General features: G+C 35.2%; 16 protein-coding genes and 1 non-coding gene across 20 annotated transcripts; 7 read left to right on the top strand and 10 right to left on the bottom strand.

Moving 5' to 3' along the window:
* Nucleotides 1-6,858: 6,858 nt before the first annotated feature.
* LOC117910286 (PI-PLC X domain-containing protein At5g67130-like) lies at nt 6,859-10,799 on the bottom strand. Its single transcript, XM_034824375.1, has 9 exons — nt 10,599-10,799; nt 10,455-10,520; nt 10,173-10,295; nt 9,943-10,080; nt 8,364-8,462; nt 7,860-8,163; nt 7,547-7,773; nt 7,375-7,461; nt 6,859-7,271 (listed from the first exon to the last, which is right to left on the bottom strand). The coding sequence occupies exons 1-9, from the start codon at nt 10,707-10,709 to the stop codon at nt 7,116-7,118; spliced, it is 1,311 nt and encodes a 436-aa protein (XP_034680266.1). The 5' UTR covers nt 10,710-10,799; the 3' UTR covers nt 6,859-7,115.
* Nucleotides 10,800-18,311: 7,512 nt separating this feature from the next.
* LOC117911913 (probable receptor-like protein kinase At1g49730) lies at nt 18,312-25,774 on the top strand. Of its 2 annotated transcripts, none has more exons than XM_034826349.1 (9): nt 18,312-18,454; nt 19,277-19,828; nt 22,589-22,879; nt 22,986-23,247; nt 23,342-23,394; nt 24,032-24,099; nt 24,231-24,320; nt 24,538-24,622; nt 24,699-25,774. In XM_034826349.1, exons 1-9 carry the CDS (start codon nt 18,379-18,381, stop codon nt 25,241-25,243), a joined length of 2,022 nt encoding a protein of 673 aa, XP_034682240.1. In that variant the 5' UTR covers nt 18,312-18,378; the 3' UTR covers nt 25,244-25,774. The 2 variants fall into 2 exon arrangements, with proteins under 2 accessions (XP_034682240.1, XP_034682239.1); XM_034826348.1 differs by having other exon boundaries at nt 22,583-22,879.
* A 2,591-nt stretch (nt 25,775-28,365) lies between these two features.
* LOC117911708 (subtilisin-like protease SBT1.7) lies at nt 28,366-30,884 on the bottom strand. Its single transcript, XM_034826105.1, has one exon. The coding sequence runs from the start codon at nt 30,871-30,873 to the stop codon at nt 28,576-28,578; it is 2,298 nt and encodes a 765-aa protein (XP_034681996.1). The 5' UTR covers nt 30,874-30,884; the 3' UTR covers nt 28,366-28,575.
* Nucleotides 30,885-32,485: 1,601 nt separating this feature from the next.
* On the bottom strand, nt 32,486-41,827 carry LOC117911637 (subtilisin-like protease SBT3). Its single transcript, XM_034826040.1, has 7 exons — nt 39,537-41,827; nt 38,892-38,970; nt 38,336-38,441; nt 37,091-37,305; nt 33,047-33,290; nt 32,766-32,983; nt 32,486-32,650 (listed from the first exon to the last, which is right to left on the bottom strand). The coding sequence occupies exons 1-7, from the start codon at nt 41,825-41,827 to the stop codon at nt 32,486-32,488; spliced, it is 3,318 nt and encodes a 1,105-aa protein (XP_034681931.1).
* Nucleotides 41,828-44,947: 3,120 nt separating this feature from the next.
* On the bottom strand, nt 44,948-47,459 carry LOC117911731 (subtilisin-like protease SBT3). Its single transcript, XM_034826133.1, has one exon. It carries the CDS (start codon nt 47,402-47,404, stop codon nt 45,164-45,166), a length of 2,241 nt encoding a protein of 746 aa, XP_034682024.1. The 5' UTR covers nt 47,405-47,459; the 3' UTR covers nt 44,948-45,163.
* A 1,211-nt stretch (nt 47,460-48,670) lies between these two features.
* Nucleotides 48,671-51,067, bottom strand: LOC117911066 (subtilisin-like protease SBT3). Its single transcript, XM_034825232.1, has one exon. The coding sequence runs from the start codon at nt 50,997-50,999 to the stop codon at nt 48,699-48,701; it is 2,301 nt and encodes a 766-aa protein (XP_034681123.1). The 5' UTR covers nt 51,000-51,067; the 3' UTR covers nt 48,671-48,698.
* Nucleotides 51,068-51,509: 442 nt separating this feature from the next.
* On the bottom strand, nt 51,510-59,137 carry LOC117910523. Its single transcript, XM_034824619.1, has 2 exons — nt 58,728-59,137; nt 51,510-53,473 (listed from the first exon to the last, which is right to left on the bottom strand). Exon 2 carries the CDS (start codon nt 53,442-53,444, stop codon nt 51,849-51,851), a length of 1,596 nt encoding a protein of 531 aa, XP_034680510.1. The 5' UTR covers nt 53,445-53,473; nt 58,728-59,137; the 3' UTR covers nt 51,510-51,848.
* An 804-nt stretch (nt 59,138-59,941) lies between these two features.
* On the bottom strand, nt 59,942-63,654 carry LOC117910525 (thioredoxin M3, chloroplastic). Its single transcript, XM_034824632.1, has 2 exons — nt 63,383-63,654; nt 59,942-60,583 (listed from the first exon to the last, which is right to left on the bottom strand). Exons 1-2 carry the CDS (start codon nt 63,579-63,581, stop codon nt 60,264-60,266), a joined length of 519 nt encoding a protein of 172 aa, XP_034680523.1. The 5' UTR covers nt 63,582-63,654; the 3' UTR covers nt 59,942-60,263.
* A 143-nt stretch (nt 63,655-63,797) lies between these two features.
* On the bottom strand, nt 63,798-63,870 carry TRNAR-UCU. The gene has a single exon. It is a non-coding gene; the product is annotated as a tRNA-Arg (tRNA).
* Nucleotides 63,871-64,951: 1,081 nt separating this feature from the next.
* On the bottom strand, nt 64,952-73,377 carry LOC117911399 (methylcrotonoyl-CoA carboxylase beta chain, mitochondrial). Of its 2 annotated transcripts, XM_034825756.1 has the most exons (10): nt 73,169-73,377; nt 72,964-73,083; nt 71,487-71,921; nt 71,190-71,280; nt 69,804-70,045; nt 69,548-69,712; nt 68,306-68,380; nt 66,831-66,962; nt 65,436-65,492; nt 64,952-65,332 (listed from the first exon to the last, which is right to left on the bottom strand). In XM_034825756.1, exons 1-10 carry the CDS (start codon nt 73,373-73,375, stop codon nt 65,126-65,128), a joined length of 1,731 nt encoding a protein of 576 aa, XP_034681647.1. In that variant the 5' UTR covers nt 73,376-73,377; the 3' UTR covers nt 64,952-65,125. The 2 variants fall into 2 exon arrangements, 1 of the variants encoding a protein (XP_034681647.1); XR_004650876.1 differs by lacking the exons at nt 64,952-65,332; nt 65,436-65,492 and adding an exon at nt 65,499-66,470 and having other exon boundaries at nt 66,752-66,962.
* Nucleotides 73,378-74,953: 1,576 nt separating this feature from the next.
* On the top strand, nt 74,954-79,903 carry LOC117910814 (protein DJ-1 homolog C). Its single transcript, XM_034824968.1, has 9 exons — nt 74,954-75,202; nt 75,375-75,575; nt 76,354-76,503; nt 76,599-76,778; nt 76,999-77,076; nt 78,135-78,335; nt 78,941-79,078; nt 79,156-79,567; nt 79,665-79,903. Exons 1-8 carry the CDS (start codon nt 75,005-75,007, stop codon nt 79,366-79,368), a joined length of 1,359 nt encoding a protein of 452 aa, XP_034680859.1. The 5' UTR covers nt 74,954-75,004; the 3' UTR covers nt 79,369-79,567; nt 79,665-79,903.
* A 71-nt stretch (nt 79,904-79,974) lies between these two features.
* Nucleotides 79,975-84,434, bottom strand: LOC117910815 (bZIP transcription factor 46-like). Of its 2 annotated transcripts, none has more exons than XM_034824970.1 (5): nt 84,345-84,434; nt 82,215-83,347; nt 81,110-81,181; nt 80,992-81,018; nt 79,975-80,488 (listed from the first exon to the last, which is right to left on the bottom strand). In XM_034824970.1, exons 2-5 carry the CDS (start codon nt 83,319-83,321, stop codon nt 80,417-80,419), a joined length of 1,278 nt encoding a protein of 425 aa, XP_034680861.1. In that variant the 5' UTR covers nt 83,322-83,347; nt 84,345-84,434; the 3' UTR covers nt 79,975-80,416. The 2 variants fall into 2 exon arrangements, with proteins under 2 accessions (XP_034680861.1, XP_034680860.1); XM_034824969.1 differs by having other exon boundaries at nt 82,215-83,400; nt 84,345-84,422.
* Nucleotides 84,435-91,465: 7,031 nt separating this feature from the next.
* LOC117909180 (pentatricopeptide repeat-containing protein At4g33990) lies at nt 91,466-95,445 on the top strand. The gene is made up of 2 exons (XM_034823094.1): nt 91,466-91,539; nt 92,399-95,445. The coding sequence occupies exons 1-2, from the start codon at nt 91,532-91,534 to the stop codon at nt 94,848-94,850; spliced, it is 2,460 nt and encodes an 819-aa protein (XP_034678985.1). The 5' UTR covers nt 91,466-91,531; the 3' UTR covers nt 94,851-95,445.
* Nucleotides 95,446-99,176: 3,731 nt separating this feature from the next.
* Nucleotides 99,177-108,178, top strand: LOC117909014 (cold-regulated protein 27). The gene is made up of 5 exons (XM_034822916.1): nt 99,177-99,410; nt 104,520-104,699; nt 104,782-105,076; nt 107,176-107,291; nt 107,420-108,178. Exons 1-5 carry the CDS (start codon nt 99,252-99,254, stop codon nt 107,576-107,578), a joined length of 909 nt encoding a protein of 302 aa, XP_034678807.1. The 5' UTR covers nt 99,177-99,251; the 3' UTR covers nt 107,579-108,178.
* Nucleotides 108,179-110,038: 1,860 nt separating this feature from the next.
* On the top strand, nt 110,039-120,928 carry LOC117911323 (putative fucosyltransferase-like protein). Its single transcript, XM_034825644.1, has 7 exons — nt 110,039-110,661; nt 111,869-112,029; nt 112,905-113,146; nt 115,737-115,841; nt 116,398-116,554; nt 116,755-116,982; nt 120,302-120,928. The coding sequence occupies exons 1-7, from the start codon at nt 110,296-110,298 to the stop codon at nt 120,555-120,557; spliced, it is 1,515 nt and encodes a 504-aa protein (XP_034681535.1). The 5' UTR covers nt 110,039-110,295; the 3' UTR covers nt 120,558-120,928.
* Nucleotides 120,929-121,822: 894 nt separating this feature from the next.
* LOC117911472 (ferredoxin--nitrite reductase, chloroplastic) lies at nt 121,823-125,459 on the top strand. Its single transcript, XM_034825867.1, has 4 exons — nt 121,823-122,306; nt 123,470-123,824; nt 124,028-124,316; nt 124,402-125,459. The coding sequence occupies exons 1-4, from the start codon at nt 121,907-121,909 to the stop codon at nt 125,143-125,145; spliced, it is 1,788 nt and encodes a 595-aa protein (XP_034681758.1). The 5' UTR covers nt 121,823-121,906; the 3' UTR covers nt 125,146-125,459.
* A 10,779-nt stretch (nt 125,460-136,238) lies between these two features.
* On the top strand, nt 136,239-139,014 carry LOC117908802 (abscisic acid 8'-hydroxylase 4-like). Its single transcript, XM_034822574.1, has 9 exons — nt 136,239-136,556; nt 136,678-136,999; nt 137,310-137,459; nt 137,551-137,799; nt 137,920-138,009; nt 138,094-138,172; nt 138,267-138,373; nt 138,463-138,581; nt 138,711-139,014. Exons 1-9 carry the CDS (start codon nt 136,267-136,269, stop codon nt 138,805-138,807), a joined length of 1,503 nt encoding a protein of 500 aa, XP_034678465.1. The 5' UTR covers nt 136,239-136,266; the 3' UTR covers nt 138,808-139,014.
* The last annotated feature ends 2,642 nt before the right edge of the window (nt 139,015-141,656 follow it).

Below are 141,656 nucleotides of genomic sequence, written 5' to 3'. Positions count from 1 at the left end.
ACTTATACATATTTGATAACTTCGAGTTTTTTTTTTTTTTTTCTCTCAATTCTTTAGATGTCATTGGTTTTATGACTTCAATCGGGTTGAATCTAAATCATTTTTCTAATAGGGAAATGAAGAAAGAACAAAAGAATGAAACTAATATTGTCATGGATGCTTTTGTGTTAGCATTAGGGTACATTTACATATGGGGGTGCCTATTGGAAAGGAATATAGATTTTGAAAATTGAGAAGGCGTGCTTTGTGCTTTGGGTTTTATTCTACAAGGTCATCAAATATTTTAGAAGGATCAGGATTGAATACCCACAAAAAAAAATAAATAAAAATCTCAAAAGTACAAATAGAGATTCTCCCTACACCATAGAAAATTAATTTTGTCATGACATATAAGTGGATTTCAATGCAGTCGTTTTCCATACGAACGAAAGGCTCCTAAGTTAGATTCGAGATGACTCCACAAAGAAAAAAATGGGGAAAAAAAAAAATCAGTGGAGCACTTAGGTAATGACTTTTGTCGTTCATTGAACAAATGACATAAAATATTAGGAAACAAAATTTAATATACGTAGTTATGTGTGGCTTGGAGTGGATTGAATTGAAGGATTAGATGTCGAGAATATGCCATCTTGTTTATAGTTTATGTGGGTAATTTATTATTAGGGTTAAGACACATTATGCTTTTGCCTGATTCCCCCCTACCCACCTACAGGCTACAACATGTGATAGCCAATTAAAGGGGGCAAGGCCATTGGTCCTGGTGCTTGATGAGAAGGGTTTCAGTGGAGGTTAGTGACATGTTAATCGTATCATTAACCTCGGTCTGCTAAATAGGATTAAGCTTCATTGAGCAGTGCGCAAATGGATAATGTAATGTTTGTTTGGGTGAAGTGCCCTTGATTGAAGCCTGTTTAACTCTGACACTGCACTGCAATTGGGCCTTCCGCACGTGGGTTTGGGCTGGGTTAGGAGACACCTGGGCCAATATTATTTTGGACCTGATTCCAATGTATGCCTTGGTCCTGTTTAGTCACTGTTTTTAAAATCAGTATTTTTGTTCCATGTTTAATAATTATATAAATATAAAAAATAGTTTCACATATTTTCTAATAATTGTTTTAAAAAATAAATAAAAATAAATTACTATATATAAAATTTATTTTTCAAAGATATTTAAAAATATGGACAACAGGTTAAACAATTTAGGGTTTTTAGGCTTTTACTTTACAAAATATTATAAAATAATTTTTAAAAACTATTTTTTAAAATACTTTTTAAATAAAACCGGGTTTGGGTTGTAATACTTGATGATGGCAGGAATTGTTAAGATAATTATAACCTTGGAAAGTAAATTTGTCGGTTTGTGATGCCTAGGATTTGCCTTTCTAACACTTAATAACCCCCTTTATGAGAGACGTCAAAGTGGAACACTACTTTTAAAAATGTTTAGAAATACCCCTCATCTATGATCCTCCCACAGACCAATGATCTAATGTATTGAAAAAATATGAGGAAATATCATATGGAAATCTTGAAATATATACATTAAAAACTTGTAAAATAATTAAAAAAAAATAAAAATAAAAACCAAGAAGTGATAAATAAGGAATAATACATATTAAAATTATTTTTTTTAATACAATCTCTCTTTATATATATGTGTGATAAAATTCGTTATATTAAGTAATAATATGTAATATTTGAAAACATGTTTAATGTTAAAATGATGACCAACTTAGTTTGAATCTACTTAAGAATATAAAAGAATTAATGATATATGTATAATTATTTTTGTTTAGTAATAATTATGTCTACTTTGTTACTATTTAAATAGAAGTTAAACACAATCACAAACAACACTTTAATGTTTCAACACCATAGAAAAAATGATTTTAAGAGCATTCTTAGTAATATATTATATAATTCAAAAGTAATTTTTGGAAGAAGGTTATTTGAATAATCAACCTTGGTAATTCTTTAGATATTTAAAAAAAATGATATTTTAAATTTTATGTCTAATTATTTTAAGGAAAATACTTTCAAGTATCATGAATTGTGAGAACAAACTTCTAGAAGAGACAACATCAATGCTCCAATCATGGATGAGATAGAGGGGCTAGTTGAAATAAGCAAATGAGACCTATAAAAGAAGGAATTCCCCTTAATCCTTAGGGAAACCCTATCCTATGGTTAAGTTAGTTTTTGTTTTGTGTGTTCAAATATCTTTTTCTTATACGTGAGCTAAAAGAAGATGCTTACTTGTCGCTCCCATGTCTTATATATAATAACGGGACCATGGATGAGGGCAATCGACAAGGAATCAATTGTCCATCATCCATTGGTTATGCTTATATGGTCATATGGACTTGATGTGCCTTTCTTGTCGTTCATTGATTGAGAAGCATCACATCGCAGTCGAAAATGACTTACAATCTTTGTGTACACCACATCTTAAGAAACAAATGGCTCGAGAGGGGACCACCTCGATTATTGTCTTATGAAGAGCATCTTGTGCAAGATGGTCCATAAGTGCCTCATGTGTCGAAGGACTTCCTTTAGCCAGGTGGTTTTTTATGGATATCGATTAAACGTGCCATGGAAATTTGGGGTCTCCTCAACTGCATTCCCCCACCCCCTTTTTCATCCACCTTGAATAGGGTTAGGTAGGAAAATTTCTCAAGTGCTTCAAATTTCAAATGATGCTTAATCAACTTTTCATGTGGCACCTAATCAATTCTACAAGTGGCACCAAGGGCAGTTGCCTCTTGAAGTCTCCTTAGGGCTCATAATTCATGTCATTTTAATTGCTTTTAGCAGTCGATAATGATAGTGTCTTTTTGTTTCTCGAGGCCCTTACCTAACAAGGTATTTAAGGACTTTGAGGTTTACCTTCAATTGTTTTCTTTCTTTTGCCATCTCTTTTAGTTATCGAGGATGCCCCACCATGCGTCAAGGTCCTAGGTTATATGCCTAAGTTTCGAGTAAAGAGTGCAAAGAAGGGGGATGGCCTAGTGCTGCATAAGGTAGTCCCACATACATTACCAATTGTTGAAACTGACTTCTAGATGAGGCAACATCGATGCTTTGGTCAAGGATAAGATAGATGTTAGGACATAGTCCTTAAAAGCATAACATAATGTAACAATGATGGATTTGTTATTTATCAATAAGATTCATATTTCCCATTTTATCTATTATATTCATGCATTATTCTTTTTGAGGATTTTAGTTTGACATCTTTTGCATTTTATAGAATTTGAGTGCATTACAAGTTGCATGAAATATTCAATTCATGGGTTCATTGCAAATAGATGATTTGTTTATAACTAGTTCATGGACTTAGAAAATTCATTTGAGGTTGTAGTATATTATCTCTTAATTAGAGGAATGACTAATTTTGGTAATTGGGATGAGTTTCCTATGGTAATCACACTAGTGTTTGTGGTTACTCATTGGAAAGAACCTATGGTGAATTATGATAGAGAGGAAATTGAGCTTGTGCTAAAGTTTGTAATGATTTTGACCTATGAGTGAGAACCTAAGATGATCATATATTCCCCGTGAATTGGGTTATTATTGATGGAAGTCAATAACAACAAACATTCTCAATAAAAGCATCATGATATCTCATGAGATATAGATAATGTGTCCCTTTGGACGTATGTTCAAGAAATCTATAATTGTAGTTTTTTAATTGGAACTTGATATATGTTCTTTGTGAGCTAAAAGATGTTACTCAAGCATAAATAAGGTGGATATGAAACTCAAGGTTTCTATAGGTAACCTTGAGAGGTTAATAACATTCACTTTGTTAGATTATGAACACCAGTTCATAGGGAGCCTACATATAGTGAATAATAGGTCATAAACTCAAGTTATTATTGTTAAGATATGGACTCACACATATTTAATAATGATACATGACTAAGCTATTCACCTTTTGATATTTATTTTGTATCAGTTTTCCGTAGTATGGGCCACCTTATGTGTAGAGCCCATTAACATCACGGGCCCTAGATGATGGGCCTAAGACTCGTGAGGCCCAATAGCCAAAGGGTATGGTCCCTAAGGCAGGAGGGTATAAAACTAAAGGCTAAGTGTCTATTCAGTCTAATCACATCATTTGAAATAAGAACAGACTCGTTTTCTCTCTCGTTCCCATCATCAAAGAGAATTTAGAAAGAGGTGGTGCCCTCCACAACCTTAGAAGATCCATACCTTGTTCATTCAACACTCAAAATGGAATCAGGTTAGTTCAGATTCTGTATGTTCACTTTCTATAGAAATGTTTGGCATAATTTCTTCATATGATTCAACATGCGATTCCTGTCTAATAATTGGATACAAGCAAAATGGAGTACCAACAATTATATCTCGTTGTAATATTCATAGGATATTTGAGCATAATTGACTCTTTATAATGAGATATCGAGTCAATTTCATAATTGGATTTTGAGAGAATTAGTATTGTCCTATAAGTCTCATTAGTCCTTGCTCGAGCTCATTTTCTATGGTGATAGTTTATGAGGGGTAGTTGTGTTCTTTATTCACTTGTATGCACAAGGGTATTTTGATAAATATATAAAGTTGCACAAAAAATGGTGAATGGTCTCTCTATACTAAGTTAATTGATTAATTACAACCTAATAGGATTAATTAATCAATGATGACTCAAGTAAGCTAGTTTAAGTGATTCAAGCCTATGATGGGCTCAAGTTACTTAAGCCCACTAAAAGCCTATATAAACCCCCTTTTAGGGGTTTTGGGCTTCACTCTTACCATTCAATTTTCTATTCTTTAGAGATAAGAAAATTTTAGCCACCAACCCTCCTAGAGGATTCCACCACTTGTGTGTTAAGATTCAGAAAGAACCATCGAGTAGAAGGTAATTGAGTTTTCAAGATCTATCGTGACTTTGACACATCTTCATTGACTAGATTTGATCTAGGAACATCCATATCAAGGTTATACACTAATATTTTATATCTAAAAGTTTTAAATGCTTGTTTGCTTCTGTTGCTAAGATCTAGAGGGCCTTAGAAAGATTTGTGTATATCCTAACAATCTAAGAATGTGAATTAAAAAATTCAAATATTCCTTACAATAGAGGGGACAACTAAGAAGAATAGATGCAACCTACAAAAGAAGGAATTCCCTAAGGGATGAGGGAAACCCTCTCTAATGGTTAAGTCAACCTCCCCTTCAAGTGATCAAATACCCTTTTTCTTATAAGTGAACCAAAAGAAGATGTTTGCCTGTTTCTCCTATGTCTTATATATAATAGTGGGACCATGGGTGAAGATAATCAACAAGGCATCAATCATCTATCACTCACATCTTTTGCCTATCTAGCCATACGAACTTGATGCGCCTCTCTTCTTGTTTGTTAATTAAGGAGCATGATATCGCCGTCAAAGATGGTCAACGATCTCTCTGTGTGCCATTTCTTGGCAAACGAATGGCTCGAGATGGTACTACTCTTAGTTACTGTTTTACGTGGAACATCTTATTCAAGGTGATCCCTAAGTGCCTCATGTATCAAAGGATATCCTTTATACAAGTGGTTTCTCACGCAGATTAAACGTGCCATGGAAATTCAGGATCCTATCATGAAATACTTTTAATCCTTTCATAATCACTTCTAATTGACTCTACTCTTGTCTAAAAAAAAGTAAGTAGATCACATTTAGGAGATAATTTGGTTTAATACTTTGCAATTTAACTAAACTTGTTTGATGCAATGGATGAGAATGGAGATACCACATGTCTATTTGATAACAATTTTTTAGAAGAGTTCTCAAAAAATAGTTCTTAAAATAATTTTTAAAAACAATTCTTTACACTGGGGTAGCATGACTTCGTTTGTAGGTGATTAGATGTAAGCCCAATTGAAGCAGGTATCCAGCCCACCATTTTGGGCCCAAATAAACGACCCTTCCCAGCTTTCCATTTCTCAAGCCTGCGGATGCAATAAATTGCTACTGCCTTGTGAAACATGACAGTGAAAAGTAAATGGATACTTTTTGTTTGGAGAAACAAGGATTCAATGATTCATTACTTATCCTTGTCTTCTTTCTGTGTCCTACATTATTTGTTAGTAGTTAGTAGTATCAGAAAAGCACAGAGGTGAATTTGAGGTCCCCCTCCCCATCTCTATCACTCATAAAACTGATGGTGACTCCTGTTAAATAGCATTGCTCACTCAAATTCAAATGTAAGCTACAGTGCCATGAAGATCTGCATGACTGTCCTCTCATACTACAATCATTAGAAATTACCCAAGGCCTAAAATTAGGGCTGCAACTTGACTGCCCAATCCAATGTTCGGGTTGGTACAGGTAAAGGTTCCAACGAGCTAATCTGAAAATATTAGAGTTGGTATGGATTGAAGATCCAGGTTTAAAACCCAAATCGACATATTATTAATATATTAGTATGCGGGTTTGGTGTGAGTTAACCTTCTAATCCGCCCAAGTTACAGCCTTACCTAAAACAAAGAGACAGAAACAGTCAAACTAAACACCCCATGAGATTTCAAATTTCTGTTTCTTCCAAGGACACCCAGTTGCATGGGATCGTGTAAAGCTTAGCAGATTGAATGGCCTTAGCCCTTAGCCCATTTAGGTCCTGTCCCAGGCCAACCCAGAGCTTAACCAAGAGAGAGGAAGAAAAAAGAGTGACTTGAGACTTGAGAGGCCCTACCTGACCTGGTCATTAATTAATGATAATTCGTCCAAACAAGCCCCAATTCTTTATTTGCGCAAAACTACACACTGCAGTCACATGACACCCATTAAAAAAATAAAAATTCTTCCAAGTGCATCATCTGCCAGTCACAAGCTTCTCTTTTCATCTTTGTTTCTAATAAAGAAAAGCAACTGCTAATATCATATTATAAAAGAAAATCAATATAATGTGTCAAAAGGAATCCATAGTGACAAGAGAATAACCACAAGAATGCTTATGTTTCTATAAGACATAAATCACATGGAACCCACATCAGACTATCCAACTAGGATTATCTGTCAGTCTTAAAACAATTTTTTTTTTCCTTTTTTTTTTTTTTTGTTGGTAATTTCATGTTGTTTATGCAGAATAAGAAACAACAATGTAGGTTATAAGATGGATACCACCATAACTACCGTCAACAACCACAGAAGTTGAAGTGGTCTGCTAACTGGATTAGCAAAACTGGAATCACGAGCCACCGGTCCTGGTGTAGAGGCAAGAACAGGCTTCTGTAGCTCACATTTGCCAAACGTCATGTTTGCCTGCACAAAACAATCAAATCAATTATATGCCAATCTTGGCCTTCTGCTATAAAACCTTCATTTATGTGCATATAAATCAAGCTGAGATTAAGGTATTGCAAACCTGGCAATAGGCAATGTTTCCACACCCACACACTAGTTGCCCATTTGCCAAATCTACAGCTTCTGGGGCTCCTCCTCCATCACTTCTCTGTAACATCAGATGCAAATGATTTATTTCCATATTCTACCCTGCATTGGGTAGTAAATGATTTTCACGAATATCATCTCAATACCTTGTAAAAATCTACTGCAATGAAGTTTGGCCATCTTTTACCTGCTGCTTCATGGCAAGTGTTCAACATACTAATTAATGGAGCTGAATTATGCTTACAAGCTTGGGTCACATCTGGTCCGTCTGGGAAATAGTTCATTAAGACTAGTGACTTTGTCTTTGTGTTGTTCATGGGAGATGACTCGCCGCGATTTGGACATGATCCAGCTTTCATTCCACCATTGCCATCTGGTTTTAATAAGATCTCATTTTTCATTCTTTTTATTTTTTTCCAGTTCCATGAAATTTTAGAGGCGAAGAAAAATAAGACTCACATTGGTTTTCTACTAGGTATCTCCACTCATAAGCAATCCCTTCAGAAGCCTGCTTAGCTGCTTTTGAGGTGAAAACCACCAACCGCTGATTTTTTTCGACCATGTCCTCTACTGTTGGCCAATCTCCACCATTTCTTGGCATTCGAGATACTGGAAACCAAAACTTCCTCAGGCCAGCGGCATTAAACACATTGGTCAGGCCCTTGGGTGATGTGACATAGTCTTCTATGATAATGGTGACAATCTCTGATGGGTTTGCTTCAAGAAACACTTGAACTTCTTTCAGAACATTAATGGCAGGTTGCTGATGAATTAGATTGCAGATCAGTTAGTTATTTGAAGAATATAGTTGATCAAATAGAATTACAGTTAAAGGGCATGTAAAGCACGGGGACAGCAAAAATACACTTTGATTTCTCTCTGAACACAATTGATTCTGTAAGATGTAGCCATATCAAAATAATTATTTGGAAAATAGAATCGAACAAACTCTTTCACACTTACAAAAGCGGTGTAGTTGTAGCACTGACCACCATACGAGTGACATAACCAGATGTCATTGTCAAAGTCATACATATCGAGCATCAACCCTCTGACACCATTCTGCAAGGGAAAAAACCAGTCTTAAACAGAAGCTTATTGAAAAGAAATGCATCTTAGACTAATGAATAAGACTGAAAAACCAACTTCTTGATGAACTAAGGAACTCATCCATTTACAATTGCAAGATGGACTAATTCTGGAATGAAAAGGGAGAACATGTAACAAGTCGATAGTTAGGTCATGATCCTGTATGGTCCACCCACAGACCTTGAACTTCCTGCCAACAAAGTTATATTACTTCGAAAAAGTTCAAAAACCATACATACAGGCTACAGCTGGGTTTAATGGTAGGTCCATACATCAAATTTCAGCATTTGTAGGTAAGACCCATTAGACTTTTTCTTAATGTTACCAATTGAAAACAGATTATTGACATTTTGGCAGGCCAAATCCAAATTTTACAGCTAATGCAAAGAAATGGCTGACAAGGAAAAGTCAAGGAATACAGCTCATTATGTTAGTCCTTCTAAGGCTCACAAGACGCATCAAATTTACAGGGAGTAGGGCCTTTGCAGGCCCTGGTTGGGACAAAGGATTACTTCATGCTAAGTCAAGTCACAAATGATATTGCTTCTTTGGATTAGATTAAATTCCATTAACAGGGTGACCCAACTGGCTCCCGCCCAGCACCACCATTTTAGATGCTTATATTACAAACAAAGCATGTCAGGTTTTCTTTGGAAGTCAAGTTCAATGATTTTTCTCAAAGAAACAATGAGAAAGAAAACACTGCACTTTAAATATTTATTTCTTCACATAGAAAGAAGATTCTTACTTTTCAGAAGACCCTACGGAGCCTTCCTTCAGCCTTTCCTCAACCCAACCAACCTCATTTTGTGGGGTCCTTCCCTTCTTTTATTTGAAGGCCACACTGTCCTTGTTTTTCAATAAGATAAAGAAGAACAAACAAGGGGATGGAATCTTGAACTGTAAATAACAATCAGAAAACACAAACACCTAAACAGTGGCATTTAAAGACAGTTAACAGTGCTTTGGAACCTCTAAGTGGGGCTCATATGACACAAGGGCCTCTTGGCAAGCTAAGATTCCAAAGTTGGAAAAAATTTCCACATTCCCTTCCAAGTCCAGGACTGTTTCTAGGTTGTCGGGTTCTGTAATTTTTCATCCAGAACTCCAAGCAGTAGTTTGATAAAGTAGATGAAACAGAGTGTTAATTAGAAAAAACACTTAGAACATTATATTCTTTTTCCCTTTGGTTTGAATATTTAGAAGAATCAGAACCCTCAAATTAGAAAAATTTTGCATATATTCCCATCTACAAGGATCCTTTAGACTTCCCATAACTTGATGTGAAACCTCAAGGATTTTTAATTAATTTAATCATCCACGACAATATTAAACAACAACCAAAAAGGCAGGGGCCTGATCCTCTGTTTTCTGGAAGCACTTTGCTTGCTTCCAACAACTATTACCAATACAATTTCTGCTTCAAAAACTAAAAGAAGTATTTGGAACTCACATTGAGCTGACTGGTAATGGAGTCTTGCTGGTTCGTCGGAGTCAGTATCGGCCACCCCCTCGCCGACTTCGCCCCCAACTTAGCAAAAGCATTGTGAGTCGTCAACCACGAATACCTATTAAAAGGCAGATCCTTTACCTGATCAATCACAGAAGATTCAAAATCACGTCAAACAAACACAGAATTAAAGAAACAAAAAAAAAATCCGAAGAAAAAACAAGAGTACGGACCTTTGAAGTAGGGTTCACAGGCCTTGTACGCGTGCATCTGGGCCGAACATTTCCGTTCGCGAGGCACGTTTCGCAGTGCAAACCTGAGTCGCAGTTTCCATCCGACACGCATGTCTGTCCCAGCTGCAAAAAGGTAAATGACACTCTGTTTGGTTACCAGGAAAATATGCAGGAGAAAGAGCATAAGATTTCAAACTTCCTTTTCTTTCTCACTTGGATCCGAAAAGGGTTTTGTGGGTTTGTTTTCCTTTTGAAAATAAGAGCTGAAAATGTGAGACGTACCTTGAGAGCAAAAGCAGAGTCCAAGAGAAAAGCTGCAATGAACAGAGTTGAAATGAAACCCATCCTCTGCAATCAAAATATACACTTTTAGGACTCTCAACTGATATACAAGCGACTGTATATTGAGAAATGAAGATGAAATACCTCCACCAATGGCTTAGGGGAGAAGAAGAAGAAGAAAGATTTTTCTCTCTCTAGAAAATGTGTACGTGAGGGGTGAGGGGTTGTGTCAGCAATGGAAGTTCCACAGAACATGGTTTCTGTTTTGCATTTTAAAATTATAAAATTTTTATCATTAACCAGTTTCTTAGATATTTTGCCGAAATTAAATCTAATTACTAACAAATAAAACCAAATTTATATTTTGTATGTGGGCGTATTTATGTTTCTTATGGTGCCTTTGAAGTTGAGACAGATGAACTGCAAAAACTTTGGAGGACTTTTATTAAAGGCTGGTTCTGTTCACACTCAGAGAGAGCAGCTATGAGCTGTGGATGGTACCTACTCCATTGACTCTCATTTGTGAATAATTAATCTGGGATTTAAAATTAAAGTGGGGAGTTTTGATTAGTGGTGCATGATCAAGTTTGTCTCATGATCAGTTTTAGTTCTTTTTCTTTTCCCCTTAATTTAACAAAAGGAAAAGGTGGTTATGGCTTTTTCTTATGGGCTTGATGGAAGGTATTGATATTTTTTGGTGGCATTAAAATATTTTTTAACCAAATTGAACATTTAATATTACAAAATTACCTTTATTATCTTTTTTTTTTTCCCCTCCGTCCACATCCTTCAAAACCACTGGATAATTATTTTCAATAACAATTTTTTGTTTTTTAGAATGAAAAAATTGGAAAACATACTTGATAATTAAAAATTATTTTCTGCTTTTTTTTCTTAAGAATAGAAAATAGATGATGTTTTTAGTTTTTCTTTAATAGCGTATTTGATGGTGATTATAGGAAGTGTTTCCGACATTCTTAATACTTAAAAAATGAAAATTTTTAAGTGTTACAGACCTTAAAAATAATTCTTAAAATCACCATCAAACGCACTTTAAATCCGTTTTAAAAAATAATTACAAAATTATATAATGATTAAAAATAAAAATAAAAATATAAAAATTATTTTTAAAATATATTTAAAAATATTAAAAATATGTTAAAAATATTTTAGGTTCTCAAATATATTTTTGTTCTATAAAACATCAAAAATGGTTTTTAAAAATTATTTTTCATAACAATTTTAAAAAATGTTACCAAATAGGACCTTAGTAACTATCCTTACAAATAATTTTTTACTTGTATTTGTTTTGAAAATACAATATTTAAGAGAGTAGGATAGTGTTTGTCTTTTGATTGAACAACAACGAAAAAAGTAAAAAATTTTGATTTTTTTTATTAAACTAAAAGGAATATATTGATATCAATATGTTATTTTATTTCTTTTTATTTAATTAAAAAACCAAATACCACCTAAATATTAATATTTTGAATAAGGTGGAGAACTTTGTAATAATAACATTTGCAAAGCAAATTGTGCTCTAACCATATTTGTCAAACTCACCTATCAAAAGTCTTTAGCATTCCTTTTTTAGCTTTGTAAGTGGTAAGTGTGAATTATGGTTGAAGGATGTTAATCACTTCTAGCCTCATTAACTTTCTCCAAGTTGGCACGCGGTTTTAGCTTTGGCTCCCCTGAAAAGTAAGAACTGTTGGGGAAGGAAAAGTTGAGACTTTAAGCACCAACGACAAGCAAAGACAAAGGGAAGTGAAAAGTTAGAGAGAACAACTTTTATTCTTAAAGGCAGCTTAGCTTAGGTTAAGCTTTCTTGGAGAACTGAATGTCACCTTCAAGTGAAATTGCTTAAACAAGAAACCATTCTCAATGTACCACTCCACCAAAATGCCTCTTCAAACACTACACTACACTTTTCCTTTGAAGCTACCTCCTCCTTCCTTCCTTCCAAGCTAGACCTAAAAATGTCTTCTCTAAGCATGCATGAGACTAACTTGTCCACTCTCTCAAATCCATTTCCAAATGATGAGTAAGAAATAGATTTTCTATTACAATATATTTCTTTTTATAAAAGGAATAATATATGAATATTTTCTAACAGAAAAAAAATTTATAAAATAAAATAGGACGTGTCAGACTCAATAATTGCATTTATTTCTATCAATAATTACATTTATTTCTATTGTTTACGATATTCTTTATGTGAAATGTTTTTTTTTTTTTTTTATTTGTGGAGGTATACATGATTGATTATCTGAATCACGTAAAATTTTGTATACCTTTCTATATGGATGACTTTATTTTCATATTTTTTTATTAGCAATTTGCATTTACATTTGGATTGGCACAACATGCATGAGTGTGTATGAATAGGAGGTGGACTATTGGGAAGAAAAGATCAAAACTCATTTTCTTATCCCCATGTGGAATGTTTGAGTGGAGTCCATACCATACCAAACTTTGAGTGACCCTTGTTCTCACAAAAAGTTCTTTACCGGAATAAAATTATTTAAAAATGAAAACCCCACTAACATATTTTCCAATCTAATTTGTTCATTCATCCGGATCCATGTGGATAGAACCTTAAAAGAGAGGGAGAAAATTCAAAAACTAATAGCTCGACTATGCCTCTAAGTGAAAACCTAAAAACTGCAACCATATATGCTTTCTTAGTTGATAGAAAAAATATAGCTTATTGTTTTCTTTCTAATACTATGTAATTGAATTTTTTTTTTTATATTTCCTTATCTATATTTTATTTTATTTATTTATTTATTTTTGTCTATCAAATTGTTTTTCCTTATCTATATTTCAGAAAAAAAGTTTTTATTTATTTATTTATTTTTCTTTATATATGTTTAGGGAATTGAGGGAGAAAGAAACTACAATAATAATATTTCACTGCATTTTTATTTCTTTAAAATAATAATAATAATAATAATAATAATAATAATAATAATAATATACTCTAACCCACCTATACGTGGCAACTATATAAGAGTTATTTTTCATTCAATGTTATAGCAATAATTTTATTTATTTATTTTTTAAATGATATATAATGGGCCAAAATCCTCACACACTTGGGTCGTAACTGATTTTTGAAACAGTTCTAAAAAACAGTTTTTAAAAACCGTTGATTGATATTTTGTAAAATAAAAGTTTATTTGAAAATTTACTTTTTAACATTTATCCAAACATAAGACTAAAGGAGAAAATGAATAAGATGTCTATTCTCACTCCATATTTTCGTGTACCAAACACCCCCAAAATGTTTTTAATTTATTTTTAATATTTTTAAATATGTTTTAAAAATAATATTTTTATTTTTAATCATTTTTCATATTTTTTGTAACTATATTTTAAAATAACCCTTAAAAAATAAGTAAAAACAATATAAAACAATTAAAAATGGTTCTCCAAATATACCATATTTTCTATTTTTATGAATAAAAAACAAAAAAAAATAGTTTTTGATTTTCTTGATTTTGTTTTGAAGAATATAAAATTATTCTCGAAAATGGTTATCCAACAAACTCGAATTTATTTCTAGATGTGGAACTGAGGATTATGAAGAGGGCCTACAATTGTTCTAGGCTTGCATATGCCATGGGATGGCTTAAAAATCCAAAAAAATTAAAACCACGAAAAAAAAATTCACATATAGTTTAATTAATTAATTTCTTTATTTTGGTTTTAATTTGCATTATAAAAAATTCATAGTACTTTTATTACAAGTTTATGTTTGATAAAGTTGACATTCACATGTTTTTAATAAGAAAATTTATAATTGAGTTATTATTTTTATTACATGCTTTAATGTGATTAATTTGTATCGAATACAAAATTTTTTTGTCTCCAATTACTATCCATAAGAAACAAACATCAAAGCCATTGCAAAAATAATATTTTTCTCTTTTAATTTTCTTAGGTTATATTTAATTCCCCAAAAATATTTTTTTAATATTTGATTATATTCTAAAACATATCAAAGAAAATAAAATATAATTAAAATCAATTACAAATTTATATATTTTTAAAATTATCTAATATTTACATAAAAAATTAAAATAAATAAAATAGTTCTAATATATATATATATATATATATATATATATATATATATATATATATATATAAAATTTATTTTTATTTTTTTTATTTTCTTTTTTTTTTGGGTTTATAAATTAAAAATGATAATATAGAAGACAATGAGACGGTTTTTTTTTTTAATTATAATCATACTTGAGGAAAGTGGTGGAAAGTGTGGATTTCAACCCATAATTTCTTCTTACCAATGAGAGTCAAATTTCAATTCATATCAATTTGGACAACTTTAAGTTAATCACTCACATGAAACACTAGCAAAATCCACCGTACGTCCACCACACCCACAATCATAAAGAAGAAGAATGAACAACTTTTGTCTGAATAAACAGTACCCAGAAGAGACTAAATGCTCATTTCATTGAAGCCCATAAAGCAACAAACTTAATTGATTAAGTTGACTGTTCACAAAATAATCAAATAAAACAAGACTCACGAACTGAGAGAGGAATACGAGCAATGGGCAGGATCACAAGAAGGGAAATGATAGTGAAATGATATCAGAAATTTTCCGGGCCTCCAGACATGGGCACTGCCGTTTTCATACTCTGTTTCCTCGGACAGGAAAGTGCATGTGACGGAGCTAATACACAGCAACCGGGAGCTTTGACCCAAAATAGTGCGTTTTAAAAAAAAATTTCAAAAAATAAAGTTGTTTTCAAAATAATGTTCAATCTAATACGTCTATGCCACATAAGTTAGCATGTCATAAAATCGTAGTTGGTAACTACGGTTTTATTTTTCTAAAGTGGTTAGAAACCGTAGTTACCACGGTTTTAACTTTAAATTGTTTTAACTTTAAATTTAAAGCCGTAGTTGGTGACTACGACTTTGATTTTTTTTTAAATGGTCAAAGCTGTAGTCACCAATTGCGGTTTTAACTGTATATATATTTATATATAATTTTAATTTTTTTAATAAAAATATTATATTATTTTGATTTTAAATATATTTATTTCATTATTTTAAAATTAATAATATACAAAATTAAATAATTGATATTTTTAATTTGATATAAAAATATATTTTTAAATTTTATTAAAACAATAGGCACTATATTTAATATAAATATAATTAATTAATTAAATTAAAATATAATAAATTATATTTATTTAAAATAAATAAATTATAAATGCCTATTTAGAAAAATAAAAAAATAATATAAATTATTATATTAATTAATAATATTTTGGTATATAATACCTCTCACACACACATATTTTTAAAATAATGAAATAAGTATATTTAAAATCAAAATAATATAATATTTTTATTAAAAAAATTAAAGTTATATATAAATACATATAAAGTTAAAATTGCAGTTGGTGACTACGAATTTAACCATTTTAAAAAAAAAGTCAAAATCGTAGTCACCAACTACGGCTTTAAACTTAAAGTTAAAACCGTGGTTGGTAACTACGGTTTCTAACCACTTTAGAAAAATAAAACCGTAGTCACCAACTACGGTTTTATAACATGATAGCTTATGTGGCACAGACACATTAGATCGGGCATTATTTTGAAAACAACTTTATTTTTTGGAATTTTTTTTTAAAACGCACTATTTTTGGTCAAAGCTCCAGCAACTGGATCATTATCGACGTCTTTTGAGGCATGCAAAAAGTTAGAGTGTGTTTGACACTAATTCTAAGAAACATTTCTAAATTGATAAAAATTTTCAACTGTTATAAATATTAAAAACATTTCCTAAAATTAGTACCAAACGGATTTTTAGTACCTCAAAGGACATGTAGAGATGACAATCCTGGTTTTGGACTAGTTACCCATGTCTAATCCTCTCATTTATTTATATCTATTTTTATTATTTTTCAAAAATTTTAAATAATTTTATAAAAAAAATTAAATTTATTTTTATAAAAAAAATTAAATTTATTTTTATAAAAAATTTTAAATTTATTTTTATAAAAAAAAATTAAATATATTTTATTCTCTTTAACGTTTACCCTATTTTATACTCCTAAAATTTGTTAAAATAAGATATTTTACCTCATAAATTTATTAAAAAAATCAATGAATAATTTGTTAAATAAAGAAACAATGTTAAAATATAAAGAAAAACACTTGAAATGTGATAATAAAAAAAAAATCTATTACCCAAGTTCAAAACCGTTCTATTTCACATCTATATAAAAAAATCATGAATAATCATACAAATATATATTTTAAATAAAAATTTAAATTGATAACTATTATATTTTGAAGACATTTAAAAAATTTCACTTTAAGACTGTTAATTCAAAATTGGTTTTATCTAATTTCATCTTAGTGTTCTAGTCAAAGTATAAAAAAATCAATTCTTTTCATAATTTTATGAAACGTTTGCAACTAGTGATAAAACATCGATATTAAAATATTAGATTTTTAATATGAAATGGTAAACCGTAAAACACGTCAAAATTTAAAAGAGTGAAGTGTATTTAACAAAAATAACAAAAAAATAAATCTATTAAAAATTACTTCTTCGGTAAATCTTTGTCCTCGACATCATTGTAGCCATAATAATAATGCTCATAATGAAAATAATAATAAATAAATACAAAGTTAAGAGAAACATGACAAATTTGTTGTCATTCAAAGATATGGACCGTCAATGCATTGGTATAAAGGTTATAATACAAAGGATATAATTAAAATTAAATTCTTATTAGGTGGGTGAGGGTGGTGGGTAGGGGGCAGCAGCGCCCAAAACAAAAGGCAAATCAAAGTATACACATGCTGGCTTAGGCACGGGGGCACTTCTTGGAAGTTAGTGATTTCTGTTTTTTCCTCCATAAATGAGCCTTTCACTTCCCCTTCAATTGTCACAAGAGGAGGTGAAAATTAAAATCCTTAGGCCAAAATATACTCACATTTTTAGATGGATTTATAGTCTAAAACGTCACCCTTTTGGTCTAAAAATTTTTAAATGGGCTATTTGGATACATGGGTTAAGTTTAGTTGGTCGGGTTGATCATGTTATATGATTTAAAATTCATCGATGTTTTTTTAAAACTTAGATAAAATTTGAAGGTAAAACAACAATATGAAAATAAATTTATATACGTTTCTTAAAAACTAAAAATATATATGGTATAGTTATAATTTGATATTTTTTATTAAAAATTTTTAAAAAATAAATATTATTATATAGGATGATACATATTATAATTATTATAAAAATATTAAATTGAGTTTAGTTTATCTTCGGATTATTCTAAATTTGACGTGTGAATCGAATCCAAATTGAGTTTGAATTGAAAATCATAACTCAAATTTATGAAAATAATCATTCAAATCTTTTCAAATATTGAGTTGGAATTGGGTTAGATAGGATAAACATGTCTAAATTGAACTCATCGGTATAGATATATGTGTCTAATCTTGAACTAAAAAATAATTTGAATTAAAAAAAAAAAACAAGGTGTAAAAATGGCAAGAATTCATTAAATTAATATTTAAGAAGGTGGATTTGAAGTGAATATGTAAAATAATTTCCAAATTTTCTTAATTGGAAAGCTTAAAGGAGGATGATATAATAGTTGATGTTAATATTGGAGGAGAATCTCACTGCAACCGAGTGTAGATCACTCTGAAATGCAACCCACATCTGCACCATCCAATTAAATTTGATTAAAAGAAATCATATGGTTTTGACAAGTCGAGGGTGGGGCCCTGAAATCAGTGAAAATGACGCATTCAGACTCTGCCTAGGAGTCCTCCATCTTAACCAGATGTGCTTAGTGCTAACTGCTAATGTACGCAGGTGGTGTTGCTCTCCACTTTCCACTCTCCATTCTTCCCAATGGCGGTGTACGGAGCTGCCGCCGTTCTGGGATCACTGGTTTTTCTTGGAATGCAGCTTCCACTAGTGATGGGAGGTGAGGTTTCTCTGCATTTCTCATGGACTCTGTCCTTTCTTTGTGATCTCTCTTAGCTTTACTTTTCCCTTCTCGGTCTTGCAATTTGTGTGAAGTTACAGTACTGAAGCCACGTATAGAACTCGCTTTTGTTGATCATCTTCTTGGTGGGTAATGTCGGATTTTGAAACCCATTTCAGTATTTTATCTGTGGGGCTAGTGGGGAGTGTTTTGGGTAGAAATGGGTTTGATTCTTTGAGCTGTTGTTTTGTTTCATTTTCTTTCTTGTTCTGTCCTTCATTTTTATGGGCATGTGTGTTTTATGGGTTTTGGGGGTGGTGAATTTGGTACTAGGTGTTGTGTGGCTCTTTTGTATCCTTGTATTGAACTCACTGTCCGAATAGTTTTTCTATTTTTGGTTTTGGCTTAAGGAGAAGCATTTTAGTAAAATTTTTCTTCGACAAATTTGGGTTTGTGCGAGGAATCAAGGCTCAGTTAGTCTGTCTGCAACTGGGTTTTTATGGGTTGAGTGGTATGTTTGTGTTTTGGTGATCTCTGTGGAGGACAATTTTTCTTTACTTCGCTGATTATTTTGATTCAACCCTATCATTCAATGCATGAACCAGAAATCACAGAAACAAGGCTTTTGGCAAAAGTATATTAGAAAAATTTTCCCATGAGTTTAGACAATGCTATGTTCTTCTTATTCTTTTGACTTTGACATGATTCTATATTTTCCTTTATGAGTGGAAATGACCCAAATGCAGTTGTTCCAGATAATATATGTTTAAAGAGGAAAAATGGGTATATCAGAAGTGATGTTTGCTTGTCCTACTTGTGCAGATTGCCCTTTGGATTTGAGTGGGTCAAATCTTACTCTGGTGGCCTCTGTATGCGCTAATAAAGTTGATAGAGGAAAGTGCTGTCGCTATATTAATGCCTTTATTGCAATTTCTGTTGCTCGTTATGCAAATAAAACTAGTACCCTGGGGGTTGCTTCAGATTTATCTGATATTTGCCTTCATTCCATATCGGAGACCTTAGAACTATATGGAGTTCCACCAAATGCAACAGTTTTCTGCGGGTTTGGGACGAAGATTCCTGTTAATTATGATTGTAAGGGTCGAACAACTGTGGTGCAGATGCTGGAGTCCCCAAGATTTTCCGATGTTGCAGATAATTGCAAAGTGCCCCTTTCAGAGGAAAGCAAATGCAAAAAATGTTTAAATGCAGGAATTAACTATCTTCATCGCCTGCTAGGAGCAGAAAACAATATGACACTGAGTACATGCAGGGATGCAACTTTTGCTGCACTTGCAAGCCAAGTTGACAACACATCAGCTGTTGATATTGCAAGCTGTTTCTTTGGCATTCAAGGGCTAAGTATTTCTCCAGGTATGATTGGACGAAGAAAATGGGGTTTTGACCTGTATTAGACATAATATAAATCAGGTTCTTTCTGTTAGATGTGTTGTCATGAGTCAAAATTTTATTCTTGTTCTGGATTTCCATCTCTAACTGGTACTTCTTTTTTACTTTATCATTGGATTTTGTGTGTCTGTTCATGGAATTGCAACCAAATTCTAAAATGTATAGGAGTCTCTACCATTTGTATATATAATTTCGTTGTCTTTCTATTCTAGTTTTTACTCATGACTTTACGGGTGTTAAGGAAAGTTGTCTATAGAAAAAAAAAAGGTGTTAAGAAATATGTTGAAGAGTGTCTGGTATATGTTACTTTTTGCTAATAAATATTTTATAGAACGTATTATGTATGGGTATTTCCTTGTGAAAATAGGTTTCCTTATAGGATAGGGAGAGGTGTTAGAAATATCTTCATGACATTGAGATAAATATGTAAAGTCTGTAAAAATATGAGGGAGAGCAAAAGACACCCAATGGAGCAAGGCTTGGCTTCAGGGATGTAGATTCATGGAATTGTTTTGGGGTTGGAAGTTATATATGTTTTCCTTTTGCTCTGTAAGTTACCTGTAGTATGCTGGATTGGTTCTCTCATGTACTTGAATTTACTCATGTAAGTATAGTTGATTGAACCACATTAAAACATGTCTATTTATGTGTGGTTTCACTTTATTTTACACATTACTCCAATACATGCTATCCAACCTCTCATTGTCACAACAAAATATTTATGCCATGGCAAAAGAAGTGGTCAGTATATGCACTGGAGTATTAATTTGCAGTTCTAATCATGATGAGATGAGGGCAATGTTCTCGGAGGAACTTGATGTAGTTAACTGGTTGTTTGCTTTTCCATAACAATTTTATATGAAGGAAGGTAGGGACTTTGGCGCCCAATGGTGTCACTAAAGTTTGATCAGTTAACAATGGGGAGGATATCTATGAAGATTCATCAATTTCTCACTTTGTTGTACATTAAGTGGAACTGGTTTCACATTTTGAGTGTGGAGATACTAACAGGTTGGGAAACATTTCTGAGCTATGATACTCAAGTTGCTCTATCTAGTTCAACTTGCAGCTATCTTCCAGTTCTTTTTAAGTGTCATAGTTGATTACTTCCTCATTTGGAAGTGTGGTTTAAGAGTCCTTTACAGGTTTGGTTGAGGAATGATGGGGCTTCTCTAGCAACTATATAGAATGAAAAATGAAGCCAGGACACTATAGCTTTTCTGGTCTCAAAGAAGCAGGCACATGGCCTCAATAAAGTTCCAGATAGGTCTTACTCCAGTAAAATTTGGTTAAGACACTTTACAAATGAGGAGTGTTGCAGGGCTCAAAAGGGTTTGCTGACTAAAGGAGAATGTGAGCTCTGTTCTTCAGAAGGGTAAATGTTGACTTGGCTTCAGGGGAGAGCAAAATTGAGGTGAAATTTGGTGCTTTTATCAGTAACTTTTATAGTTGTTTCAACCAGATTCTCTGGTCTATTGGATTGTTGGGGATCCCATATAAGATTTTGGCTAAGGATTTTTCTTCCTAGCTCTGGATTAGTATTGTATCATCCTTTCTCAGAAGGCCTTTCTAAGATGTCTATGTGACATTTTTTTTGTTAATTCATCTGGCCATTCTAGATGAAGATCAGGTTTCTAGGTGTTCTCACAATCTTTACATTGAGACTGAGGAACTAAATGGCGTTTCAATACAGAAAGAGATTAGAGCTCTTTCTTGGTAGCATGCTGCAGATGGACATTTGCTTGTTCATTTTAGCTGTAGATAGTATATGGTAGATGCTTTCCAAAGCTTTAAAGGGGAGTTTCTTTAAGAGTGTAGCAAGACAAAAGGCCAATTTTTCCTCATTTTAATTTTCTATTGACAATATTATTCTCTTCTGCCAGGATGTCTAGTTAGTAATTCAGATATACCATTTTTGTGTCACTACGTTTAGCAATTGTATCCAACTAAAAATGAACCTTCTCTAAAAGGAACCATGGTGTTCTAAAATGTTTGGTTTTTTCTGTCCTTGATTTGGATTATAGTGCAGATTATTTTCCAGACAGCTTACATCTACAATCCAGTAAGAGGAGGGTTTTCTTTGTTTTTTTGCTTCAGAGCACACTGTATACTCACTGTGTACTTTGTGTGGCTTTTTTGGCTCTTTAATCCATTGCTCTTTTGCCTATCAAAAAAAGACAGCCTACATCTACATTCACCTCATACATGATTCTGACACAGTTGACTGGAAACATGTGAGTTGGTAGAGTTGAAAGGGGGTGGATTTTGCAATAAGGGTATTAATTAATCTTTCCAACAGTACCTCATTTTGTTTTGTCCTTGATTTAGACTTATCAGGGGGGCATCGATTAATCTTTCTACTTATTTGCTTGATTTCCTGTAAGGGTTTCCAAGAAGCTGCAGAAGCTATCAAGGAAATTCCCCAGAAAATGGGTAATTTAATTCAACCAACTAATGTTTCAAGATAAACCAATTTGAAAAGTAAATTTCAGTTCTATAAAAAACCAATTATCAAGTTCTTGTTACATTCCTTCTTGGGGTTAGCATGGGATATATGTTAAGATATTGGTAGTTGTTATTGTGTTACACTGTGTATCAGTTTAGTCTGTAATGTACTTTACATCATGTAGTATTGGGTTTAGATGATATATGGTTATCTAATTTTGTGTTTTTTCATCCAACCATTTATCTACTATTTTGCTGAATTTTTAATGCTAGTTTCAGAACCACCGCCACCTGTGCACACTCCTGAGGTGTCTCCAAGTCCATTGATTGCTGCCAGCCCTAGCCAGGTCGTCTCCACCGTACCCCTTGATGAAAATCACCATCCCTACCACCTCACGTTAATCCCAGGTGTTGGCATTGCAGTCACTGCCGTTGCTGTTATAATGCTGGTAGTCTTGATAATTCTCATACGTAGGAAAAACAGAGAGCTAGAGAATTTTGAGAATACTGGCAAGACTTCTTCAAAAGACTTCCCTCCTCCTCCTCGGCCTATAAGAAAACTTCAAGAAGGTCCCTTTTTTTTTTGGTTAAATGCTTTCTCAGTTATGGCATACATACTTACACTAAATTCCTTTTCTTTTGGGGTGGGGGTGGACGGAACTGAAACTGCATACAGGTTCTTCATCTATGTTTCAGAAGTATAGCTACAAGGAGACAAAGAAGGCAACTAACAATTTCAACACTATCATTGGACAAGGAGGATTTGGAACTGTGTACAAAGCTCAGTTTAGGGATGGTTCAGTGGCAGCAGTTAAGCGAATGAACAAAGTTTCGGAGCAGGGGGAGGATGAATTCTGCCAAGAGATAGAGCTTCTTGCCAGACTGCATCATCGTCATCTTGTTGCCTTGAGAGGCTTTTGCATTGAAAAACATAATAGGTATTCGCTCTCTCTCTCTCTCTCTTTCTCTATCTATCTATAAATTACTCTTTAATATCTGTGTAATTGAACAATTGTGCATGTTGAATGGCAGGTTTCTCATGTATGAGTATATGAAAAATGGAAGCTTAAAGGATCATCTTCATTGTATGCTTTTTCCTCTTCTTCTTCTTTATCTTCTTATTCCTCCTCTTCTTTTTCTTTTTCTTATTCTTTTGTTGGCTTCTTCATCTTCTTTTGTTGGTTTTGAATGTGCTCTGTTGGAGGTTACTCTTAGTGCAGGGGTGTGTGTGTGGGGTCAGGTGTGATGGGGATGTTGTAAGCCACATGCAGTGTGTGTGTGGGGTCAGGTGTAATCCTTCTTTTTCTTTTGTTGGTTTTGAGTGTAATCTGTTGGAGTTTAATGTTCTTGCAGGAGTGTGTTCTTCTTTTGCTGGTTTTGAGTGTTTTCTGTTGGAGGTTAATCGTAGTGCAGGAGCGTGTGTGTGGGGTCAGGCGCTTCTTCTTTTGTTCGTTTTGAGTGTGCTCTGTTGGAGGTTAATTATAGTGCAGGAGTGTGTGTGTGGGGTCAGGGGTGATGGGGATGTTGCAAGCTACATCATGGAAGTGGAATAATTCTATTTTGTTTTTCATATCATTCTTATCTTGTTTTTGGTAAGAAATGAAATGAGTCTCTCTTGGGTGATGACTCCATTTTAATTGATGCTACATAACATAAAATAATGGACTATCCATATTTGCTCATTCTGTACTTGGATTAAGCCTGGTCTTTTCCTTTGTCCAGCTCCAGGTAGAACTCCACTGAGTTGGCAGACAAGAATCCAAATTGCAATTGACGTGGCAAATGCTCTGGTAATCTGTTGAGATCATGCTCAAAGTTTCAAAAACTTTCAATGGCTTAGATGAAGAACCTCCAAAATTATCGTCATACCATTATCTTGTGAAATTACTTTACCTTCCTCATTTGATTTTCTAACATACAGGAGTATCTCCATTTCTATTGTGATCCTCCACTTTGCCACAGAGACATCAAGTCCAGCAACATCTTACTAGATGAGAATTTTGTCGCCAAGGTAGTTTTTCCACTTGTATGTGTATCATTTTATGGATGTAACTCAACTTTACTATGTTTAAATCAAATGACATGGAGGAAGATAACACATTTTATGTTAGCCCTGTTTTCAATGATTCCCTTTTTCTTGAAAATGCATATTGAGTACTCACTTGAATGCTCTAAAATGACACTCTTTTACTCTCGTTCCCTGTCTCTCCCAAATTAATTAAATCCAGGTTGCAGATTTTGGTCTTGCACATGCTTCAAAAGATGGTTCCATTTGCTTTGAACCGGTAAACACTGATGTTCGGGGTACTCCAGGTTAGGTTTGTGAATGATTTGAACATGAATTCCCTCTTCTTCTTTTAGAAGGACCTAATTTTTATATGGCTTTCAGGTTATATGGATCCTGAATATGTGATCACTCAAGAGCTCACCGAGAAAAGTGATGTGTACAGTTATGGTGTGGTACTATTGGAGCTTGTGACTGCAAGACGAGCGATACAAGACAACAAGAATTTGGTAGAATGGTCCCAAATATTCATGGCATCAGAATCAAGACTAGCCGAACTAGTGGACCCCAGTATTGGGGACTCCTTTGATTTTGATCAGCTTCAAACAGTTGTGACGATTGTGAGATGGTGCACACAAAGAGAAGCGAGAGCTAGGCCTTCAATTAAACAAGTCCTAAGGCTTTTGTACGAGAGTTCAGATCCAATGCATAATGGGTTTGTGCAAGCTGTGGAAGATGAAGAGTATGAAGAAACTGAAGAGAGGGGAAGGACAAGCAAAGGAAAAATGAATAGGGGTGATGGGATTTTTCACAGTGGGGATGGACGATGTCTTGCTTCTTCTTCAAGTACATCTAGGTCATATTGTAGTAGAAGCTTTTTACTTGAAAATGGCTCTCCACAATCTCCTTCTGGTATACTCTCTGTTTGAGGCCAACTTTTCCTCTGCTTCAGGCACTGATGATGGACTGAAAACTTTTGAGTGCAGCTCTTGTTTATGGTAATGCTTAGGAAGCAGGGAACCACAGTTGCTATTTGACAGGTATGCTCACATGTTTCTTTAATTTTGAATGGGTAAAAGAATTGCTTCTATAGAGCATGTCAAAGGATTTTGAGAATATTATTAGGCCTGGTGAAAGGGAAAAACAGAAACAAATGAGAAATTGAAGTAGCCTGTGGCATTTGTTTTTGGCTCATATTGTGTTAAATTTTGGGAGAAATGAGGTATAAATATATTAGAAATGAGGAATAATTTTATTCTTTTGGCTTGTGTATTGACATTAAGCATTAGGGGAATGCAACAATTTCTCATCATTGTTATTGGAACAGTCAAAATGGATAATGCAGTTTGAATGTTGTAGCAACTAGCAAGTACAATTTATCTTGTAATATTGATTGTGTTTGGTTTGGTTGGACTTGCTGCACTTTATGTATGGAAAAGATGAAACCATTCTACTGTGTATAGATCTGTTTTGTTTCTGAAAAGTGTTTTCCTTGACAATCATGATAAGGTCTATGATGAGTGTTAGCCATCTGATGACATACTGGGAAATCAATTTATTACCATACTGGGATCTTATGCAGCAATAGAGAAGGGGATATTTTTGGCGTGTATTGGGATTTTGCATCCCATTTGGCACTTGGTGATGGAATATCATTACTGTTACTAGCCAATCCTTGAAATTTGTTGGTATGTTGCCCTTGGTGGCCTCTTCATTTTGTACCAAATACACTGCCTGCCTACTCCTTTACATTACCATACGGAAGATGTTAAAGGAAACATAATTTTCTGCCGCCTTAATTCAAATGTCATCTAAGGGTATCCAAGTGAAGAAACTGAAGCAGAAATTCCAAGCAAATTTAGTATTCTAGAACCATTGATGCTTCAATTTATTCCTTGTCATTTCTTCGATTATGTTACACTCGTATTAATGAGTTTAAGTCCAAAACCATCCTTTTGAAGAGAAAAATGGTGAGAATAGTACTCCTCCCAAAATATTTGGCAAAATAGTATTTTTTTATCCACATAATCATCCATGTGTTTTTTTTTTTTTTTTTTTTTTTGTAAAAAACCACGTGATTATGATTTTAAAAGTTTCAGAAATATCCTTAAAACTACAATCACAAATGGTGATTTTACAATTTTCTTTAGAACCATAATTAATAACTGTGTTTTCAAAAATATTTTTAAATTTCACCCCATTCCAATGGTTAGTATTGTGATTTTAAAATTATTTTTAAAATCTTCTTTATCATAGTAATTGTGGTTTTAAAAATATTCTGAAAACCACAGTCACTGATTGTGATTTTATAATTTTCTTTAGAATCATAGTTACTAATTATAATTTCACGAATATTTTTAAACTACACTCCATTACAATTTTCAATAATTAGTACTGTGATTTTAAAATCTTTTTTAAAACTATAATTAGTAATTATGGTTTCAAAAATATCCTTTAAACCGCACCTGTTCAAAATTTTCATAATTGCATTATCAGTTTAAAATTATTTTTAAAACCACAGTTATTAACTATGGTTTTATGGTTATTATGATAATTTTTTTTTTTTTTTTTAAATTTTAAAATCACAATACTAACCATTAAAAGTTGAAATCAATTATGGTTTAAAAATATTTTTGAAACCATAATTAGTAATTATGGTTTTAAAGAAAATTGTAAAATTATCGTCCATGACTATAATTTTAAGGATATTTTTGAAACTTTTAAAACCACAATCATTAATTGTGGTATTTTACACTAAAAAAAAATAAAAGTAAAAGATCCAAGTGGATGATTACGTGGTAAAAAAAAAAAAAAGACTACTTTGATAAATATTTTGGGTGGGATACTATTCTCACTATTTTTTTTTCTTCAAAAGCGTTATTTTGGACTTAAACTCCATATTACCGTAAAAGGACATAAATCAAGAGAGTATTGAGAATTAGATTTGTGGACGTTTTATATATATAATACAAAACATACTTGAGGGGAACTTTGGAAGGGGAGGCTGCAGGCCTTGCATGTAGGCCATGACCTAGTGTTGATTTGCCCTGCTCCAAAGCTGAGCAGTCCCTGCCACTACAGTGTCCATATCAGTGATTGGTACCATACTATCATGGAGTTGGTATGGTGTGGCCATCATTTGCCAACGAATGGAGCCTCACTTCAATCAGGGTAAGCAGCTACCCCAACTGCAAGACTCTGAGTGCCAACTGCCAACTCATTGAACATGTAGTTACCTCCTATCCATGTTATTCTGTTGGGTGCCCCGGTAGCCAAAAAAACCACTCCAGAAGCCAATGCACCAGGTTTCAATATCATTAGAGTGCTACGTCCGGGTCCTCATGACGGGAACCAGGCGCCATCACAGGGGCTGGTTACGTAGGGCTTAATATCAACTAGAATTTTCTGATTTGATTATGTAGTTCTTCAACAATTTGGGGCTTACATAGACAAATGGAATGTTGAATGCACAGGGCAGTAGGCTCCTGCAGCTCCTACTCACCCACTTCACCCTGCAGTTCATTTCCTCCTGATCCAGGAAAATCGCATAATACAATCTTGACTTCAACATCGTTGGGATCCATGGCACATTGTTAAGTGGTTCTTCTATTCCCATGGCCAACGTAGAGAGGGACTTTGGAGATCGACAGGTTTCCTGGATTAACAGATTTTTCTCCGATGGTTAAGATGCCATTACCCTAGCCTTGTCTATGATATAGAAGCCGAGCATACATCTATTTTTTGCGTGGGATTGATGAACTATACAACAAAACGGTTCATGCTTTATAAGGACATCAGGTTTCCCCTGCAAACCACCCAGTCTGGACCTTAACTATCCTCCATTGACATTAATCTTGAAGAAGACTAAAAAAGGTAGCCACATCTTCAAGAGGGTGTTGACTCATCATCCACCCAAGAGCAATGCCCTTTGCGGAAAAAAAATTGTCATGGAGGTTGTATATCAATTCTTGCAGTCAGTAAATTCCCACTATAGGTATTTCTATATGATGTTAAAGAGGAGAAAAGAAAAGAGAAACTGTTTTGCAGTAAATAAAAATCCCTGAACAATTTATGAACTACAAATACATACTGGAAATCAGTGCTTCCCAATCACGTCCAGGGGTTGCTCCAGCTAGGGTACAAGGCAAAGGATACAGCTCACACGGTCATGAAATAGACCAAATGACTTATAACTAACTTAGACCAAATAGCATACTAACCAATGCTGATTAGTTGCTTCTTGTTTTATGTTCGACTTATTTTAAAGTGCAAAAGCAGAGACAATAGGACTTTTCACCACATGGGTACCATTAACCTCCCACCAGGTTAGATATCCAAAATTTCCAATATATTCGCTCTGTGGTCTAGCATATCCCAGATTGATCTCTACTGTCATGTTGAATTCAGCTTTGCTGTATTTTCCTGCAAAGGAAACCATGGAGGGCTGTACGTTAACTTTCATTCCTGATGGTTGCTTCACACTTGCCCGATAAACCGAAGGGGAATCCACCACGTTTGTCAACACCCTCTTGAAGGTGTAGCTAGTAGTGTTGGTGTTATTGTTGAGGAGGACTATGAATGAAGGGTAATTTAGGTCTAGATTGGCTTGATCGCAGGTGAACTTTGATCTCCTGCTGATGATCTTAATCTGTTTGCTAGTGTAGTTCAGTCCACATAGGAAATTGATATAGTCTTGGACCTCTATATCATAAATAAGACCTGGGTCCATGGCCATGTTGGGGTTGATGTGCCCTGCTCCAAAGTCCAAAGGAGTCGCTGCAACTCCAGTGTCCATGTCAATGATAGATCCAATGGTGTTGTCGAGCAGGTATGCTGTGGTCATCAATGCTGACCGAATGGCGGCCGGGTTCCAGTCTGGGTGTGCTGATTTCAGCAGTGCAGCTACCCCAACTGCATGGGGAGAGGACATAGATGTTCCAGAGAGGAGAGTGTAATCAGTGAGCAAGCGGTTATCTCCTACCCGTGTCAGTGATCTCTTGGGTGCCCATGCAGCCAAGATATTCACCCCAGGAGCCAATACATCAGGTTTCAGTATCATTGGGGCCCTATTATTCGGCCCTCGAGATGAGAACCAGGCAACTTGAGGGGCTGGTTTACTACCCAACACAGTTATCAGGAACTTAACATCAACCACAGGATTCTCTGATTTGATGATGTAGTCCTTCACCAAATCTCCATCTTTGGGGGTTACAACCACCAATGGGATAAAGAATAAACTAGGAAAAATAAAAAACTCCGAGTCTGAACTGATGATGGCTCCTTTTGCTCCTGCTCTATCCACTTCAAGCACCTGACTAACACCTCCTGATTGGTTGAAGTAGCAGAACACGATCTTGCCTGCAACATCTTTTGGGTCTAGAGCAAAGTCTTCACATAGTTCCTTGCTTCTATTTCCATGGCCGAAGTACAGAGAAACATTCGAGACCAACACGTTTTCCGGGTACACGGATCTTCCTCGGATGGTCAAGATGCCACCGCCAAATGTGACATCGGCCGCATAATCTCTATCAATAGTCCCGGCACCAATGGTTGTAATCCAAGGAGCTCCATTGAGCATGGTGTAGCCCTCAGGGCCAGAGTTACCAGCTGAACAAGACACAAAAATCCCTTTCTCCATGGCTGCAAAGGCTCCCACTGCAATTGGGTTTTGTTCGAAGGTTGTCTCTTCGAATCCCAGAGACAGTGACATGAGATCAACACCGTCGGCTATGGCTTGGTCCATTCCGGCTAATGTGTCTGAGGCAGCCGAAGTATCCGTGTCATTGACAAAAAGCACTTTGTACGCAGCAAGCCGAGCCTTGGGTGCAATGCCAATAGCTGTTCCCTTTGCATAGCCAAAGTAATTGGCATCTCTCACTGGACTCCCAGCTGCCGTCGACGCAGTGTGAGTCCCATGTCCAAAGAAATCTCTTGGGGAATCATAATCATCAGGCGTTGATATGATCAAGCCTTGCTGCTTCAACCCTTTACTAAAAGAGCGTGCTCCAATGAGTTTTCGGTTACAACAAGAAGAGTTGAACTCCACCCCAGATTCACATGCACCTCGCCATCTATCTGGCACCGGACCCATTCCCTTATCCTTAAAACTCTCACTCTCTGGCCAGATTCCAGTGTCAATTATACCGATAATCACGTCTTCACCAAACTTGCCTTCCGGCCATGAGCCTGCAGCATTTTTATCTAGTCCAAGAAATCTTGGTGAACGTGTGGTATGGAATCTCCCAAAGGTATCTGCATGGATTGCCAAGAACCCCGGCATCTTCTCCAGCTGATCAAGATGTTCCCGGGACAGCACAGCACTGAAGCCGTCCAAAACATGGTTGTATGTGTAGAGATGGGTTGGATGCACTCCAGCCGAGGATGACATGGATGATAGCATTGACAGATACCAGTCATGATGACTGGAGAAGGTCATTGGCATGGTTGACTTATCCATGTGGATTATGTAAGTTCCCAGGTCTTCTGCCATGGAAGCTGACATAGCAATTGAGAGAACGAGGAGGAGATACAGGAGCCTGAAAGGAGTGAAGCATTCCATTGTTGGACGCTGAAAATGCATGGTTTGTAAGGAACCTAGTACAAGAACAACTTATATAGGTCAGTTCAAATGCAGTGGAAGTTCATACCCGCTGAAGGAGCTAATTACCATCCATGAAAAACCAACAGGGAAAAACAACATCGGAGTGGTTACAGGCTTGGTCAAAACAAAATTCGATGCAAACAAAGTTTCAATTATTTAGGCCGGCAAGAAATTTTGTTCTAGTTATGATCTTCTAGTACGTGGAAACATATTGCTGCACTTTAGCGGGCAAACAATTTTGTATAGCTATGGTTATTGCTGTGCTAATATAAACCGTCGAGCACCGCTACGGTTTCGCAAAAGGTACTATCTAGACTGGGTCACATCACTATTCTTACGCACATCACTATATTGCAGCAGGAATTATAGATGGAGGTTTAATTTGCGTCCAATGTCACACTTTATGAAGTGGATTGCGTTAGCACATTGATTATGTTGATACGGGACTGAGGCCTGTTAAGTTGACATCTTGCACCTATGAGTGTCTATGACATGTGGGACGACATACCATGTTGAGGACAGTATGGGTAGCATGTTGCAAGGGATGAGTGAACTGAATTATGAAAACTGAATATTTTGTAATTGTAGACCATATATACCAAATGCCTAGTTAATGGGCAGCTAGCTCTTGAGGAAGAGAAGGGAAGGTTTCAAAGAAAGAGAAATTTGCATATTTGGAATCCCATTAGACGAGCATATACATCTCGATCAAGTCATACTGGGATAGGACTTGAGCTTTAGTTAAATTAGTTTAAACTTGTTGGATCATACCATGAATGTCGAGTTTACTAAACTTACCCATTTTTAAAGTGAAAATCAAAATGGTTCATGTTTGGAAATATGCAGAGGCCACCCACATATACACTGTTTTTTCTTCCATCTCTTTTCAGTTGGTTTGATCTACCACACCCACCTTATTATTCTAAGCCAAGCAAATACAAACATGACCATAGATATAACACAGGCGGCTAGCCTTCTGATTTGGAGGAGTGGGGCAGCCTGGTCACCTTTGGGCCAGGGTTCGCCTGACCCGTGCCCCCTGGCCCACACAGGCCATATTTCTGAGAAAGAGTTGATGTCTTTTTAACTGCCCAGGCCGCTTGGCTCTACTTGCCTGTCTAGGCCACGTACGAGTGCTCATTTTTAGCCCTCCAAGGCAAGAGAGGGGCTGTCGCACGCCTGAATTGGGCCAGCTATCCAGTTTGTTTGCACTCTCTGGACATCTTCTTGGTGGGTTGCGATACTAAGCCAACCACTAAACCATAGTTAATTTCAAGGTTCTCTTAGAGCAATGCACAAGTGGAGGCCACTAATGAAACCACACTTGACTCCTTGAAAAAAATGTAGATGGTTAGAAGAGAAAGAACTTAGAGATATGAAGAGAAGAAGAAGATGTGCAGAGCATCTGTTTGAGAGAAAACCAGAGAGATGGAAAACTGAAATTGAGTTACGACCAGCAGCCCACTGATGGGTACTCTGTTTCTTATATATAGGAATTTAAAGATCAGTTACTAACAACTTTCTAATTAGTTACAACAAACAGCCTATTAACTACTTAAATAACAGCTTGTTAACTACTAAAAACCACTTTACTTGACATCCCCCTCAAGCACATAGGGCGAGAAAGAACTGTGAGCTTGCTTCGAAGATGGAGGAAACGTTGAGTGGAGAGAGCTTTGGTCAAGATATCAGCAACCTGGTCTTCAGATGGAAGAAATCGAACATTAAGAGTTTTCTGCAAGACTCGTTCACGAACAAAATGATAATCAATTTCCACATGTTTAGCCCGAGAATGAAGGACAAGATTTGCAACTAAATAAGTAGTGCTGAGATTATCACAAAAAAAGAACAGGTGGCTGAAACAGGGGAACAAAGAGTTCTTTAAGTAGAGCCTGGATCCAAGTGAGTTCAACTGCTGCATTAGCCAAGCCCCTATATTCGGATTCAATACTAGAGCGAGAAACCACCTTTCGTTTAGAAGCTGACCAAGAGATCAAATTGCCTCTAAAAAATATACAGTAGCCATTGGTGCTACGTCTATCATCAGGGCAAGATGCCCCATCCGCATCTGTATAGGCAATAAGATCAAGGGAGGAAGATGGTTACAAAGAAAGCCCATAAAACAATGAACCTTTGAGATAACGAAGAACACGCTTCACGGCTTGAAGATGAGTAGAGGTTGGAGCATGCATAAATTGGAAAAACTTATTAATAGTATAAGCAATGTCTGGTTTAGTAATTGTGCAATACTGTAGGGCACCCACAAGACTCCGATACAAGGTGGGATCTTCTAATCTGGTACCATCAGCTATGGAGAGAACATGACCAACAACCATTGGGGAAGTCATGGGCTTTGATTCAGACAAACCAGCATGCTGAAGAAGATCACATATATATCTAGCTTAACTTAAATGCAAAGAAGATCCATAATTGAATACCTCTATTCCAATGAAGAAGTTGAGAAGACCAAGATCCTTGAGAGCAAAGCAAGAGTTTAAGGAGGATATAAGTTGTTCAATGAGCAAGGAACTTGAGCCAGTGACAATAATATCATCGACATAAACCAAGACAACAAGCAGGGCAGAATTGTTACAATAAACAAACATTGATGTATCTGCTTGAGAAATGGAAAAACCCCATTTAACTTAGGTGGAGCTGAGTTTGGTGAACCAAGCTTGTGGAGCTTGCTTCAAACCATAAAATGCCTTGGTAAATTTACAAACAAAGTGGGGCTTAGAAGGATCCACAAAACCTGGTGGTTGCGTTATAAAAACTTGCTTAGATAAATCATCATTAAGAAAAGCATTATGAACATCAAGTTGTCTGATAGACCAATTTTTACTTAATGCCAAAGAGAGAACCACACAAATAGTAGTAGGTTTAACCACGGGATTGAAGGTTTCAAAGTAATCAAAACTTAGAGTTTGATTTCAATTTATAAACCCAGCAACATCCAATGATATTCTGATTAGACAGATGAGGAACCAAGACCCATGTTTTATTGTTCATAAGAGCTTCAAATTCAAGATGCATAGCTTGTTGCCATTCAGGAACTTTAGTAGCTTCCTTGAAGGAATTCGGTTCAGAAGGTGGAGAAAAAATAGTCTCAGTAGGGGATAGAAATATCTTGGGTTTGAAAATGCCATTTTTGGCACGCGTTGTCATGGGATGACAAGAAGAAGGAACACGAGAGGAATGAGGTTGAGCTGTTGGAATAGGTGCAACCTCAGAAGAGGAAATTGACACACTAGCATCAGAGACTGAAACCAACTCTGAAAGTGGACCGGATGAAGAAGACAAAAGGGAAGATATTGGAGTGGTTGGTACAGCTAAGGGAATGGCACAATGAGAGGGGGAAACAAAACAGGGAGGCTGAACTGTAGAAGACTTAGCAAACGGGAAATCTAGTTCATCAAAAATAACATGTCGTGATATATGTATTTTTCCAGTGGACATGTTTAAACAGAGATATCCTTTATGCTTAGAACTATAGCTAATAAAGGTGCATTTAACTGATCAATATGCAAATTTATGGTGATTAAAAGGGCATAGAAAAGGATAACAAGTGCAACCATAGACACAAAGAAAAGAATAATTTGGTAGACAATGGTAAAGAGTTTTATGTGGAGAAGAAAAGTTCAGCACAGAGGAAGGAAGCCTATTAATCAAATATAAAGCAGATTGGAAGGCAAAAGATCAATATTTAAGTGGAATGAAAGCATGAGCAAGCAAGGAAAGACCTACTTCAATCATATGTCTACGTTTTCTCTCCACACGACCATTTTGTTGAGAAGTAGACGAACAAGATACTCTATGTAGAATCCTAAACTTACACAAAGTATTAGTAAAGGCTTGAAACTCTCCTCCCCAATTAGTTTGAAGCACTCTAACTTTAGTATCAAATTGAGTCTCAATCATCACTTTAAATTGCAAAAAGGCAGAGATAGCTTGATCTTTAGAAGCTAGTAGATACAACCAAGAAAATCTTGTATGGTCATCCACAAAGAGTACAAATTATCTTGCACCATTAGCACCAACAATAGGGGTAGGACCCCATAGATCATAATGTACAAGAGCAAAAGGCTGAGAGACTCTAGATTCAAACAAAGTAAAAGCTAAGTGATGGCTCTTTGCCATTTGACAAGGTTCACAAACACTTGTCCAATGTTCTGGGGGCAAGCTACAAGCACTCAAAACTTTATTGACTATTTTACGTGCAGGATGGTCTAACCTAAAATGCCATGGAACTGCCTTATTGGGAAGTTGTAATGCAGATGACATACATGGGACCTCAGTTGTCAAGCTTGTTCTTCCAGCAAGTTTATTACCATTAGGATCTTGATATCTTCTACTAAGTGCTTAAGATGACAATTTGTATAAGCCATAGTTAAGGTTGCCTTGGAGAAGAGCCTTCTTCGAAGCTTGATTCTTCACCACAAATCCATTAGTAAAGAATTCCACAGTAATATTATTGTTAGTACACAACCTATTCACACTTATCAGATTGGTTTTAAGTTGTGGAACATGTAAAATATTCTTTTGATTTAAAGACAAAAAAGCTGAAGAAATAGTGGAGTGTCCAATATTTGAGATATTTAAACGATTACCATTTCTAACGATGACTTTGTCTAAACCAGCAAAAGGAGTATGTGAATTCAAATTGTTGAGATTTGGAGTTAGGTGATGCGTAGCTCCGGTATCCATGTACCAACTTCCATCTCCAACAGTGGACGAAGTTGCAACCATTGCAACAAGATGATTGTTCATTGATGGTTGATAAGTTTGATCAAATCTATGATAGCAATTAATTGCAATGTGACCATATTTACCACATACTTGGCATTGTGGTTTTCCATTGCTGCCACCAGAAACATTATTGAAGTTTCCAGATGAGTAAGAATGATTATTAAAGCTACCGCTTCCTAGACTATGTCCAAAATTTCCACCATTGTTGTTATAGTGGCCTCTCCCACGGCTTCTGCCAAAATTCTGATGATAAAATTGTTGTTGATTCGGATTGCCTCTACTTTGAGTCTTGAATTGACTAGACTTATGATTTTTTTTTTTTTTTTTTGTGTCCTTGAAGGTTCATTGTTGCAATATTTGCTTGCAGGAGATTTGTTTCTTCTGTTGTGTGTTGTTGTTCTAATCGACTTTCATGAGTCAAGAGCATGCTGTGAATTTCTTCTAGACTTAATGGTTCATGCCCAAAAGTAACTGAAATGACAAACGAATTATACTCTGCTCCAAGTCCTGCAAGTAAATAGAGAATTCGATTTTGTTATGTAATTTTTCTCCAATTGCAAGCAGGTTATCTACAACGAACTTGATTTTGAGTAGATATTCCATCATACTCAATCCTTCTTTCTTTGTTGTTTGCAATTGGAAGCAAAGCTGCATGATACGAGCCTTTGAAGCTGCTGAGAAAATTTTCTCTAGAGTAGTCCAGATTTCTGATGCAATATCAAGGCCGATAATCTGTGCCCTCACTCCATCTGTCAAAGAAGAATAAATCCAACACATCACTAAGCGATTCTAATGTTGCCATATACTGTATTCTGGATTTATGTTCTCTGAATCACCAAGAAATCGTCAAGGAGCAGGGATCTTTCCATGGATCATCTCTTCAAGGCCATTTGCAATGATGATGTTCAGCATCTAAGTTCGCCACAATAAGTAATTTGATTGATCGAGTCTTACCGTGAATGTTTGATTCAACGATGACATTGTATGATGAGTAAAACTAGAGTTAGGATGATCAGTGGAAGAAGCTGATCCTTCTAGTGCCATGGAAAAGGGATTTGCAGATGTTAGTTTGTGGCTCTGATACCAAGAAAGAACTCAGAGATATGAAGAGAAGAAGAAGATGTGCAGAGCATCTGTTTGAGAGAAAACCAGAGAGATAGAAAACTGAAATTGAGTTACGACTAGCAGCCCACTGATTAGGGATGGCAATTTTCTGGGCTAATCGGGTAACCCGCCCCGGCCCGTCCCTATTGGGACAGGTTTAAAATATAATAAACGGGTATTGGGCGGGTATGGGAGTATTTTTAAAACCCGAATCGGGTTTGGGACGGGTATGGATTTTGTTCCAACTCGCCCCGTCCCGAATATACATTTACAGAATTACCCTTCAACTACCACTAAAATGTCAAAAAACTCCCTATATATATACTTCATTATTTCCCATTTCCCCTAATTCTTGCCCTAATTCTGACGGCTGCTGCTGCTGCTGCTGCTCCTTCTTCTTCTTCCTCTGGTACAATGGTCCTTCATTCTTTCCATTTGCCCTAATTCCGACAGCCACTTCTTCTTCTTCTTCCTCGCTTGAATCCCTATCTCCATGATCAATACGACTTTTTTTTCCTCCCTCACACCAACTAAAATACTCTGAAATCAATTCCATTTTGTTCTTAGTTTAGCCTCAGAGCCCAAAACTCCTTTTTCGCAACATCAAACTAGTCATAGATGATTGAGGATCACCTTGAAATCTTTGTCCGAGAGCACGACACAAAAGGAACGAGAAAACCATAGTGGATTTGATGAAGTCTTGGTTCAAAGATCAACTTGAAGAGGGATTCACATCCACGACTGTTCTCGTTTGGTTCAGTTTTCATAAATGGTTCAGATTTTTTTTTTTTTTGGTGTTTTGCACTAATTTTGAATCATTTAAGCTAACTATGGGCTTAAAATGAATGATTGTTGTGGTGTTAATTTCAAATTTGATATTATTTTTTCATTTTTTTGGTATATTATCATAATCAGTGAAAGGAAAGTGCATTTGGGTATGAGGTTTGTTCATCACCAGTTAGGATTAGGGCTCAATGGCATTCAGGATGGGGCGGGGATGGGATTATTAATTTTTTTGTTAACGGGGATGGGAACAATCAACCTGCCCTGAAACGGGTTTGAGCCGGGAATAGGAAATGATTGTTTAATCGGGTGCGGGAATGGGATGGGAATGACTCGTCCCAAACCCGCCTCGTTGCCATTCCTACCACTGATGGGTACTTTGTTTCTTATATACAAGAATTTAAAGATCAGTTACTAACAACTTTCTAATTAGTTACAACAAACAACCTGTTAACTACTAAAAACCACTTTACTTGACAAGAAGAGCCACACGTTATGTTCAAAAGAATATTTCAATATTTTATTTAAACGATTAAAAGGTAATTTAAAGCAATTTCCCATTTGATGACTAATACATATATAGTAGGTCTAGTCATCTATCAAGTATTATTAAGAATTTTCTTCTCTTTTAAGAGAGATAGTATCTTTGACAAATTTCATTTAAGACATAGAACTGCCCCTTTTTTGTGCCCCTTTGCTATTTTCCTTTAATTGTGATCCTTAACAACAAAATCCTCATTTGTAGTAACATCAGTACTATTATATGGTTCGATATGGGATAATTTACCGGTGTCATTTGTCATATGAGGCACGGCTCCAAAATCAGCATAAAAGGAGCGGTCGTTTGAGTCAGCAAGGACAAGAGGGGCTAGGGCCTGATGAAAATCTTCAGACTGAAATGAATATTAAAACATGTGCTAGCAATCAATGAAAAAGTGATTGAATTTTCCAACAAATTTGACAAGTAACATTGCCATTATTGTTGGAAAATTCCTCATACCTTTTGGTTCATCATACAAGATCACGACAGACCTTGTCAAATGGCCCCTCTACTCCTCCATACTAAACCTATAATATCACAGTGGTTTCTTTTTACCTTAGCCTGTAAGACAACCCACAAGAATACCTCTCTGCATGGGAGGTCTTGAAACCCTGCTTGAACTATTGAATATTTTGATCACTAATTTTACATCTAGCTAGCAGCTGATGGGTCTGGCTTCTCTTCCCTCCTCCCGTCATCTGAGGACCCAAAATCACTGGCGTTACCTATGTTTTCTTCTTGAATTCCCTTCCCGTTCGTGTCCCTCATTCCACAACCCATGGAGGATAAAGAGGCTTCTCACCAAGTGCTCTTCACAAGAGGCCTTCGAGTTTTGGTGGTTCACAAACTTCCAGTGCCCCTTCTCCTCTACGGCTTCATCTCTGAAACACAAAGAGGCCTAGTGAAATTCCTCTGTTACTCAGCAGGAACACCAGCAAGAGGAGGACACCCTCCTGACATTCAATTACTTGGGGATCTGATGGCATTTCTTAGCTTGTATGAGATTAACTCGTGGCATGTGATGAAAAGTCCTATAACTTCTCCATCCACCAATAAGAAAATTAATTCTTTTATTTAAAACTGAAATGCTCATTGCTTATCAAAATATGGACTTTTAAGCAGCCAAGATGATGAGGCTTGTGGGTTGGATATGCATCTCTGTCGCCATATAAATTTGCTGCCACCTATTGAAAGGTTCTTGCTTTTGACTATTCTCTACCTTATTCCCTTTTATCTCATGTTAACAAAAGAAAAGAAGACCTCTTTTATAATAAATAAGATATTCCTGAACAACTCATCTACTACAAATACATATTGGCAATCAGAATGCTGACCCAGGTCCAGGGATTCCACCAGCTGGGTCACAAGCAAGTATCAGCTCATGAGGTCATGAATGATTTGGCATGTAACTAATCTCTGCTGATTGATGATAACGGTTCATATTCACCTTATATAAGGTGCAATAGCGGAGACAATAGGACTTCTCACAACATGCGTCCCATTAACCTCCCACCATGTTAGATACCCGAAATTCCCAATATAATCACTCTGCGGTTTGGCATCTCCCAGATTGATCTCTACCGTCATGTTGAATTCAGCCTTGCTGTATTTACCAGCAAATGAAACTATAGAGGGCTGCACAGAAACTTTCATCCCTGACGGTTGCTTCACACTGGCATGATAAACGGTATGGGTATTCTCTACATTTGTCAACACCCTCTTGAAGGTGTAGCTTGTAGTGTTAGTATTGTTGAGGAGGACCATAAATGAAGGGTAATTTAGGTCTAGATTGGCTTGATCACAGCTGAACTTTGATCTCCTGGTGATGATCTTAATCTGTTTGCTGGTGTAGTTCAATCCACACAGGAAATTGATATAGTCTTGGGCCTCTATATCATAAACTAGACCAGGATCCATGGCCATGTTGGGGTTTATGTGCCCTGCTCCAAAATCGAGAGGAGTCCCTGCAACTCCAGTGGTCATATCCATGATTGGTCCTTGAGTGTTATCAAGCAGGTATGCTGTTGTCATCATTGCCGAGCGAACGGCAGCTGGGCTCCAATCTGGGTGTGCTGATTTCAGCAGTGCAGCTACCCCAACTGCATGGGGAGAGGCCATAGAGGTTCCAGACAAGAGAGTGTAATCGGTGAGTAGGTAATCGTCCCCTATTGGTGTAATTCCTCTGTTGGGTGCCCATGCAGCTAAGATATCCACCCCAGGAGCCAATATATCAGGCTTCAATATCATTGGAGCCCTACGACTAGGACCTCGTGAAGAGAACCAAGCCACCATAGGAGCTGGTTTAGCACCCAATACTGTTATTTGGAACTTAATATCAACTACAGGATTCTCTGATTTGATTATGTAGTCCTTCACCAAATCTCCATCTTTATGGCTTACAGCCACGAATGGTATATAAAAATATCTCGGCCCGAGAAAAATTTGTGAGTCTGTACTGAAGATGGCTCCTGCAGCTCCTACTCTCTCTATTTCATCCTGCTGATAGCCTCCTGGAAAGTCACAGAACACAATCTTGCCTGCAACTTCTTGGGGCTCTAGAGCATTGTAGTCGCAGGTTTCCTTGCTTGCATTTCCATGGCCAAAGTAGAGAGGAACGTTAGAGATGAACACGTCTTCTGGGTAGACAGATTTTCCTCTGACTCTTAAGATGCCATTGCCTAGTGTCACATCAGCGGCATAATCTCGATCAATAGTCCCTGCACCAATGGTTGTAATCCAAGGAGCTCCATTGAAGATAGTGTAACCATGAGGACCAGCGTTCCCAGCTGAACAAGACACAAAAATCCCTTTCTCCATGGCTGCAAAAGCTCCCACTGCAATTGGGTTTTCGTCAAAAGTTGTCTCGAAGAATCCCAGTGATAGAGACATAAGATCGACACCGTCTGCGATGGCTTGGTCCATTCCGGCTAATGTGTCTGAGGCAGCCGCTTCCGGATCATTGCTGTCACTGAAGAAAAAAACTTTGTACATGGCAAGCCTAGCCTTGGGTGCAACGCCAGTAGCCGTTCCTTTTGCATAGCCAAAATAATTGGCATCTCTCACTGGACTCCCAGCTGCGGTTGACGATGTGTGAGTCCCGTGTCCAAGGAAATCCCTGGGAGAATCGTAATCATCAGGCAAGGATATATTCAAGCCTCGTTGCTTCATCCCTTTACTGAAAGACCGTGCTCCAATTAGTTTTCGGTTACAATAAGAAGAGTTAAATTCCACCCCAGATTCACAGGCACCTCTCCATCTATCTGGCACCGGAGCCATTCCCTTATCCTTGAAACTCTCACTCTCTGGCCAAATTCCACTGTCAAGTATACCAATAATCATGTCTTCACCGAACTTACCTTTCGGCCAGGACCCAACTTTTTTCTCCAGACCAAGAAACTTTGGGGTGTGTGTGGTGTGTAGTTTTCCAAAGCTATCTGGGTATGTTGCCAAGTGACCTGCCATCTTCTCCAGTTGATCAAGGTGTGCACGGGACAGCACTGCACTGAAACCATCCAACACATGGTTATAGGTGTAGAGATGGGTTGGGAGAATACCATCTGGTGAGTAGAAGGATGAGAGGGTTGATAAGTACCAGTCATGATGACTGGAGAAGGGAATTGGCATGGCTGATTTATCCATGTGGATTATATAGGTTCCCAGATCTTCTGCCACGGAGGTTGAGATAGCAATTGAGAGAGCAAGAAAGAGGAAGGGAAGCTTTAAGGGAATGCATTCCATTCTTGGAGGCTGAAATGGGTCAAGAGATAGTTGGACAACAAGGACTTATATAGGTGAGCTTGAATCTATTGAAGCTTTACCCAGCTAATAATGCTTAATTTCATCCATGAAAGAGTTCAAAAGAACTTAGTATTTGGAGTTTTGGCCAATGCAAGAACCGATGCGATCTAAGTTACAGCTTTGTTGGCCAGCAAACAGCTTTGTATTTGGAAAATTCCTGCTATAGTGGCCGGCTAGAAATTTTGTAGTGTTATGTCCATTGGAATCCTAATAAAACATTGTTCTGGACAGACCAATCATATCAATCTTGACAAAAGAGCAGGATCAGGTGGGATTTAGTTTTTCGCCGGCAACTTGGATTATCAGTTCTTGGATCTTTGACCATATCACTGTGTAACATCACAAAAGAAGAGATTGATTGTCTGGGTTGGAATATACATGTCCAGATATTGATATATTCGTGGCACGTTCGCCTTGAAATGTAGCCTTTAAGGCATAAATAATCTGCTAAGGAGTTCCTTGGACCAGTACTAATGTTGATGCAGGAATTGTATATTCATGATACTTAAAACCTTCTAGGATAGTAGCAGGCACACGATTTTAGGATTATGGTAATGAATATTTTATTTTAATTTTATTTGGAATAAGAATAAATTTGATTATTCAAATTTTTGTATTTGGATATAAATAAGAACTCATGGTTAAATGATTATTTGTTTACATTTAATGTGACTAATAAGGGAAATGAGAATGAAAAAGAAAAAAATAACAATTCCAATACCATTAGTTTAAAATAATATTTATTTTCATTTAAATAAAAAAAAAAACTCTCCATTTAGTTTAAAATGATTTTTTATTTCATTTTTTTTAGCTAAATGATAAAATCTTGTCTGATCATGTGATTTAAAAATAATATTTTATTTTTAAAAAAAAATTATTGCACTATTTGATTGTTGTTTTTTAGTAATAGTTTTTAAAAACAAAGTGAAAAAAAGAATTGATTCTAGAAAACAAATAGGTTATAAAAACAAAAAGAAAAATATAGAAAAATAAAACGAAAGTAAATAAAGTAGAACAGGATATGTTTCTTTTTTTTCATTTTCTCTCCACAACCCCGTACCAATATTATATATATATTAAGCAAATGCATTCCAAATCAAGCAACTCTTAATACACAATAATTATTAATTTTTAAAAAAAATTTAAAATTTAAAAATGGAATCAATTAGTATTAGAAAGTCATGAAACTTAAAAAATGGTCAAATTACATTAAAAAGTCACAAACCTTCATTTTGAATTACTTTACTTATATATATATATATATATATATATATATGTATAATCATAATTTTATGAATTTTTTCACTAAGTAAATAAGCTTCAAATTAAACAAAAATTAGTATATTGGATTCTCTAACAAGCCTAGCAATTTTGAAAAATAATGTAAAATTCAAATATTGATCATTAAATATAAAAAAATTATGGACAAAATTTTGTTTAGAATGATTTTATTGTTTTTATTTTGCATAAACCATTTTTATTTTATATTTTTTACTAGAGAAATGAATATCAAAACAAGAAAGACTTTATATTGTATTTATTAATGAATTTAATCATTTTTAGAAATAATTTGAAACTCAAAAAATATATAACTATTATAAAAAATAATAGACAAAAACTAATACATATGAGTAGTAACTTTACTGTTTCTCTTATCCACATAACTATATTTTCCTAATTTTCTCACTAAGTAAATAAATTTTATTTTAAGTGACATATAATTAATGTTTTGAATAATTTGTAATTTTAAAAATTAATTACTTAATTATAGACTAAATAAAAAAATTTAGAATACTCTATCACAAATTGATTACTAAATATACTAAATATATGTAATGAAAAACTTGACTTATTTATATATTAAAAATTAAATTTGATTTGTTTTTAGATTATTACCAATTATTATTTTTAAAATTGTTGTTATTTATTTTTAACAAAATAAATCACTTATGCTATTATGAAGATGTCAATATCCATATATATTTTTATACTATTTATAAAAACATATATCATTTATTATTTTATTATAATATGACTATTCATATTTTATTAAAAACTATTTATTTTTAAATTTATTTGTAATTACAAAATTATTTTTAATAAAATTTACTTTATATTATATAAATTGAATTTTTAATTTTTTATAAAATAAAAAAAAAAATTTCAAAACATCTTCTCTAAACAAGTTTTTAGGTTTTTCATTTTTTTTAAATAACTTGCATCAAAGGAATCATAATACCTCATGATAAAGATCAATTGAAATTTCATATACAAATGCGATTTCATTTTTCATAAAATCATTTTTTATCTCATTTCTATTATCACTTCAATTATCCAAACATGATAATAGATGAGAAAATAAATAAAATGTTTATTTCGACTCTTCATTTCCTCGTAACAAACATGACCTAAGGTTTTGTTTTGAAAGATACATCCATCTTTGTATGCTTGGTACCCATTCATCTTGAAACATGTACTTTTTCTTGAGTGATTAAGTTTTAAAACCCATTTTCAAATCATCCCTTTGATTGAAAATCAATGACTTCCTAGTAATAGTTTCTTACCCTTCCCTATCTTGAATGAAATTAACACTTTGGAAAAGGCCATCTAATTGCACTATTTGATGGGTAGTTTAATCCAAAACCATGCATTTTGATGCTTAAAAGAAGGTAAACGAGAATACGTGAATTGAATTAAATTTTGTATAAGATATGCAAATTAAAAATGTAAGATAATTCAATTATTAATATAAGATATTGTAAATAATAAGAAAATTGCAAATCTTGTACAATGAAAATTACAAATATCTAAGACAATAAGAAATATCTTGGTATAATTAAGTGAGTGAAAATTGTTATCATTCAATGTAAGATGGTTACTATAAAGAAATTCAACATGCCTTTAAAACTCATAATTTTCCCGGAAAAAAAAAAAAAAAAGGAAAAGGAAATTCTACATCAAAAACCAATAATTTCTAATTAATATTTTGAAAAATGATATGTTTACTACATTTTTACCCTTCTTTATTCCATTTAAAAGCATTATTGCTCTTAGTTTTTGCCAATTTCCCTCTCTAGGTAGATGAGAAGGAAAACTTCCCAGCAAAAGAATTTTCATTTGTTTTGAAAATCCTATCAAACTGACATGCATATCTCAATCAAGTTGCCCGCTAAGGCAAATGAAAGTCTATGTTCTTCTAAAAGAAATGAACAATCAAGTGATCCACAAGATCATGAGCAAACCATTTTCCATGTATGCTGATTGATCGTTTGCTGGTTAGGTTCTGATGTATGGTGCAACGGCAGAGACAATAGGACTTCTCACAACATGCGTCCCATTAACCTCCCTCCAGGTTAAATACCCGTAATTTCCAATATAATCACTCTGTGGTCCGGCATCTCCCAGATTGATCTCGACCGTCATGTTGAATTCAGCCTTGCTGTATCTTCCTGTGAACGAAACTGTAGAAGGCAGCACGGTAACTTTCATCCCTGAGGGTTGCTTCACACTTGCTTGATAAACGGAATAGGTATTCTCTACATTAGTCAACACCCTCTTGAAGGTGTAGCTTGTAGTGTTAGTATTGTTGAGGAGGACCATAAATGAAGGGTAATTTAGGTCTAGATTGGCTTGATCACAGCTGAACTTTGATCTCCTGGTGATGATCTTAATCTGTTTGCTGGTGTAGTTCAATCCACACAGGAAATTGATATAGTCTTGGGCCTCTATATCATAAACTAGACCAGGATCCATGGCCATGTTGGGGTTTATGTGCCCTGCTCCAAAATCGAGAGGAGTCCCTGCAACTCCAGTGGTCATATCCATGATTGGTCCTTGAGTGTTATCAAGCAGGTATGCTGTTGTCATCATTGCTGAACGAATAGCAGCTGGGCTCCAATCTGGGTGGGCTGCTTTAAGTAATGCGGCTACCCCAACTGCATGGGGAGATGCCATAGATGTTCCAGACAGGAGACCATAATCAGAGAGCAAATACTCATCTCTTATAGGTTGAATTGGTCTGTGGGGTGCCCAGGCAGCTAGAATATGCACCCCAGGAGCCAATACATCAGGCTTCAGTATCATTGGAGCCCTACTACCAGGACCTCGCGATGAGAACTCGGCCACCTGAGGGGCTGGTTTAGCGCCCAACACTGTTATCTGGAACTTAATATCAACTACTGGATTCTGTGACTTGATTATGTAGTCCTTCACCAAATCTCCATCCTTGGGGCTTACAGCCACATATGGCATATCGAAATCACTGGGCCAGAAAGAATTTTGTGAGTCTGAACTGAAGATGGCTCCTGCAGCTTCAACTCCCCCCACTTCATATGACTGGATTCCTCCTGATTCAGGGATGTCGCAGAACACAATTTTGCCCGCCACATCTTCAGGGTCTAGAGCACCGTATTCGCAGAGTTCCTTGCTTCTATTCCCATAGCCGAAGTAGAGAGAGACGTTAGAGATTAGCAAGTTTTCTGGATAAAAAGATTTTCCTCTGACGCTAAAGATGCCATTACCTAGTTTGACATCAGCAGCATAATCTCGATCAATAGTCCCAGCACCAATAGTCGTAATCCAAGGAGCTCCATTGAACATAGTGTAAGCATCTGGGCCAGAGTTTCCAGCTGAACATGACACAAAAATCCCTTTTTCCATGGCCGAGAAAGCTCCCACTGCAATTGGGTTTTGTTCGAAGGTCGTCTCTTCGAACCCCAGTGACAGTGACATGAGATCTACACCGTCGGCTATGGCTTGGTCCATTCCGGCAAATGTGTCAGAGGCAGCGGCATCGGCATCTGTGAGGTCACTGAGGAAAATCACTTTGTACATGGCAAGCCTAGCCTTGGGTGAAATGCCAATAGCCGTCCCCTCTGCATAACCAAAGTAATTGGCGCCTCGTACTGGACTCCCAGCTGCCGTAGACGATGTGTGAGTCCCATGTCCATGGAAATCCCTGGGAGAATCATAATCATGGGGAGGCGCCGATACGTTCAAGCCTCGTCGCTTCAACCCTTCACTGAAAGACCGAGCTCCAATGAGTTTCCGGTTACAATAAGAAGAGTTAAATTCCACCCCAGATTCACAGGCACCTCTCCATCTCTTTGGCACCGGACCCATTCCCTTATCCCTGAAACTCTCACTCTCTGGCCATACTCCAGTGTCAAGTATACCAATAATCATGTCTTCACCAAACTTACCTTCTGGCCAGGCGCCACTATTTTTCTCCAGACCAAGAAATTTTGGGCTGTGTGTGGTGTGTAGCTTTCCAAAGCTATCTGGGTATGTTGCCAGGTGACCCGGCATCTTCTCCAGCTGATCAAGGTGCGCCTTGGACAGCACTGCACTGAAGCCATCCAAAACATGGTTATAGGTATAGAGATGGGTGGGAAGACTACCATCTGGAGAGGATATGGATGAAAGTGTTGACATGTACCAGTCATGGTGACTGGAGAAGGTCATGGGCATGGCTGATTTATCCATGTGAATTATATAGCTTCCTACATTTCCAGCCATGCAAGTTGAGATAGAAATTATGGGAACAAGCAGGAGGAAGAGAAGCTTGCTAATAGTGAAGCATTCCATTTCTGGACACTAATGGATCAAGAGGTGGTTGGACAACAAGGACTTATATAGGTGAGCATTGTAGAGGTTTTTCCCAGCTAATAATCCATGAAATAGTTTAGTAAAAAACCTAGGTTTTGAAGTTTTGGCCGGAGCAAGAACGATGCAAACTAAGTTACAGCTTTGCAGGCCAGCAAACTAACAATTTTGTATAATATTGCTGCCATTGAAGCCGGCAAGCAATTTTTAATAGTCACATGTTCAGGATAGGCCTAACAATTTTGTATAATATTGCTACCATTGAAGCCGGCAAGCAATTTTTAATAGTTACATGTTCAGGATAGGCCTACAATCATATTGATCTTGATATAAGATGAGGATGGATTTGATTTTCCTCCATTATTAGAGTTCCCGGATATTTGATGATATCACAGAACACTGTAAAATTGTCACTGCTACTGTTTCACTGAAGTACTAATGGTTTTGTCTGGGGCAGAATGAACATGTCCTGATATTTATCACATGACCATCCCAATTGCACAAGTAGCTTTTGCAGCAATCTGTGACACGTTCAGGTGGAAATGCTTCTGGCCCCAAAAAATACCGAGCTGATGAATGATTATATGATCAAATCGGATAATCCAGCAGTTGATATTGAATTTCTGATGGTGATGTTGGGTACCAAGCCAACTTTACAGCTGGTATTTTTCTAGCCATGAAGGTCTAATTGAACAGCTCCGGGGACCCATCTTGATTTTTAAGGACAGCACGCTTATCTCAATAAGGCTATAGAACCCAGCATTCTGTATGATACAGGGGTAGCAGACTACAATTTCTTGCATGGGATGCAGAGTACATTATAGCTTTTGAGCTTGCCACAAGGAGACTTCAACCAAGGACATTCTTATCCCCATTCTCAAAAGAAATAAGAATATTCAGCAAAGCTGAGTTCAATTTGAGTGTTTAGATTGATTTGGTTGGTGCTAATTGGCATAGCAATCACTTACTAAAACTTATTGTCATTTTGCATGGTGCTAGTGAAATTGTATGTTAATGGACAGCTTATTGGGTAGATGAGAAGAAAACTATCAAGTAAAAATAATTTTATTTGTTTTGAATCCTGTCAGACTGACATGCATTTCTTAATCAAGTTGCCAGCTAGGTCCCATGAAAATCTATGCTCTTCCGAAAGAAATGATCAATCAACAGCTCACAAGGTCATGAAATAAGATTGATCAGTTACTGGTCAAGTTCTGATGATAGGTGCAATGGCGGAGACAATAGGACTGCTCACAACATGAGTCCCATTAGCCTCCCACCAGGTTAAATACCCGAAATTTCCAATGTAATCGCTCTGTGGTCTGGCATCTCCCAGATTGATCTCTACCGTCATGTTGAATTCAGCCTTGCTGTACTTTCCTGCGAAAGATACTACAGAGGGCTGTACAGAAACTTTCATTCCTGAAGGTAGCTTCACCCTGGCATGATAAACGGAATGGGTATTCTCTACATTTGTCAACACCCTCTTGAAGGTGTAGCTTGTAGTGTTAGTATTGTTGAGGAGGACCATAAATGAAGGGTAATTTAGGTCTAGATTGGCTTGATCACAGCTGAACTTTGATCTTCTGGTGATGATCTTAATCTGTTTGCTGGTGTAGTTCAATCCACACAGGAAATTGATGTAGTCTTGGGCCTCTATATCATAAATAAGTCCTGGGTCCATGGCCTTGTTGGGGTCGATGTGCCCTGCTCCAAAATCAAGAGGAGTGCCTGCAACTCCGGTGGTCATATCCATGATGGGTCCCTTGGTGTTATCAAGCAGGTACGCCGTGGTCATCATTGCCGAGCGAACGGCAGCTGGGCTCCAATCTGGGTGTGCTGATTTCAGCAGTGCAGCTAACCCAACTGCATGGGGAGAGGCCATAGAGGTTCCAGACAAGAGAGCGTAATCGGTGAGCAGGTAATCGTCCCCTATGGGTGTAATTCCTCTGTTGGGTGCCCATGCAGCTAAGATATCCACCCCAGGAGCCAATATATCAGGCTTCAATATCATTGGAGCCCTACGACTAGGACCTCGTGAAGAGAACCAAGCCACCATAGGAGCTGGTTTAGCACCCAATACTGTTATCTGGAACTTAATATCAACTACAGGATTCTCTGATTTGATTATGTAGTCCTTCACCAAATCTCCATCCTTGGGGCTTACAGCCACAAATGGCATGTAGAAATCACTGGGCGAGAGAAAAATCCCTGAGTCTGTACTGAATATGGCTCCGGCAGCTCCTACTCTCTCCATTTCATCTGACTGGATTCCTCCTGATTCAGAGAAGTCGCAGAACACAATCTTGCCTGCAGCATCTTTTGGGTCTATGGCATTGTCCTCACAGAGTTCTTTGCTTCTATTTCCATGACCGAAGTAGAGAGGAACCTGGGAGATTAACAAGTCTGCCGGATAAACTGATTTTCCTCTGATGTTCAATATGCCATTGCCCAGTGAGACGTCAGCGGCATAATCTCGATCAATAGTCCCAGCACCAATGGTTGTAATCCAAGGAGCTCCATTGAATATAGTGTAACCATGAGGACCAGAGTTTCCAGCTGAACAAGACACAAAAATCCCTTTCTCCATGGCTGCAAAAGCTCCAACGGCAATTGGGTTTTCTTCAAAAGTTGTCTCAGAGAACCCCAGTGAAAGTGACATGAGATCAACACCATCCGCTATGGCTTGGTCTATTCCGGCTAATGTGTCTGAGGCAGCTGACTCGTAAGTATCATTGTAAAAGAGCACTTTATACATGGCAAGCCGAGCCTTGGGTGCAATGCCAGTAGCTGTACCCTTGGCATAGCCAAAGTAATTGGCGTCTGCCACTGGACTCCCAGCTGCTGTAGATGATGTATGAGTTCCATGTCCAAAGAAATCCCTTGGGGAATCATAATCATCAGGTGTTGATATGTTCAAGCCTCGTTGCTTCAGTGCTTTACTGAAAGACCGTGCTCCAATGAGTTTTCGGTTACAAAGAGAAGAGTTAAATTCCACCCCAGATTCACAGGCACCTCGCCATCTATCTGGCACAGGAGCCATTCCCTTGTCCTGAAAACTCTCACTCTCTGGCCAGATACCAGTGTCGAGTATACCAATAACCATGTCTTCACCAAAGTTGCCCCCCGGCCATGAACCAAAATTATTCTCCAGGCCAAGAAATTTTGGGGTGTGTGTGGTGTGGATTGTTCCAAAGGTCTCTGGGTATGTTGCCAGGTGGCCGGGCATCTTCTCCAGTTGATCAAGGTGTGACTGGGACAGAACAGCACTGAAGCCATCCAACACATGGTTATAGGTGTAGAGATGGGTTGGGAGAATACCATCTGGTGAGTAGAAGGATGAGAGGGTTGATAAGTACCAGTCATGATGACTGGAGAAGGGAATTGGCATGGCTGATTTATCCATGTGAACTATATAAGTTCTTATATCTTCTGACTTGGAAGATGTTGTAACAGCTGACAGAACAAGAAGGAGACATAGGAGCTTGAAAGGAGTGACGCGTTCCATGGTTGGAACACTGAAACCATGTGAAGAGAAACATTAGGACAATATGAACTTATATAGGCCGGTTTTGATGTAGAGGACAGTTTTCCCAGCGATTGAATCTAAAGGTGCTTAGAGAGAAAACAAACCAAAAAAATAAAAGAAAGAAAGAGAACTTAGCGTTTGGACTTTCTGCTGAAGCCTGGGCAGATGTAACCCAGTAATTGCAATGGAGGCCGGCTAGCAATTTTGCATAGCCATGGTCATCTAGGTTGTTGCAACATTGCTAGAATTGAGGCCGGCAAGCGAATTTGTATTTGTATGCGGATGGTCATTCTGCCACTATCCTAATACAATGTTTTTGAGTTAACCTCCACATGTTGTTAGTAAAGCGAAGGAAGCAATATGTATAGGAGAAAGACAAGAAGCAATGCTCGCCTAAATGAGAGGGGATGATACAAGCAATAGTAGAGGAAAAACTGAAGGTAAAAACCAAAATGTATTAACGATAGGCTTTATGCAAATTCTAGAACAAGAAGCACAATAAAGTCAGTAAACCCTGGATTCTGATAATGAAATACAATGATTAAAATGCAAGTTAATTTACATATGGATCTCCCATTAGCAGTTGTTCAGTTACATCGATCAGGCATGAGTCCAACATGGAAGTTCTGAAAATGAACTACAGACCCATGTAGGAGGAAAACGTAAAAATGAAAAGCCAACATGCCCCTAGCCCATCCTATCAAGTATCACCTATTATATAAATGAAGGGAAAAAAAAAAGAGGTAGGCAATAATAAGCATGCCTCAACTGTGATCCAAAACAAGTTAGAACATGGCAAGTTACAAGAATCGGCAGCCAACAGATCTTCTAGCCACCAACTGCATCAAGGAACTTCCTCTTGGTTACTGGTTCCTCATGCAACACGACAACATCCTTCACCTTGTCAAACAACCCCTCTAACTCATTCACACCAAACTTTCGATAGTCCAGTGGTTTCTTGTACCTTTGTTGGTATATTGCCTCAAAACAACCCAGGAAAATCCGACAAGAATAGCTCACTAGGATCTCTTGCAACTCATGTTTGAACTGTTCAATATTTTGATCATTGATTTCACATCTAGAAGCCAACAGACCAAACTTTTCTTCTCTCCTTCTCTCATCATGTTCTTCTACAACCACCCTTTCATCATCTGAGAACTCATCTGAAGACGCACAGCCAGTGATATTGTCCATGTTCTCCTCCTGGATCCCCTTCCCTTTCTTCTCCTTCCTTGCCATTATCAATGGAGGAGCACTTGGGCCAGCCTTTGAGTTTCGGAGGTAGACAAGCTTCCTATGGCCCTTCCCCTCTACGGCCAATGTATCAGCCATCTTCTTGAAAAGATTCACAAGCTTGAAAGCTCCATATTCTGAAACATAAAGAGGCCGTCCAAAGAGTTTCTGGTAGTCAGAAGGAATGCGGGCAAGAGGCAGGCACCCTCCTGATAGTTCAATCAGTCTTACCAGCTGTGCCTTTAGTCCATTTAGGTCCCCAGGCTGCACCCACAAGGTCGATTCATTTTGTTCACCATAAGAAATAGGTCCTGCTGAAGCTTCATTCAAACCAGATGGGAGGCTTTGTGACCTCAAAGTCGGAGGAAAACAAGACATGGTGATTGAAGAACTACTGTTGAATTCAGATAAGGATTGTGATATTATTGAGAAATCCCTTGTGCTATAATAACCTTGTGACATTCCCCTATATACAATTGCCTCTTCTTCATTTTGTCCATCTGGGTTGTCATTGATATGGCAACCCATGAGACACCCAGCAATATCAGCTGTTCCTCCACGAGGGGGGATCAAAACCTTGGTGGGAGGCACAAAGCCTTCCCCACGAGCCACACTAGGCCAGTCCCAAACAAACCTTCCAGCATTGCACAGGGCAGATGCCACACCCACTCCAGAAGGAATTACTAGAATGACAGTATATCCACGTTGACCAAGTATGTGAAGTGCAGGAGCAAAATCAACATCCCCAGATATCAGCATGATGGAAGAAGGTGGAGGATTGTCAAGGGCAAACAGGAACATGTCAACTAAGATAGCTTTGTCAGCTGCATCCTTCCTCCCATTTGGAACATCTATGAGTTTGACTCCTGTTCTCTGGCAGCCCTCTCTGAGCCGCCTGGGAAAGGCATTAAAATCCCCATATGCAGAAAACATGGTAACAGCACCTCTAATTACAGGATGGACACGCAATGCCATTCGGATATTGCCAGCTACATCTTCAGGCCGCACATCACTTGGGACAGGGCAATTCTCAATGTCCCAAAGGATAGCCACAGAACCATGTGGGGCGGTTCGACCTTGCTGATTTAGAAGAGGTTGAAGAGGATTCGCACTTGGATTCATCATATGTGTTCCACTTTGTTCAGAGGATTCTGAAGATACTATCAAAGCTGATGTATTTGGATCAGCCATTAGTGCTTCATCAAACACTTACAAGGTTCCTGAAAAGGGCCAAAAGAGGGGAAAATTTGTTAAGGCATAGCTGACCCCGGCCATCCCAATATCCATGCATAGAAACTGTTGCTAAAGGAATCATATAGCCAGCTTCAGATTTCAAACTATACCCAATTTTATTTAAACTAGAATTCTAAACAAAAACACGAGCAAACTTAAACTAACAGCACATGTGTTCACTAGTTGCCCTAGAACACAACACTCCTGATATAGCAATCAAATTTTAATTGTTCAATATAAGTATTTAAAACCTTGGCTACTTTCAATTGTGTAATCAATCAAAGTCGCAGTTAACCTGGATTTAGATTTCACAATCCAAAAGTCAGGACAAGGAAGCAAAACTACATCATAAATGCATAAACTTGAAGAAATATCTCCACAATTCTCCCCCAGATTAGTAGCTTCCTGAAAAACCTTTCTGGGACACCAAAAAATTAGTAGAGTCCCACACTATGTGCAGAAAGCCAAGGAGGCTTCCAAAGGTACATCGACATATCCAAAGTTTTCTCTTCTGGTATTTCACATCAAAAATAAAACCGTGTACGGAAATTTTGATGTATTTTATAGCACATATTGTTGGAGCTTAGAAAAAAATTAAGGTTGAATTTGATAATATGCACATCGATTAAAAAAAAAATAGAATAGCTCTATCTAGCTTAGTGGATCCTTGCGCAAATAGGTAGGCCAATGATCAACTGAAAAATGAGCCTTGAGCATGATGTCCCAACTTTGATGTGGTAATAAAACATAGATCACCTCCATGAAACACAACAGAGAGAAAAAGAACTTAAAGCTACAGCCTGGTTGAAATTCATTTCTGAACTCATGGTACACAACCAATTAACATAAACTACCCAATTCTAAAGTAGAATTTCCACAAATCTGACAGTGCAATGGCCCTACTTGATACAAGTTTCAACCCAACAAAAGAAACACTAACCAACTGCAAATCTCCAACTAATAAGGGATGAAACTTTCTCCAATGTCAACACCCCTTGTTTCTCATCACTCTGAAACAAGTCAGTCACTGATTTTTTAAATAAAATGTTCAGCATTCATTTTCTGCATGTATTACTAATCATAGAAGCAGAGAAGGTAAACCAAAGATGTTGTTGATAAACAAATAACATCAAGATTTTAGTTTTGATTTTAACATCCATTAGTACCAAGCAGGAAACTAAAACTATAAGCCATGAAGTGATGAACATAATGCATATAAAAAACAAACTTAAGAAATACCATGATAATTATACCACCAATAATTTAACAAAATTAAAATAAAAAATAAAAAAACCACCTCATAGAGATGTATTCTCTCATCTTATCTCAATCAAGTCTCATCCAAACTACTTGTTCTCAGCTAAAGGGTTTCATTTTCCCATTCTTCTATATCTGAACTGGTCAGCCTTACATTTTCTTAAAGCACCAATCAACATTTTTTTTCTCAGCATCACCTTAAATTCATTTTCACTTTTCACTCCTTAAAAAAATTACTCTCAGTGCATTTACCCACTGATCATCCTGTACCATTAAGCATTGATAATTTCACAGCTGCATAATAAAAATCTTCCATTAATTTGACAAGAAACTTCTAGGGGATGCCCTCATAAAAGTTGAACAAAAAGTTCCCATGAGCATATCACATTAAAAACTAAACACAGCCTACAAAATAGTAGATTTAGCAATAGGAGAAAACTATGAGATTCACAAAGGAGCAGGAAAACAAGGCATCAAAGTTGAACCTAAGCTGGATATAGTGATATAAATTCCAACCAAACATGCTGCTTTTATTCTTTTGATACATGAGGACTCAAAAATAGAGATGAAGTTTCATCTCTAGCAAGCTAGGATTGGTTGTCCTCGGTGAGTTCAGCTGTTATGATTAATGGAATGAAAAGCATTGGATCCAAGCTTCTGGCCAGACAAGGAGATCCTTTATCCCCCTTTCTGTTTGCACTAGTGGTGGATGTACTCACGGTTTAGGTTTAGTCGAGAGCTATGAGTTTGGGAGAGAGAGAGTATCTCAGTCTTTCCAATGTAGAACAACTGAAAAGGCTAGTTATCTATGCTTTATGGAGGAAAATGAGGAATTAGGGAATATGGAAACAAGAAAGAAAGAAAGAAATTCAAATTTAAAAAAATAAAAGGAAAAAAGAAAAAGGACACCTATAAACCTTGAAATCTCACGAAGGTCCTCAAAGAGTCTCTAAATAGACTAGAAAACAATAAACCTCACTATTAAAGTGAACAAAGCCTACAAAAATTACAATTCATTCTATTTCCACTTTACAATTCCAATACTTATTTATAGACTTCAGAACATCCTCAAAACTCAACAAACTATTAAAAAAGAAAAAAGTGAAAGAAAAATGTTAAAAGAAACCTAATCTATGTAATAGCCCATCCTCAATAATTGAATTGAAGCCTAAAAAAAACTTCCAATTAATTCAAAGTACAGATTAAAAATGTAGAACCTCTTAAATTGTAATAGCAAAGAAATTTCTTATAATAAGAATTTTTCTAGTAAATTTTCAGATTCTAAATGAGAATCAAATAACCAACCAGAAATTAATAAGACCAAAACAATTATTAAATTGTATACACACTCTTAACTAGGTCAATCTAAGATCTGTTAATTTTCTTCTTTTTGAGAATAGACATTAAAGGACACATCCTCATAACTCCCACCTTTTATAGACACGATTGTTTGGCTTATCTCGCTCATAAGGTAAAATATCCAGTATCAAGGGCACCCAGAGAGTTCTTCACCTGGACTTAAACCTCATAGTTACCATGAACAAGAGCACTATATTGGGCATTGACATGCACAAGGAGAATTCGGGGGGATCAATGTCCTTTATAGGCTGTGAGATGAGTGATTGACCTTTGAAATACAAAGGTCCTTCCCTACGGGGAACCTATGAGCACTAAAAATCTAGGATACCACTGTCAAAAGAGTCTTGAGAAGGCTATTTGTCCTCTAGATGGGACTACATCGATTCAAAGGGATTTCCTATAATCCATACCTGGAGAAGGTTCTAAAGATCATCTTATCAAGTTAGAGGTGGTTTGTAAACTAAAGGCTAAAAGGAAATTAGGTTCAGAATGGAAGGAATGTGTACAGTTGAGCTTTCATTGGTAAGTGATCAAAGAGATCTCCCAAGGAGATATCATTCTATTATCAAAAGTAAATATGGGGGGAGGGGGCACAAAATAAGAGACTAGACGTCAATCCTAGTTACAGATTCACAGCATTGTCCATAACAAGTCATTTGCAAGAGTTACCTAGACTCAATTCATCACATTAGATACATTATTGGAGATGGATCTAAGATTAAGTCTTAGGAGGATTTATATATATATAGATAAAGGTCTTAGGAGGATCTTTATAGAGGAGATCTACCTTTGTATTATCTTTTTTTTTTTCTTTGATCAGTAAAAGCAATTGTATTAAGAGTGCTAAAAGAAGAATGCTCGAAAGTATACACAACGCATACAAGGCATTAAAGCCAAAAAAGAAAAGAGAAAACACAAAGAACATAACCTTACTTACATCCTAACCAATCAAAAAAATCAAATAAAGACCACAAGCTAAAGCCTACATGCACCTTGACCCATTCCAAAAAATGTACAAAAAGGACTACACAATAGCTTGGTCCACCAATTCGGTATCTTCAAAGGCTTTTATATTTCTCTCTTTCCATAAGGTCCAAAATAAGCATAATGGGGCTGCATTCCACACCTTTTTCCTTTCTTCCCAACAAAAGAGTTATGCCAGCTAACTATTGTTTCCTTGATTGAAGAGGGCATAACCCACTAAACATTAAAAAGAGCAAAAATAAGTTGTCAAATCATGATTGCCTTAGGACAATGAAGAAGCAAATGATTCATTCATTCCTCTTCCATATTACACAAATAGCACCTACTTGGTAAAAACTAGCCCTTCCTTTTTAGTTAATCCAGAGTTAGAATTCTTCCCCAAATACCTTCCCAAACAAAAAAGCTAACCCTATTCAGTACCCAAGATTCCAAACTATGCCTGAAGGAGACACTCTAGCATTGCAAAGAGCTAGGGAGGAGTAAAAGGATTTAACAAGTAAAGAGGCCTTTCTTTGAAGCCCGTAAGGACATGACATCTTCATCGTCCTTTCTAAACACCCTATCTATGCAACCTTCTAAAAAGAGCTTCCACCTCTCTTATTTCCTATCCATTGTTATGTTTTGTGAATACAGGGTTCCAATGACCCACTTCTCTTATCTATTCCCACAAATGAGTTACCCAAGCTTCTTTAGAGGAGGTTAATGAGTACAAGCTTGGAAAAGCCTCTTCCAAGGAATCCTCCCTACACCACCTATTCTTCTAGAAACACGCTCTTCTACCATTCCCCACCTTAAAAGCCACCATTTTGCTAAACTCCATCCACCCATTCCTGATGACCTTCCAAAGACCCACTCTTTCCCTTGAAGCACCAAAACAACTCTGAAAAGAACCCAACCACTCAACAAAGTCTATCATACACAGTGTCACATTATTTAAGTGCACCCTTATCCACTCTGAAAAGAAACACAAGAAGTATTTTAGCACTAAATACATTTATTCCATATCTCTAAAAGATATACCATTTCTCTCCTTCCAAAAGTTCAAAATATGGACAAAGGGGCAGCCTTCCATGCTTTCTTTCTCATCTTCCTGACAAAGGATCCATCCCCCTTGAAGAGGGTAATCACACACAGTAACCTGAATAAAGATAAAACTATCTGCCACAGAATTCCTGTTTTGGTGCAATGAAGCAGGAGGTGGTCTACTGATTCTTTCTTGTTTTGAGAATAAATTATGTGCATTATTCATCAATTCCATTTTTTTTAATACAAGTTAAGCTCCTTTTTCTCTTTTAAGAACGGTAGCCAACCAGCCATACCTCAACACTGATAGCTAGGTCCCAAGTCCCCTCCCAATTCACTCATGACTTGTGGAACTGAAAATCTATGATCGGCCAAAGGCTCAGGGATCTTTGTGTGGGCATTCGCGTAGACGCGCGACTCCACATACACATAGAGGCATCAACTTAACTAAGCCTAACAGCAATTTGGCTTAAGTTTCATTTTATAGAAACCAAACAAAAAAAAATTAAAAAAACAGATTCAGAATGCAATTCTCTTCGCCCCTTCCTTCAATTTCTCACCAACCAGAGAAATGTTTCATACCCAAAAATATAAATAGAATCTAATAAATAAAAGTACCTGGCGTTGCGATTCTCAAATTTTCACAGCTTCCCAGGCTCCTGTCCCGAAAAAAATCAAACAAATTAAATCATCCAAAATAAAATCCAAAACAGCTCATCCAATATTACACTCTATAATTGATGATCAAAGAAACATTGCCAAACAGGTCCTGAAAGAAGAGAAGATGAATCCTGAAGAAACCTAGATTCCGTAGAAAGAAAAAGGAAAAACAAAGCGATCCAAAGTTTTCCCGATAAAATATCTGAATATAAAACCTCAGACGAATTCAGACGTTGGAAAAATCGATATTGAGAAAGAGAGAAAGAGAGGTGTGCGGAGAATGGGAAAGAACAAGGGGGTGCCCTGCTTTTTGCACTCTGCAACTGAGATTTTGGGTAGAGACAGCAGAGCAGAACTGGGCAAGGGAGGCATTTTTATGGCCGACACCTTGGGCCTTTTATTGGACTCACCGGCCCAGTTTGAGGGACAACTAACCGCCTCTACCAACTCAGTAAACGACGTCGTTTCGAGTTAGAAATGTGTTCAATGATTTTTCCCCTTTCACTATCACGAGGCTTATTTAGACATCAAAGTCAAGTCACAAAAGCTCGTGGAAATAATATAATTATTTTGTCCTAATTTTTTCATTAAAGCTTGTTTAAACAAAATATTAATTTTATTGTACATGTTCATAATTACGTTGAAAAGATAATATAGGATCGACATGATCATGATTACACGTAGTCACTCGATGAATGAATGTTGGAACCCGAACTAGTCCTAACAACCACATTAAGTTTACATTTGGTAAGGCCAAATATTTCCTTAATTTTTGGATCATGCGAAAAACCTTAAAGCATGGTTCATTACCATCACAAGCTTAAAGGAGGAAAATGAAGATGCTAAAATTTCAAAAAGTTACTATTTCTATCGCTTCTACAATCAAAAGTTTAGCATAAAGTTCAGCAACAAACCATTGTGGAGAATTAACAAGCTTCTTCTAATTGGAAGAAAGAAAAAGATTTCATATCCACAACAATCCCTATCACATTCATCTCCATCCATTTTGACCATCTGTGGTAAAACATGGCGGCCAACTAGGGTTAGCAGTACAAGCACTTGTCAGATTGAGATAAGATAGTTGAATTAGAACCAATAACATCCACTGGAGAATCATTCTATCCATTAGTATCCAACCACGTTCTACCTCCAAGTTTATAAAAGAGAGACAGTTAATAAATGCAAATTGACCGACTTTGAACCTTTTATTGTTCATTAACATTAATGATGCACAACTTGCATAGACATGAAATGCATTCAGATTCCTAAAACAAGCCGCACAGTCGAGGTCATATGTACAAAACATAAACTCATACCAGCTCATTCTTCAAAAAAGAAGAAGAAGAAGAAGAAGAAGAAGATGAAGAAGAGGAAGATGGTAACTAGAATGTACAACCGTGTCGTGACAGGCTGACAGCAAGATATAAAAATGATATGACATGGGGGAAAATTGATCAATTTCCCTGGATGGTCTAGTTGTGAAACAAACTGGGATTAAGATGAGAGGACCCTCTCAATGGCAGCCACATAGAACTCCTTAGGCATGGTTCCAACTACAGATTCACGTTTCTCTCCATTTTTAAACAGCAAAACCACTGGCACAGCCTTAATTTCATAGTTCTCAGCAATATGCAAGTCATGGTCTGTGTTCAGCACAACGCATTTAAGTCTCCCTGCATAATCTTCTGCAATCTCATCTATCACCCGGTGAACCATCCTGCAGGGTCCACACCAACTAGCATAAAATTCAACCAGAACAGGGATTTCGCTGTTCAGAATTGATTTTTCCCATGAGTCTCCAGTGACCACTGCAGCTGCATATTCCAAACATAATGTGGTTAAGAGGACCATCCAATGTTTCACCATGCCTACCTTACAGATATCTCTGCATATGAGTTTGATTTAATCACATGACTAATTGACATGGAGAAAAATCATTCAAAGTCAAAAGTTTTCCCTCTGAGCAGATTGCAAATTTCTGAAAATGGTCTAAACAACCATAAACTACCCCTAAACCATGCAAGGAATGAGGGTTGAGTGAGAATAGGAAAAAAAACCTGATAAGCTCAGACAGAGAGAGCACAGCGCTCACCCAATCCTTCATTCTGCCACATATTTGAAGAGTGCTGAAACTAAAGAGTGTAGTTATTTCATTTCTGTGGTATCCATTTTTTTCTTTCATTTTTTCACTTTGTTCTAGTTTCTTCCATTTTGCTACTGTAAACTATTACCAATATACTGAAGGCAAAACACCCAGGTAGCAAAGAAGAATATAAATCGAAAACGTTAAAAACCAAAAATGACACCATAAAACAGAATCAATGTTCCAACCCCGAGAAACTCAAATTAAATATTTTATTAAATAGAAAAGAATACAGTTAATCAAACAGAACAACAGACAAAGTGGAAGGATAAGAAATGAGCAACACATTTTAAAAAACAAAAAATGCATCAAAAGTAACGATAAGGAGCATCTGAACCAAATAGGTTAAATAAAAATATAGTCCAGACAATGGGAGGAAAACCAAAGGGAGATCTAAAAATATTGTACATTGGTTATGGAGAAAGAAAATTATGTGAAAAACAAGAACACTAGAAGAAGAAAAAAAATATTGATTTCAAAATCTACATAGAACAAACAAAAGAAAAAGGCCATAAACATTTATTTCCATCCACACACAAAAGTCAAAGACAAGATGCAATTAGTTCAACAAATGAACTACAAGAAGAACATAATTAACAAACTAAAACTGATGAACCAATTAGATATGCACTTGCCTGAGAAAATCTAAACAGAGAGAGAAGTGAATAAACAATAAAAAGGAGCAAAAATTAAGGGTCAGAAAATAATATGTAGAGCATTAGCATTTAAACATCACCACCACCCGACCCCCACCCAACCCCACCACATCCATGCTGCCTCCTCACCTCTTCTCCCCCAATTTTTTGGAAGTTATTTCGACATGAGCATAACCCATAGGAGTCTAATGTCACATCCTAGGAGGCCCATATGGTTCCGTTGTAACATTTCATCCAACCAGATTGTATCAAGAGTTCAAAATCATCATTCCCTCTGCAAATTTTCAGAGAAGCAATCCCAACTTGACCAACCCAGGAAAGGAAATACACTTCAAACTGGTCAGCATTTTATTTAAAAAATTATATATAATAAAAAATAATACAGAAGTTGCTTCAATGTTTTTGTCCAAACTTGAAGAGAACCGCTTCATTTTCTGATATTGGTTCTATTTGTAACTAATGAATTGCCATCACTGGGTCATCGTCATGAAGCAAACTTTAAACTTCAACATCTATCTCCATGCCAGAAAAAAGAAGCAAAAAAAAAAAAAAAACCTCCTTCACAATTTGGAATCCCACCCCAATCCAATAAATAAAAGTTGCAAAAAATATAATTCTGGCCATTAAAAAAGGAATAAGAGATAAATATAAGGATACTCTTGCATGACACCCAATGACTTTGGTAGTGCCTTTTATCACAAACCTTTACAAATGATTGGCTCTTTAATCAAGAACTAGATCTGGTTTTTATGGAGATGGCATAAAAAAAGGAAAAATTTAGAAAAAAGTTGAAGCTTTTTCTCAAGATTCCATCTTCACCAAAATGCTAACATGAACACACCGCACTTTGAGGTTTTCAAAACATTATCCCTCAGGTCAATTTATAGTGAGATAAATGGTTTATCAACCCCATCTAACACAATGATAAGCTTTTTGTAAATCAATAAAGCAGATGAAAGAAAATATCAGGGAGTAGGGTAGAAGCTTCCCCTAACAAGATTCTGACAAAATTGCTGAGGCAGCTAAAAGATGCCAACACATCCAACCAAATGTCCCATCTAAGATTGAAACAGATAAAGAAATTGGCTAGTTCTATCCCCCATTAACGAATCTAAGACTTTTCATAAGACCCCAAACCGCCACTATCCCAAATCCTTAAGTTTGATTGCAGAGAAAACTGAGGAAGAGAAAAGAAAACGAGAACATAAAAAAAAAATTGAGTGCTATGTTTCCGATGCCCTAGCTTCCAAAAATAAACTTAATCAAGCCAAACAATCAATGAGTCTGAATTTCTTCAGCGTCATTGACAGAAACTCCAAAACTCAAATATTCAGTTTCATCTCTTTGCATGGTTCTCTCAGCAACCAAACAGACTTTAACTGCATCAAACCAAATTTCCACCCATAACCACTAAAAAAGCTCAAGAACAAAAATCAGATTGCAAGAAACTTCCAACACTCAAAATTGAAAATTTCAATATGCGACCAAAGCCCACACAACTAGAATTTAAGGCTTCATCGTGGTCAAAAGATCGGATCAACCGCATTCCGGTGAATGCCTTGATCTCATTATTTTCTCATCAACATAAACTCCAAAATTCAAAAAAATAAAGAATAAATAAATAAATCAGTTTCAGCTACTTCCCTACATTTTCTCAGCAACCAAACGATCCTAACAGAACCAAATCAAAATTTCCACAAGTGAAAAATATAAAAACAACTCCTAAAGCTAAAAAAATTCCCAAGAACTCAAATTAAAACAAGAAGTTTCCAAGATTGAGAATCGAAGGGTTGAATAGAGAAAGGGAAGGATACCTTTGTCGTAATCAGCGGAGCAAAGAACCTTGAGACGGAGAGGTGGGATTGAAAACCTAATGCCCCTTTTGGCGTGGAAATGAAGAGCATAGGAGGGTCCGCCGGAGCGAGGATAGGAGAGAGGAGCGAAGAGTTTTCGGGTTTGGAGAGAAGGGGAGAGCGGTGAAGAGAGAGGAGGAGGATTGGAGCAAGAAGCCATGGTTGAGCAGAGACCAGAGAGGGGCGTTTGGGGGAATCGAAAACGAGAGAGAGGTGGGTGGAGGAAGAAACGAATAGGAAAGTGAGAATGGAGCACGTTTTTTCTGATTTCCTAGCTTCGAAACATTGGGCCCCACCACGGTTTCGTGTTTTTTTTTTTTTTCCTTGGAATAATAATTTGGAAAATTTAAGAATAATAAAGGAAAAAAAAAATGCACACGCCCGGTGGGACTCGAACCCACAATCGCCTGATTAGAAGTCAGACGCCTTATCCATTAGGCCACGGGCGCTTCATGCTTTTAGGATTTCTTATTAGAATGAAATCAGATAGATTATGCCTCCAAGCATGATAAATAAATCATGGGCATTCTGTGATTTAGTTTTTCCAAATTTAGCCTTCTGCGGTATTAAGATCTGAAAATTTACTACACTGGATTAGGGACCTTGGATCAGCCGAAAAAATATTAATAATAAATAAACAAAAATTTAAGGAATTGAAAGTAGGGGGGAAGTTGAAGTGCAAGGAACCAAACCGAGGCAAGAGCATCTGGAGGACTTTGAGCCTTTTTGAGATTTATTTTTTAAAACAATTTTCTAATATTTAAAAAACATATTTGATTACCTTTTAACCAAAAAGAAGGATTTGTATGATAATTTTTTTCGAAAATAGTTTTTTATTCATCAAAATAAAAGAAAATGAAAATATGTTTGATAACCAAAAAATGAAAAATAGTTTTTTGTTCTTAAAAATAATAAATAAGGTATTTTCAAATAATATATTGGAGTTATTTTTACTTATTTTCACATGTTATTTGAGGGTTATTTTAAAAATAATTATATAAATGCCAAGAATAATTAAAAATAAATTAGTATTTGTATATATAAAAGTTATTATTAAAATAATAAAGTAGATTTTTAAAAAGTTATTATATAAAAGTTTTTTAAAAAAATATAGAAAATTATTAAATATTTAAGATTTTTAAATAGGTTTTTTATTTTACAAAACATTATTAAAACAGTTTTCAAAAATAATTCTCAAAAATGGTAAGAAAGAAACACAATGATTTTTAAAAATAAAATAAGGAATTTAGAGTATCTTTTTAGGATTCTATTTTTTTTCTTTGCTGCTCAAAAGCTGTTCCAAGGTTTTTAAGGGGACTCTTAGACTGGTTAGCGGTGTGTAATTCCTAAGGATTGGTCTAATATAGGGTAACTCAAAATATTGTTTTGGTCTCAAAACCTTTCCTCTGCAGTCCGCATATCTCACAGCCAAATGCAATTTTCAGCAATCCTTTCATTTCAGGTCCTTCTGCACTTCTGAATACATTCAGTGAAACCTACTCATCTTTTTATTTCATTCAATTTTAAAACTTTTTTTGAACCAAGATTTGAATTTTATTTCTATGAAACCCAAATCCCTTGTAAAGAACTCTTGGGGAGAATATAACAGAGCAACATAGTGCTTCCAAGAGAACCCATTTGGGTTATTGGGCAGTAAACATCTCACTGCCAGTGTGTTTATTTTATAAAGAAACTGATGGTAGTTCACATTCTAAATACACCATACTTGGTATCTTCTGGGGCATGGTTGGTGGTGGTTGCAGAGATACAGAGACCTATGATTTTTCTTGTGTCTGCTGGATCAATGATGCCGTCGTCCCAGAGTCTTGCAGTTGAGTAATAGGAGCTTCCCTCTTTCTCGTATGCCTCCACCACCTTTGCCTTGAATGCTTCCTCTTCTTCCTTTGGCCACTGCAACAACGCGTATGAGCACGTTACCCACACAATGGTTCAGTTTTTTTGGCTCAGAATAAAAAATATTGTGCCTTGCAGAAACACCAAGAAAGAACTTTACCTGGATTCCTTGCTTTTTCTTGTTGCCTCTTTCTATTTGAGAAAGCACACCAGCAGCCTGAATGATACAATCAGAACTGAAGAGTTTACAAGCCTACTTCTACAAATCACAACTACAATTTGAGCATACATACCAAAAGATTCAGGACTCAGACCAATAACTCTGTACTGAGGAATAAATCAGGAAGATGCAGGACCATGCAAGGTCAGGAAGAATTTGAGTGAGAAAAAGGTAACATGCGCAAGGGGAATTTTTATTTTCTTTTATTAGGATTTTGTGTTGCATTTACACATTATTATCAGCATTCATCATACACATAAATAACTTATAAATTACACACAGCATAAGGGTTACATATCATAACAAAATTGCATAAAGTTCTTATATCTGGATTAAGATTCTTGGAAAAAAAAAATGGGTTTAGCCGTCAAATCTCCCCTTAGGAGGTGGAAGTAAATTCATTATGTCTACAATAGAGAAACAGTATCAAGCTTGCAATATAGAAGCAGATTGATCACTTTATTGCACCTTTCAAATTCAAGCATTCAGTTAATGTTATCACATTACCAAACTCAGCTCATAGGAGTGTCTGGATCATGATTCAACAAATCAAAGTTCTTAGGGCATAAATTTGATTTCATTAGACTGGGCAATATCCATCAGGAGACCAGTCAAACTACTGATGTCCGAGCTCATTTTCTTTTTTCAATAGGAGAGTGCACCGTAACAAGTCCTATGGAGCTTGACCAGGGTAGTCAAGGATCAGGGTAGAAATCGACCTGGGTGGGCTCAGTTACAATCTCTAAGCCTTTTGCCCAGTTGCCAACAAAAAATGAAAAACAAAAAGGATGCTCCTTAAAAAGTATGTAAATTATAACATGTCAATGATCAGACAGGTAACAGAATCAGAATGCTGTTAGTTCCCTCCTATAGCAGATGAAGAGGATCACCTCCTCCTAAATACAAGCTACATGACCTTCTGAAATATAGACAGATGGATAAAGGATAGTACAAGGCAAATGAAGAAGTTAGACACTAAGGTGGTGTTTGTTTTTTTGGCTTTTTACTGAAAGTAATTTGTTTTCAGAATTTAGGTTATTTGTTTTTCTACTTTTTCATGGTTTATTATAAACTTTTTACTAAATAGAAAAAACCAAAATATGTAACTTTTTCTAAATAGAAAAAATAACATATTAGTTTTTCTTTACTTTTTAATACTTTATAGAAATAAAATACTACAAAAACAAACAACCTAATATTTAACACTATTAAGCATTAAAGTTCTATTTAGAATTAAGTAAAAAAACAAACACCACCTAAGATTGAAAGGTACTAAGCAATGACAAGTATTCAACATTAGAGTCACATGCAAAACATATTGAGCTAAAGGGCTACCTGAGCACCACCCATCACGGATATTCTGGCATTTGGCCAAAGGAACATGAAATTGGGACTATATGCACGCCCACACATTGCATAATTTCCAGCACCAAAGCTTCCGCCAACAATAATAGTAATTTTAGGAACCTGTGCATTTTCTCTGTATTAATTTCCTTTGTGATTCAAAAGGTACTAACAAAAGAACCATATTAAAGAGAAAATGTAACTCAAAAGCTTTGCACTCATTAAGTTATAAAAGAAAAGGTCTAAACAATATGACTTAAGGAAAAAAGAAAAATAAAAACCATTGGTAGGAAAAAGAAAACAAACAAACGAGGCATTTGTAAGATAAACATCATTAATTTGTAGATGTCACACAAAACAACTTTTAAATTCTATGATTGAAGCCATAGCAATATGTTGACAATTGGATATCTTGACCATATTTCACATTTTTTTATGCATTTTAATCAACAGAGTTGGTCCCTTTTTTTTTTTTTCTTTTTTTTTGGGTACAATAATATCATTTAATAATTACAAAACTGATATTACTTTGTTTTCCCCCTTCTTTTTAGATAGATAAAGCACTTAAATAAAGATTATTCTGAATGTATCACATCCAATGGACCTCAAACAACATAATATTCAATTCAGTATCCTTAAACCATTGGACGTCTAGTCTGTTCAGTTCTTGGGGTGATAAGTCCAATGTGCACCCGCACCTACTCTGAGTTCTAAAGGCCTACACTTGATTGAGTCTTCCATTGAGAGAGTTCATAATGTGTGCCTCACTGCACCTTGTAGCTAGTGACATTCTAATAGCACTATTTTTCTTCCATTTTCTCGCATTATAGCAAGTTTGTTGGTGGCCTAGAGGCCCACGCCAAAGGTGTATTGGGGATCGGCAACAACTAAGCATTGTAGCCATCACAGTTCACGCTATGTATGGCTGGCTTACAGCCTATGGGCTTCTTAACCAAAATAAAAACAATAAAAAAGGAAGCTTTGGGATTTTAAAGTCTATCTACATAAGAAAAATAAATTAATAATCCTTCAACATATTTTCAGCAACAATCAGACTCTTAAGAAGACTATGCTTAAGGTCTTGAATTAAGACAGATGTGCAAATAGTGAGCTTTCCAGCAGGTCTAGTCCTAAAGTTTTAAAAATTGTAAATAATGTTTAAGATTGTGTGCAACTAAAATTCCTCCCAACAATGCATAAAAAAGGAAAGAGAATTAAAAAGTCACAAGAATTCATGTCAAAGTACATAGAAGCCCAGTATATGAAGTTGGGCTACTGCAGGCCTTAGTGGTCCAACTATGTAAATCAAGGATCCAGCTAGAGAGGTTAAGGTTCTATTAGGCTCTTCACCATGCAGGGCAGATACCAGCTTAAGGCAGGATTCACATGCAGTCATGAATATTAAAAAAATTATATAAAACATTTTCATCCCAACAAAAAAGTGAAGAAAAGTAGAAGAAACTAACCTTTGCACAAGAAACTGCCATCACCATCTTTGCTCCAGATTTTGCTATCCCATTTGCCTCAGATCTTGAACCAACCTATCAAACAAGTACTTATCAACTGACCTACCAATGAAAAGGCCCTACAGGTCCAAATGATTCTATCAACCTGCATGAGTTCCATCCTAAGTGATACTACTTCATGAGTCAAACAAAATGGAAAAAAGAATTTTGCAGAATAAGTGCATTGAGATTAAAAAAAAAAAAAACAGAAGAGAGTAAAACTAGTTCAGTTGTATATAAATTTCTTCAATAGAACTCAGATCTAGATTATATGAAAGTCACTAACTGTCATGTGAATAAGGAAAGAAAACCAGAGTATCAAAATAAAAATTTCTCCAATGAAACTCAGACCTATGTTATATGAAGGTCACTCTAAACTCCTTTTCCATATAGTTTGAGAGGAATCAAAATAACAGAACCAAACAATTGTACAGCTTATAGACACCCAAGCTAACAACATTTTAACAAAAAAGATTAAGGTTATCTGATTGACCTTGAGCAGAAAAAACTGTAGAGATTCATCTTCTCTTTGATGGTTGAGACTCCAATTACTTGGATTAGACATCTGAATGAGTTTCCAAGGACCTTATTCGAGATTATGTCTTAGTCCATCTTCTATTATCAGAAAAAACATTTTTCAAACCCATATTGTGCTTAGCATTTGCTGCTGCAGAATAAATTAATTTAAAAATGGGATAACACGCTCGATAAGGCATGAGTTCAAGTATCGTAAGTGTTTCCCGATAGGAACGTCCAAGAATTTGATCAAGTACTCTTCGCGCTTTGTGAGCAGACATAGAGATAGATTGACTTAAAGCGTATACTTCTGTTTTTAATTTTATATCTTCTTTTTCTCTTGTAAATATAAATGGGTCTTTATTTATGTGGTTCATCTTCATTTCCTTTACCTACATTATTCATCTCATATTAATTTTCTTCTTATTACCTTTAACTTAGATGAGATCTTAAACTCCATGCAACTTAGTTCAGCCCTTTAACCCTTTTATTTGGTTCTCCATTTGTCATTCCCTAAACCTCAATCAGCAGAGCTATACACTGCATCAACCCCTCTAGAATGGACTCAAATAACCAGAAACATAACATTTTCCACATTAATGCATTCCTCTTCTTGAATGTAATGGCACAAGAATGGTGCACAACTTCATCAACAGAGTAATGGGAAGAGAAGTTGAGATCACATACCATAAATCCAGTGATGTTCTGAAGAAACACCAAAGGAATGTTGCGTTGAGTACATATTTCAATGAAATGGGCCCCTTTTAGAGCAGATTCATTAAATAATATCCCATTGTTTCCGATTATGCCCACAGGTTGTCCAAAAATTCTAGCAAAACCTGTTACAAGAGTCTGCATAGAAACAACTAGAATTACCAAATTTGAAATTGCCAAAGAAAACATGCAATTAGCTTAGAGTTTTAAGAGATTAAAATGCCCTCACAGTTCCATACAATTTCTTGAATTCATCAAATTCGCTTCCATCAACGATGCGAGCAATAACTGATCGGATGTCAAAAGACTGCTTGTGGTCTGCTGGTGCAATTGAACGGAGCTCCTTTACATCATAAACTGGTTCTTTAAATTCAGGAATAATATTTTGCAATTCATTTACAATCCCCAGTTTTCCAGCCATGTGGAAGTTCTTGATAATGTTCCTCCCAATAGCAAGTCCATGCAATTCATCTACAAGATGGACATAAAATCACAAATAAGATTACCATGATTGAAATAAGAAGGCCATATTCTTTTTTCTTATATTTTTCCTGAGAAGCATGAGAGAGAGAGAGAAAGAAGAATAAACTTAAATCTTCAAATTTCTTTACATGAGTACTCCATTTGGACAAGGACCCCATAAAACTTGTCATACTATGAGATGTTTTTCCTTCTCTTTCTCATTCTTTGGGGACCAATGAATTCTGCCTTAGACATTGTCATTCTAATAACAAAATTGCACACCAGGAAAGTGAAATGTTAAGGCATTTTCAGTTGTGGTTGCTGTAAAAGATTACTTCAAAAAAGAACTCTAGGGCTGCAGGTTGAGGCTTCAAAACTTAAATAAGCATACTGAATTCCACTAAATTCATTTTGGATTTTATCATATGGGAATGGCTTCGCAGTCAAACTTAAAATCAAATTCATCTCCATAAATTTCTAAATGATGTGTGTATAGCTATTAATATAGTTGAAGGGATCTGATAACTCTTATAACATGGCTGCAACATTCAAAGGGAAGATCTCCTTGCTACACACTAGGATCCTTTACATTTATTAGCATTATTAATGCTTTATGAAATTCAAATTAATAAAATCAATTTTCAAACAAGAAAATTATGCACAACTTTATCCATAGCAAAGGAGGGCAAAGTAAATAGACATATAAACAAAAAGTAAAAGCAGCTTTGATAGACAACATATTCATGGCATATATTCACACTCTAGAGTTCACTGTGAGAAGCTTGGATCCAATTGTGCAGCATGCCACCAGCATTTTTGCAATGCCTCCTTTTCAGAGTTCAGCATGCAGACCATTTGATTAAAAAAAAGGCAAAAAATTACTCATAGGGCTTCTAGAAAATAAATGTAAAGGGTTAAAATAAAACAATATGAAAAAATTGTCCTGACACCAAATTCGAAACAAGGGTTGTGTTTAAATCTCACAAATTAACACTCATCACACCACATCTTGCCAAGTGATATATCAGCTTACATAAAGAAGTTTGAGTCAAACTGCAAATCAGTGGTGCAAGAAGAAAGCACTGAAAGATCAGAGAGAGTTCCAAAGTTAGCCATGTCAGATGGATAGCACAGGGTAACAGAAGGAGAATACCTTGAGCAAAATAATCTGAAACCCCTGATGTTTTGCAATGCACAGTTGCACCTCCCAAATCCTCAGCAGAGACTTCTTCTCCTGTAGCAGCCTAGTAAAACCAATCCTTTAGCTATAACTATGTCTATACATAGATCCATACATATGCACATAGATATACACACAAAAACATTTGTATGTGAAAGCATGCATCTATTTTTTTATAATTCTTCAGGAAACATGCAAAACATGCAAAAAGAATTATGAATCCAGCCACTGCATGAAGCATTTAGGCATGCCAAAAGATCTGGAACTAACCTTCACAAGTGGAGGCCCAGCTAGAAATATGGTACCATTTCCTTTGACCATAACACTTTCATCCGCCATTGCAGGTATATAAGCACCCCCAGCAGTACAAGAACCTAATACCAGAGCAATTTGAGGAATACCTTCTGCAGACATTTGTGCTTCATTATAGAAAATTCTACCAAAGTTATCCCGGTCAGGAAAGACATCAGCCTGCTTTGGAAGGTAAGCACCTCCACTATCAACAAGGTATATGCACGGTAATTTACATTGAGCAGCAATCTCTTGTGCCCTAAGGTGTTTCTTAACAGTGATGGGATAGTAAGTTCCTCCCTTTACAGTAGGGTCATTAGCCACAAACATACAAAGTCGCCCATGCACAGGTCCTATTCCAGTGATTATCCCAGCAGATGGTAAAGGTTCTTCATATAGCTCATGGCCTGCAAGCTTTAACCATAAAAAATACAACTAAAAGCAGATAGAAGATAAATTATCTCAAAGCATATAACAAGTTTAATCAATTGATAAAGAAAAATTTTTCATTCAAAGCTAATACCAAAGCACACAATATTTTCCTCAGTTAGAGTGGCCTGCTTGCATGTATACATGGGGTTGTGAGAGCATCGAGAAGTGCTTGTGCTGGATCTAGATAATTGTTTGATCTAATATAGTACAGTCAAGACTTGTGATGTTTGAGAAACAAGAGCTCCCAATATTCTTGACTAGTGATTTGATCCACTTGTTGGATGAATCAGATGATTCATAACACTACTCTTTTCCTTGAACTAAAGGTTGAATATGATGCATGCAGTCCTGGCAATGCCACAAATGGGATCACTCCCATCGCTCCTTGACGAAATTGAAATCACTAGGAACTAAGTGTTGGTTTAGACTTTAGATACATTTCCTGTTTTTTGTTTTTAAAATTAGAAATTTCTATATAAAAGTAAAATATCTTGTACAGAAAGTATAGATTGATCTTATCATTTTCAGAAATTTTAAAATTTAAGGTAATAAAAAAATTTTAATACCTCAATCTTTTAAAACAGTGGTAAAAGTGTAAAACCCATGACTTTTTCAATGTAAACCTTTTCAAATATTTGTATCTTATATAAGTCTTTCTACTATTTTCTGATTTTAAAAACAGAAAACAGAAAGCATATCCAAACTAACTAGGCCGTCCCCCCACCCCCTTTTTTTTCGAAATTTAACTACCAATTCTGAATCCCCGGTGTTAGTAATTCATAATCATATGATCACACGTCTTCTAAGCGAAAGCCTATACTTGCTGAGCCAACTACTGGACTGACTAGTTATCTTTCCTTTAAACCTAATTCATCCTAATAACGATAGGGTTAATTTTCAAGCTATATTAGTCGGTAATACCTAAAAAGGAGCGGGGGAATAAGCAGTTTCCAAAGAGCCAAATTCTACCTCTACTAAACTCAAATAAGCAACAACATAAAAAATCAAATAGAAAATTAGAAACCTGAGAAAGCTCAAGAAATGAAGAGCCAGGGTCAAGGAGGCGATCGATTCTCTCTCTAGGGAGAAGTTTGTTCCTGCTCCGGTTCCTCCTCACAGCTTCTGCTCCTCCTCCGCCAAGCACCTGAAACAAACCGAAAACGCACAAACATCACCCATTACGCCTCACATATATTCTCACATTCACAAAGAGTAGAAAAGGGGCAGACCTTTTGGACATGCGATTTGAGTTGGGAAATGTAATCGTTCATGATAGCGGAGTTCTGAGAGAAGGAAGGAGATTGACGATCGACGCCGTCGGGAAGCACTCCTATGCAGAACTGACATTTCTGGAGAAGTGATACCGGATTTCGCCATTGATGAGACGTGGATGCTCTTCTTCCCAATACCCTCAGCATCATTCTTTTTCTGTGCATCCACTGAGCAGTGGATTTATAAATTATATTTATAATTATATTAAACTTTTCATTTTATCGTCCTACCTGGCATCTCCGCAATGCATATCCCTTAGGTGGCAGCCTGCCACGGATAATCCTATTGAATACATTTATCTCTATTTATAATTAATTAATTATATATATATATACACGTGTGTGATAGTTTTATTTCAATTTACAATTAATCAACCCAATTTAAACCATTGTTACGTGGATTGGTTTAACTAGATAAATCAATTTAATTTGTTTAATCAATTGATTTGGTTTGGTTAAAAATTATATCAAACCAAAATAACGTCCATTTTACTAAATTTGTTTAATAACTTAGATTAACTTAACGAATATTAAGTTATTAAGTTAATTTATTATGATTTATACCGACTACTCCTAAACGGTGTTTATTTTTTTAAATTTTTTATTGAAAATAATTTACTTTCAGACTCATTTTGTTTTTTTGCTGGTTTTTCTTTATTTTTAATATTTAATAAAAATAAAATATTACAAAAACAAATAATTTAATATTTAATATTATTAAATATCATTTAGTTTAAAGTTCTATTTCAAAAAATATATTAAAAATATATCTACATTGTTTATATATATACATTTCAAAAAACTTTTTCTATCATTTAGAAATATGACAATTACCCTTATATAAATATAATACTTTTGTTGTTCTCGTGGTATTGTAAGATCAAATCATAATGATTTGTTACCAATAATATTGATGTTGCCCACTTTAAGCTTAACGGGTCATCGACTTTAAATATGCGTTTATAAATATAAAATAATTTCATATATATGTAACTTTAAACAAAAAAATTCATGTCCAACATGAAATATCACAATCATGCACATATGTTTATTTGGCACCACAGTCCTATAAAACACAATAAATGTGTTATTTTTTTATGGAGAAAAGTGATTATATATCTCACAAAGAATAAGAGTTTTAATACACATTTACCTCTATTTTGCTACAATTTGTCTAATCATATAGGACTCGAATAGGGGACATCGAGATATATATCATTTATAATAGTTAACTCTCAATCATGTAAATATTATTTACGGGGACATCAGAACATAATATCATTTGTAATGGTTAACTCCTAATCTCGAGATATTGTCCACTATAGATTTAAAAGGTTTATATAATTTTAAAATGTGTTTATATGATTGAGATTAATTCATACATATATAAAACTATAAGTTTTTTCATTTTTTTCCCCATTCAATATTCAATATAGAATATTAGACCACTTTAGTTATTTTATTCAAATATAGATTTTTTTTTCAAATTATATGAAATTAACTATATTGATATCTTCTTTATAATAATAAGAGAATTACTATCAATATTTATCCTAATAAGAAAAAAAAAACTAAAACGAAAAATTGAATCAGTTTTCAATAATTACTCAAACCAAAATTTCTTACTGTTTGGGAAAAAAATATTTTCATTAAAGCAATAATTCATAATATTAGGGGATATTCAAGATTTTTTTTATTTTTATTAGAAAAAAAATGGGGCTCAAACCGGAGAAGCTTCAAAAAATCTGGATATAGTGAGAAACCAGAGCTGAAATTTGCAGTTGATGAAACGCAATGAAGTGTCTGAGTCTATCGCCGCTTCTCTCACCACCTTCTTTGAGCTTCTCTTCTTCCATCAAGACCCCATTTCTGGTGGCTCTCACCTCCACGCCCTCAAAAACACATACTCCCAAACGCTCCTCGAAATCCGCTAAAACTCTCTTTCCAACCACCACCACCATCACCACCACCGCCTCTCTTCCTCCCAAAAAGGTTGTCGCACTCTCTATTTTTGGTTTCGGACAAAACCCAGAAGGGAAAACGTAGCCGAATGAAATTTTTTTGGCCCTTTTTGCATTTTCCCGGGAATCAAACAGTTTTTTGAGGGGATAAAGTTTTAGGGTTGTGAAGGTCTTAATTTTGTGTGTTTGTGTTATGGACGCAGGTTCTGGTGCCTATTGGATATGGAACGGAGGAAATGGAAGCGGTTATTCTAGTCGACGTTCTGCGGCGAGCTGGTGCGAACGTGGTTGTGGCGTCGGTGGAACCCCAGCTCGAGATTGAGGCTTCTAGCGGCACCAGACTGGTTGCTGATACCTCCATCTCAACATGCTCTGATGAAATTTTTGATCTCATAGCTTTGCCGGTTAGTTTTCAAGAACGTAGATTTCATTATTGCTGATTTTATACATCGTATGATTCATGAATTGGAGAATGGGGTTGTTGTGATAGTGGCTGCAGCAATGCTGCCTGATAATGGCGATGGTAACTAGAATTTATTAGATTGACAATTAAGAGATTTTGGCAAAGAATAAGGTTAGAGAAGTTCCTATCAATTGTTTGAAGCAAAGAGTTTTAGGGGCTTGTGGTGTTAGATGAGGATCCTCCATTAATTGGTAGGGCCATTGAAGAGAAGCAACTAGTACTCAAAATTGGAGGAAAAATTCCAGTTCTTTAGGCCATGTTTGGTTCTGTAAATTCGAGGGAAAATGCAAGGGAAAAAAAAAGAGAGGAAAACAGAAGGAAAGAAAAAGTAAAGAAAAATTTAAAAAGCAGATTTAAAATCAATAAATTATTTTTATATGGTATGTCAAACTCATTAACATATTTAAGCTTTTTTACGTAAAAATTAAATAATTTGAAAATGCATAAGTTTCTAAGTAGTTTTAATCATATTTGCTTCTTTTCCGTATTTTTCATAGTAAAACCTATCATGAGAAAATGGTTTTCCTTAACATTTTTTTTTTCCTTTCATTAGTACTTTCCTCGAACCAGACATAGCTTTAGATTTCTTGTTCCTTTTTTGTTTGCATTTCCCAATTGATGAAATCAATTGTTGTTATTTGTTTTCCCTTTTGTGATGTTTATTCTTCAGATCTGGTTTGATATTTTATAAATGGCTTACATCATGTGCATTGTTTAAGGGAGGAATGCCGGGCTCTGCACGATTGAGGGATAGTGAAATTCTCCGGAAAATTACTAGCAAACACGCTGAGGAAAAAAGGCTGTATGGTGCTATCTGTGCTGCTCCAGCCATTACACTTCAACCATGGGGCCTTGTGAGAAGAAAACAGGTAAGTTAGGTGCTTTGTCTTTTGATTAAGTTCCAATGAATTTGAATGTAGGAATGTATTTCGTTGGCTGACTTGGATGTAGTTTCTTGTGCAAGATGACTTGTCACCCAGCATTCATGGACAAGCTTCCAACCTTCAGGGCTGTTAAATCAAATCTACAAGTTTCTGGGGAGCTCACAACAAGCAGAGGCCCCGGAACTGCTTTTGAGTTTGCTTTAGCATTAGTTGATCAACTTTTTGGAGAGTCTGTAGCCAAGGAGGTTGGAGAATTGTTGGTAAGACCTACTACTGTACTGTGTAACTCATTGTACTATTGTTTTGTGCCATTGCTACCAATATTCTCTATTTAAATATTGTGTGAAGTGTCAACTTTTATCTGATCAACAGATGGACTTTGATCTCTCTCTTTTCCCCTTATGTGTCTTTTCCTTTTCTTTAAATGTATTATGTGGCTAATCAGCTTGAGCTAACTCTATTTTGTGTCTTTCATCTCAGCTGATGCGTACTGCTGAGGACAATCATAAAAAGGAAGAGTTTAATGAAGTTGAATGGTCAGTTGATCATAGTCCTCATGTAAGTAGTTCCTTTTATTCTCAACTATTTTTGTCAAGGGTTCAGTGGATATGATTGTTGGTTTTGGGGTATTTTTTGAGGTTACTTTGCTTTTGTGGTTTCATGTCTTGGATCCAACTTTTGTGGCTTGAACTTTGGTTATCAACGTGACTAAATTGGATTTTGTATTAGTTACTATGTAACATTAAGTTCACATATTCTAGCATTTGTTGTAGTGGTAGGTGGTCATCAAGGATTTACAGTACAAAGTTCCTTTAGATCCACTGGAATATTTTGATCCAGACAACTTGGCATATGATATGTTTTGTCCGTTAGAATATGTTTGACTGAACATATGATCACTAGTGCTCAACCTTCTAATTGAGGTCCAGAATTTTATCTGTTTTTGTTTCCAGTGTTACCCTGTTCCACACCAAAAGTGAAATAACAGGCACCAGATTGCGGTTTGTTCATCCCCTTTCATAGTTTTCACTAGAAATCTCGAAGCAAGTCTGTGCTTACACTATATTATTGGAAGAAGTTGCTTCTGCAATGTTGCATCTATAGTTGAACCAGACTGGCATTTTCAGGGTTAGGGTTAATGTCTTAAGAGCTTTCACCATATTAGGAGTGTTAGTCTTTCTGCTTCTTGTATAAAATGTGATGGGAATCATGGGATGTTTAACATCAAAGTGGCTGTTTTCATTTGTCTACATTTGTAGCCATTCAATAGTCTTGTTTGCAGAGATTCTTCTTTTATGGTGAACTTTCTTATCAGTAGAGGGTGTGAATCTGAAGGCTATAATGATTTCCAGCATTAAATTTGTTTTCCCAATTATCATGCTCTGTGTGCAAATATTGTAGTGTGTGTTCAGTTCTATTTGTACATTTTTCCAAATTGATCATCCAAATGTTCTGTTTATGTTTTGCTGATTCCCCCAATTCCTGTAAACTGAAACACTTCCCATAACGTTTGTTTAGATTCATCGGGCTCCAATGGTCATAGTGCCTTTTCTTTTCTTCTGTTTAATTTTAGCCCTCTAAACTCGATATTTTCTCATCATTCAAGTATGTCACAGGTTCTTGTCCCAGTTGCAAATGGTTCTGAAGAAATTGAAGTGGTTACAGTCGTAGATATTCTACGGCGAGCAAAGGTGGATGTTGTGGTTGCTTCAGTTGAGAAATCTTTGCAGATTTTAGCATCTCAAGGCATAAAACTTATTGCTGACAAGTCAATTGATAATGCTGCTGAATCAATTTATGACTTGATCATTCTTCCGGTGAGACAAACAGAAAGCCTTGAAAATCTAATAGTTCTCTTTGATTTGTAGTTTTCTCAATATAATTATCAGAAGTCAAAGATTCTTTGTAAGATTTTGATTTTGTCCTTTGGCATTTCATGGCACTGCTGGTTTTGGTTATATATATATATGTGTGTGTGTGTGTGTTGCTTGGAGTCAGAATGAAATCTCAAAATTCTCTTAAGATTTTTCTATATTGCTTGGGACCATTGGGTCAGTAAGGGCATGCTGCTAAGTTCCAGTTATGCTGAATATCTGGTAAATGCAGTTGTCTGCTACCTGATTTTGTTGTAGATTCAAGGAATAATCACTTCTTGGTTAAATACCTGTTTACTCTCAGATATTGATAGTCTGGTACATTTCCAATCCTTTCAACTTCATTCACATGTGCATTCTAGTTATTTAGTATTTTGGTACACTTATCCATTGTTTGGAATGATGTGTCTGGACACACAATTTGTTTTTTCAAGAATGCATTGTGTTCCCCACTGTTGTAATTCAAAATCTGGACATAATAAACCTTAAAGTGACTGTATTTCTACTCAATCCACATTGCTGACAGGTTGGTTAATTCCAAATTTCAGGGGGGAATTGCTGGTGCTGAGCGGCTGCACAAATCCAAGGTTCTGAAGAAGATGCTCAAAGAACAAGGATCAGCAGGAAGAATATATGGAGCAATCTGCTCCTCGCCAACAGTCTTACATAGACAAGGGTTACTCAAGGTAAGTCGAGACAAGTTGACGTATGCATACTTCTAAACAGTGGTATTATACACTTATGCTTCCTTGGCCAAAAACAGGGTAAAAGAGCCACCGCTCATCCCTCTGTAGCTAGCAAGATCACCAATGAAGTAGTGGAGGGAGCTAGGGTAGTTATTGACGGCAAGCTGATTACAAGCAGGGGGCTTGCAACTGCAATAGAATTTGCATTGGCAATTGTTAGCAAGGTTTTTAGTCATGCAAGAGCAAGGAGTGTAGCTGAAGGTCTTGTTTTTGAGTACCCTAAGAGCTAGAGAGACAGTGTCTGGCACTTATGGTTGGAGTTACTCTGCACCAATTCAAGTCAGTGGTTGAAATGAGTCAATTTCTTGCCAGCTGCTTGGGCTTGAAATGAGAATTGGGTTTTTGCAATCAACATCTCAGGATTGTATTTTGTGCTAGTACTGATTTCTGTAAAGGTCTCAAGTATCACAAGCTCCATAACTGACTCAGGTATGTCTCTCATATTCAAACATGATGCGTTTTTAGGGTGCTTTTATGTACAAGGGCCTCATATCCTAATGACTCTGAGCTTGGTTTCTTCTTGTAGATTTTTCTTTGGACTGCTGCAGTTTGGGATTCTTGCTTGAGCCTTCCTTCGTGTTGAATGCTAAGGAGTAAACACTAAGAATATAATTATTTTCACAGAGAAGTAGAACTGATGACTAGAAGAATGCTGGTTCTGAATTCATGTAGAATCCTGGTTGGGATCTTCTAGTTTGTTTTCCCAGCCACTAATTAATTGGGATAGCGGGATTAAAAGATCTCTTTGGCATTTACTTTTATTTATATACTAATTTAAACAATTTTATATTGTTTGTGACTTGACATTAAACATCAAAGCAAAAAAGAAAGGAATGAGCAAAAAATAAAACTTCTAATTCAAGGCCTAAAAAGGGCATGTCATACATCTGATTACCTAAGCTAATAAATTAGCTTTACATAAAATGCAGAGTACACGCTAGATTGTGGACAACAGTTGGAAATTTAACAACTTCTCAAGTAACCAGCCCAGGGTGCAAACTGGACCCATACTCTGTTTTTAACTAGCCTGGGTGCCCTGGCTTATAAAATGAGAAGCAAACAACACACAACCAAAAGGTTTAATCTACGGGATCAAACTACCCTCTGATCATTTACAGCACACCCACTTTTAGCTTCTATACAGTCAAGCTGTCTACCCTTTGTGGAAAAGCATTATTACCCCTACCAAAGATTTAGCACCCAATCCTTATACCTAGGAAAGGGCCAGGTTTGTGTACCCATGCTTTGTCATTAGCTCCACAGATTATTTAATTTACTCTACCAAGGGCCTGTTAGTGTTCTTCTCAAGCACAGTCTTTTACCTCCCCTTTGCCGAATTGTCTCCAAGATCTGCCCAAAACAAAACAAAGAAAAAGGGTGATCAGTCTCTTTTCCTTCACTGCTACCTTTTAAAACACAACTATATTCAAGGAATGAAATTGAGCTCTGTTTTTAAATTTATCAGGAATAACAGGGTGTCCCCAATCACAAGGCAAGAGGCCTGTCAAAAGGACAATGCACTCTTGGGAATTAAGACTTGGGGAAGCCATTGCGTACATGGAGAGAGAAAGAGAGAGAGGAGCAGCATATTAAAGATTAAACGACTCAATTTCAACTCCTTGGACGGGACTATGGTCATAGTTTTGTTGCAATTAAGATCAAGTAAATCATTACCCACCTCGGTGATGCTACCAACTGCTAAATTACAGTTCTTTCTTTTTACTTGATAATTAACAAAATGTAGGCTATGGCACTTTTAGAGGAAATATGTATATATTATCTTCAAATAAAATTGGAGTTTGCCAATGTAAACTAAGAGCAGAGGCAACTGCACAACTAGAAAGGGCTTGTACCTGATTTTTCTGGACTTCCATATCCGCCTGTAGCAATCAAAGAGCAGTAAAGAAGGGTTAATGGCATTAATTTTCCAAATATCATTTTATAAACACCAAGGTTTTGACTACACTTAACCTGTTTCTTCTGCAATTCTTCATTCGCCTCTTTCAGTTTTGCAACTTCCATTTCAAGTTCCAAGGTATAAGCCTGGCAGAAAACCCAAAAGAGAAAAGCAATGAAGTAGATTCATCAACAAGACTAACAATTTAACCAAGCAAAGTGCATTGTAAATCAAAACTGTTTGGAGGACCTGGTTTCTACCACAATGCTTTTTGCCCAATTCAAGATGAAACAGTATCAACTTAATATTACCCCACATCACATGCACATGCTGCATGCTTAAGCTTTCATCAGCTGGGATTTATGTTTTGGTAACAAAGGTCTCCCTGATTTTCCTACACTGTTTCCATATCAGCCTAAGTTGTCCGCTAATCAATTTCAAGACACAGATTGTTTTAGGCCTAGATAAAACAGAAAGGCAGAAGGACTCACATAGTCAATCCCAAATGGTTGTGATTTAATGTCTTGTTGTTATTGAAGAAAAGAAGCAATGTCCCACAAAATATAACCTTGACTTCAACCAAATCTTATGACAAGGTGCATAACTATAGTAGCATTTCATTTAGATGCTATGTTTATGCATAATTGCTTATGAGTATCCTGCTCTAAATTTGCATTTCAGGATAGAAATAGGAGCAGCTACCCTGTTCATCTAAAAGAGCTATACAAAGATAACTTTCTTGCATAATGAGGGATTCCCCTCCAAACAAATCATTTATTTTTGATAGGTAAGTTTTTTGTTCCCATTGGGACTTGAACCCAGAACCTCCAACAAACCCTTCCCATCCCTTTACCACTTGAGCCAGGCCTCAAGGGCCCCCACCAAACAAATCATAGACAACTTCCAGAAAGGATTTCAGATTCAATTTACTTCACAAATTCATTTAAAGAAAATTTTGAAAGACTATAGACTGCATGAAATGATACAAAGGTTCAAATGAATCTGCCAGAGTCTGACTCAGGATCTATTAAACTACCAGAATCCAACAGCCCACACACATATGACATACCAGCTTCCTTTTGATTAGCTTGAAGTATCACAAAGACAACTACAAGAGCATCACAAGCAACACAAAATAAATAGTGTGGAACCACTAAAAGATGTATGATAGATATTCACCTGCTTACGAGCTCGTGATCTTGCAGCTGATTCTCTGTTTTTAATCATCCTTCTCTGCCTTCTCTCTACTACTTTCTCCAGTGCACCGGGTTTTCTTCCCCGCTGGCTTCCATTAAACACATAAGGAGCAGGCGATAATGAAGATGTGTTCACATTACTCTTCCCAATTACATCAGAAGATATGTGGCTTGCAGGAGATCCAGAGGCACCCAAAACAGCCCCAGTTCCCAAACCAATCATGGCCATTCCTCCACTCTGTAGCCCACCATTCTGAACCAGACCATTGTTAACCGTAGGATTTGCAATTCCAACCACTGCACCCCGCACACCCGAGCTAGCAAGCTGAGTGGTGTTTGTTAAATGCATTGGAGAGGAAAAAGCCACAGTCGCTTGCTTGGGAAAGAGTGGCTGCTGCTGCTGCTGTTGTTGATGATGATCCTGCTGCTGTTGCTGAGAAGATCTAGCTCCACTCATATTCAAAGCTAGACTAGGAGGTTGATTAGGAACTAAATAATTACTCTCTGTGATCCGATTAGTTAAAGCACCATTATTTCGATCTGATTGCTGAAACCCAAGCCCTAACCCAGCATGATTGGGCTGTGATGATAAACCGTAAAATCCACTATTATTTGGCCTAACATTTGGTTGAGCATCTTCTCTTACTACCCCTACTCTCACCAAAAACTCTTCCAAAGTCATCTCTCCTAAAGTAGGTTGCCTCTGCTGCAAGTTTGGTGGCCCCCCAATACTACCTTCTTTCAATGCACTATTTTCTTTAAGCAAGTCCTTCCAAACTTCATCAACAGTTTTCTGACTAATTGTCCGAGGCAATGTCAAAGAACCCTGCCGTTGCAAATTCCCACCAGGGACACTCCCTTCTCCACCAGCGGAGGATGTCATATTCTGAGTCTCTTCAGCTGTCCAAATGTTCTTCAAAAGTTCATCCATGTTCATTGATCCAAAATCCTTCCCAACTCCACCCAAGGAGTTTTGGAACTCATCAATGGTCAAGGAGTATATGGAAGGCTGCCGGGTCAAGGAGAAATTTCCCAGTGGCTTACCACCATTTCCTTCTGGCGGCATATCACTGAAGTTCTTGAAATTCATGTTTGATCCTATTTTTTAGTAATTCACTGAAACCCAACAAATGAGAGGTGTCTTATATATCCAACCAAATGAAGCAGATCTGCAAGAAAACCCCAATTTCTTTTTGCTCTCTTTCTTCAAATGTAGACCCAAAATTCATCAAATCAATGAAAGATATGCAAGATGAGACAGAACATTCAAAGCTATCTATGAATAAGCTCTAAGGACCCATCGAAATTAAGGTACTTGGTTCATCATTATCCCAAAACTAAACCCAACCACCACCAAAATATTCAAAACTAGAAAACCCCTATAACTTAACAAACTCAAACTCAAAACCAAAAGCCATAAACATAGAACATCATGTATAATCATCACTACTATATTTAGAAAACAAACACTCAATTGAGAAGTCAAGCAGTCAAAACAATCCCAAATCCAGCCTGAAAGAATGAAAACATGAAGAGTAAAACATCACTCTAGAACCCATATTCAAGAATAGGACAAAAACACTGACAAAAGCAAGCAAAATTGTCCTATGCATGCATTGAATTACACAGATCAATCGAAAACCCAAACATCTTTGCTTTCTTGTCTTCAACTTTAGATCCAACCACCCACCAAACACAAAAATGACAAACAAACCATGTCTTTCAATCTCACATCTTTGCGACGAACACTATTCTGTTTGCCTTTACTCTCCAACTTCTGATCCAATTGCACATGAAAGATCAATCAAAAATTAACATAGATCCCTACGCATAATCCTCAACCATACTAAACCCATAATTCCAAAAACATAAACCCATCAACGAAGAACAAAAAAAGAAAGAAAGAAAAAATCACCCCAACTGAAAATTGAAAATTCCCCCATGTCGATGAAAAAAAAAAATCAATAAAACCTTTCAAAAAACGAAAAAACTCATTCAACCCATTAATTAAAAACCAAAAACCAAATACCCTAAACCCTAAAAAGAAAAAAGAAAAGGGAAAAAGAAAAAAAAAGAACACTCTGGTGGAGAGTGTAGAGAGAGACCCGTTTACCTTTTTTAATAAATTTGGGCTGTAGGTGGCGCAGTGACTGGTGGCAGTGTCGTTTCCTTGAACTTCTGCGGTGGAGGCGACAAGTGTCGTGGCAACCACGACACGAGTCGACATTTAAGGACGGGGAAGCCCCGATTTTCTATATTTCTTTAATATTGGAGGGAGACGTCGTGGTTGCGCAACGTGGACCAATGGGCAGTGGTCTTTTGACAGCGGTGTGATGTGTACCCAATCAACGAGTGATAGGTGGGAGGCTTCTGACCGTTGGATGTTGCTTTTTTTGTGACAGTTGATATGATGGTTATTTTGTTTGTTGCGGAAGAGTGGATTGGTGGATGAGTCCATACGTCTTTTTATACCCTCCCACACTATTCCCACCACCCTTTAACGGCTCAAATCTAGACATACTTCTTTTATTAAAAAAAGAAAAAAAAAATATTTTTCAAATATTTATTTATATGATAAAAACGTGGGTTACTTCATAAACCAATAGATTTTAAATTTCATGGAATATCTTTCTTATTTTAAATAAAATAAAAAATAAATAAATAAATTTAATTTACAAGGATTAAATATATTTAGTCAATACCTTAATAGAAGTGAATGAAATTAATTCTAAAATTATGTGAAGTAATGTGTCCAATAGACATGCTACTTGCAAAACAACAAGAAATTGCATAAATCAATTGTTAAAAAAATTACATTTGAAATTATTATTTTCTCGTGATGTATAGATATTTAGATTAGTTTTATAATAAAAAGTGATCTTAATTGATGTTGAAGAAGTGGTGGGGTACTTAAGATAATTTAAGATGACTTGTTAACATTGTGACATGTGTAGCAGATGCTATTACTTTTGTTAGGCAAAACCATCTTCTTTTTAATACTTAATCTCTATTCATATTTAGATATGTATAACGTTGATTTGATCGTGGTGACAAAAACCTTGACTTTGCGCGTGTCCGTCTTTTTAATATTAAAAGTGTTAATCTTGTAATAATCGCCTTTTTGAGGACATTATTTAAATTACCCTTCTTTTATTGTCTTTATTCTAAATTTTTCAAGATTTAAGATTTTTGTGAGAAAGTTTTTAATGTTATATAAGTATGAGCTCTCCTTAGATATGTTTTAAAGTTTTGAGGTTTTTTTATACCAAAAGCGGATAATATATACACGATTAAATACGGGTCATTATAAATGGTATAAGAGTTGATCCGGATCAACCTCGATGCAGGATTTGTTTGGCCCTGTATAAGATGTTTGTCTATTTGGTTTCGCAGTTATGTTTGCATAGGGGGGTATTTGTGATATCTCATATTGGGTATAAGAGAAAATGAAGAAAGTTTTTGACGCTATATAAATATAAACTCCTCTTAATCATGTAAATGTGTTAGAAGTTCCTCTTAATCATATAAACGTGTTTTAAAGTCATGAGGACCTCTTGAGGGACCAAAGTGAATAATATATACACAATTGGATGCGAATAGATACAACTCTTAGGTTCTATGAGAGATTATGTAAATAATGCCTCTTAAAATAGTTTTTAAGAGACATGTAGACACGTTATAAGTTCATCTTAATCATGTAAACGCGTTATGAACTCTTCTTAATTATGTATGTGTTTTAAAGTCGTGAAAGCCTAAAGTGGACAATATATACACAATTGGGTACGAATCATTACAAGTCTTAAGTCCCAAGAGAGATTATATAACTAATGCCTCTTAAAATAGTTCTTAAGAGACATCTCGCATGCCATCAAAAGTTTGATCAACCATCATTAAATGAGATAGTCAAAGCCCTTATAAAAAAAATAGTATCATATATCAAGGGTCATGAATTTAAGTCATAAAAGTACCATATTGATAAAGGAATTGTTAAGATGAAACAACACAACTCTAAAACCCGGATTCGATCGCCCAAATGATAACTCTTGGAATAGACCCACTCCACACTAAATGGTTTTCTTTATAAAAGTTAAATGCGAAGGAGTCCATTTAAGCATCACCTTTGATAAAGTGCATAAAGCTTATGAAAAAAAGTCAATGCATAAAACCCTAAATCTTAAATAATCTGAAGTAAAAAAAATTATGAAAAAAATAAATAAATTTGCATTACAGCCTCAACTTGATTGCCTCATGGGATGATTTAATGTTCAATAAAGAAAAACCATAAAGAAATCTAAATCGTAGAAACTATGGGAAGGAGAGGAAAAAAATGGACAAAGAGATTCAAATGTTTTTCTTTAATTTCTATTTAAAATATCTATTAATTACTATATTTAATAATATTAATAAATAAATAAAAATTATAACAATAATTATTATTATGCAATTGAAATAGTGATTTAAAAATACTATAAAAATTGATAATTTAACCTTTTTAAATAAGTATAAAAAAATTCTCTTAAGAAAATCTTTCAAACAAGATTTAATTTACCAACAAAAAATTTGAAAAAATAAAATAAAATGTAATATTTTGAAATTCTTCTTATTAAAAAAATTAAAATAAATTTTAGTATTTATTATGTTTAAATTTATATCTTATTTTCCTTCATTTGGTTTTCCCTATTTTCTTGGATTTATTTATTTATTTTTCACCACTCTTTCCTTCAATTTTCTCAACAACCCCACTAAGTAATAATTATCATAAAATTTCCACCCCACACACCCGCAATCATCTAGTTTTGAGATAGAAGGAGGCTCATGCTCAAGGTAGAGAAAGCAAATCCAATGCTTTAGCTTTAGCTTAAAGTTCAATCATAACGATTATAATTATAACGTGTGATATGGGGACATGAACCAACATCTCCTAAAATCTTGAATCCAATGTTCTTGCAAAACATTAAAAAAATATTATAATATTGAACCGATATTTATTAAACTTTTGATCTCGATCGTCGAAAATATATAACTAAATTCAGATCATTAGATGAGGGGTATAAACATGAGATCGGAGTATAAAAAAAAATTTGACATTAGGTATAAATAATAGAATCAAGATACAAGAGAATAAAATCAAGGTATAAAGTAGTAATAAAAGCTAACTACGTATGTGACGCATTGTCATTGATTTCTTTCTGATATGAATCGATTCAGTAAGTACCAATTATTCTAGCTACGAAAAAAATATCAAACACAAATATTATATTTTCTTTCTCCAATTTTAAACTTTAAACAATGAATGGGATAAGGTCAAAAAGCACAAAAGGTCACCCTCATGTGCGAATGGATTCCCAAATGACCAACTTTGATTTGATCCCTTATCTCCTTCCCACTCCCCACTATCATCTCCAAACCCTAGGCATGGACACAAATAAAACAAAGGGTATAGGATTACCTTTTGGCATAGTGGTAGCATAGAAATAGGGTACAAGATCTCTTGACCTAATTTTTTCTTTCTAATTTTGGAAATGAACTTGATACTCACTCCAAATAAGCCCTAAGCCATGAATATAATCTAATTTAAAATAGGATCTACAATGAGATCATATACAAATAATGTTAATTTTATTAAACCTAAAGTGTTAGCAACTTTAAAGATACGTGATTTTTTTTTTAAATAACCGAAAGTATGATATATCGAATCCAATATCATATTTTCTTATTAAACCGGTATAAATTTATTAAAAACTTTAGTTTGAAAAATTATAACCAAGTTAAAAAAAATTAAATCTTAAACATGAAATATTGGAAAATGTTAAGGTACCGAACCGATACCTATTGAACTTTAAATCTCGATCGTTGAATACATATTATAAAATTTAAATCATTGATCGATGATACAAACAAACGATAGTTACATATAAACATACAAATGAATAAAATTGAAGGATTAGTGAACATATTTTGATTATAGAGATGAACCTTAAAATATTTAACATTAATTTTTTTATATTATTTTTACTTTTCTTACACGTGTGTGTGGAAGGTAGGTAGGATGCAACATGAACCCTAACCATTGAGCCAAGAAGGATCTAGTGTGGGCAAAAAGGAAGTATTTTATGATAGCATTAATGAGATGCCCTCACCCATATCATTTTATGATTACCCACAAAGCTTAAGATAATAATAATAATAAAAGCAAAAATGCTATGATGATGTTATATATATATAATATGTCAATTTGACTATGATATTAAAGAATTATTTTTTTGGTACTATACCAAAAGCTGATCCTAATCGTAAAATGACATGACACGTGTCCAATAGAATCATATTATTTTATGTCTAATAAATACAATTGTATTATTATTATTATTATTATTTTATTTTATTTTTTTATTTCTTTGTATCTTCAATTTTTCGTAGAACTTGGGGATGTGATACAATGAGGTGGCATAGTATTTAATGTATGATGTGGAGTGTGGACATGTGCATGGGCATGGAGGACAGCGAGAATCAAGGCTAAGTAACCCACGAAATATTCTATATCTGGTCGTGACGGTGCCCGGTGGGGCTCCACCCAATATGTGTTTGAGTCTGATTGGTGGATCCGAAACAGAAAGTCATGGTGGCCCCACTCACCCATTTTCCACCAATCTGACGCTAGCTTCTGCCAGGTGGCGTCACATGTCCGTCTCTCTTTTTTACATTTCTTTTCACGTGCTATCTCCCCTCTCATGAAATTACCAAACTACCCTCCCCAATTCCGCCACCTGTTTTAAATTTTAATATTTTTACTTTTTCTATGCTCTTTATTTTTTAAAAATTGTTGCATATGTACATTTAGAGATTACTTTTTCTATGCTCTTTATTTTTTAAAAATTATTACATATGTACATTTAGAGATAACAATGAGACGGTTTCGTCTCACTCCTAATAGGGTTCAATTTTAAGTAAACAGGTTTAGAAAGGGTTGGTAGGTTCAGGTTTGAGTATTGCCTTGTATTGTCCCGTCACGATTATATATAAAATTAATTTTATTTCACTATTTTTAATATATAGATGATAATAAAATATGTTTTAATAAAATAAGTTATAAAAAATATAATAATTTAATTATTTATAAAATATATTATTTTAATATAATTAAAAAAATTAAAAGTAATTTAAAAAAAGTTAACGGGGTAACTTGTTTAATTTTTTTAACAAGACGAAAATAATAATTATTTTGAATAAACGAGACGAGGTTGGGATGAGGGCAACCCATTACAAACCTGCCCTATTGTCATCGTACATTAAAGATAAAACATTACAAATAATTATTTTAAAAAAATATTTAAATACTTAAAACCTCATATAATTATTTTTTTATTATTTTCAAAAATTATTTTTTGAGAAGTACTTTAAAAATATTATCCATAAATAATTAGGGTCTATTTGGAAACTTTTTCTATTTTTCATAACAAAAAATCTGAAAAACTTATTTGATGATCAACAAAATGTTTTTGGAACATGTTGTTCTTTGATAATTTTTTTTTAGTTATTTTATATCATTTTTATTTATTTTTTTATGACTATTTTAAAAAATAAGTATATAAACATTTAAAATGATTAAAAATAAAATACTACTCATAAAAATTATTTTAAAAACATATTTAAAAATATTTTAAGTCTTCAAATAAACTTTTGTTTTATAAAACATTAAAAAAATAGTTTTCAAAAATTATGTTAAAAGACAATTACCCAACAAACACTTAATACCTTATTTTGGTATTCTAAACTAAGCCTGATGGGCATTGCATAGTAAATTTTAGACTCATCCAATAATATTTTTTAATATTAAGTATTAATAAATAAAAGACCGGTCTTAGTATTTCTATAGACTTTTGAAAATAATTTATAAAATTTTGTCAAACTTTTCAAATATTAAAAAAAAAATCACTTGAAATTATAAAATAATAATTTTGGTGAAAAAGACTAAGAATCAAAAGGGATAAAAAGTTATAAATAAATTACAATCTCAACATGGAGGATATGCTTTTTTAATATCGACATCAAAGAACCTTCTCGAAAAGCATCTTCATGTGGGTGCCTTTCAACATAACAACACATATACAAAAGCTTCCTACCTTTAATCTCTCTTCTTTTTATAACCTTTTAAATATAAAAATTTATTCTCTTCGAAATCCCAAAAAAGTAGATACTATTTTTTTTATTTATTAAAAAAATATGGTTATTTATGATTTGTTGGTTCTGATTCTTCAAATCCAACCCAACTTTAAAAAATAAAATAAAATATCTGTTTAATAACGGTTTTTTATTTTTAAATAAAAAAAAAATAAGCATGTAATAAAAAATTATTTTCTATTTTTTGTTTTTAAGAATATAAATGAGTAGATGTTAGATAAATTAATTTAATAACTTAATTTAAGTTATTAAATAAATTAAATATATTTGATAAAAATAACTTAATAATATGACTGAAAGTAAAAAAGTAATTTTAAGTAATAAGTAATTAAATTCATATCTTTATATTTTTACCCTTATTTGTCATAATTACCTCTGTTATATTTTTTGCTATTTTCCGATCTCTTTTGTTATTTTATGACTTCTAGTGTTACTCAACTTCTTTTATTATAGTTATAATTGATGAGAAAAAAATATTAATTTGATGATTTATAATAAATTTTAAATTAATTTTATCAAACAATATTAATACTTAAAGTAAGAATTAAGTAATAAGTTTTAATTTAATAATTTAAGTATAATTTAACTTAAAATAAACTTAAATCATTAAGTAATAAGTATTAAATTTTACCTAACATTCCCTAAGATGTTTTTAGAGAGTATATTTGAATTGTTTTCACTTGTTTTTTTAGGAATATTTAAAAATAATAATGTTATAAATATATAAAATGATTAAAAATAAAGCACTAGATATAAATTTTGTTTTTAAAACATATTTAAAAATATTAAAAACATTTTTAGTTTTTAAACAAAATTTTGTTTTATAAAACATTAAAAAAAAAAAAACAGATCTTAAAAACGGTTTTTAAGAACTATTTTCGAAAATAGTTATGAAATAGGCCAAAAGAGTCGGTTACGATAGAATTGGGTTGGGCTACTGGACATGGGTTATAAAATGGACCGGATCTGGACTCATAATTGGGCTATCAAAGTGGGATGGGTCGGGTGACCCGGTTAACATGGTCATCTCCCAGATCTCTAAAACCCTAACTCCAAAACCCTTATTGAAGTGATTCCAAATTTTAGTGGATCTCTCGTTATTGCAGAGGAGCTACATGTATGTTCAGGTGCAGTTTCTTGTTCTATGGTTCTTCAATTTCGTAATAAATTTACTGGCTTCTCTGCCAGGATTGCTCTTGCTGCTCCGTTTGGTTGCCGAGAAAATGTAGCAAAGAGGAGAAAACCTAAATTTTAATGCCATGTTTCATGCCATTCGGGACCCAAGATTCAATTTTATATTTTATTTTGTTTACCATTATCTTCATATCAGTAACCAAGCGAAATGTATAGGTAGGCGTTTGTGGGGTTTTTTCTTTTGGCTTGAATTTGTAGGTTTTTGATATTTTAAAAAAAAATTGGACAACTTCTGATTGTATAATCTAGGTTTTGTATGTAACGTAATGAAGAGGGGAGAAGAAGTGCACTTTGATGTAAGTTTATATGGCAATTTTTGGTTGGAGAGAAAAGGGTGGAAAATGAAAACAAAATATTGAGACTTAATTCTTATCTATTATCTGGTGCAATGGTAAGAATCTGGAACTTGATTGGTGGGACCAGCATTGTAGAATGACCTTCTTTCCCCCCCCCCCCCCCCTTTTTTTTTTTTGGAAACATGAAAAACATATCCAAGAAAGTAAAATAATGGTGTAAGGTTTAGTAGAGTGGTTTTTATAATCTCATTATTTCAAATAATGAAGAATTCAATATTCAGAACTTCAATTTATTTTATTTTCCTGAATTTGATCAGTAACCAATTGGGGTGTAAAATTTGATAGGTTAATGTTGTGTTTTTGTTCCCTGAATGCATTCATTTTTAAGAATAATCACTGGTTTTGATATTTTGTGTTCAAGTGCTTGTTAAAACATGAGTGTATGTTCTGGATTTTGCACTCCATTGCTGATATGAGCATTTGTTTTGATATCCAGATTGGCGCCAACCTTGAAAAGTAGGCACATTTCAAAATTTCTGCCACCACGTAGACGACCTATCCAATTATTTTCTGCAGCCAGAAGTTCTCCACAGTTCTCATCATATGGCCTTGGAAACCAGAATGAAGAGATTGATTTCAATTTTTTATTTGACTCCAGTACCAAAACCCCCTTTGCAAAGTGCCTTCATGCCCTTCTTGTGGTGTCAGGGAAAGTTCAAAGCATTTTTATCTCAACCCGACTTGTCAATCTTTACTCTAACCTTGGTGATGTATCCTTGTCTCGCTGCACCTTTGATCAGATCCCACAAAAGGATGTCTATAGCTGGAACTCGATGATATCTGCCTATGTTCATAATGGCCATTTCCATGAAGCCATAGGCTGTTTCTATCAGCTGTTATTGGTGTCCGAAATTCGACCTGATTTCTACACTTTTCCTCCAGTGTTGAAAGCTTGCGGAACTCTAGTTGATGGGAGGAAGATTCACTGCTGGGCTTTCAAACTGGGTTTCCAATGGAATGTATTTGTGGCTGCTTCCTTGATCCATATGTATTCTCGGTTTGGTTTTACAGGTATTGCCCGTAGCTTGTTTGATGATATGCCGTTTCGAGATATGGGTTCTTGGAATGCCATGATTTCTGGGCTCATTCAAAATGGAAATGCTGCACAGGCATTGGATATCTTAGATGAAATGAGATTGGAGGGAATAAAGATGAATTTTGTTACAGTTGTCAGCATTCTTCCTGTCTGTCCACAATTGGGGGACATTTCAACTGCAATGCTAATCCATTTGTATGTCATAAAACATGGGTTAGAGTTTGACCTATTTGTGTCCAATGCCTTGATTAATATGTATGCTAAATTTGGTAACTTGGAGGATGCACGGAAAGCTTTTCAACAAATGTTTATAACAGATGTGGTGTCGTGGAACTCAATAATTGCTGCCTATGAGCAGAATGATGATCCAGTCACTGCACATGGGTTCTTTGTCAAAATGCAACTTAATGGATTTCAGCCTGATTTATTAACACTAGTGAGTTTAGCTTCTATTGTTGCTCAGTCTAGGGATTGTAAAAATAGCAGATCTGTTCATGGATTCATCATGAGAAGGGGTTGGCTTATGGAAGATGTTGTCATTGGAAATGCAGTTGTGGACATGTATGCAAAATTGGGTCTTCTAGATTCTGCACATAAAGTTTTTGAGATAATCCCAGTTAAAGATGTGATTTCATGGAACACTTTGATAACAGGTTATGCTCAAAATGGTCTTGCAAGTGAGGCAATTGAAGTATATAAAATGATGGAAGAGTGCAAGGAGATCATACCTAATCAAGGGACTTGGGTTAGCATTCTGCCAGCTTATGCGCATGTTGGAGCCTTGCAACAAGGAATGAGAATTCATGGGCGGGTGATTAAGACCAATCTCCACTTGGATGTTTTTGTGGGTACCTGCCTCATTGATGTGTATGGAAAATGTGGAAGATTGGTTGATGCAATGTCCTTGTTCTATCAAGTGCCCCGAGAGAGTTCTGTCACTTGGAATGCCATAATATCCTGTCATGGAATTCATGGACATGCTGAGAAAACTCTAAACCTATTTGGAGAAATGCTAGATGAGGGGGTTAAGCCTGATCATGTTACATTTGTCTCGTTATTGTCAGCTTGTAGCCATTCGGGTTTTGTTGAGGAGGGTAAATGGTGCTTTCGTCTGATGCAGGAGTATGGAATTAAGCCTAGTTTGAAGCACTATGGGTGCATGGTAGACTTGCTTGGTCGAGCTGGTTATCTAGAAATGGCATATGATTTTATAAAGGACATGCCTTTACAGCCTGATGCTTCCATCTGGGGTGCCCTTCTTGGCGCTTGTAGAATACATGGAAATATTGAGTTGGGTAAATTTGCTTCAGATCGCTTATTTGAAGTTGATTCAAAAAATGTTGGATATTATGTTCTGTTGTCAAATATTTATGCTAATGTTGGGAAATGGGAGGGAGTTGATAAAGTGAGATCACTGGCTAGAGAGAGGGGATTGAAGAAAACTCCCGGTTGGAGCACAATTGAAGTGAACCGCAAGGTTGATGTCTTTTATACTGGGAACCAATCCCATCCGAAATGCAAGGAGATATATGAGGAGTTGCGAGTTTTGACTGCCAAAATGAAGAGCCTTGGTTATATTCCAGACTATAGCTTTGTGTTGCAGGATGTCGAGGAAGACGAAAAAGAGCATATCCTCACTAGTCATAGCGAGAGATTAGCTATTGCATTTGGAATCATTAGCACCCCTCCTAAAAGTCCTATCCGGATCTTCAAGAACTTGAGGGTTTGTGGGGATTGCCACAATGCAACTAAATTCATCTCAAGGATTACCCAGAGGGAGATTGTGGTGAGGGATTCTAATCGCTTCCATCACTTCAAGGATGGAATATGTTCTTGTGGAGACTACTGGTGACATGGATCTTTATAAACGATTGAGAAGACTCCTAGTTCAGATTGTTGTTGTCATCACTTGTCAGCCAGCTTGTGGGGGTTTTGAATATCAGAAGCCTAGAGAATTGAATTCTAATTCGTTTTCCTCTATCCACAACACTGCATTTGCATGTGAGCATAAGAACATATGCATTTCTTCGAATTCGGTTTTCCTTATCTGAGTCATCCTTGGCAGCTTCGCCTGATGTTTAAGAAAGAAGAATACTGCTCTAATGTAATAATGAAATTTTTGTGGAATACAAGCTCTAGTCTAATAAGGTCTTCTCATCTATCTTTGTGTTATATTCTTGGTTGGGTGATGGTAGAGAATGAGGCTTTGAATTACATGAGCTGGTCTCCCTGGATATGTCCTCTCAACTGCTTTCCACAAGCTGAGATATTGCTTCTTATCCCTAATCATGGGTGTGTAGGTACAGGGATTCAAGAAATAGAGATTATATAGCATTGGTCAAGTAGTCAATGCATCTTGATTATGTAAGGACATGACATAGATATTGCCTATGTGGAGCTAAAGTCGGAAAAGGAAATTAAAAATAAATTTAGAGCAGTTTTCTGAAGCCTGAACTAGACCCTGTTTTTCTTTCTTGTGAATTCCATCATGTTTTCTATTCATGGAGGAAAATGATAGATGGGGTCCCTTTTGCAGCAGCTTTCAGTGTGAAGTCTTAATTTTATTTTTTATTTTTAATAGCCATGGATGTCCGGGTCAGCTTACGCGCACCTCAACTAATTGCACGGGATCCTGAAGTTAACGACCGGGTAAATCTCTAGTGGCCTTAAATCCAACTTAATGTAAATACCCAACATGGTTGAATCAAGTGGTGGTCAAATTGAAATGATTTTTAATCAAATTAAGAATGTTTTTAACAATGATTTTATGAGGTGTTTTTAATATTTCTAGCATTTGAAAATTTTTATCTTTTAAGTTTTAAAAAAGTTAAAAATACTTTTAAAAAGCATGGTCTTAACACACCTTAGATATAAATGATAATAATAATACAAACTACAAATAAATAAGAAAAAATCTAAGAGAGGACAATTTTATTTATTTATTTTAATAATGGTTCAACAAACTTGCCACTGTCTATTCTTTTCTATCTTGAATCCTAAGTCAAGGTTTATTATCAACAAAGGCTTTCAATCCAAGGCTTTAAATCCTTTTACACTATGATTCTTCGACTCTATTAGGCCTTCAACAATTACCCTCAATTGATCCAATATACCTAAACATCATCTCACAAGGTTTACAAGAAAAGAATGATACCACTATCTCACAAGGTCAATACTCGGTGCTCGACTGATCGACCTTCAAAGCTCAACCTATGCCTACTATCACTTACAAATGCAAACACCTCCTTTAAACGTCACTGATTCCTCCTTTTTTTTTTTTTTTTAAAAAAAAAAGAAAGAATTATCACAATTTTGATATTTTTATTTATTTGACTAAAATACTAGGGGAAAAGTTGGTTTACATTTTTAGAAAACTATTTTAAGAGTAAATGCATCAATTTTGAACTTTGTTTTTATTTGAAATGTTTTTAATCTAATTTTTTAAAATAATTAATAATTTGATTTAATGTGGATGATTTCGACATACATTCCTAAGTGAACTCTAATCTTACATGAAATTTGACCTAAATATAATCTTCAATCATGATGCGTATTTCTATCTTATTTAAAAAAACGAGAGAGATAACCCATTTTCTTTCAAAATGAATCTTAAAGGAAACTTTGGGATAATGCTTAGTATTTGTATGTTATAAGTGATTTATATTGATTCTATATATAAATTCATTCATTCATTCATCAAAGTATGATTATCTTTAAGGGTTCTATCATAATATCAGATAGTATTTTTTTTGATATGTTTTGTCATGCCCCAAATTCTGGGTAATTCAGAATTGGACTTGTGATTTCAAGTTAAAGGTTTGATCCTAAGAGTTATCAAAACCCACCATCACACTATCTCATGTTCACAAGTACAATAATATGTTACAGTAAATTTTAATTTAATAAATTTATTTAAGATTAGATGTTTTACTAAAAAAAAAAAAAAAGTGTTTTGATTGATTTCGAGTATGGATAAGAGTAATCCTTAGAATTAAACTTTTGATCTGAGGTCACAAGTCGAATTCTGGGTTGCCCAAAATTTAGAACATGATAGGTATTGAAAGGATGTCATTAATCAAGTGGAATTATCTACGTATACGCAAGATGATTTGAATTTTTATATTTGATCTTCTTATGAAATAACTTGTCGTGTTTAAAGAAAAGAAAAAAACAAAAAGAGAGAAATTATTGAGAAAGGGAAACGAAAAAGGAGAGAGAGAGAGATGATATTCTTTGGTAGTTTCCAACTTGTCCCTCAAGGAGGTGTAGGGACAGAGGCATCTCAAACGGAGAGCCACAAACAGTCGGCTCAACATTCAAATCAACAAGGGCCTGCAGTCCTTTGTGTTGAGCTTGAGCTTTCTGGTTTTTGGATATTTCTAACCCTTCACTATCCTGTGGAATATGCCTAGGGCCTAGGCCACATGTTGTCACCCAAAAGAAAGGACATCATAATCCAAGTTAGCAAAATAAATAAATAAATAATAATAATCATAACAAGTTTTCCCCTAATTTCAAGTTTAAATTTAAACGAGGTAAAAAATAGTTTAATTATTTTAAAAATAAAAAATATGATTTTTTTTTAAGAACACCTTTTAATTGTTTCAAATTATTTTTACTTATTTTACTTTTAAATTGTTTTAAAATTTTAATTATATGAATATAAAAAATGACTAAAAATGAAACACTATTATAAAATTTATTTTTATAAACATTAAAAATAAGTTAAAGTATACTTTAGATTTTCAAATATAATTTTGTTTCACAAAATATTAAAAAATTATTTTTCAGAATAATTTTTTAAAATACATCTCAAATAGAACCTAATTCTATGTAAATAAAAATAATAACGGTTGAAAATAAAAAATAATATAAAAATAAATGTAAAGTAAAAATTAAATAATTTAAAATATATAAAATTTTAATTATTTTTAACTATATTTAATTTTCTTCATGCTTTACATGGTGAATAAATATGGAGAAAAAAATTAATCATTGCTTCATCAGCCATCGTCATCATCAACACAAGACCACTTAAACCTTAATCATGTGGACTATGGAATGCTCTCAAAATATGCTCAAACACAAGACTAAAAGACTAATCTAAATCTTAGGTGCGCGGTCATAGTCAACGGCCTGAGGTCTCACGACTAAACCTTCACATACTTTAAAATAAATGGCAGATTAATTTTAATTTAATTTAAGGCAAAGTGAATAAGAATAGAAATTATATTTTATTTTTTAAAAAGTGAATTAATATAATAATAATTATATATATATATATATATATATATATATATATATATATATATATATATATATATATTTTTTTTTTTTTTACAATTTACCTTCTCCAATGCTAAAAAATAATATTAATTGTTTCATTGATCAATTTTCTTATCTCGGGTCATGAATAAAATATGAAAACGAGAATCATACCATTATTTTCTCATAATACAAGAATCTTTACCTTAGGTTTTCAGATAAAATAAAAGAAACTTCAAAAAAGTGAAAAAAAAAAAACGTATTTTCTCTTAATAGTTTTAAAACCCTGGAAATTGCTTCCTTTTTTTATCATTTATTGGGTTGCGTCAATCAATCTATTTTGGACACCTAAATCCAACTTTAATAGGAGTTAATTTCATTTATCTTTCTTAAGGTTTCGGTTAAATAATAAGGTGGATACTGAAATTTTAAACTTAAGAGAATTAAATGCATTTTATCAAAATTTTAGGAGGTGAATTAAATTAACCCTATTATTTATAAAATAAATGATGAAATGGGATATAATTGATATATCGAGAATTTATTATTATTATTATTATTTTTTACAAATGGAAAATATCATAAAAAATTTAATAAGATAAAATTTTAACTTAATATTCCAGCTGGAAAAGGAAAATAAAGCGAGGTCAATGATGGGTTTTGGTGTGATAAATTGATGAAGATATTTTTAGACAAGTTCATAATATCCGATGATAATAATGCTGCGAAGGAATAATGAAATAGGATTCTGAGGTTGTTGGGCTAGCAAAAATATCTGGCCGGAAAGATATTATCATAGACTGATGTGGCACCAGCTCGTGGCACCTGACACGTGTAAAAGCGACGCCATGTGGAGCCTTTATTGGCCCCAATATCTTCCCCTTTTTATCTCTCTTCGTCCTGCTTTCGCTCTCCTCTGCCTAATTGCTTAATTTTAGGGTCCATTTTCTCTGAATTCGCACGCTTTCTCATTGTCTGAAACCTAGATATGGCCGAGAATCTTCGTCCGGCGGTGCCACCGCCGGCTTCGGATCTCGCAGGGACGGAGGGTTGTGGGAGTGCGGTGACTCGGGCGAGTTCGGACTTATCCGCTTCCACGGTTGACGGCTCGAAAGCTTGCTTGCGTTCGAATGGGGATGCGAGATCGGTAATTTTTTCTGTTCTTTCTTGTACTGGATTGGTTTTTTCGGTGTGGGGGTTGTTTGGGGTGTGAGAAAATGGAAGAAAGGAAGAGAAAATGAGGGGATTGACTCGGCGGAGCGGAGTAGTTGTGTTGTGCTTAGTTGAGAGGAGGTTTTTCATTTCTTGGGTCGAGAATAATGAGAAACAGGAGAATTAAGAGTTGTGTTGTTTCTTTTCTTGTCATGCATTTTCTTAGTAACCAAACCGGGCGCATCCGTTCTAATTATTTTTATATAGTTGATATTATGGTTTTGTGTGGTGGATATGGGTTATAAGGTTAATTATGGGGTATTAATGTTTGATTGTTTGAGATTTTTTTTGTTATACTTTGATTAGGGTTTGAATGTATACTACCTGAGCTGTTATTAATGGTGTAATTTTGACACTAAATGACTCAATTATGTCTTTGCATAGCATTTCGAACTCCATATATATGCGTATTTTTCATAGCATTGAGTTGGGTCTTTCTTTTGTATTTTTATTCTCTTGAATCTTATAAGAGATTGTTATATTAGAACAATGGAATGGGTTAAAGAGCACGGCATTGCAGCAGGAGATCACTGTGCAATAAGAAAGGAAGAAGAATTTTTAACACTTATTTAGTGTAGGGTTGAACATTATTACTTAATTATTATGGTGATCACTCCATTTACCATGACCAACTTGTTCAATGAAGTTCATTTAGAATAAAAAAATAAGAAGATTTATTCATTCATGACAAATTATGAAACTAGAAATAGTTGATGTATATTTTGATAAAATGGTGAACAACTTCAATAATAACAATATTTAGAAGTGACACCAGCACCTATCAGCATCAAGACGTGAAAAGTCACCTAAGATGGCCCTTCCATTGGCAACACAAACCAATGGTTACATTAATATGCTAGAGTTATTTGATTTCAAGTTGAAGGCATTGGAGCACAAGAGTTGGGAATTATAAAAGGACAACATTGTAGATAGATATCTGCCAGGCTCCATGTGGCTGAGCCTAAGCATTCAGATTTAGTGTTTGCTTGTGTTGAGTGTCAAGCAACTAAATCACACCCTTCTACAGATAACCTTTTTTTCAAGGTTCCATGTATTGCATCATGAATTATTCTTGGGTAACAATACATCACATAATTGTAGCTTAAAAATTAATACCCATTGTCTTTTATTTTTTTTATTAGGGATTTTGTTAAAACTTTAGTGTAGTTGGAAACTCTGCTCCAAATTGTATCATGAAGTTGTTTGAGTCTCTTGCAACCAATCCATGTTATCAATGACCTCGATCAAAGCTTTATTGAATTTTTGTTGGGTATCTGGTCTCCAAATTAAGGTATGAGTTTGAGAGCAAAGTTTGGGAATTTTTGTGCATTACAGATTACATAAAAGATTGTTTGAAAGTGCACAGTTTTCCAAAAACTGGGGTTTTCCAAAAGCCTTCAAGTTGTTGCATCATTGATCAATCAAGAAAGGGAGTTTGATTGATTGAGTCATTGTTATGATTGATTGAATTCGCCCATCAGAATTTTGTAGAAATAAATGAAGATTGAATATTGTGAGATATTTAAGGAAAACAAATTTTTAGAAGGTTTGGGCCATAGTGAGAGACTTTGTTAGGGTGTCATGGGTCCTTCGTCAGAAAGGAGCACAAGAAGGTTTGGAGAGTTATTCCTTTATGCATATTTTGGACTATCTAGAAAGAGAGAGATCGATGGTTGTTTAAGAATGAGTAACAGTCTATCCAAATTCTAAAGAGCATTTTCCATTGTAATCTTCTTTTGTGGGTAAAGTTTTATATAGGTGGTGATACAATGTCCCTTATTGAATTTGTGGATTGGTTGGGTTCTTGGTAAGGGAGGGAGTTATTTTTTTGGTAATCCCACCTTGGTTGTTCCTTGGGCTTTTTTTTTTTTTTTTGTTGTTGTTGTTTTCTTTGATGCTCTCTGTATACTTCTTGTGTACCTTGATTTGCTATTTCTTTGGCACGGTGTTTATAATATTTCATCATTACTTATCATAAAAAAAAAAAAGGAAGGAGAATAAATTTTAATTGGAAAAAATATCAAATTTATGTGGTAATTAAGTTTCCTTGTTTTCTAATATCTATAAATAAAGAATCCTAGGAAGTTTTCTTACATTTTTCTCCCTACAAAAGGTGAATTGTTTTCTTTTATGAAAATCCTCTATCGTACATGAAACATTTTGAGATTTTGTTTCCATGTTTCCAATTTTTCATCTTCACTATCTACTCATTCTTGGGTAAAAGATAGTGCCTCCATGGAGTTCCAAGGTGGCCTTCGTGGATTTTCATGGTGTGCTTCAATGGAGTTCAAGAATGGTGTCTCACTAGAAAAATGAGCAAGGGTATTCATGGAGTTTTTGAGATTGAGGGTTGCTTCCCATAGTGGTATACCATTATTGAAGATTCAGTTAAGGAGAGCTAGTGGTTTTCCCCCTTTGATACCAACACTTTAGGGTTTCCTCACAATCATCATGTGGTTCATTCTTCTTTACTTTTGCAACACTTGTGATTGAATTGACCATTACTTGCTGGTCAATTCATGCATGGAAACCTTTAAATATGTCTCTATCTTAGGGGAAAAATGACTCCTATCAAAAAAGAGAAAAATAAAAAAACCCATGAGCTCTTGTTCTCCAAATCTCTGCGATAAGTTTAAACCAAATCACAATATTTCACTGACTGTTCAAATCCTGAACCCACCAATGTGGGAGGCAATCTTGAACTTGCCCCTTTCATGGCCTCTAATCCATGAGAGCACAACAAACCTCCTTTTTCTCCTTTTGTAAGATTGAAACCATGGAACTCCAAGGAAGCGCATGTTGAAACTCCATTAAGGCACACTCTTTACAAAGAGCATCTGCAAACGCATGGAATGTGAAAGACATGAGTTTGAGTATGGATTCAAAATCAATGAAAGATGTTCATGGAAAAACTTGATTTTGACTGGGCAAAAGTTCTCCAAAAGAATACAAAAACTTCATTGAAATAGAAGCATTTCTGGGTTACTTGCAATTTATATGCTCCAGGAAATAATAGAAACCTTAAATTAATAAAATCTGCAAACTTTTTCCTTAGCAACTTTCAAAATAATTTTGTAAACATAAGCTTCTCTATTTGGCAGAAAGCAATTTTGGAAACAAAATTTTAACATAATGAAATTCAGAAAACTATGTAACTTAAAAAAAAACAAAATTTTTCATACAACTAACAAAATACTTGAGATAAATTTGATAAAGCTTTAGCCTTCTTTTCATTGTCAACTAGGATTGGATACCCATCAACTTTCGCATTACAATTTGGAGTACAATTTCCAGTTACATAACATTTTGGACAAAATCCTTCGCAGTTTGTTTGGTCCACCACATAAGGAGAGAAGTAAAAAATTGAACAAGAAAAGAAGGGGGAAGGTGGAGCACTTACCTTAGGTTATTCATAAGATGGAATGGGAAGAAAGGAAGGCAAGTGAAAGAATCAGCCCATGCAAAGTTTTTGTAAAAACTCTTGTATGTTGTATAGAAGTGTTGCATTCAACTTCGTTTTGTAGTTCTTTTCAAATGACTCGCCTTGGAGGTGATAATCTTGGTGGGATGGAAAGATCTCTCCCCAGATACACCTGTTTCTCTTCTTTTCTCTTGTCCATTTACAAAGCAAACAAGGGGTGTATAGAGATCTTTGATGTTTCCCTTTTATTCTCTTTTCTTCTCTGATAGCCCATTTATTTATTTGGTCATCAGAAATCAGTTGAATGAACTTTGGTTTAAATTTCTATATACCATCAAGTAGATCTAAACTTGTCTTGTACAATGAGGTGAGGAGAAGAAGTACTAATAAGAAAACAAGGTAGGCGTCTGAAACATGCCTTAATTCTATAATAGTTTTCAATTGAAACATGTTCTATCACACAAGATGCACGTCTCTGCTCTACATGTGTGTAATATCCTTTTAATTGTCCCTTCTTTATGTATAATTGATTTGAGATAGCAGAAATGATCACTTAAAGTATTTTGCTTTATCATCTCTTCTCTAGTTTTACTAAAATCACTTTCCATATATTTTTAGTCCTGCTTAAGTTAAAAACTTTAGATTCTGAAGTTTCTGTTCATAGTTCTATCTTGGAATCAATCTCTGCTGTAGTTTTATCAAATAAGACTATATTACCCACTGACAAGATGCACTTTTTGTTTTGTCAACATTCCTAGTAAGCTTACCCATAACCAATGCAAAAAAAATAATGACTCTATTGCTCTGTCATGGATGTCCTTGATCATATCAAGCATATGATTAGTACTCCTTTCTTTTTTTACAGAACTGCTATGTCATTGTGATTGTTAGAAATTAGTTGCATTTTAGTTGTAAATGTTTATTTATTTCTGGAGTTTATTATAATTGTGTTGATGCAGTATGATTGCTTTCAATTTACATTGATAAACATATTATGAACCATTTGAGACATTGTTGGATTATACTAAATCAACTTGTTATTTAAATAGATCTTATATGATTTTATTAAGTTTTGAGCTAGTCATGGATTTAACTTATCTTAACAAGGGTTTGCAATGGACCGATGGTATGATCAAGATGTTAAGGATGTCTTGTTTTGTAAAAGTAGAATGACTTTTTCTTAAAACATATGAAGCTTGCTCCCCATCAAATTGGGATGTGTTCACTGTCGGCCATCTGATTGAGTTTGCTTGCCAAGTCTCCTGTTTGGCTTATCCTTTTTGTGCCTTACTACTCATTGAAGTATGGATTGTAGTTAAAATTCCTCATGAGGGTTTGTCTCAAATCTCTTGCTGGAATGAATACATTCCCATCAAGAGAAATAGGTGCTTCCACTATTTAGAAAAAAGAATAATTCTAACTGAATAATGAAACTTTTATTTCCTGGTTGTATTACAAAGTTAGTTTTACTTTCTTTAATAGAAACTTATCAGCATTTGTGCTCATATCTATTGTTGTTCTTCAGTCCAAAGAACATACATAACCATTTATATTATTTCCATCACTTCTTTTTAAATAATTTGCTTGTTCTCTCATATTGGTAGTTTCCACTTTCCACAACAGGGCCAGACAACAGAATGGACGGATGAGAAGCACAGTTTATATCTTGATTCTTTGGAATCTTCATTTGTTAACCAGTTGCACTCTTCTATGGGTTTATTTGGTCGGCGCTCAAAAGTGAAAATGATGGAGCTAAATTCATTCCAAGAATTAGCTGTGAACGCCTATAATTCTTCTGATGAGGTTGGTACTTATATAATAAATTAATTTCTGCCATTACATCCTTTTCCTTGTTATAATTCTTGGAAAATTTTCATTTTTCCAGTACACAGTTCTACAAGATGGCTGCTGGCGGAAGAGAAATTTTGGAAGGCATCAACTATTATTGGATGCTGCAGCCGAGTCTCGTGATATTCTGGAAAATCCTTGGATTTGTCATTTTAAATCTGCAGGCCAGCAGCATGATGTAACATCTTCTGATTTGTGGAACCAGAGTGTGGATTCTAGCAAGGGAATCCATTTAAGAGGGAAGAGGAAGGCCTCCCATGGCTTAGCAACAAGTTCCAAGCGCCTCTCTGCATGTCACCCATGGCTCCAGGATTCAGTTGGTGGCATTACAGGTAATGCTGGAATCATCTTTGTAGCTCTAATAAGATTCTCTTTTTTCTTAATATTTATGCCCCGACTCATTATTTATCCACACTCTTGAGTTGATCTGTTTATATTTTTACTTCTAGTATTAGATATAAGTGATATCACCAATAAGATCCCCCCTTTGCTTAACAGAACCATGAAGACAAATTAAGTGATATCACCAGGATGCTCAACCATGATAAATTAAGATATGCATAATCTTGTGGCAAGGAGTAATTGCAGCAAGGATGGAGATCCACCATACTGTTGTGTGGGGTTGAGTGAACGGAGCTGTAGAATTTTAAAGGTTTTCAGTTTCTCTTCATTTGGATCAACCATTGGTTGGAAGCATGCCATAAATGAGCCTTTTGCTTCTTGTCATGTCAGGCAAAGTTATTTTTAGTCCAGATCACCAATAATATTCATATAACCATTGGAAGAAACTAAGTTGCCTATTTTGACTTGAATTTGCCACAGTTGCTCCTGTTTCAGCCCAAAGACATGCAGTTTACATGTTGTGTATGGTTTCCATACCAGCTGTCCACGTCTTTGCATACTCCCTGTGTGTGTAAATTTCCCCCTATTTGTTGGGTGATTGCTTAATAAATTTTATTATGCCCATCAAAATAAAAAAATTATAGCTCCCATGTGTATTGGTTGCATTGTACAGCTATAGTTCTTTCACTGCTTTGTGCTCCTGCTAACAGTGGGAACTTGGCTTGTAATCAACAGCCCTTTTACTATGGTCATCCTTTCCACTATGAGGGAATGTACTTGAGGTGCCTATGTATAACAAATGGATCAAGCTCTCAAAATTTTTTTCTTGTGCCTTCTTTGGCTTTGGGCTAGAAAGTCCTTAGGTGGAGCCTCACGTCTTTTTTAGATTTTGTTGATTGGTTGATTTCTTTTTTATGGGAGAGATGTGCTTCTTGTTAATTCTTTTTCTCATTCCTTGGCTTTTGGTTTTTGAAACTTTCAAAAATACCTGTATGATAATCCATCCTTGTGTCATTTACTTGTACTAAAAATCAAATAACATTGTAGAAGGGATCAAAGATTTCTATCAAGTCTTTCAATTAATTTTTAAACTTACCTTTAGTTTATGCACTTACTGCTACTCTTCTTCAACATCGCATTATTTGTTGTTATATTTTTTAGATTTGGACCTAAATATATAGATTTATACTTTTAGGTGGTATGACTGTGACTATATGGTAACCTAAATAGTGTGGTTGATGATTGTAGTCATATGGTGCTCTACTTTAAAGCAAGATGTTATTCTTTTGAGGAAGCCTTCTTCTGGATGTTTGGTTATTTACACACTTAGAGCATTTCCTTATATATTTATATGTTCATGGCATCTATTATCATCATTTTAATTCATTGAGGCACCTTGAACATTTTTTAAGTACTCTTGTACATTTTTTATTTGCAAAGGAGTGTTATCTGATCTAGATAGCCTTGGTTAGAGATGACATTCCTTTTGGTTTGGTTTCATTCTACTGTCTTACGGGGTTCCTGTTTCAGAAATTTTCCTTTACTAGGGCTTATGAAATATAAAACCAAAAAGTTTCATTCCTTCGTATTTCACATGATAAGAGCAACTTTAATAAATTAACTCATTTGTTTTTGTAGAGCATATTTTTGCCAAGAAACGAATGAAGTACTGTTGAAAAGAGACCAGCACTGAACCTTTTTTTTCTTTAAAATATCCAGAGCTTTTAAAATCAAAGTATGATTCACAACCTATGAAGATGCTTATCTTTAATACTCGTGTTCAGTGAAATTCTCCTCTTGGATAAACATATTAAGTATAACCACTATTTTGCTTATGGTAATTGATATGGATATCCCTGAAGTACATGGTTACGTGCTTACATGATTGCTTGTGATGAAGTAGTTCCATATTTGATCATATTGATCCATCTGTGTGCTTTGGATAATTAAGACCACTAGAATACTCTCAGCTTCACATCTATTGGGGTTAATTACATTCATCTTATGTTTTAAGTCATTTCATCTGTTTCAGTTTTGTTGATTAATGCTTTTTATCATCAAAATGTTTAAGAAATTTGGGTTCTTGCAGAGGTTTCAGACCAGAACTTTATAGATGAAGAGCAAGAAAACAAGTCAAGCAGGGTGTCCAGGGCAAAAAAGTTGAAGACAAAGGCAGATACGGTTGATGCTACAAATACAGACCAAGTAATGTGTAGAGCTGATTTTGTAGCAGCCATTTGTTTTTAGGAGTCACACTGACACAAAAATTTGAAATCACATGATCACTGGAGAGTAGTCTCACTTTTTGTCCTCTCTCTTACATTCCCTTTCAGTGTGTGCCGAGTGGGAAGTTCCTTATGAAGGGAGATTCGTCTGTCAGTACTACCAATCTCCAGAAAGAGAAGAAAGGGCATGCCATGAGTGACTATCAGAAAGGCCTGAGAGTTGTCTCCCCAGAACATGATGTTAACACTTCTTTGGATGAGAGCTGAATTCCTTCTTGGAACGAAGTTTGGAAAGGTAACCATGAACTCCAATACAACCAAAAAAAAAAAAATGAAGCAGAAAAAAGTAGGGTTTCTATACTGTCCCTAGTTGAAGAAAAACAAGCAAAGAAACGAGTCCAATGACAAATAAATACAAAAGAAAAGGGCATTTCACCTTGTGGGGTTCTCACAAAACTGTTTGTGCCAACAATTCTGGGAGAAGATTTTGGTGAAAGCCCATCTTATATACTGAAGATAAGATCAAAAGGTGGTCAATCTCGACCTCATTTTTGTAAGGTGAATATAGTCTTGAATCTTAATATGAGTGAGGATTCTAAGTTTTAATAGGCATATATAAATGCATGTTGGGCATTGGAACTTTTTAGATTTGTTCATTTACTGAATAGGTCAGCCATTTTCTTGCTTTCCTTTTTTTTTTTCTTTTTTTTTTTCCCTCTTGTAACATAGATGCATTCTTAAAATTTCCATGAAGTCTGATGGAATTTCATTTCATCTCATTGCTGATGATATTCATGTACAGAAAAACAAACTTAAATACATGATACCATGTGCTTATTGTTTTCAATGGGTGAGATTGCCACTTGAGCCAGGAATATGCTTGTTTGCTGTCATTTGGGTTTATCCCAATTCTCAAGTACTGAAATTGGTTCTCTGTTGATTTTACATGTTGTTGCTATAAAAGCAAATGACAAATTAATTAGAGGTAAAGTTGAAAGTTCAACCAAACCATATCCCTAATGACATTTTACTTCAATAATAAGGAATAAAATCAGATGAATGAAGAGAAATATGAGGTCTACCTAATTTTGGTTTCTGATCAAATGGAGAAATAGACGGATTCCTTAATGAATGACAATAGGATAAAAATGTTTGGGGGTTGTTATTCGCAATGTCCCTTTTGCTAAACGTAACATTTTTTTATCATTTTTTTTTTCATATATACCATTTTTAATAAAGAACTCTCTCTAATTTCCTTTCAACATATTAACTCTAAATTCTAGTTGATTAAGGCTGTGAATCACATACGAAATATAATGAATAACAAAATTCAATCATCTGATGACAATTTTCAGGTAATAATAATTTTTATTTAAAAAAATTGGGTTATGAATTTCACATTAAAACATTGAATATAATAAAATAATTTTATATAATATATTTTTGGTGAAAAAATCATTTTATAATTTATTATTTAAAGAAATTATTTTGTTTTAAAATATAAGAAGAATATGAAAAACAATTGAGTGTGAAAAAATAAAAGAAATGAAAAGAACAAAAAAACAAAGTTTACGTGGGGTGGGGGGGGGGGGGGGGGGGGGGTTAGGGACGTGAGGTTGGGGAGGAGAGAGGAGAGAGGAGAGAGAGGGGAAAGGAATAAGGGATGGTAGTTTAGGAATGTAAAATGTTGTATTAGTAAAAATGGTATTACGAATAACAATTGGGAAATGTTTTTAGGTTGTAATGATTTAAAATTGATTTAATAATATTAATTAATATAATGACATCAAAAAATAATGATATATATATATATATTTTAGAAGAATTACAAGTAACAGCATAATAAAAATAATGATAATATTAAAGAGTTATTAAAATTATTTTAATTGACATTTTTACATACATTATTCTAAATCGTTTTTAATTTTTATTTTTATAGTATGAAAAGGAAATATTATTTTAATATGATATCATAACCACTCGATCATTGCTTTAATGAATTTATTTTTTCTCAATTATCAAAGTTTTTGCTTCTTAGTCCAAATGATTGAAGAAATATCATGTAAATATTATCTGTTCTAGGTCCAAAGAGCCTTATGACTTTAAAAACAGGTATACATAATTAAAAAAGAATTAATACTAATATAATATAAAAAACTTTTTTTCAAATAGTTTTCGTTGCGTTTCATCCTCATGGTCTTCATTGGATTGATGATCGACATTTGTAATGACTCATACTTAAGAGTATAAATATTATATGCTCTGCATATAAAGGGGCTCATACATTAGGAACTAACTTTTTTTCTATTGGATCACTTGTGGAAATGATAAGAGGATCCACAATGTAGAATATCTCATATCTATTTCATTAAAGGTAAGTATTGTCTATTACCTTTATCTGAAATTCTCTAGCTTAATTTATTAAAAAATATTTATAATTTATTTTTAAAAGGTAAAAAGAAAGAGGGATGGAGAGCAATCAACTGCTTTTAGTTTTGGGATTTGGAACCGTCGAAAGGTAGAATTAGGGCATTTCTTAGGCATTATCACTCACACTCAAATTCGTTCTGTTAAAGCCAAAATTTAAATGGATAAAAATATTGAACGGCTGCGATAATCCCATCATACAAAAATCACCGGCCTCCATCTAAGACTTTTGGCCACTCATACCAAAACTATATACCAGAGGAATGCGAATGGGGTAGAATATTCACATTCAACAAATAAACAAGAGACCCAGTGGCGTCTGAATGGAGAAAGTCTTCCCTGGAGGCCTCTCCATTTTTCTATTCGAAGAAAATCGTGCTATCAGAGAATAAAACCCATTTTCTCTTCTCTATTTTATTTCCTCGGATGTTCATGTCCATCACCAACTCAATTAGATAGAAAATTGCTTATTTATTTATTTATAACTATTTTCTTGAGCGTTCTTGCTCATTCTATCTCAAATTCTCGGGAAAACGCAGAAAAGGGGAAGAAATTTCATGGCTTTGTTGCCCATTCAAAGGTATGTCACAAGAGCAGAGACGACTCAAGAGGGTTCATCGGTTTTGACACCGACCAAGAAGAAATGGTCCAATCTGATGCCTCTGTTCGTAGCCCTAGTTGTTGTTGCGGAGATCGCGTTCTTGGGTCGGCTTGACATAGCGAAGAACGTCGATGTAGTGAATTCGTGGACCGACTCGTTCTATTCACCTCCGGCGTCGAAGGAATTGGCTGTGGGGGGTGATGATTTGGGATTGGATGGGTTGGAATCGGAGAGTTGTGAGGAGTGGTTGGAGAAAGAAGATGCAGTGGTATACTCTAGGGATTTTCGGAAGAACCCCATCTTGGTTTCCGGTGCTGAGCAGGTTTGTGATTGATACCCTGCCTGGTCGCTAAGAAAACTCAGGGATAGTAAGGAAAATGATAATTTGAGTCTTTGTGTTTTATGTTGATATTTTGGGGATTTTTTTTTTCCTCCATTTTTTTCCTTTGGAAATGAAGTGCTCATCTGTTAAACCCAGGTACCAAACAGTGCCTTATTTGTTCCAGGATTTTCTCTAATCTGTTTCTCTTTTCTAGTGTACTTTATGGGATATTCTCATAACTCCCTTTTTTGCTTTTTTGGGTTTGTCCTGTTACGTAGGTTTTGTTTAGTCAAATGGGGAAAATATTATGTTTCAAATTGGAAATTTGAATTAATGGTTCTAAACTCGGCAGTTGTTTGAAGTAGTTATCAATGACATAGGGCAGGGCAGTACAAATTTGAGATTTAATTGGCATTTTATCTTATTGTGGCGAATTCCATCATTGGGAGTTTTGATTGATCAAATCTTACAGTAGTCTTAATGGATGGCAGAGAGATTATTGCTGGACCTACTCCTTTTAATCTGGCAATGTCAAAACTAGAAGTTTAATGGTGCATTTCCATCATCTTGCAAGTTTAGCGGTGCCTTTCATCATTTTGTCATACCATAATCTCTTCAGATTCAGATTTGAATTGTTATCTGAAAGATTGCAACATATTTTAAAATTTAGGCCTCTGATGGTTTACCCTTGGTTGGCTTGAATTTTCTTCCCTTAGAATGGACAAGAAGAAGTGGATGAGAATTGAAAAAACGGGGTGCCTGCCATATTGTTCCATTTATCAAAATAGAATCTGTTTAACAGTGGTTGATATCAATTTTGATATTATTTGGTTTTGGAATTATGCTAAGTGCAGCATGAAAAAGTAGATATGTGCTTCATTGTGCTCAGTTTGTAGATTCAAATGCTTTGAAATATACTATAGAAATGACTGTGGATCTTTCTCCTTTTCTGGGTTTCTAACTCAACTTTCTGTTTGGTTATGATTCTCAATGCTTCTCTATAAAAATGATTCTTAATGTTTCTACATTTCTAATGCCTGTTCTTAATGTTTCTTCAGAAACTTATTATTTTCCCAGTTGTGATGAGTTCTGCATGATCTTTTATTAGACTTAAGTGAGAAGTTTCGAGCTGTAACTAAATGATTCTTTCTGGTTTGGTTAGTATCTTTCATATATTCTGAACTTTCTCATTTGCACTTGTATCCAGGAGTGGAAAACTTGTGCTGTGGGATGTAAGTTTGAATATAATTCCCATGGTAAGCTTGATGCTTCATTTGGTATACCTCAACCAGCTGGAACAGCTAGTGTCATTCGATCAATGGAATCAGCTCAGTACTATTCAGAGAACAAAATCGATCTGGCACGACGGTGGGTAAGCACAATCTGGAATGACCTCATGCATATTCAAACACCCACAACCGTCAAAGCAAAATTTTTCTATCAGTTTGAAGCTTGTCCTGGCTGTTAGATTGCATTTTTCTTTTAAATCTGAAGCTTTGGTTGAAACAGTGGACAAGTTTGAGGCTGAACATATTCATTGTGGACAAACAGTACCTAAATCATGGGTGTAGATAACTTCATCTGGCACTTAAATCGTGTGAACATAATGAAGCCAATTGTGGTTTCTGTAAATTTTATGGATTGTTTGGAAAGAAAGAAACAGTAGGACTTTTGAAAATGTAGAGCATTCGATTCAGGGGTGTAAATCGGTTTTACTTTGTAATCTGTGGGCGTGGACCATGGGGTTTTTTGTTTCTGGTCTCACTTCTATTGTAGATTTTGTTGATTGGTTAGGCCATGGGTAAAGGTTTTTTCCCCCTTTTTTGTATACCTCCTGTATACGTTGGGGTGCTTCCTTGAAGTGCCTCTTTTTATTAATATATCTCTCTTTATTCATAAAAAAAAAAAAAGGATACTTTCCTGTTATTTTCAATGTTTTGTGTAGCTGAAGTTGTTCCCACAACCACCCCTGGCTTTTGGCCCTGCTCGAGTCTTATAGAATCTGGGGGTGGGGGTGAGCTTAACTTATACAAAGAATTCTTGTGGTGCTTAATTTATCCCCAAAAAAATGATTTATCCATAAGTGATTGTCAGCATGTTAGCTGCATTCACTCTGACAACTTAGGTTATCATTTCTGATCCTTTTTCAATCATCATTCCTGCTGTTGGCTTTTGTTACTCTTGAAAAATCAATTTTCAGGCCAAAAATGTCAGTAGAACTGATATTCTGATTGGTGTATTAGGAGGGGATATGATATTATAATGACAACCAGTCTCTCATCTGATGTTCCTGTTGGGTATTTTTCATGGGCTGAGTATGATATTATGGCACCAGTGCAACCAAAAACTGAAAGTGCCATTGCAGCTGCTTTCATTTCCAATTGTGGTGCTCGTAACTTCCGCTTACAAGCTCTTGAAGCACTTGAAAAAGCAAATGTCAAGATAGATTCCTACGGTGGTTGCCATCGGAACCGTGATGGAAGAGGTGAGCAGGTCAAATATATTTTGCCATAGATAATATATTGTAATAAAAAAAGTAAAGAAACATGAGGTGCCAGATACTTATTTTTAGATTTATAGATTCTGAGATTTTAGTAGCTTTTGAAGATTGTATGTTTTTCGTTTATTAGTATTAATTCTTTTGATACGTATTGTATGTTTTTAGTTTATGTGCTGCTTGCTGGTCTTGTTTATGCAATCAAGTTCTTTGCCTTTCATCAAGTGAAGTTCTTGTGGTGATTCTGTTATTCTGAGCTTCTTAGGTGTTTGTTTTCAGCTGATCTTTGTAGCTTTGACCTTGCAGTGGGAAATTCTAGGTGTTTGCACCTGTTTTATTGATGATTCTGTAGAAATGTATAACTAAATATGGTTTCATACACGTGTTTTCTTTGATATGTAGAATAAGGTTTCATACAATTTGCACTGCTTTGAAAATGATTGCTTTCTAGGGCCATGGAGCTCTAACTTTTGATTATGAGAGAATGTATCTCAAGAAGTTCAAGTTAGGAAAATTAGAATCACACATGTTCAAATGACTTATAGTTAGATGGTAACCTCACAAACTTGTTTGCAAGGAGTTAGAGATTATGCCTTCTCAACCTTCAGGGTGCAGTCGCTGTAGAGTTCCTATCAAGAATATTAAGGACCTTGAATGTAAAATTTCCCACTGCCTTGCCAGTATGACCTTGGTTATATCATTTTGGTCCTTTTTAGTCATCTAGATATTACTTGTTAGGCATGCCTTGCAGTATCCTAACCATGGCTTATAAAATGTGAGTAAGATACCGGATGAATTACAGATATATTTTCTTTAGAACTTTTGAAATGTGCAGTGTAGAACATATAGTCAATGGATTATTTGTCAATACCAAATATTATGAATTATTCTGCTATCATTCCTATCATTCTCTCAAGGAATGCCTTCTCAATGAAATATCTTTATGCTGCCTTAGAATTGATGAGTTCACCTTCTTTTCCAGCGGGGGTCATTTGGAACCCTTGGGCAATGGGCTACATCTAAAATAAATTTCTTTGCATGGGAAGCTTGTTAGGAAAAGGTTTTGACTCTTGAGCAGCTACAAAAAAGAAAGGGGATGGGTGTTGGTCAATAGATGTTGTTTATATAAAGTAGAAGAGGAGTTAATAGATCACATTCTTCTTCCTTGTCCCTTGGCAAGGGTTCTTTGGCAGTTGTTGTTTTCTTTGGTTAGTGTTCCTTGGGTTCTGTCAGGCACAACTAGAGAGACTCTGTTAGGGTAGCATGGGTTTTTCGTTCGTGAGAAGTGCAAGAAGGTTTGGACAGTTGCTTCTTTATGCATTTTGTGGACTATTTGGAATGGAGGAAATCAAAGCTTGTTTGAGAAGGAGGAGCAGTCTATCCAAATTCTGAAGAACACTTTCCTTATTAATATTTTTTCGTGGGTAAAGATGCATATAGGTGATGACACTTTGTCTCTAATTGATTTTTTTTTATTGGTTAGGTTGTAGGTAAGAGAGAGCTGTTTTTTGGTTTTATTGTCTTGGTTGTTCCTTGTTTTTTTTTTTGGTTTTTTTTGGCGCCCTTTGTATACTTCCTGTGTACCTTGTTGTGCTCTTTCTTTGGCATGTGTTTATAATATCTCATCATTACTTAGAAAAAAGAAATCATTCTCTCATCATTAGTTTTTTTCTGTTAGAACATTCTCTAATTATTCTGAATTGTTTCTGATGTCATGTATACTGTCGAATATCCTCAATTGAATTTAATGGAGTAACTATTTGAATGAGTGGTTTATACTTCTAGATCAGTTTGGGCCATTAGTTAGGTCTTCATTTCATTTAGGGTGAAACTTACTTCCTTCAGTTCTTACCCTAACATCTATATTGTCAAATATCCTCCATTAGGTTTGATGGGGTTTTACAGTTTATACTTCAGGGTGATAGAGTTTTGGGCCATAATTTGTTCTTTCCTTCTTTTGGTGGAAATGCACCTTTGCATTAAAGAAAATGATAAGAGGATGAAATCTGACTTATTGGTACAAGCCCTTAAGGTCCCTAATTAAACTTTTTCCTGTTTACAAGAAAATTTCCTTCTACACAAGAAAAAACAGAAAAATGAATTCGGTGGAACAAGAATTTACTGGGGTTTACTACATTAAAGGAAAAGATAAAATTTATGTGACCTTGTAGGATTTATCACTAAAAAGAGGCATGTCTCCCTTGCGTGACAAAGGGAAAAGAAGCTAATTAACTATTCTAATGAATCATATGCCTATCAAAAAAACTGTTCAAATGAAATCATATGAAGGATCCAAAGCTTAACGATCGTTCTAAATTAACTGGTTCATTCACATTATCATCATTCATTATTATAATTATTATCATTGATAAGCGTTAATACTGTGAATATATATGCTTTGTTTGGTGCAAGCTATCTTACGAGAATAACCTGTCTTGTAGTGAATAGTTTTTATATTTGATAATGATACCATGTGGTGCCACTTCTCTGATTTTCTTAATGTTTGACACTTTCTATCTTTAGCACTTCTTAGCTAAAATTTGTGTCCAATATTTATGGTTTTCCATTTATTTTGCAGTGGACAAAGTACAAGCACTGAAGCACTACAAATTTAGCCTGGCTTTTGAGAATTCCAATGAGGAGGATTATGTTACTGAAAAATTCTTCCAGTCTCTTGTTGCTGGTACAAAAAATTACTTCTTTTTAGCCTAATATCTTATTCTGGATGATCTGTAGATATGCCATCTGCAATTGCCCATTCTGTGAAATATTTTGTTGTCAAATCTTATTCTTGGTCATTTACTTCAAATTGGGGTAGAGTTGAACTGCATCTCTTCTCACCTCCTCATTTCTGTCTCATTCAGATAATTGTTAAATATTCAAACTTGGTCTTCTCCATTACAGCTAAGAGTCCAGAGATTAAGGGAAATATCATGAAAGGAGTGAAGAACCACTGGTTTGGGAAAATTTTAGGTCTTAAAAGATTCTATTATGAATTATGGTTCGGGAATCACAACCTTTGCTAGTGAAACAAACTTCTATTTCATGAATTTTCTATGATTATGTGGTTAAGTAGGGTGTTTCATAGATCATTCTGAAGTTGTTAGTAATATGATTGAGGTTTTTGCTATAGTAGGGGATAAAATTGGGATAGATCCTTGATGAGAAAACCATAACTTCAAAAAAATTTGAGGAAATTTTTGCATTGCTGACTGTGGAGGTCGAAATCGGAATTGTAGGAAGTGTACCTGTGGTTATTGGTGCTCCGAATATTCAAGACTTTGCCCCTTCTCCTGGTTCTATTTTACATATTAAGGAGCTAAAAGATGCTGAACCGGTTGCAAAGACCATGAAATATCTTGCAGAACACCCTGAGGCATACAACCAATCATTAAGGTAAAATTCAATCTCATCTTAGTGAAAATGACCATTTGAAAATTTTCAATTCAATTTTGGTTGTAGAATTTTTTTACCAAGAAACTTCCTTTGTAATTATTTAATTTTTTTGTTGGGTACATTTTATGAAGTTCTCTTTGTTTTCTGATTTGGTCCTCTCAATGGGTGTTCTGGGTGACAATTGGATGTTCATTGGTCAGGTGGAAGTATGAGGGCCCATCTGATTCTTTCAAGGCCCTTGTAGATATGGCAGCGGTCCATTCTTCTTGCCGTCTTTGCATTCACCTGGCAACAGCAATTAGAGAGAAAGAAGAAAATAGCCCAGGTTTCCAGAAACGCCCTTGCAAGTGCACTAGAGGCTCAGAAACAGTGTATCATTTATACATAAGAGAAAGAGGGAGGTTTGAAATGGAATCCATTTTCTTGAGGTAAACTCATTAGCAGCCATGGCAAACTTTTTCCTTGTTCCTATTTTGTTAACCTAATGTCAACAAAATTGAAGAATTTTCTGGCACATGGTAAAAATGTTTTTAGTTTCTGCTGTTCTCATGGCATGATTATTGAAATTAAAATTATGAAGATATGCATTAGTTTAGCCCCCTCAACTGACATTGTTTTTAGATTTCTATGTATGTGTTCATAATTATATAGCATTTCCAACTTGTTGTTTTTGTCATGTCAAACACCTTTCCTTATCTGAATTGGCATCTTTTCAGTAATGCAGTGGTCTGGCTTCAATGTATGTAGCATCTGTAATTGAAGTTGAAATGTAGGTCATGTTCATAATTGTTCTGCAGCTTGAGAATTGATTGGCACAAGTGACTCATTTTGGTTGGATGCCTCACATTATTAATAGACTATTTGATATTTCTTTTTTTCTTTCTTGAAATTTTAGTGAACATTCAGTGGACTTAGCCATCTTTGGATAATAGAAATAAGATCCTGGTTTTGTGGTCAGGTACTGTCCTTTGCAGACTTGGTTGATGTATTGGGCTTGAATAAGGCATGTTGAGTTTTGTTTATTCATTTTTTATTTTTGTAAGTTGGGTGCTTTTTGTATATTTCCCAATACCTGGACCCCCTTGATGTTAGTAGCCTATTTTTGAAGGATGGTGGGTGGGGTGGGGGAGGTGTGAAAAGGTGTGATTCAACCTTTTTTTATTTTCATTTTTATTTTTATTTTTCTCTAGATTAACAATCAATTTACATGCACTTGAGATTCAAGAGGATTTCTTCATTCTTGAGGGCCTGTTGGGGAGCCTAGGGAGAAGAAAATAAACAGAGAAAAGGGAATCACTCAAGCCTACTACTTTCGTCCCACTAAAAGGCTTCAAGTGGTGATCTATCCAATGAGCCACATCTGCAAGCTCTGGGAAGGGATCATCCTTATCAACCCATCTTACTACTAGGGATCGATTAAGGGCTTCCATTTCAGATAGGTAGTCACCGACTGCCCCTTGAACCCACACATACTCCCCTATCCTATCTGTTTCGTTTGTCTCTTTGTAGACCCCACAAAATCTACCCTGTTAGAGACCAATGGTACTGCCTCCCCTATCAAAGGATCTGGTTTGGAACTGACCGGCCTTGCTGCCGCTCTTGCTTTGCCTTAATCAAAGTCTCTCAAGTCTCTGATTTTTAGAGCTACTGCTTCCCAACGCAGAAGGTCAAGGCCCTTTGGAAGAATTCAAAGTATCTTCTTTCATCCTCTGACATAACAGAGACCAATAAATACCTTTCTGCTTTGTTTTGCTGCATCTCCACTTTGAACCTTCTGCCATTATCTAGCAGGTCACCATGAAAATAGTCTCTTCCCTTACCAATTTGCTGTGGAGGTCCAAGGATTCTAGAGGCCAAGGCGGACCCCTTTTGCTCATTTTTATTCATCTTGATCATCCTTTCCCTATTTCCACCAACCTCTGGTCAAATCTCCCTTTAGCATCCCCAAAGATGAACAGGAAGGATTTCAATTTTTGAGTCCACTGACATGAGCTTGTAAGGAGGACCCATCCCATTTCCATTCATCATTGCACTTGGGATTTGGAACAGTCCCAACAACAGTATACTCATTACTTGATTTAAATTGACAATTTAACCAACTCGCATGCGAAATATTAAAATCAGCACCCTCTTAACCAAATTAAAATCACATTCAGTTAAATCTCATACAATGCTTAAGCTATTCTCATCTCAAATAACTTCCACAACTAATGTGAAGATATAATCAGTAAAACTAAAAGAAATTGAAAGAAATGAGACAAATATCCCAAGACATGTAATGTATGTGGAAAATCTTCAAAGAGATAAAAAACAATGAGTGTTAGGCTATAGAAACAATCCATTATGGAATTGAAATGGTACAAGAGAGATTTACCTAGCGCAAGCCACTTAGTTCTCCCTTGGACCACTTGCCTAAACACTCTTTGCACTGCTCTTCACCAGGCTTTGCACTCTTCAAGGTAGATTAGATTTCCACTTGAACAGTAGCAAAACCAAGAGTTGGATGGTTTGATTTAGAAAAACCGAGGACAATGAAGTTTCACTCAAATTGAGATTTTCCAAGCAAAATCATTTTCTTTCCCTTTCAAGAATTTCCCAATTTAGTGTTTTCCTCTCACAAAAGCATGGATGCTCTGCTAGATTCTTGGAAAAGAGAAGGGGAATGTATATACTTGATTGATTGATTGAGCATTGATTGATTGCTTATTAATGGAACAAATGGGTAGTGATCAAAATTACTTAACACTTGATTGCATTAAAGAAGGCAATTCATTGACCTGCCATTGATATGTGGAGATTGATTGGTCTATGGACCATGAGTTTGTAGTTTTCTTTAACAACTGATTGCCTGTTAGTTTTGGGTGGATTGATCAGTCACCTTCAGAAAATTGAAGAATGCCTACATATAGCCCATTCGATCAAATCCTCTATTCTAAACATGTGCTCAGATATAAATTTTTCTAACGAAAGTACCATCCAAACCACCCAAATCATACTTACCTTCACCAACCGCTCCAAAATACACTATGACAACGACTCCAATGAAGCTTTGAAGGGCAAGGGTTCTGGAGAGGATCAGTACACCTGAGCTAGTAATGCAACAGGGTTTTGAGCTGGAATTGCTTAGACAACATGACACTAACACTATTAACCGGAACACTTGCTTAAAGTTAGTTTATTAAGGGACTGGAGGCCACACTAGAACAAAGCCATTCAACTTGACAATGGGCTACTTTTATTGAAACTTTTCATAACATTCCAAGCCTTTTGTTTTTCTTTCATTTACTATTACTATCATATTTGCGAAGTGGGTTCTGTATTGGTCTGGTTAGAATGGGCATTTACATGCATCCGGAAAATGGCAACATTAAGAACCACTTGAGGTTGAGTTTTACTGGAGGGCCAAAAGGGGTAGGTACCCTTGTCCCAGGGGATCTAAAAGTAGATTGGATGTGATGGACCATTTTCTCTAAAGATTAAAATGTAATGCTTTCTTTCCTGAATCTGTTGCAAGTAAAAAAAAATCAGCATAATATTTTAGCACACTTTACTCTCAAATTTCTGTTGCTGTTTCTGTTGATGACTCCTTTTTTCTCTTGCCACGACTCCTTTCTGGAAGTATGGATTTTGTATGTGGGAATGCAATGTAAAACAATATTTGATTTTGTCTTTTGAGTGATATTCAAGTGCTCCCTAGTTTTTTCTCTTTAGTTTTTAGGGATTCTCATTCTTTACTTTTGTGGCCAGGTCTGGGAATTTGACTCTGGAGGCCCTGCAATCTGCGATTCTCAAGAAGTTCAAGTCTCTAAATCATGTACCCATTTGGAAAGAAGAAAGACCAGAAAGCATAAGAGGAGATAATGAACTTAAAGTATACAGAATATATCCTGTTGGGTTGACACAGAGGCAAGCTTTGTATACATTCAAATTTGAAGGGGATGCTGATCTTAGAAGTCATGTTGAAAGCAACCCATGTGCGAAGTTTGAAGTCATATTTGTCTAGATTCCAGAAGCTGTTCTCTCAGTTAAAGCAAGATCCAATCTCAGCAATTACACCAAAAATTTTACAGGGTCAAGATTTTGCAGTTGAGCAGATTGCTTTCTCTTCTGGATCATCCTCATCCTGGCGTCCAATACTTGTTGCATGATTTATTAACCGAGGAATGAACCGTTTAGATTGTGAAGGAGAAAATGATTAAATTTTTTTATGACTGGCTGAGGATGCAGCCCATCCGGGATCCTTGAGGACTTTAAAGAACTTGAGAGCTCAAACTTGCATCCTGAGACCAAAAAATACATGGAAATAATTTAAATTTGTGTCTTTTGTATCAGAGTGGTTAGTTTGAAGATGATCACATAATTTTCTGTTCTCCTTGTGGGTGCATTTGATTCATTAGATGTCTCTTTAATGCAGCAACAGCAAATCAAACTAGTAGGAATCTTACTGGGCATGATTTCTACCAGATGGGTAGAATGAATACAGATCCAATTCTTTCTTCTTAACATCAGACATATTGAACATGAAATAGGAGATTGAGAGAGAGAGAGAGAGAGAGAGATGGTGATGAAGAAGATGGCAAGAGACGAAGTAACACGTCTGTTTTATTTCTGTCCATCTTAGTTGGTGATGCTTTCCTTTTGAAGTCTCTGTTTTAATATACCCTCTAGTAGTTGAAGTAGGCCCATACAAATGCCCCTTAAAACCCATTGGCTGAAGCTGCAGTGAAACCTCTGGCGCCAGATGTTCCTTGAGGGTGTGGTGGCGGCACGCTGTCTGTAGCTCCAGCCTCCACCCCGTTTTGTCTCTTCGCCACTTTGGGCAGCCACTGCCTGTCACTTCTATCCTATTTCACCTCCCCCAGAAGAGGACATTCTTTGGACTTTATACACTTTTTATTTCTTTTTCCAATGGGAAAGGGATTGAGTTCGATTCACAGGAGATTGTAGATTAAAGTTCCAACATATTAAAAAAAAAAATTAAAAACTTACATGTAAAAAATAATTTCAATAATTCAAACAATCAAAGAAAATAATTGAACGGAAAAGGTTTTCTTTTTAGAAAAAATAAAATAAAATTAGACGATAAAAGAAAGGGCCCTAAAATTGAGCGACGCGCGAAAGTCGTGCCAGGATGGCACATGGGACGCTGCGGAAACAGAAGTTAAAAGGGGCAAAAAAGAGGCATTTTAGTAAAATCAGAAAAAAAAAAAACGGTAGTCTCTTGATAAGAGTCCTACAGGCAAAACGACCTTTAGCCTCAGCCAAGAGTCTCTTCTTGCTCTCTCCTCCATCTACAAAAATGGACTCCTACCCCCATCCACCGCTACAATCACCCTCCTTCACATCGTCGCCATGGCTTCTATCTCTGTTCCTTTCCTCTCTCAGGCACCCACCCACCTTTCAAACTCCACTTCTCTCCGTCTCAAAACCAGGATCTCTGCCACCCCGACTCCGACTCCAACTCCAACCACGGTTGCGCCGTCGTCCACGGCGGCAGTGGACGCCTCCAGGATGGAGCCCAGGGTGGAGGAGAGAGGGGGTTACTGGGTTTTGAAGGAGAAGTTCAGGGAAGGTATAAATCCGCAGGAGAAGGTGAAGATTGAGAAGGATCCTATGAAGCTCTTCATAGAAGATGGGTTCAATGAGCTGGCCAGCATGTCTTTTGAAGAAATTGAAAAGTCTAAGCATACTAAGGATGATATTGATGTGAGGCTCAAGTGGCTTGGACTGTTTCATAGGAGGAAGCATCAATGTAAGTTAATCTTCAACTCATTCTTCTTTGTTCTTTGTTGAATGCTCTTTTAGTTTTGGCTTTGATTTTGTTGAAAATGTGGCGACAAGTTTTTTAGATTTTGCTTCTGTAATTTGTTTGGTTTCTAAGAAAATGCAGGGGAACAAAAGGACATTTAAAATTTGGTATTGTTGATTTGTTGCCTTTCAGTACTCTTTATTTATTTTTTATCTGCCCTCTGCTTGGATGCTGAGAAAAAAAAAGGAAATGAAAGGAACTCACCAAACGAAAGTAGCTCTATTAGGTTCGGCTGATTGGATATTTTTTTTCTTTGATCCTTAATGTCGATTTAAAAATCAAATTCAGCCAAAAAAATAAAAAATGAATTATAGTTTGGTGATGGATTGATGATTTTATCAGTAGGTTAAAAATTTGGCTAAATTTCATAATCTTGTATTGCTTTTGGTTTTCCATGTTTCTTCAAGCAAATACTTTGCTAAGAATGTTTGTATTACTTAGGCTATGTTTAGCTTCTGAAAGTTTGAGGAAAGAAAATGAAGAGGAAAATTTATAAAAAAAAATGTTCTTGTGTGAAAATGGGCATTCCCCAAATTTTTCTCACCTTTATTTAAGAAAAATGGAAAGAAAATCTTTTAGCATTTTCATTCCTTACCTTTTTCTATGCCATCCAAACATTGGAAAATCATTGTTCTTATCATTTTTTTCGCTCTCATAGAATTTTCTCTGATGTTCTGTTTGGCTTCTGTGAAAATGCTGGAAGAGACTTGGACAATTTAAGTTCAAATATCTGTCTTTGTTGAATATTTTTTCCCCGAAAGAAAGCATTTGCCTCAACTAAGTCGGTTACTAGCATTCCCTCTCTTGAAGGGAGATTTGTTTTCAGACACCAAAACCAAGATGTCTCTATACATCAAAATTGAAATTTCTCTTATTTCATGGCAACCAACTGGGGACTATGAATGGAAAGAAAAGAAAACATGCAATTTTAACCCCATCCCCTTATGAAATTCAAAGTTCTCATTTCTTCCTTATGTTTTTCTCTGAAACAAACAGAGCATAACTATTATAATCAACCATTTGCATTCCCATCATTCAGTAAGAAAAGCCTCCACAGACCCCTCATTTGTTCTATGCTGAAATTTTCCTTGAATGGTGTTGATTAGATGGTAGATTTATGATGAGATTGAAGCTGCCAAATGGGGTGACATCAAGTGCACAATCTCATTACCTGGCCAGTGCAATAAGGCAATACGGGAAGGAGGGATGTGCTGATGTGACTACGCGGCAAAACTGGCAAATTCGAGGTGTGGTACTGCCTGATGTGCCTGAAATACTAAAGGGTCTTTCAGAGGTTGGTTTGACGAGCCTGCAGAGTGGCATGGACAATGTGAGGAATCCTGTTGGAAATCCTCTTGCAGGCATTGACCCTCATGAGATTGTTGATACACGACCTTACACCAACTTGTTATCCCAATTCATTACTGCTAATGCTCGTGGGAATACAGCCTTCACTAACTTGTAAGTTCCTTTCGGCTTCTTTCTTGAGGAAACACATTAGTTTGTGGTTTATATGATTCTCATTGGAAGCCTGCATATTAGGAATTTATTCAAGTGGTTGCAAACTAGGTTGGATTGAGAGGATGAAGAACAGTGAATGAACAATATATATATATATGAAATAATAGTTCTTGAATGCTTAACGTATAATTTTGTCTGAACAGGCCGAGGAAGTGGAATGTGTGTGTTGTAGGCTCCCATGATCTCTATGAGCATCCCCACATCAATGATCTGGCGTACATGCCTGCCACAAAGAAAGGAAGATTTGGATTCAATCTGCTAGTAGGCGGGTTCTTTAGTCCCAAACGTTGTGCTGATGCTATTCCTCTCGATGCCTGGGTCCCTGCCGACGATGTCGTCCCAGTTTGTCAAGCAGTACTAGAGGCTTACAGGGATCTTGGTACCAGAGGAAACCGCCAAAAGACAAGAATGATGTGGTTAATTGATGAGCTGGTGAGTAGCGGTTTTAATTCATCAGACGCCACACCAACTATGACATTTGGGAGCAAATCTAATTAATTTTTTCTACTGAATGCAGGGCATAGACCAGTTCCGGGCAGAGGTGGTGAAAAGAATGCCCCAACAAGAGCTGGAAAGATCATCTTCTGAAGACCTGGTTCAGAAGCAATGGGAGAGGAGAGATTACCTTGGTGTCCATCCCCAGAAACAGGAAGGCTTTAGCTTTGTGGGTATTCACATTCCAGTGGGTCGAGTCCAGGCAGATGACATGGACGAGCTAGCTCGATTGGCAGACGAATATGGCTCAGGCGAGCTCCGGCTCACTGTAGAGCAGAACATCATAATTCCCAATGTGGAGAACTCAAGACTTGAAGCCTTGCTCAAAGAGCCTCTCTTGAGAGACAGATTCTCTCCGGAGCCTCCTATTCTCATGAAAGGCTTGGTGGCCTGCACCGGCAATCAGTTTTGTGGACAGGCCATTATCGAGACCAAGGCCAGAGCATTGAAGGTGACGGAGGAGGTGGGGCGGCTGGTTTCAGTGACCCAGCCAGTGAGGATGCACTGGACCGGCTGCCCAAACTCCTGCGGCCAGGTGCAGGTGGCGGATATCGGATTCATGGGGTGCATGACAAGGGACGAGAATGGGAAGGCTTGTGAAGGGGCAGATGTATTCTTAGGAGGTAGAATTGGAAGCGACTGTCATTTGGGAGAGGTTTATAAGAAGCGTGTTCCTTGCAAAGACTTGGTGCCCTTGGTTGCTGAAATTTTGGTAAATCACTTTGGAGGAGTCCTCAGGGAGAGGGAAGAAGAAGCTGAAGACTGATGAGTGAAAGGAATCGCTTGGAGAAGACAAATAAAGAACTGAAAGGGGGCCTTAGTGGATTAACTTCGAAGGATTTTGAATTCTTCAACCCAGTTTCTGACCTGTTTGGTTTTTCATAGGTTTAATACAACCCCAAAGAACAAAAAAAAGGGGAAAGTGGGGAAGCCCTGTTTGTGCTGATGTATCAAAATAAGAGGAGGAATTACCACCATCAATGCTGAACATTGTGTTTTTATGGCATTTTAAATCTTTGTAATGGAGATTTTGCTCATTCTAAAAGTAATCTATTTTTATTTGTGAGATTGAAATTAAAATCATAGTGGTAGCATAGAATGAGATTGAAATTTTTATTCCTATTCAAGGTTAATATGTGTTTTAACGCATGTCCAATTGTATGGATATTGTTCACTTTGGGTTTAAAGGGGCCCTCGAGTTCAATAAGCCCATATTTATGTGGTATCAGAAACTTTCACCGATAAAATTTACATAATTGGGTGCGGGTTGTTACATGTGCAGCCAATCAAATGCGGGAATAAACTAGTAATGAATTTCCATTCATGTGAAGCAGACACTCCCTTAGAGCAGAAGAGTCTTCAGATCATGTTCATGGCAGAGGGAAGTAGTTCAAAGCTCCTGCAGCCCAAGCGTTTGCCTTTGGGCTGACTTCAGTCTATACACAAAATGCAGGTCCACGGTCCACTTCCAAGCTTCCAGATGTCAAGCCCATGACCCAACTTCACTCAACCCAAAGCCCATTTACTTGACTTGGAGTTTCAGACTACCCTTCGCGCTTCTCTTCGTAACAAAAATGAGGTTAATGAGTCTCTGGGCTTGCCCAAGTGCCTAATGTCACAGCTGGAAAGGCTGAGTTAGAAACATCAAGCGAGTTGAGTGTCGCACGTGAGATTAGACACCATAAAAGCATAACCGACTAATTATTAAGAATTAAGTATACAATCTATCAATAATTACTTCACCAAATCTCACATATGCAACTTACAATATTACCATGCTCCTTAATTGACTCTTTAATATTTTAAGAGAATTCCCTCACAAGCCCAAAAAATAAATCAAATAATTTTAAAAGTTTATATATACAAGTGAAACCCTAAATGGACTTGGGCTAGATTCCAAAATCTTAAGTTTCCAACGGCTTTAAAACGTGTCTATAGGGTTATATAGTATTAGAAACTTTCCCCCTTATCCGATGTAGAATGTCCCAACGTTGTGTTCCATGGGATTGGACCCAAAGGGGACCTCACGACTTTAAAACGTGTCTATAAGGTTACGAGGAGTCCATACTTATATAACGTTAGGAACTTTCACCCTTATCCGATGCGGGATGTCATAGAATCTATTAAAAATAATATATAAAATTTAGAAATTTTGCAAACAGTGGAATTAGGCCGATCAAACCTAGAACCTTTGTGAGCTATTAAGAGTCAGTTTGGTAGTGATTTTAGAAAACACTTTTAATATTTTTAACACTTAAAATTTTTTTATCATTTAAGTGTTAGAAATGTTAAAAACGTTTTCTAAAATTACTCAGTTTGATAGTGATTTTAGAAAACACTTTTAATATTTTTAACACTTAATTTTTTTTATCATTTAAGTGTTAAAAATATTAAAAACGTTTTCTAAAATTACTCCAAAACACACTCTAAGTGTAGTCAAACACCTCTTATCAATGCTTGAGTGCTCTAGGTGTTTGAGCGGCTAATATAAGCGCTTAATCATAAAAGTAATTTTAAATTTTTTTTAATTTAAACACTCAATTTTAATTCCTTAAAATCTATTTTATGTCATTTTCAAAAGTTATTGTCTTGGACTATAACTTATCATAACTATCTATACTATCTTGATTGATTATGCAGCAACCTTGAGCCTAAAAATTGAGTTCTTAAATGAAATTTGTTTTTAAAAATAAAATAAGATTATTTTAAAGAATTATTCTAAAATAAATTATTTTTTAAAAAATGTTGCCAAAGCTACAAGGTGAGGAGTGGGGACTGCCCCCACAACAATGCGGCGACATGGACAATGGTGCTCGGGGGGTTCCATTTTCAACCCAAAAATCCAGCAACTTGCATGAGTAGTTAAATCAGGAGTTAACAAAATAGTCGTCCCAGATAAATGAGATCGTGACATGACTCCAAAAAATCAAGCAAATGCCTGCAACCGGATATTAATTTGTACATACACACCATGGCCCTCTTTACATGGAAACCACACATTCCTTCTTGCATTTCTTCATACTTACCTTACTGTTTTGAAGGCTAAGGAAGACAGCATATTAACCATAGACAACGACATGAAATTGAATGGAAACCAAGACTACCCTACTGGCTCCTCAAATGCCTTATAAACATTATTCTCTTCCTATTCATTTTTCTAGTCTTAGATATGGTTGATTGGTTGACTAATCGATTGAATCAACTACTAGCCGTTGGGTGACAGAAGGTCCAGAAAGTGACTGTTGGGTCAAATAGGTGAAGAGTTTGATAATTTGATAATGGAAATGATTGTAATTTACTATTTCTTTTCATAAATTTATACAAGAAAGAAATAATAAATGTTCTAAAATTAAGAAAAATAAATATTATTTTCTAAATTAAGAGAATCAAATATTATTAATATTTAATTATTCTTGATTTATAGAAATATTGATTGAAGAGAATTTTCATTGCTATGTATGTGCATCATCTGCTTCCATTTTATGTCTTATGTCTTATCATTTTGTGTCCTTTTTTGTCTTCTTACTCTTTATCCTCTTTTATCCTATTTGATTTTATTTTTCTTCACATATCCCCTTAAGTTGTAATGAGAATGAATATGAGTGTCTAGCTTGTCTCGAAACTTAATTGTAACATGAAAGAAAGGTAAAACATCTTCCCCTCAAACTAAATTTTTTTGCCTCTTTTAACCATTTTGACATGGCCTATATTGTCCAAATAAAAACTTATGCATGCTCTAAGAGCGTTTTCTCTTATTCTTTTTGGTGATGACTAATTGTTTATGTCCTTGAAAAATTACTATGATTTGGCTAAAGGAATGATAAGGTGATTTAGTAAGCATACTAAGTATATATATATAAAAATATTCATACCTTTATCTTAAGCTATGTGCGAATGGACAAACTTTGTCTTCATCTATAATATACTTTTGATTGCGGTGAAATTATCACATATATACCATATATATCATGTTAATACTTAAGATCATACTAAAAACGTCTTCTTTCATAGTTCCATGAACTCATAAAATGATAAATTTGTCACTGTTAATCAATAGTTGGTGTTATAGGATAAGATTTTTTTTCCCTCGTCATCCTTAATTTCTTCAAGTTTTTCTCCACCTAAAAGATGTTGGAGAACACTAGTATCGTAAACGAATAGAATAATTTGATTTCACATTGATGTCATAAACGAATGAATGATTTGATTTCACCATAATAGGAAAAATATGATTTCTAGTTTGATTATGATCAAACTAAAAAGAATACTAATGGAAGGTTAGACTCGAGGTTGAGCCTACACCTCTAGCTTTAATACCATGAAGAGTTTGATAATTTGACAATTGATATGATTGTGTTATATTATTTCTTTAAAAAAATTTATATAAGAATATATTGTGAATAAATTTTATTTCCTAAATTATGAGAATTAAATATTATTAATATTTTATTGGTCTTTATTCATAGAAATATTGATTGAAATAGATTCTTATTATTACTTTATGCGTCTTTATTTTTTTATATTTTATGTATTGCCTTTTTCCATTCAGTGTCTTGTGTCCTCTTTTATTCTTCCCTTGACAATAAGTTCAACCGATTAATCATTAATTCGATTAGCCCTCGATCAATTGAGTGAACACTAAGTAGATGAGTTGGTTAAACAATATTGAGTAGGTAAATAATAACCAGCGGTTGAATCAAATGAATAATAATTGAGTGAATGTTAACCTATTGAGTCCCTTTGCTCATATCTTGGTCAAATATATACAAATTTTAGAAAATTGGTGCACAAAACAAAATTTGATGAATGAAGCAACCTATCATATATACTTCTACTTCATCGTCCATTTTTGTAGTGGCAAAGGAGAGACGAACACCCCCCCACCCCCCCAGCCCCCCCTTGTCCCCTTGTATCATTATGTATTTGTCATATCAAATCCTCCTCAAGGATTTAATTAGGGGTTGTTTGGCAATACTCTGAAAAATGGTTTTCTAGATGTGTAAGGGATTACCTCCATGCACAGTTGACTTGCCCCATGAAGATCATCAGGGGTGGGCAATCCTTATCGGGATGATGATATGAGCATATTGGGGAATAGACAAAGGTCTGTCTGCGGCAGATAAATATCAAAGCCTTCAACCTCCATTGTAGACCATAGAAAAGATAGAGATAAAACTCAAGTGCCTGTCTCAGAACTGATGAGGAAGATCTCAAGATGTATACTCAACAGGGTTGGATACGATATATCTTGGTGAAGATTCCAAAGACAAAGCACTAGATGTCCATTTCTTCTCTGTTTTCTTGGTTTCATGATTTTTTCACAACCCAAAATAAGAAGTGTAAAATATGCCAATTTGAGTGAACTCGTGGGAAAATAAAATGGAAGAATAAAGTTCAATCTTTGTACGGGGTCCATTGATGAGAAAGTGGAGTGTGTATCATGGGAAGATCTAGGTCGAAATCTGGATGATACTGTACGCCCCACGTGCCAAAATTCCATCAAATAAAGTGTGCCTTTTTTTGGAGATACCCCGCCCAAGATGATATCCATTACCCAACATGGGGGTCTCATCCTCTACACGCATTTTAATGTCATTGGCTCCTCTCTCTCAATTGGACATTAGGATCATATTACCTTTTTTTTTTTTATCGTAAGATTTCAATGGCTATTTGAGCACCAAAATCATAAAAATTTTGAAAAATACTTTCAATTGTAGTTTCTATCATAAATAATTGTTATAATTATGTGTCACGATTGATTCTTTCTTATGTAGATATTGTTTGTTTTTTATCTAATGAGCTTTCAAAATTTTAAAACACGTTTATATCATTAAAAAAAAACTCATGCGATACTAAAAGTTTTTTCCTATATATCTTACGTAAGATACCATGATCAATATGATTATGATGACTTTGATGTCTTCTCATGCATATGTTATTCGTTCTCGACCGTACTCCCCGATTTCACAAAGGGTTTAATTTTTCATCGATTCAAAAACTTTGGTTTAGTAGAAAAACTAAATTTGGTTTCGGATATGTATATTTTTTTCCAACTTTGGGGGTACAATATGAATGAATGGTAGCGACATAGACAATCAAAGAAAAAGGATGCCATGGTGGGAGGGAAGGCATCCACCTCACGACCCTACCCTATCTAAATGAGTGGAATAATTAGGGGTGGAAGAGGGTGTTGAGTGGATGGCACTCCGCCGTATGTTCCAAAAACGGTACTAAAGGAGGGGAGAGCGGGGAGTAGGGCATCAGCTTTATATCTCTTGGTTCGGCTAATTTAGGTAGATATGGGGCATCATTCTGGGTATTTGGAAGGCACTTGCTTCTGTTTGTTTCCTGGGATAACTCCAGATCTTGGGGATCTTCATTCCTCACCCTTTTGCTCAACACTTGGGCCTCCTTCAAGCATCCAACTCACATGGCTCCCCACTAATACTCATTTTCAGTTGACTTATCCAGTCAAATCATTTTATATGTACTTCCTTCACTTACTACTAACATATTATTTTTTTCTCACGCTTGCACCCTCTTTGCCTTCATTCACCTTATTTGGCTATGTTTGGGAGAACAATTTTTTGTGTTCGAGAGAAAAAAAAAATTATTAAGTATTCCTAAAATATATTTTTGATAATTATTCTATTTTCTAGCAATATATTAGAATTTGATGATCCAAATTTTATTTGATTCGACTTGAAAAATTTGTAATACGAAACTAAAATTATGAAATTTTTTAAAGAGTTTGTAGTTGTCGCAGAAGATTGGGCCGATACTTACTCTATTCATTATTTACATATATATATTTGTCGTGTTTTGTTTTTTATTGTCTGTTGTGACAATTAATTTAGAATATATTAACATAAATAAGGTTTTTGAAAATACAATAAAAAATATGAGTCACGGAGAGAAAGTGATAACTATGGGTAGTGATAACTATGGGTAGAGAACCACGGGTAGAGAATAAAAAATTGGAAGTCACCCTCTTGTAAGCATGACCAATTTCTTTATCCACTATATATATATACTAATGTTGTGAGAGAGATTGATGGTCTTGCTTCCGATTCCATCGCTTTGCCACGTGTACTATTTGTACACAAGAGGTGTCAAATTTGTGCTTCTTCTACCACAACATCAAGAGCCGTGGGTGACTCATTTTCTTGCTTCTGCTTTTACTTTTTTTCTTGATTCTTGATTCTTGATGTTAACTACTGAAATTTTACTAACACTTTCATTTTGAAAGAGAATTTAAAGTCAACTTCCTTTAAATCACAAAAAAAAAAAAAATCAAAATTTTTATTAATTTTTTTTAAAAAAAATACCCATTTAAAATAAAAAAATACCCTTTTTTTAAAAAAATAATTGAAAAATAATTTTGGAAAATCCTAAAAAGGGAGGCTACAGGGTGTGGGTGGAAAAGTGAATCCTATGAAATGAAATTGGTGGGGATGGTTGAGTCAGTGCCGTATTGCAGTGGCACATTCACTCTTGGCAATCTCTTTGAAAATCCTACTCAAAATTTTCTTTGCCTTGGTTGATTTGCTGCTAGGATTCCATGTCCACCTATTCTCTATACCTACAAACTATGCTTCTCATTGAGGAGAGTAGTATATAGCCATGATTGATTACCACTCTTGGATTTATAGAATCCTTAGAAATTTCTCCTTTTTTTATTCATTATTTTAGTTACCCCACTTTCCATGCTACAAATTATTATCACATGGAGGCTCACATGCAAAATAATTTGAGTTTCAAAATTTGAATCAAAGTTCAAATTGAATTTTTGGTTCATCAGCATGGGGGAATTATAGGTATATAGGACTGCCAGCATCCGATGTTTAGGTTGGTCTGGTATGGATATGGAAAATACTATTGATATTGATAGAAGATGGAGACAATCTTGACTTGTAAGTTGTCATTTACTTATTTATGTTTAATTATATTATGTATTATCTTATCTAAATATAGAAAAAAAAATGATAAGAAAGAATTTTAGGGTCGGTTTACTAACGGTTTTCGAAAATAATTTTAAAATTATTTTTTAAAACTGTTTTATAATGTTTTGTAGAATAAAAGTTTGTTTGAAAACTTAAAATATTTTTAATTTGTTTTTAATGTTTTTGAATATATTTTAAAAATAATTTTTATATCTAGTATTTTAATTTTAATCATTCTGCATGTTTGTATAATTATATTTTTAAAAAATACTTAAAAAATAAGTAAAAATAATATAAAACAATTAAAAGATGTTATGTGAAAACACTGTATTTTTTAGAAAATACAAAATATTTTATGGTTTTCAAACGTGATTTTTTATTTTGAAAAATAGAAAACTATTTTAAAAAACAATTGTCAAATAAATCCCTAATATTTTTTATTTTTTTAATTATATTAGATTTGTGAATTTATCATTTTTTTTTAATTGTTAAAGTATCTCCCATATTTGAAATTTAAGTTTATGATTAATTATCTATATTAAAATAGTAATTAATGATTTATTTTATAATTTTGAGATAAGTTTCGCTTATATTTTATAAGATTTAAAATAATTATTTTGAGTTAACCTTCTAACTCATCAATCGACAAAAGTTTAACCTGAAGTGGAAAACTTCATCACTCCATTTAAAATGTTAAATAATAATAATAATTTGTAGAGATAAATTCTAATAATTTTAAAATTATCAAAATAAAAATATATTTTAAGGATCTATTTTTTTAGACATTGAAAAGACATCATTAATAAAATAATTTCATATTTAAATTTAATTATATATATTTAAAATGTTAGGATGTTGTATATATTAATAACCAAAAGTGCTGACCTGACCGAAATCATATGACGGTATATTGAACGTTACATGGCGGAATGTTTAACCAATTGTTGATTGACACGTCAACTGGACTGGATGAACATGGCAATGCATCTATTTTCACATATTTGGCTTACCTGCATATTAGATGATATGTTGATATGTTGATATGTTGAAATATCAAACATGACACGCGCCCAACGTGGGCCTACGATTCTAAGTATTTCTTTTTTCCTCAAATGATCAAACATGCCTTTAAAGACCAACATCAACATGGAAGAGGTTTCACTACAATTCTATGCATATTCAAGTATGATTCTTGGAATCGCTTTTAGCCTAAAAAATATTTTTTAAAAACCATTAGATGTGGGATAAAATTTATGAAATATTTTTAAACTTTTTAAAAATCACTTATAGTGATAAAGAAAAGCTTTTTTTTTTTTTTTTTTAGAGAAAGACTTGATGTTTATTATCCTAAAAATGGTTGATGAGAAAATACTTCCACTAAAAATACTTTCAGTATGTTTGACGGAAAATATTAAGAATGCGTTTTGACAAGTGAAATTGAGAAGTGTTTATAGTCTTTCTAATACTTGAAAAATAAAAATTTTTAAGTATTAAAAAAATTAGAAACACTTTTCAAAATCACTATTAAACATATTTTAACAACACTTCATAAAAGTACTATTAAACACACTATGATACGATGATAAACCACTTTTATTAAAAATACTTCAGGAGAAAATACTTTTACTAAAAACACTTCAAATAAAAACACTCCTAAACGCACTCTAAATTATAATACAAATTTAAGAATTTTCTTTTAAATAATACTCACATGTCCACACTGTATTTTAAAATAAAAATTTATTATAAAATAAATATGACGATTAGAAAATCGATTGTAGTATTTTTTTAAAAACATTTTTAATTTAAAAGGTATTTTTGAAGATTTAGGAAACACTTTTAAAAATCAATTTATGGTGTTGAAAAAAGGCTTATTTTCGGTAAAAACACTTGGAATAAAAACAGAATAAAATATATTCTAAATCAAAGTAGAACAAAAAAAAATAATTATTCAATTATTTTTATTAATTAAAAAATCCTTTTCATAACACAAAAATTGTGGTATAAATTTTATAACAAAAATGATAATTTCATAGCATAGACTAATATTAAAGGGGTATATTTTTTTTAATTACAAATTATATAGTTGTATTATCACATTTTTAACTAATAGTAAAAATATTATTATTCACAAAAATAGTATTGGGTTTATTTAGTAAAAAAGTAGGAGCGGAAGGCAAAGGTGGGTAAATTTGGAAGTGGGCTTAGAAGGGCAAGAACAGTGTTTGGTGGCCAACATGTTGAACTAATAAACAGCTAACGGTTTGTTTTCTTTAAGAAGTCTCTCGATGTGGACCATCAAGGCATGGACACGTGTCGAATCCAGCTTGCTTGGATCGCGACTACCACCTGACGTCGTCTTCTTTTGATACGGACGTCACGCGCAGGCTCAACAAAATGGTGGGGGTCCCACGCTCGCGAACCTTCCACGTGGACCCCTGCCCGAATGGGACATGACATGATGGCCATCCGATCTAGAAAGTCGAAGATCTTAGCGGTCTTCAACGTGTGAGCTGGATTGCACCGCCGATTCACTGGGTCCCACCCCCGCCCTGCCGCTCCCTTTTCACATTCAACCGCCCTCACCTTATTCCACGCTCTCAACTTTTAACCTTTCTTTTGTTTTTACCTCACCCCTCACGGTTACAAATTACTCTATTTTTCCATTTATTTTTGTAATAATAATAATAATAATAATATTCTAAAAATAGTTTAAGATTATAGATATCATTCTATTTTTGAAAAATATATAAATCCTTTGAACTCTACAGGCCCTTCTACATATTTAACATAAATGGAAATATTTATTTTTAAAAAAATAAAGTCGGAAAAAATAGATATACTTAATTATAAATAAATCTTAAAATTAAATAGTATTTAATACCGTTAAATATTAAATTATTTATTTTTTAATATTTTATTTTATTAAATATTAAGAAGTAAAAAAATCAATAAATTATTTTTAGTATTAAAAAAAGTCAAATCTTTTAATTTTTTTATTCAATAAAAAAACTTTTAAGAAATAAATTATAAGTTGATAAGAAGTTAAAAAAGAAAGTTATAAAATTTGAAAATAAATGTTAAAATAATAAACACCGCCAACATAAAAGACTTGAAGGGTGTGTAGAGCACGAGGGGTTTATTTTGTTGCCATGAAAAATTCAACAAAGACGGGAAATGTGAAGGTCTTATTGCTTTCCAATCGGATGAAGATAGTGATAGGCTCTAAATCTAAGGTTATCGTGGAAAGAAAATATGAATATGTGAGGACAGAGTTTTCCATATTAGGATTTTAATCCATGGTCATATACAACTCCTATACAATTAAACATGATGTGAATGGTATCAATAAATTGACTATTTTTCCTTTTAAAAAAAAAAAATTAAATGTAAATAATTTTTAATTTTTTTTAAAAATTATTTTTATTTTTATTTTTATTTATTTATTTATTTATTTTATACTTTGATACCCTCATCCGAATCCAATTCATTTTCAACTAGAGGATGGTACATAAAAATGAGAGTACAACTTGTTCTTATCTCTTCAACCCATATGTTCCTATCTTATAGACTCTTAGTCTTATACATACACAGTCCATGAAAAAGGTAGAAATTGGAGGAAGAATTTTTCTCCAAAAGGAATGGAGTTGGGGGTTGAATTTTGGAAAATAAAGGCCTTGTGATTTTGACCCTTTTTATGACATTACATAAAATCCACCAAATATTCAAGTATTTCAATACGTATATATAGTGAAAAAGGGAAAAAGAATCAACATATATATCTGATGAACATTGAATTTGCCCGCGTACTGTTTGGAGAAGAGTGGATCAAATTTAAATTCGGCTTGTCTTATCCCAATTCACTGTTCTTGGCTCTATATAAACCCCCTACTCTTACCAATTTCCTCTCATTGACTTGTTTCCCACAACCAGAATCTTTCCTGATGTACTCCTCTCTTTCTGCAACACACCAGAAGTTCAAGAGAGAGAGAGAGAGAAAGGGAGAGAGTTTCTGCATTTGTATGGAGATTCTTTGTATTTTCTGTTACATCTTGCTCTTTCTCTCTACTCTTCTTTCTTATCCCTTCTTATTTTTAAAGAAACAAAAGAAGAAAGTATCAAAGCAAAGAGTTTATAAGCTTCCCCCAGGCTCAATGGGGTGGCCTTATATTGGAGAGACTCTCCAACTCTACTCCCAAGACCCCACTGTCTTCTTTGATTCAAAACAGGAAAGGTTGGTACTGTAAACCCCAAAATTTTCTGTTTTTTTTTTTCTTTTTCTTTTTTCTTGACCTGTGTCTTTGCATGGGGTGTTTTGAAGTAGTTAGTAATGCCGATCTTTGATTTGTCTTCAGATATGGAGAAATATTCAAAACCCACATACTTGGGTGTCCTTGTGTCATGCTGTCTAGCCCTGAGGCTGCTCGGTTTGTGCTGGTGACTCGGGCTCATTTGTTCAAGCCTACGTACCCCAAGAGTAAAGAGAAGATGATTGGCCCTGCTGCGCTGTTTTTTCACCAAGGAGACTACCATGCTCAGCTGAGGAAGCTGGTTCAGAGCTCACTATCTCCAGATTCTATTCGGAAACTAGTCCCCAGTATTGAAGCCTTGGCTATTTCTGCTTTGGAGTCATGGGCCGGCGGGCAGGTCATTAACACCTTTCATGCCATGAAGAAGGTTTGCTTTTGTCTCAACTCTACTAATTACTGTAATCTTCTTGTAGATGATTACGTTATAATCAGAAGCATGTTTTTAGTGTGTAGTTGCATCACTTTGTTGTTTTCAGGCTTTTTGGCTTTATCTACATGGCCTTTTTTCAGTGATATGGGGTTGTGATTCTGTTGTCCTATTCCTCATTTGTACTGGTTTGTCTTCCTTAGGGATATGTTCTCATATATGGGTTCTCTACAAATTTCTGATCACTGTTCCTAACACTTTTGTCTGAATCATGCTTTTCTGATACATGGCTTTCCTTTATCTTCTACAGTTATCTTTTGATGTCGGCATTCTTTCTGTTTTTGGTCACTTGGAGGGTAATTACAGAGACGAGCTTACCAAGAACTACTCCATAGTAGACAAAGGTTACAATTCCTTTCCCACAAATATACCAGGAACGGCATACAGCAAAGCAATCCTGGTAAGCTCTCTACATGCTACCTTGCTGCATATGCTTGTTAGGGGCTGTTTAATCTGATTCTTATATTTCCTTTTTTGATGAATTCAAAAAGGCAAGGAAAAGGCTTAATCAGATTGTGAGAGAGATCATTTGTGAGAGGAAGGAGAAGAGATTGGTGGAAAATGATCTGTTGGGCCATCTACTGAACTTCAAAGATGAAAAGGGGCAAATTTTAACTGAGGATCAAATCGCCGACAACATCATTGGAGTACTGTTTGCTGCTCAGGACACAACGGCTAGTGTCTTAACTTGGGTCCTCAAATATCTCCATGATGATCAGAAACTTCTAGATTCTGTAAAGGTTAGATTTCCATTAAAGCCTTAGAAGCTAACCTCCACTGTTGTGGTCCCAAATGTCATGAATTTCACCATTGAATGAGCCAGAAGTGTTGTATTTACTATCCATTTTTTGTCATGGCAGGCTGAGCAGAAAGCAATATTTGAATCCAACAGTGGAGGAAATCGGCCTTTGACATGGGATCAGACTAGAAACATGCCACTTACTTATAGAGTACGAACTGCTCAAACTTTAAGAGTTTGTCCTAAATCAGCCTCATGAACCCATTTCTCAGCTGCACATGTTTGAAATTTTCAGGTCATATTAGAGAGCTTGAGAATGGCAAGCATCATATCTTTCACCTTTAGGGAAGCCGTTGTTGATGTAGAGTACAAGGGTAAGGACTCAGAGAAAATAAAACTTACATATGGTTATGAATTTTTCCTACTTTTTCTTCAATATATTCTGAATTGTTCCGGGAATTTTTGCAGGATATCTCATTCCAAAAGGCTGGAAGGTGATGCCACTGTTCAGGAACATTCATCACAATCCGGAATTCTTCTCTGATCCTCAGAAATTCGATCCATCTAGGTTTGAGGTATGCAATATTGCAGATATATATATAGTTTATATCATGTTCTGGTTCTCTCCTTCTCCTTACATATGTGTTCATTTATGTATTTTCAGGTTGCTCCGAAACCGAGTTGTTTTATGCCATTTGGTAGTGGAGTCCATGCTTGTCCTGGAAATGAGCTTGCCAAGCTTGAGATCCTTATTTTGACTCATCATCTAGTTACCAAGTTCAGGTGAGATATATCATATACAGCAAAAATGCACATACACTTTCCAAAAATTGGTGAATTTCAGGGATTTTACAGAGATTTGAGAGTTTGACAAGGGTTTTTGTTTGGGTGTTTGATGGTTTATGGTTGCAGGTGGGAAGTGGTGGGATCACAAGGTGGAATTGAGTATCGACCATTCCCTGTTCCTCAGCGTGGACTCCCAGCCAGGTTTTGGAAACTGGAAAGCTAGAAGAGTGCCCCTTAATTCAAGATGACTTCTCCCACTACTGTATTAATTAGTCTCCAAACCAACCCTTCTTTTTTGGGGTTGGTTCCTATCTCATGTAATTTTTGGGCTTTCCCGTCTCTAAATGTAATTTGACCATATATTAACAGATGAGTACTACGGGGGGGAATTTTTTCCGGCCCTTAAAATCAATGCCATTTCTTTTGTCTCCATGGTGTGAGCTTGAGCATCTTGCTTCATGTGGATATCAGCCGCGGTGGCCTCAAATGTGCCACGTGCTGGTTGGTCACTGGATTAACTTGCAAGAAACAGAGGAGAGAAGTGCCCCAGGCTGGACGGCATCCCCAAGGACACCAGAGCTCGTTAATGAATTGGGGAAAAGGGACCCATGACTAAGAATGCCGCAGTTGAAGCCATGTATTGCTCACTAGCCTTGATGCTAATATACATGCTTTGGCCGGTGGCCGGTGGTCGCTTCCATGATTTTTTGAATAGTCCCAGTCACCAAGGACAATGTCCTAGCCAAGCTCTCAATTAATGCAACCTTTTGTTTGGATGGTTCCTACCAAAATGCCCATTAATTGACCCTCCCCTAATGTCCAACCATGGAAAGTACTGGTGTGGGATATGAAAACGGAACTCTTTCTAGGTCATTTCCTCTTCAAACAAGAAAGAAGTAAAAGTTGCGTACCGAAGTCTGCTCAACTAAAGGTACAAACTAAGCCCCCAAAAATTATCAGAAACAAACAAAATCGACATAATTTGTACTGATTTGTCCTCAATTATGTAGATATTATTCATTCTCCACCCATATGATCCTCATGGTTTTAAAGAGTACAGAAACCATGCATTTATACCTCTGAAAACTTTTTTCCTTGTCCAATATGAAATATCATAATTACCCCTTATATAAACATACTGTCCTCGTTGTGTTTTATGAAATTGTAGGGTCAAGATCAAATATAGGGGATAGGGTTTGGGAGGGCGGGGTCATGACTATCATCATTGCCATGCTCGCCATCATTTCCACAGAAATCACACTCTCGCACCACGATGTATAGATACTGTTGCTCAACATTCTTCCTAGTATGTTTAGTGATAGGAACAAAATTTGACAAGGCTACTATAAAATGCAAAGCACAGTACTTGCATGTTTCTTTAGCACCCACCAAGACCACTTATAAAGCAAGATGACCCCAGCTTACATATTTCCATGATAATGCACATCATATTCAACAAAAGGATGCATGTTTTTACCATGGTCATAATATGGATTCCTCAAACTTCTTTTAATGAGTCCACCAAAAGTAACTGCTAGATAAATTATTAGGTAATCATGATTAGTGCCTAATGATGCTGACAGATGAACTAATACCCCATTAATTAATCAATCAAGGTCTTTGTGGGGTGAGAGCCACACATGGATTGCAGCAGCCTGCATGCTAATTATACATCATCTCATTTTTACAAGACAAAAAAACAAATACATCACTTACCATCATGAAGTGATCTGAGTTATGACAATGGATTTTCTAGACAAGTGAACAATGCCTTCAATAATTAGGAAGGATCATGAACCTTGAAGGGTAAAAATGAATGATTAATTAGGAAATACTTTGGTGGTAAGACCCGCCATTTTGAAAACCAAGCTTTAAAATAAGGTTAGGTCAAATCAAGGATAAAATAATTTATTTTTTAAATCGAAGTTAAAATTATAATTTCAAATGATTCATATTAATGTTATAAAAGTTTTATCAGATATGAAACTATTAGTTTAATACTGATTATAAAACTACCCAACTACAAGGTGATATGGGTATGCAAAACAATCTACACCGAGTTTTAATTTTTTACATTTAGATTTTTTAGTTCATTAATTTGATAATCAACCAAATTAACGAATTAATCTCACACAAATGACATTAAGTATATGTAGAAAGCCACTTACAAATACAAAAGAATTATACATGGTTTTACTTGATGCAGATGTACTTACATTTATGGGTTTTATATAGGTCAATGCCTATACTATTCTTTCATATCTTGATGCAATTCCTTTTATTTCTTAGTGGATTACCTCAATCCCATATTGATGCTTGTGGGTCCATGCACCTTGCCTTTCCTTTGAAAGTACTTTTAATAATGTTCTTGAAAAGTCTTAAAGTTAAAGAGATGACTATTAATTCTTGTGTCCTTTTTTTTCAAGTTTAGAAAAGTAAGTTTTTATATTAAAATCTTAGATTAATATTCAAAGTAGGTTTCTCAAAAGTTATTTTAATAAAAAGTTCAAACAAAAAAATAAAAGCTTAAAAAAAGTTTGAACATTCTATGGACGTTTGAATGTTCTTCTTTGTAATATTTGAATGTCTATTTGTATTTTTGCACTTTTAGCTCTGTTTTTCAACATTTATCCTAATTTTGAATTTTTTGGCGCTCAATGGTTATTTCTTATACTCTAATACATCCAACACATATATACCTTGAATTCAAATCAATTTTGAAGTAACTAGAAATCGACTATAACCAATAAGACTTTCAAAATATATGATGTATTAGATGTAGTGCAATAATGAAATAGAATTGCCAACATATACACTTTAATTTTTATATACATCCATACCGATCTCCGTCTTTGAAAGTTTTATGATATGCCCTTATCTCTCAAAACATAACCTAACTAAAACCTAATATAAAACTATCTTAAACATTATGCATCACTTGCAATACTTTCATCAACAATCCTATTATTTGCATACATTCAAATAATAAAAATGTGAAGAATAATACGTGACAAAAAAATGTATATAAAATGGTAAAGTATCTTAACATGAAAACACAATCATACATATCAC

Source organism: Vitis riparia, chromosome 3 (assembly GCF_004353265.1).
Source record: "Vitis riparia cultivar Riparia Gloire de Montpellier isolate 1030 chromosome 3, EGFV_Vit.rip_1.0, whole genome shotgun sequence".
NCBI classification, from domain to species: Eukaryota; Viridiplantae; Streptophyta; class Magnoliopsida; order Vitales; family Vitaceae; genus Vitis; species Vitis riparia.
The sequence above is the reverse complement of the archived record's forward strand: the minus strand, read 5'-3'. Positions and strand labels throughout refer to the sequence as shown.

Bases quoted from the DNA above. Each gene is read 5' to 3' on its own strand.
- LOC117910523 (XM_034824619.1), bottom strand. From the start codon at position 53,444: ATGGCTGATCCAAATACATCAGCTTTGATAGTATCTTCAGAATCCTCT.
- LOC117911323 (XM_034825644.1), top strand. From the start codon at position 110,296: ATGGCTTTGTTGCCCATTCAAAGGTATGTCACAAGAGCAGAGACGACT. The intron at 113,147-115,736 runs GTGAGCAGGTCA...TTTATTTTGCAG, and splicing joins TCGGAACCGTGATGGAAGAG to TGGACAAAGTACAAGCACTG. The intron at 116,555-116,754 runs GTAAAATTCAAT...TTCATTGGTCAG, and splicing joins GCATACAACCAATCATTAAG to GTGGAAGTATGAGGGCCCAT.
- LOC117910525 (XM_034824632.1), bottom strand. From the start codon at position 63,581: ATGGCTTCTTGCTCCAATCCTCCTCCTCTCTCTTCACCGCTCTCCCCT. The intron at 60,584-63,382 runs GTATCCTTCCCT...TGGAATATGCAG, and splicing joins CTCCGCTGATTACGACAAAG to CTGCAGTGGTCACTGGAGAC.
- LOC117911066 (XM_034825232.1), bottom strand. From the start codon at position 50,999: ATGGAACGCGTCACTCCTTTCAAGCTCCTATGTCTCCTTCTTGTTCTG.
- LOC117910286 (XM_034824375.1), bottom strand. From the start codon at position 10,709: ATGTTCTGTGGAACTTCCATTGCTGACACAACCCCTCACCCCTCACGT. The intron at 10,296-10,454 runs GTACGTCTCACA...ACCTTTTTGCAG, and splicing joins ACTCTGCTTTTGCTCTCAAG to CTGGGACAGACATGCGTGTC. The intron at 8,164-8,363 runs GTAAGTGTGAAA...CTAATTCATCAG, and splicing joins GCTACAACTACACCGCTTTT to CAACCTGCCATTAATGTTCT.
- LOC117910815 (XM_034824970.1), bottom strand. From the start codon at position 83,321: ATGAATTTCAAGAACTTCAGTGATATGCCGCCAGAAGGAAATGGTGGT. The intron at 81,182-82,214 runs GTGAATATCTAT...GTTTTCTGCCAG, and splicing joins GATCACGAGCTCGTAAGCAG to GCTTATACCTTGGAACTTGA. The intron at 81,019-81,109 runs GTTAAGTGTAGT...TGATTGCTACAG, and splicing joins AAGAATTGCAGAAGAAACAG to GCGGATATGGAAGTCCAGAA.
- LOC117911472 (XM_034825867.1), top strand. From the start codon at position 121,907: ATGGCTTCTATCTCTGTTCCTTTCCTCTCTCAGGCACCCACCCACCTT. The intron at 123,825-124,027 runs GTAAGTTCCTTT...TTGTCTGAACAG, and splicing joins AATACAGCCTTCACTAACTT to GCCGAGGAAGTGGAATGTGT. The intron at 124,317-124,401 runs GTGAGTAGCGGT...TACTGAATGCAG, and splicing joins TGTGGTTAATTGATGAGCTG to GGCATAGACCAGTTCCGGGC.
- LOC117910814 (XM_034824968.1), top strand. From the start codon at position 75,005: ATGAAGTGTCTGAGTCTATCGCCGCTTCTCTCACCACCTTCTTTGAGC. The intron at 75,576-76,353 runs GTTAGTTTTCAA...GCATTGTTTAAG, and splicing joins TTGATCTCATAGCTTTGCCG to GGAGGAATGCCGGGCTCTGC. The intron at 78,336-78,940 runs GTGAGACAAACA...TCCAAATTTCAG, and splicing joins ATGACTTGATCATTCTTCCG to GGGGGAATTGCTGGTGCTGA.
- LOC117911731 (XM_034826133.1), bottom strand. From the start codon at position 47,404: ATGGCTGGAAATGTAGGAAGCTATATAATTCACATGGATAAATCAGCC.
- LOC117911399 (XM_034825756.1), bottom strand. From the start codon at position 73,375: ATGCACAGAAAAAGAATGATGCTGAGGGTATTGGGAAGAAGAGCATCC. The intron at 66,963-68,305 runs GTTAGTTTCTTC...GAAAATGCACAG, and splicing joins TGGCAGTTTCTTGTGCAAAG to GTTCCTAAAATTACTATTAT. The intron at 65,333-65,435 runs GTAAAGTTCTTT...GCGTTGTTGCAG, and splicing joins AGAAAAAGCAAGGAATCCAG to TGGCCAAAGGAAGAAGAGGA.
- LOC117909014 (XM_034822916.1), top strand. From the start codon at position 99,252: ATGGCCGAGAATCTTCGTCCGGCGGTGCCACCGCCGGCTTCGGATCTC. The intron at 99,411-104,519 runs GTAATTTTTTCT...TTTCCACAACAG, and splicing joins CGAATGGGGATGCGAGATCG to GGCCAGACAACAGAATGGAC. The intron at 104,700-104,781 runs GTTGGTACTTAT...TCATTTTTCCAG, and splicing joins CCTATAATTCTTCTGATGAG to TACACAGTTCTACAAGATGG.
- LOC117911637 (XM_034826040.1), bottom strand. From the start codon at position 41,827: ATGGAATGCATTCCCTTAAAGCTTCCCTTCCTCTTTCTTGCTCTCTCA. The intron at 38,442-38,891 runs GTGAGAAGCCTC...TATTCATTTCAG, and splicing joins CCTCTTGTGAAGAGCACTTG to TCTGAAGATTTTCATCAGGC. The intron at 32,651-32,765 runs GTTCTTTTTTTG...CGAGTCTTGCAG, and splicing joins TTCCCCTGTTTCAGCCACCT to AAAACTCTTAATGTTCGATT.
- LOC117911913 (XM_034826348.1), top strand. From the start codon at position 18,379: ATGGCGGTGTACGGAGCTGCCGCCGTTCTGGGATCACTGGTTTTTCTT. The intron at 18,455-19,276 runs GTGAGGTTTCTC...CTACTTGTGCAG, and splicing joins GCTTCCACTAGTGATGGGAG to ATTGCCCTTTGGATTTGAGT. The intron at 24,321-24,537 runs GTAGTTTTTCCA...AATTAAATCCAG, and splicing joins ATGAGAATTTTGTCGCCAAG to GTTGCAGATTTTGGTCTTGC.
- LOC117908802 (XM_034822574.1), top strand. From the start codon at position 136,267: ATGTACTCCTCTCTTTCTGCAACACACCAGAAGTTCAAGAGAGAGAGA. The intron at 138,173-138,266 runs GTAAGGACTCAG...GAATTTTTGCAG, and splicing joins TGTTGATGTAGAGTACAAGG to GATATCTCATTCCAAAAGGC. The intron at 138,374-138,462 runs GTATGCAATATT...ATGTATTTTCAG, and splicing joins TCGATCCATCTAGGTTTGAG to GTTGCTCCGAAACCGAGTTG.
- LOC117911708 (XM_034826105.1), bottom strand. From the start codon at position 30,873: ATGGAATGCTTCACTCCTTTCAGGCTCCTGTATCTCCTCCTCGTTCTC.